Source organism: Miniopterus natalensis, chromosome 1 (genome assembly GCF_054644295.1).
Source record: "Miniopterus natalensis isolate mMinNat1 chromosome 1, mMinNat1.hap1, whole genome shotgun sequence".
NCBI lineage: Eukaryota > Metazoa > Chordata > Mammalia > Chiroptera > Miniopteridae > Miniopterus > Miniopterus natalensis.
The window spans coordinates 168,204,841-168,349,019 of record NC_142081.1 but is presented as its reverse complement, the minus strand read 5'-3'; positions in this window follow the sequence as shown (position 1 = coordinate 168,349,019).

The window sequence follows — 144,179 nt, the reverse complement described above, 5'->3', positions numbered from 1 at the left end:
CTGAGGGATCTCAGAGGGAAGGGGGAGGGCGGGAAGGGATTAATCAAAGAATTTATATGCGTGTAAGCATAACCCTGGACAAACGATAGTGTGGGGGCGGCCTGGGGTGGGTGGGAGCGGGGACCAACGGCGGGGCAAAAAAGGGGACATCTGTAATACTTTCAACAAGAAAGCTTAAACCTATTTAAAAAATTAAAGGTGGGAGATACATAGATTGAGGTGTAGAGCCAGCATGCCAAACCAGCAAACAACTGAAATTCTCTGGTAAGGAGGCAATGGAAATTCAGTTTACATTCTTAATGTTTACCTATAAGTATCTGTAATTCATTTGTTTTTAATCTGATATATCTGGTTAGAATTCTGCCCATATTGTGCTGATTGAGTTATTTCTACATAGCATTTTGATTCTGAGGTATGATTATGAGAATCCTAAACAGGACTGTGGGAAACGAAATACCTGAATCTGTGAACACTATCCTGACACTCTAGTCATTACATTTCTGCATCTTATTGGGGCAAATGACAAATCGTTATCTTAATTTCTACACAGGCTGTTGATACTATGAAAGGTAATTAGATTGATTATGTTCTGGGAAGAAAAGTCACCAAATTTTACACTTCTAATAATATAATTTGGATACACTATCCAGGAAAACAAAACGTTTGAAGCAGTGTGAGACGGAATTACTGGGTAATATTATTTTTAGCTTTCCTTTATGTAAAAGAGATTATGCACTGTCTTTAAATATTGGACACATGCCATAGGTAGAGCTAATTATGTGTTTTGGTGATAAACTAATTTACTAATATTACTACTCATATTAAATGTATGGAATTACCCTTTGGTATTTGGTATTGCTGGTAAAATGTGATCTCAATATTTTAACGTCTACCATTTTCCACTGTGAGATTTTCTAGGATAAACTGCAATACATCCCACCCTCCCCCTTTTGATGTCTTTTCATTGATATTTGAGTGACTTCTATATAGGTCTTTTTTTCATGGATGATATTTCCATGCCTAAATAGAGATCAATACATGTTTTAATGACTTTTCAATCTGCCTCAGTTTAAATTTTCACTAAAAATCATTTCCACAAAGACTCACCAGAACCCCATACAGCACCACAGTTCTCTTGGTCAAATGCTGATTTAGTTTTATGCCTCCTTGCTGTCTTTTGTGAGTCTGGTCAGCTGGTTTCTTGCTTTATTGTTGAAACAGCTTTTCCAGACTTCTTATCCAATCATGGAAATCTTCTAACCCAATCCAGAAAACATCAGTGAATCATAGTGTGCATTTCATATACACATTTCACAACAGCTTCTTATTCTCTGAGGCCTCTAGTTAACCTGTTCAAAGTATTTCACTCAAAGTCATCACAATGAAAGGCAAGTTGCCCGATCTACTTTAATATAAGATGCAAATCATAGGAAAAAAGACAAAAAGCACTGGTGGAGCTGTAAAAAATCATTTTTAGTGAATTAAAAAATAGTTTTCTATACATTTATAAATAGAGGAATGGTAAAAATATGTATATAGTATTTTCTGTTTAAAACACAGAGGAGGGTTATTTTAATGTCTTTCTTTTTTTAGGTAAAAAACCAATAATATTTGACATCTATTAGCTGATGAGTATTAAAACCCATCCCTGATAAAATAGTTGTTGATTTCTTGTCTTACTACACAATTTTCATTAATCTTTTTTTTAGAAAAAATGTTTCATAATAGTCATTGCTTCAGAATCGAGGACCTGCTCTGAATCTCCATAGTGTTTTGTCTAGAGGCCACCATGTGATTTGAACTACAGATTTTCCTCTTGTTTCTTTAGGGAATTCTGTTAAACCTAGATAATACTTAATATGTAAGCATCCTGCACAGATAAGGAACACAGTTAGCCTATATGTCTTAAACAAAACAAATGCCACATTATTTTTATGATGGATATACTAAGCTTCTATGTTCCTAAACTTGGGAAAATTGTTACAATATTTGTATAGCTGTATATCTGGATGATCCTTTCCCTAAGGTTCTCTAGATTTAGTTAATTAAAAAAAAAAAAAGTGTCCAAGGGCACAAGTCGGCACAGGGCATAATCCACATTCGGGTCTATTCTGTCTGGTACCCAGGCCCGCCCTGTTTGAATCCCTCCGTAAGGGCGGGGTGCGGTCACCAGAGGTCAGCACACTCAGGGGCACCTTCCCGAGACGGGTGCAATGTATGGAAGGCTTTTGAACGTTAGTAAGATTTGGACGTGTGGGAGATGTGGGAGAGATTTTGAAGATTTGGAGCAATACTGAGCACAGTGTACCTAAAGGAATGGAAATTTCCATAAGGAATTTAAAGTGCAGTGGGAATGTCACTTTGGAGTTGTGGTGACCCATTGGGAACAGAGGGAAAAGCAAGCACATTGTCCAGGGTTTATACTAGATTACCAGGTAGAAAGCCAAGATGACTAACCATTAAGTAACTAATAAAATATTTTTTCAATAAAAATATTTTTTAAAATATTAGAGCAGTTCTAGAGTCACAGCAGAGTTGGGAGAAAGACACAGACACTTCCCATATACCTTGTGACCCCTACGGGCACAGCCTCCTCCGCTATCACTGTCCCCACCAGGGGCTGTAACTGATGAACCTGCACTGGTACATCCCAATCACCCAAAGTCCATAGCCTACCTGGGGGTTCACTCTTGGTGCTTTACATCCAGTTACACGTTTGTGCAAACATGTAATGACTAATCTCCATTATTATAACATCATACAGAGAATTTTCACTGCCTAAAAACCCTCTGCCTATTCACCCCTTCCCTCCACCTCACCACGGAAATCTTTTGAGGATGAAAATATCTAGACAAAATCTGTATTTTGGGAAGATTTAACCTGATGTTGATATTCTCTAGGGATGTGAGGGAACACACAACAGCAACATCATCATCATCATCATCATCATCATTATTTTAGTTGTCATTTGGAATAATTCATTCATGCAGCGAATACAGAAGGAGGGTCCTGAGTGAAACCTGGAAGTCAAATTCAGTCTCAGAAGAGAGCACAGCTCATAAAAAGTAAGTTTCAGAACAGTAGTGGGAGAAAATGGGATCCGATTCATTCTACATTTTCTAAGTAACAGCTAAGCATGAGCTCATTATATTGTTAGATTAATCCTGTCAAAACGAGTAGGGGAAGTGAAAGAGAAAGGACAATTTAGACAGAGACAAGTTTGATATGCTGTAAGAATTATTTTGTCTCAGATATGAGCCAGAGGTCAATATTTGAAAGTTTTAGCATGTTCTTAAGAAGGGTCAGAGCGTAGGAGTTAAAGAAGTGACTCCGCGCCTGTCGCCCTGCAGACTCTTTCCTTCTGGAGGTAAGAAAGAAGAGCCAGTGAGAGGGGCAAGACCAGTGAGTAAAACAAAAATAACAACGCTGCCTTTTTATAGAGAAAAAAGTAGTTTATAAAGTATGAAATAAGAAAAAGAATACTTTGCTTTTTTTAAGAGAAAGTAAATATTGAAAGCAAAGGAATTTATTTTTACCAAAAAATAAATTTTCTAAAACAGTTTCATATGAACATATGATCTTTTTCTTTAAATAAGAGATTGCAAAATAGTGTGCAATTTCTAATCTCTGAGAAATGACACGATAAAAAATTGTGATACCTTGAATGAACTGCACAGCTCTCATTAATTACAGTAATCTATGTTAGCTAGTAGAACCAACTTACTTAAAACACTTAAAGCACTATTGCCTAAAACATGTCTTGTTTGAGTTGCTATAATTTTCATGTGCAACAGCTTACATTACGCTAAGAATATATCCAAGGTTTACAAACAATTAGGTGATAATCACATCATCATTTGGACCCTATGCTTCCTTAAGGGATTTAAAGATGATAGTTCTAAAATATGAATTGATGTTCATAGCATGACAGATGTAAAATTGAATTGTGAGATTTGAAGCCCATCAAAATATTTCTAAGACCAAATTGTCTCCTTGGAAATTAGTATCCATATTTCATATTGCTTTACACACTTCCATTTTAGTTGACTCCAGTTCCCTTAAAAATCATAAAGAATGCTGACTTCGGCTTGGGAGCATATATCATGGAGGAGTCCCCTTCTGTTGATAGTTGCTGCCTAGGGAAATTTGATATGTCTAGGTTATACGCATTCATTACATTTCTTGTTATATTCAGTAGCAGTTTTTATCCTATCTTTCATGGGTCTCCTTTCAAAATCGTTTAAAACCTGGGAAGACAAACCAAAATTATACCTCTCTACTCTTCAGATACACCACAATAATAGCAAAGTTGAGGCACGGATGATTCTGAATTGGTATGTTATTGGCTTAAAGACATTTTGGTGTAACAACTTGGCGTAATACATAAAGCGCAGGCAGATTTTAATAGAGCTCTGTCTTTATTTAGTAGAACTCCATCTCTTCCTTAAATCAGAGGATTATTGTATGAGTCAAATATGCAATTAAAATCAAGAGCAGAAGACTAGCATCTGCTTTTAGATCCGGGGAAAAAAATATATATTTGCAAATTATAGCTCAGACACATGGGCTATATTAGGTTAAAGTACAGCTCAAAGTAGGAATGAATTTTAAAAGGTCACTTTGTTAAAACATGCTGAGAGGTCACTTTGGATAACGAACTCCTCCAAATTCATGGGCGATAAAACTTGGGACACTGAAGTAACCACAGAGATATGTCCCCGTAATTCTGGAAAGAGCCATGGGTAGAGGGAAGGTTGTGTATATTGATGGTTTTTCTCTAGGAAAATGCAGACTAAATAAATAGTACCCCCACCCCAACTCGCTGACTATGCGGAGAGCAGAACAGAGCTGTGGGAAGATGTCGTGACCCGGTGTGCGAATCCTGCCATGTGGGAAACGTTACGGTCACTTCAGGCCAGGGCACTGAGAGATCGGTGTGTAGCAACTGAGCAGTACACTTATAAAAATCAGAAAGAAAGGTGATTATTGAGGTAACAAAGATTAAGATCGTGTGACCAACAGTACTTTCCATTTTTGGAATCTCAATTGAGACCATTATTCTCAGTGTTTTCAGTGGTTTTATTAATCTGATAATAAGCGTGTGGGACATCAGAGGATTATGAGTAACACAACTTTTTGTGTCTTCACTTATATCCTCACTGGCTAGAAAATTCTGGACTTACTTTTAAAATTTTTAATTTAAAAAAAATTAAGCCATATTTACCTTCATATCCCAGGGTGTAAAAGAATATGTGTTAAAATATAAGTGCTAATTGAATTTTGGCAGTGAATGAATGACCCTCTTGGGATTAGAGAACAAAGCAGCACGTGGAATCTTCAGACTACATAGAAACTGAGTCCAATGTGGGAAAACGTGATAAAGGAATTTACAGAGGACAAGAGAAGAAGCTCAGTGATTCTTAAACTTTTAAGGTCATGAACCTTTCGAGAGAATTTTTTCAATGGACATAAATGCGTACACACACACACACACACACACACTGCCCCCTTCCGACCTCCGGCCTTTGCGCAGGCTGTGGGAGGTGCTCGCAGCCGGCTGCCCCCTTCCCTTACCCGCCTGCTTACCCGGACTTCCCTTCTCCGCATAAGAAGGACAAGAGCGCCCCCCGCGGGAGGAATCCCGTGCTTGCCCCAATGAACCCCCTGCCGGGTGTAACCCCGCAGCAGGCCCGTCCTACACGCGCCCGAGGGGCACAGCCCAGCGGCCAAGCTTCAAGCCCAGACACAGGCCAGCGAGGGTGCCCGCCAGGCGCGCGGCGGCAGGGACCGGGCTGGCCGGGGCGGGGCCGGTGGGCACGGGGGGGCGGGGCCGGTGGGCACGGGGGGCCCCGAGGCAGGCCCCGGGAGCGGGAGGCGGGAGCCCCGCGGCCAGGGCCAAGCTGCTGCCCCCCGTGGAATTTCTTTTCCAGCGGGGAAGCCTCGGCTCCGGCCCAAAGGCATTCCAAGCGGTTCAGTCAGGCCCAACCAGATTTCCTCGGAAAATCTCTTTTAGGTAAACTGATGATAGATTTTAATCCCATCTGCGGGAAGACCTGCAGGCAACACCTAGATTAGCACTTGCTTTAGTAACTGGAGACTACAGCCGGGCAAACCCAGGCAGTAAAGCGCCTCAAGCCCTCCACTCACGGACGCGGGGCCCAGGGTGGTGATTAGGGGGCAGAGGGGTGGGTGGAGACTGAGGAGGGTAAAGGGGATAAATGGTGACGGAAAGAAAAAAAACTATTAATAAACTAAAAAAAAATCATGAGGGTGGTATAAATGGTCTGAGTTTTTAGGTTTTGACATTATTTTATGGCTGTATAATGCCACACCTCTTTTCCTCACTATGTTAGCATCTAACGCCCAGGCTTGAGTGTTTGGACCCTTGGTTCCTAAAATATAGCAAATGTATTAAGTAGGTGTTATTGGAATTAAATTGAATATTTATGATAATCATTGAAGTAGAAAATCATCTATTTTATATAACTGAATTATCCAAACGTACTTACTCATGTATTTTGTGGCTTTAATTATTACGATAAGTATAACCTATTTTTTTCAGTATCCTGTGTGAAATATTTTACTCTGATGATACTTTTCTCTGATACATTTAATATATATATGTATATATATATACACACATATATTACATACACACATATATTACATAAACATGTACCAATCTATCAGATGATGCTATTAATATACTATTATTCCTGTCTTATGCTCTCAGCCAATGAAACTTAGTGAATAAAACTGTTGTCTATATTCTTAGTCAAATATTTTCTTGCACCATACCATTGCCACTCAGCCAATAAGCGCTAGGTTGGGCTATCTTAAATTCAGAAAGGTGTTTGGAGTCTCTGCTGTTTACTGTGGCTCCACGTTAATCTTTTCCCACTTGTTTAACACTATGCTCCATGTCTGGAAAAAAACGTGTACAAGTGATAACATAATAGCATCCTTTGGCGCATCCAAAAAGTTAACTTCAAGAAGATTCAAGGAATATATAGCACACACAGAGCTAAAGTTGAATTCGAAATTAGGGATTAAAGAAGTCTCCATACATGTTAGGATTTTAATAGATATTACTTTTCCTGGGAACATTACTCAACAATTACAGAAAATGTAGCTGGGGGCAACTATGGTCTAAGGCATGCCATCACCTCGGTAGGTTCAAAGAAATGAGGAGAGTGACCACCCAAACGTAACATGAGCACTCAGAGCCGATTTATAGTATCTTCCCACCCCCCCCCCTCCTCTAACTCCAGGCAAAACCTGACACGCAAGGACTGAGACATTTTTAATGCAAGCACTGTTTTCTATGTGTTTGGTACTAAATTACTGGGCGGAGAGGGATAAATATAACAGAATAGTCTATATCCTTATGAAACATAAACACCAAATGAGAAATTCAGGGAATAGTCATCTGAGAAGTGAGCACAATGATACCCGGATAGCACTGTAAGGACAACGGTGAAGGGCCAACATCAGACACAAAGTGGAAGAGAAACTTCCCGAAGGAGGTGGGGTTAGCGCCGCTCACACAGGGAGGGTAGAGTTTGCCTGAGCAAAGGGAAGGGGGAGAATCCTGGGAGGCTGCAGTGCCCGGGAAGGCCTCCGGCCTGCGAGGAGACCCTCCTGGCTCTGTGGGAGATTGGGGTACAGGAGAGTCGGCGATGAGGCTGAGGTTGTGACCAAAGTGGGAAGGGACATAAGGAGCAGGAAGGAAACCCTGGGATTTATTCTTAGACAGAACGGCCCCTGAGAGAGCCATCAGCATAGCGAGTGCTGACAAGAATAATTGAACATGAGGATTGGAGAGAACACTTTAATTTAATAAATGAATCGGATGTATCACTTACCATAATGGACAGAAAAAAATGATTTATTTTAGTGCTAGTAGTAACACATGAGGCCAGTGTTCTAGTAAAAATGATTTGGTTTAATGAATGAACTTGTAAACGTACTGGGCAAGAAATCAAATGCTATGTCAGGTACAGGCTGAGCACACTACCACTTTTCCAAAAGTGAAATGTAATAATGAGACTTGTCAGGGATCTGAAGTAATAAATGTCATTAAACAGAAGAGAAGAGGAGATCGCTTTGCTTTCATTTACCCAAGGCCCTGGAGTCCCAGTTCCTCAGAAAAACCTAAAAGCCTATTAATAAATTTACATTTAAAATAATGAATACATTATTGAGTGCCTGATTCAGGCATCCAGTCATAAAGGACAGGAAGTTTTAAATAGGTGATCGGTCTCTCAAAGACGTATGGGAAAACACCCCTCTCCTGATCACTGGATTAAATGGAATTTGCTAGCACTGATTTAATCAGTACCCTGTAATCAAATCAGGCATGAAATCAAGCTTTAATTATATATCATTCTCCCGATTAGAACAAATTGCCAAATCACTGGAAACGCCCCTAACTGTGGGGGTGGATGGCAAAGGATGGGGGAAGCAAATCGTTTATTTAGTAAAACAGAGATACAATTAGATTTCTCCCAATTTACTGAATAACTTTCTCCCAAAAGTTATTCCGCCTTCTTTTTTAAGCTTCCCTGAAAGAGCTTAGATTCCTTCTTATCGCACAACTTAAGCCTGCCCTAAACAGCTATAGCAAGAAGGGAGATAAAACTGTGTGTTTTCTATAAAATCTCCTCCAAAAATACTTCAAAACATTACAGCTTTTTTAAAAAAGTGACGACTTCCTAGTTTTCTATAACTATTCTTATTTAATCCGCCAATGAAAAGTCATTTTATTTAAGAAAAGTTGACTTCATTATAAAAATTGTGCTTTCTTCTAGGTAAAGTCATGTTTAGGGCTGGACATAAACCTTGTCAAACCCTTGACTTAAATATTCAAATTAAATTCTAGCAACAACCTATGAAGAAGGTACATTCCATTTTACAGATAAGAAAAATGAGATTAACATGCTCATCAGGCAGCTGCTAAGCAGCAAGTGTGAAATCAGATGTGCTGATTGCAGAGGCCTGTTTCATGTTACCATTATAGAAGCCATTTCCCATTATAGGACTGATTATTTTGCGTGTTCAGGATGCCAGCAAGGCAGGTAATGGAGATGGGGAAAAGTACCCTCTCAGGTCAACAGAGCTCTAATAAATTAAATCGTTTCAAATCTGGAAGTCAGGCAAAGATTTTGATTGACATATTAAGTCATTCAATTAAAAAAAGTTTGTTGATGACCGATTGTGTTTCTTCACCAATTCAACAATATACAAATGAAATTATTCAGTATGATCACTATGTTTTATTTAAGTAATCACTATGTCTTATTAAAGGGATGCCTGGCATTAAAACTAGAAAAATATTGCCTCAATTACTAATTTTATTTTGGTTTTTATAAAACTGGGAATAGAAATGATGCATAATCGGCATACCTTTGTTCAACTCTGTGTTGACTTATTGCAGAATTTTGTTCTGAAGGACAATTATATGCAGAGCACCGACTTGGATATTTTGTTACCCAGAAAGAAAATTTACACATAATCCTGAGCTCTCAAAAATCACATCATTTCTAGAGGGCATTTATTCCAAGTAGAGATTCATGGTTAAAAAAAAAAAAGTAATATGTTTAAAGAAGGTTATGGTTGAAGAATGTGACTAGAATAATTTAAAGAGAAAATCAAAGAAATGATCAATGGACAGAGAGGCACAGCAGACAAACTATAGCCAAGTGAGTAACAAGAATAAAGCGGTGGGTGGGAACGAAAGGTGTTACAGAAGGAGAGGATCTTGGCTGAAAGATATAAGAGCAACGTTTGGTCTGTACTTTCTTCTGCTTATTAGAAAAATATATTGCTCCATGTAGAATTTTGAAGAAAAAAAATTGTAACCCTAGAATTGTAAATTCAATCAAGTCATCATTTATATAGGAAAAACAAAAATAAGGGCACAATTAAAATTTAAATGGGCCCGGACCACTGTGGCTCAGTTGGTTGGAGCATTGTCCTGTGCACCCAAAGGTTTTGGGCTTAAACCCCCGTCAGAGCACATCCCTGGGTTACGGGCTCAGTCCCCCTAGGCCTCCTAGGAGAGGAAGCCGATCAATGCTTCTCACACCAGTGTTTCTCTCTCTCTCTCTCTCTCTCTTCCTCTCACAGGTGTGCAGATAGTGTTGGTGGGAAAAAAATTAATGGGATACGTTTGTGGGAATAAGAAGGGGTTGGTCTCAGCAAGTTACAGAGAAGGTGCCACCTTGGAAAATGAGTAGGAGCTTGCTAGCTGATGAAGGGCACAGTGTAGATGAGGGGAGGTCAGGAGAGGGCCACCCCGTCAACAAGGCAGCACAAACCAGGCAAAAATGAATATAATTCTTTGCAAATTTGGGGACCCACGATTTGGCTAAAAAATTGGGTACATGGTTAAGAGAGATAAATGTGGGGATTTAATCTGGAGCCTGGCTCTTATAGATCTTACAGGCTTTAATAATTAATTATATTATTTATTCTAAAATAGGTAACATAAAGCAAAACTTGAAGAACATATAGAAGTTAATTATATAATTTAGATACCATGTTTTATCAAATACTCTATCCATTTCATCCCTTGAAAACTTTAAGTCTCATACCACTCCAAGGAAGCATGTAAACACTTTTATTTTATTGTTTTTAGCCATAAACATTCAGTTAATTTCTAAAAATTGTTGTTGTTGTTGTTCAGATATAGTACCTATACTAAGTTTCTTGTAAGTTGACAAAAACTATTCACAATATATTTTATATTTTGAGTAAAGGAGTGAATTTTTAAAGATCCCTCAGTTAAGGTCACTATGAAAACCTGTGCTAGAGAAGTAGTCGACCATGAACTTGATGTCAATATTGTCTTATGTCAGACGAAGCAAATGGTCTTTTTCAAAATGAGCATATAGATATTTACTGGTAATTTAATACCTGTTATACAGCCACTTTCTTTTTCTCACTTACCTACAGGGCTTTACATTTCAGATGATACCAGGACTTGTAAAAATGCATAAATAGCCCTGGCCAGTGTGACTCATTTGGTGGGAGGATCGTCCTATACATCAGAAGGGGGTGGGTTCCTTTCCCAGTCTGGGCACTTACAGGAGGCAACAGATCTATGTTTCTCTCTCACACTGATGTTTCTCTCTCTCTTCCTCCCTCTCTCCCTCCCTCTCTCCCTCCCTCCCTTCTGCTTTCTTGCAAATTAATAGAAACAAATAAAAAAAAAACATAAATAATAATATATTTTATTATCAAATATATTTTAAAAACAAGTACTATAAATAAAAACATGCGATAAGAATATTCATTTGATTTTGATTTTTTAAAATTTATCTTTAATGGTTTCAGAGAGAGGAAGGGAGAGGGAGAGAGAGAGAAACATCAATGGTGAGAGAGTCATTGATCGGCCGCCTCCTGCACGCCCCCGACTGGGGATGGAGCCCGCAAGCCAGGCATATGCCCTGACCAGGAATCGAATCGCGATCTCCTGGATCCTAGGAAGACGCTCAACCACTGAGCCATGCTGGCCTGGCAAGAATATTCATTTTAAATTTTGTATAGAAGAGTCTGTTTTCTCTAAGTGTTTTCCACTTTGAAAAATGTTTAGAACCCTTTGAGTCAATGCCCTAAAAAGTTAAAAGTTTATTGCCCGTTTTGAAGTCTTTATTACCATCTCTGGATGAACCTTTGTTTCTCCCATCGTCTAGGTACACTTTACGCTGATAGCAGCGATAACTCCGCCAGCCACACACAGACCCCTTCTCACAACTCAGTTAAATTCCTCCCTCCTGTCGCATGCAGCTAGGCTTGCTGAACTGCGATGTTTCTCTGCGTGCAGATACTCTTTTGAAACACATATCATTACATCAAATTCAATGTCATTTTCAAGTAGATTAGGGTGCCGCCCGAGTGCCAATATTGATAAACAGCCCACTCTTGTAGAGATGATGGATTTTCTATTAAAAAAAGAAAACAAGTTTAACCAGTACACATATTTGGACACAAAGATCACCTCCCTTTTTATATAGAATTTTCAAGACTCCACAGGATCCCTGGCGTCATGGGCTCCGCACTGGCAGCCTATTTACTCCCACTGTGGCAAGCGGATGTCCCAGCGCTCACATACGGTTTACGGCTTTGTCGGGCACCAATTGCAGCAAATGCCTGCTTTTCTGTACTTGATTATACCTTTTGTAGTGCTTTTCCTCAAAGCCTTTAAGTCAGAGGTTCTCAAGGACTAATACAGAAAAGGGCAAGTGCGAAGCAAGATATGCGCCTGTCTAGGATACCAGCATATGGCTCCCAAGACATCTTTGGAATAAAACAGCTCTCTAAACTAGTATAAACACATTATTAGCTTTACTTTGCTTAGCAGACACCTATAGAGATTTCTCACTATCTCAGCCTAGGCTATGCATAGAATAATAAATTCTTGGGGTTTTAAATTTAGCATCCTTTTGGGTCTCTATGTAACAATAGAAAGTGGCTAAAAACTGCACTTTGACAAAGACTAGATTTCTGTTACTACAGGTTACACAGTATCTTTCATTAATTTGAATCACAAGCTCTTCTGCCAGGCTAACATGTATATCCATCCTATTTTAAACTTTGATCCCTAGAAAACAAAACCTGAGGCAAGGATTATGGCTAGGTTTTGATTTAAGAAGTACAATCCCGAGGCAACAAAAATGAGGTAAATGGAAGGTAAACCGGGAAAGGATGGCAAACAATGAGAGTGGTGGCAGGTGTGCCCATTTTGCAACATAGGACATAAATCAGCAGTGGGAGGGGGATAAAAAGAGTGCATTGACTTGCCCCTCTCTAAACTTCTTTCCCAGGGGAATAACTCCACTTCGCTGCTAATATGGTTCTTTTTAGTTGTTCAAGAAGCCAGACCGCATGCCCTGTCCTGGGTGCCTCATTCAGTTGAATTGGTGGGAAAAGCCAAGAAATGAGATCATGAGACATTTTGGGTTGATTGTACAGAGATAGCAAAGCCAGAATGCCCAGCCCTACTAGGCAAACATCTGGTAAACCCCAGGCAGCGAAACCATTTGGGCTCAAGCTATGCTCACTGGAAGCCAAGCCACAGGTTGTGGCCAGGGGTCTGGGCAGTGATGGTCCTGAGCAGACGGGAGGAGGCGCCTGGGAAATGACCAATATTCAACAAACACTATAGGATATAGCACTGCATTGTTTCCCTTAGGTCTTTTTGATGCTACCCATGAGGCAGGAGATGCATGATTATTGATTATAAGATCAAAAACTATAAGCACTTTTAGTGTTGAAAAATGATATAAATACTTAATATTCACTGTGCATCAATTAGTAGATAGTTTATATGGGTAATAAGTCAGTCAAAGCCACAAATAAAGTGGCCAGTTTTATTTGTTAAAGGCCTGGTATCTTCTAGAAATAGCCTAATTTCTGTGGATAGAAAACTGTTGAAGGCTAAAATCTCATAGTCGAGATTCCCAGTTTAGCTGGAGATCCATACGAGTGTATAAAAAGAGTAAAAAGAGTGGGATCGTAGTAAACGCTAAGTGGAAGTAACTTCAGGATAGTATTAGAACACAGGAGAAAAACGTCAATAAGGCTTGGAGGCAGCATCGGCTTATTCAAGGAGAAGATCGTTAACCTAGTCTCAAAGGGTAAGAAAGAAAAACAGGTGGAAAAGCAGACACCCTCAGTAACGGGAATGACAACAGATTGTGTGAAAACAGTTGGAGGAATGACAGTGTTCGGCGCATCAGGAGATGAGCAAGATGTTTGACTAGAAAGCAAGGGAAGAGTTAATTTGGGGCTCCTGGGCTCACTGTAAGCATTTTAGCTTAGTCCTGAAAGCAATGAGCAGCTGTTGAAAACTATGCAGATCCCTGACAATAGGTTCTGAATTTTGGGATATCACTCTAGTTGCCCAGGGAAATCTATTAGAAGTATCCACTGGGCAGAGACTAGTCAGGACTTTGTTGTGTGGAAATAAAAGGAAACCAACCAAATGAGAGCGAGCAAAGACTATTTTTTCAGAGCTTGCTATAGCAGGGGAGCCAGCCACTGTCACTTGCCTTTTGGCAGAGACTCGAAAGCAGACAGGGGATGGGAAAGCTTCACAGTGGAAAAAGGGGAGGCCGTCAGGTGTGCCCTGGATGGAGGCTGTTGGCTTGGGAAGGCTGGGGATGGGCTGCCTGGAGAGGGGCATCCTGAGCTCCTGCGTAGGGGTATATACTTGGCTTTATGTTGTTAGTCCTAAGTTAGAAACAGGGAGAGAAATTAAGGAATCTGTCAATATTAATCAAGTCCTGGCCATCTGGGGCCAGTTGTTTTAGAAGTTAGTGTTTCGCTTCCTGGATTATTACTAGAGACAATGCTTTGACTTCCCACAGGCGTCACTTATAGCAGCCCGGCCCCCTGGGCTGGCTCCTGCAGGCTGTGGGACGTGTCTGGCCGCGTCCGCTTGGAGACCGCCTCTCGGTTGGCACAGTGCAGTTAACCCATGAAGACTGAGGGAAAGCAGGGCCAGTGGGGGTGGGGTAGAAAGGGATTCAAGAAGCGATGAAAGGAGTTTTGTGATGACTTGTATGTAAGGGCAAGGATACGGAAAAGCATTTTACGTGGGGCTAAGCCCACCTGGTGTAGCGGCAATCGGAACAAGAGGGCCACGGGCAGCAAAATAAACATAAACGGCGGGACTGCATCAAACTGAAAAACTTCTGCACAGAAAATAAACTTAAAAACGAAAAACAAACTACCAAATGGGAAAATTTATTACTAAACCATATATCTGATAAGGGGTTAATATATAAAATATATAAAGAAGTCATAATTCAATAGCAAAAAAAAACCCCCAAATAATCCAATTTAAAAATTGGACAAAGGACATGAATGGACATTTTTCCAAAGAAGGGACATTAATGACCTACAGTGACTCACCCCCACTAATCATCAAGGAAATGCAAATCAAAATCACAATGAGAGGTGACCTCGAACCTGTTAAAATGGCTCTAATCAAGAAGACAGGGGGCAGCAGGTACTGGGGAGGATATGGTAAAAAGGGGACCCTTATAATTGTTGGTGGGATTGTAAATTGGTCCAACCACTACAGCAAACAGCATGGGGGTTTCTCAAAATATTAAAAATAGAACTACCTTATGACCTAGTAATTCTACTTCTGGAATAGTCTGAAGGAAATGAAAACACTATGTCAAAGCAGTATCTGCACCCATGTTCATAGCAGCATTACTTATAATAGCCGAGGCATGGAAATAACCTGTGTCCATTGATGAATGAATGGATAAAGTAGTCACACACACACACACACACACTCACACACACTCACACACACACACACTCACACACACACGAGTCTTATTCAGGCACAAAAAAGAAAAGATCCTGCCATTTGCAGCAACATGGATGAACTCTGAGGACATCATACTGAAGAAATAAGTTAGAGAAAGACACATACCAAATGATCTCACTAATGTGTGGAATCTAAAAAAAAAACACCTCGTAGAAAAGAGGTCATATTTGTGATTATTAGAGTTGGGCAGAGTGGAAGGGAATTGGAAGAATGTGGTTAAAAGATAACAACGTTCCTGTATTAATGCAAGTAAATACTCTGCACAACACAGTATTTGTTACAATGTGCGACATGATGACTGTAGTTAGCAATTCTGTGTGGTGTACTCCAAAGTTGTTAAGATAGTGAATCCTAACAGTTCTTATCAGAAGGAAAAAAATAAAACATGTTTTTCCTTTTCTTGTTCTTTGTATCTATACAGGATGATGGTTGTTAACTAAACATGGTAATCGTTTCACCATAGATGTATGTCAATATGCTGTATACTTTGCTTATACAGTTCTGTATGCCAATTATATTGCAATAAAACTGGAAAAGAAATAAAAAATAAATATCCTTTTATTGCTTTTGTAATTGTTTTCCTGATCAAATGTTATCCACATTGAAAATATTACTATAGTACTAATTTAAAAAAAAATAACAGCCTATACAAATTTCATTATTCTCTTAATTTTCCCTTAAAATTCTAAAACTCATATACTTACTATTAAAATGATAATCTGTGCATTGTTCTAAATATTCTTGAGGTTTTTAGAAAAGAATATCAATAATGTTTTACTGATTTTTAATAAAATTATTTAAAATATTAAAATAAATTAATATAAATTATTGTTTGAAATTTTAAAACACGTTGAATAATATTCTTCAAGGACATTGACTCCTATAAACAGAGCTTTTGTTGATATCAATGGAATTTGCTGTTTTACTAAAAGAAAAGGTGTTGAGTGGATTAAAAAATTATGAATTCTTGAGATCAGGAACATAGGGAGGCAACCCACAGAGAAGTGAGCAACAAAGAGAAGTTGGAGAAAGTTAGAAGTTATTGAACTATACTTCAGGTGTTTTTCTTAAAAGGAATAAAAAATATTGTGGAGATATTTTATAGATAATAGAAAGTAATTGAAAGTCTACAAGCTGACATATTCCTCTAAGAAAAGTAATATGTAGCAACAATGTGGAAGACATAATATATTGTGCAATTCAACGAAGCCAATGGGAAATTGTATTGAGTATATTCACCTATGCTTAAATCACAAAATCAATAGAGATTTGCCTCTATGGGAAGGCCTTGAGAAGATAAATTTTAGGGTATAAACACTAAATAATACTGTTTTTATCTGCAGTATATTGAAAATAAAACAATTTTTGTAGGTAGTACTGAAAACATCTTTGAATATTAAAAATATTTGGAAGAATATTTAGGCATCATCATCCTTAATAAACATTTATCAAATATCTAATGTAAATATAACACCATTGTAGATCTCTGAGTGTATGACTTTATTTTTTTGGTTTCATTTGGTATTTTGCCCTATGCTAACATAAACCCTAAAGGCACAATAGAGTAAGAATAATTTAAACTCTTCTTTTAGCCTGGGCTCCCCCCACACACATTGTTTTATGTAATAAACATTATATAACATATTTAAATAAAAATGTTACTATGTAACTATTTTTTTCTTGCATAAAATGAGTTCATCCTGAAGTTAAATACTGTGTGAGTCTGGGCTGCTAGGTAGTCTTTGAAATGCAATCTGCACTTAACAGATAAAAAGAGAAGGAAGTAAACTGTTTCCATGCACTCTGAAAATTCCAGATACTATTTCACAAGCACAACCCAATCATTAAGTCAACGTGGAGTGAATTAAAACACAGATGAAGATGACCGTGATAAGAGCCTTACAACATGCATTTAATATTGGCAGCCTAAAAACACAATTGCAGTGATCTAACTGGGCAGTGGCTTAATTTCTACACATTCCATTATTTGGAGCATAAATAAAATTCTAAAAATATTTTATGGCAAAAGATTGAGGATACATGAGAAATAGAACTAGTTTTTCACTGCTGAGAAAAAAACAATCAGAAAATAAAGGATACTTTGCCACTCAGAATGCATCCTTCCTCAGAGTGCATGCATATGTGCACTCCGAGACACAGAACAAACTGATACAATAATAAAGAAAAAGAAAGCAAAATATGGAACAGATGAGATCAGGCCTAGAAATAAACCCTATTAATATTCAAATACATGTCAAAATTTAAGGTTTCTTAAAATAACATTTTATTTAGTATTTTGAAAGCTTTTTTTCCTAGAGAGAAAAATCTTTTTTTTAGTACAGTATCAAAAGCTCAATGCCATTTAAGAACAAAAAAAAAAAAATAAAGTATGAAAATAGGTAATACACTTTCCCTAATGAAATTACATTTGCTATTTTTCTCTCTGAATTAGTTTCAAAGGATTATTAGTACACCACTAAACTCTCTTTGCTCTATAACAATAGTACACATTTGTTGATTTCATTGTATTTGTTTTCAGAAAATTCATGTATTATGTTTCTGAACAGTCTTGAACATGAGTTAAAGTACCCATTTAATACCAAGTTATTCTTTTAAATTTAATCAGTCATACTAAGTGAATATAGTTATTTATTTCATTTGAACTCTGTACAGCTTGTTATTTTTACTTTTCTATGATATGACATATTAATGTTTTTGATGTGGGCCTTTTAGAAATGTAAAATATCTTCCTTTAGAATAGCATAAGGTACATTTCAGGTGACCATACATCATCTCAATTAGATATTAGATGTAGAAACAGTTTAAATTTAGTCATTAATAAATTTTTAAGAAAATATTAAAGATATGTTTCCTTATCAGCTATGTTACTGTGCTGAAAATCTTTTTAAAATGTTTTTATTGATTGAATTTTTAGAGAGGGAGGGAGAGGAGGGAGGGATAGGGAGGGGAGAGAGGGGGAGAGAGGGGTGGAGAGAGAGAGAGAGAGAGACTTTGACTTGTTCCACTTATTTATGCATTCACTGACAGGGGATCAAACCCACAACCTTCACATAAAGGGACAGAGCTCTAACCAACTGAGGTACCTGATCAAGACCATGCTAAAAATTCCCTGGCATCTATCAAACGTCATTAGAGTTTTACAAACAGATACAGCATCTAACCACAGTGGCCCAAAGAATACTGAATGTAGTTGCCTGGAGTTTGGCACAACCTTTTTTGAAAGTTGATTTTTAAACTCTAGATCAGTGCATTTTTTTCATCAGTCATCTATTTACTCTAATAATGGCATCAGTAAATGTGATGACAATCTATTGTCATCCCAAAATATGGCTTAATATGCTTAAACATAAATGTTTTTCCAACATGACTTACTACTCAAAACAAAGAGTGAAGATATTCACTGATAGATCAAGGAGGCATATCTTTATTTATGGTGGCTCTTTCCAAGGAAAATGTTAAGATCCCAACTAACTACTAAAAGACTTACTCTAATTAATTTTCACATATTTAGGCCTGTCCCTCTGAAGTAAGATGCTGAAGTGTTTTCAATAATATTCGATCCTGCATTGCTACACATTTTATTTTAAGACTCTTTATCATGGCAAATATTTAGTGTGCCTGTCTTACAATATCACAGGCAAAAGTTTGCATTGCATAGATATAGTTTTTCCCATCAGATGGTTAGAAAAATTATACACATAAAATGCTATCAAATTTTAGGAATCTGCCGGTTCCCAAACATTAATTGATTAGTTGGAAAAACAAGCTACTTACTATCCAATGATCAACCCGGAAAGATAATAATTGATGTTTTGGTGTTTCTTGATTTGTGAATGGCATTGTATTAGGTCTCATGAAGAATCTTAAGAGTAATTGAAATTTATACATAAATGAGAAATACTAGGCAAATACACATTAAAATGTGGGACATAAAATTTGCCAAATGCCTATAGAAGAAATTATGTACTTAGCTCTGAAAGAGATATTGAGTTCATTGAGATGACTATCTGCCCCAAAGTCTAGTAATTATTAAAATGAGTGCATCAACCAGGGATTTTAAAATAGGTATTTTAAATTTTGAAGGAGAGGATGGTTGGGTTAGGGGTGGGAAGTGATTCCAGTCTAGAGCCAAAACTTACACAAAGTTCAGAAATAAATATCTAAAATGTATCAACAGGGAAACAGCCATATTAGCTAATTTAGAATGTGACTTCTACAGAGACAGCAATGAAAGCTAAGTGTAATTAGATGAGAGAGGGCAATGGGAAACAGATGACATACATTTGGAAAGAGATACTAAAGAGCATGTATTTGAAAATTAATGGCGAGCACATGCGACTTTCTATAAAGAAAAATATAAATTTTATATTTAGATAGTTTACAAATCTGATATCCTGAATAAAGTGTTCAGTTAGATCATCTCATGGGCGACACCCATTAAGCTTGGGTGGTCAAGGCTATGAAGTGCTCTGTAAATGCCAAAGAACTACTCTTCCCTTCTTGGAATGAAGATTTGGGAATTACAGATATGCCAATACTTATTAGTAACTTTTGATAAGATCATGAAAGGTAGGCTTGGAAATTTTTCTTGGGGAAGTTAATAAATGAACCACGGATCAATTCTTTAATGTGTTTTATTAGTACAATTAAGGCTCATTGATTTGACTAATGATTTCAAATAATGTAATAGTTAATATTTGTGTCTAATTTAAGGAGCTTTAGGGACTCTAGAGCATGTTTGGCTCAACATCAAAATGAAGAAACTGGGATTAACATTTGGATAGAGAAATGTATTAAAATGACTTGAATCTAACAGAAGTTAAGGTCACCTTAGAAAATGGAGTTCAAATTTTTAACTCACAGGCAAGTTTCTTTATTAAATGTTGGAGTTTCTCAATGCTAAGATGTAGCCTCTTTCCTTTTCATTGTACTTCCTCCCTTGGGATAATCTCATCCATGCCCATTATAACAATAACCACTTATATGCATATTAATCACATATTTTTATCTCAAGCCCAGGCATTTCTCAAAAGTTTTGGTCTCATGAATACAATTGTGTACTTGATATTTATGCGTGGATCTTTCAAAGTCACCTGAAGCTCAACAAGTCTCAAAACAAAATTAAGATCTTCCCCACACCCATTATTTTTTCTTATTCATTGTTTTGAGTCATACCGAATGGTAACAGTATAACAAAATAAGAAAACAAAACAAAGAGCTTGGATTAATTCTCATAATTATAACCTTGGTTTTAAAGTATTTCAGACCTTTTGTTTATGATAATTTCTCTTATACCTTGATATTAAATTCTTTAGAATTTTATTTTCTTAGTTTTTGTTAGTTTAAAATGTTTTGTTGAGATTGAAATCATCATCATGGCAAAATGAGAAACTTTTTTATCTCCTCTTAAATTCACAACTAGTCGAACATCTATAATCCAACAAAGGTTTCTCTGCTCAACATACAAATAAACCTGAGAAATCCACACATCAGTACATCTGAAGATAAGCATATTGTAATATATTGGGAGGTGGGGCAGGGGTAAGTACAGGGATGGTGTTTGTGGACACATTTCCATGACTGCTGTGACTCCAATTAGTGTGGTAGTGGTAGAGTCAGGGTGCAGTTCCATACTATGCCTAGAGCGTAAAGGGGGCAGAAGCAGTATGGCACTTGAGAATCCAGCTTTCTCCCCTCTCCACTGTGGCTAAATTTGTAGCAGCATCTAAGACATCTAAGGCCCCTCAGCTATAGTACAGTGGGACAGCAGCCATAAGGAACAAGGAGGCAGCACTGCAGTCTTCTGAAGCCAACTCCCTATAACTAGCCACATCCCCTCATTCCAGTGCTTGTGTCCTGAGATCAAGGCAACCTGGACACAGCAGTGACACCCACCACCTAGTCACCAAGATGTTGATTCCCATTACATGCAGGAATGTTCACCTACTATGACCTTGGAAGCTCAAGTAGCACAGTTAAAAGGAAACAAAAACTTCCACTATAGCAGCATCTACTGGAAAATAAAAGTAAGACCTCTAGTTAATCAATCTGCTGAATTGTTAAGAGTTCACTATTTCAAATGTGCTGATAGAAGAACAATCCTTCAAATACCATGAACAACCAAGAAAACATGGTAACACAGAAAGAAAATGACATGGCTCCAGAAACCAAACACAAAGTCATGGAAGTTTATGATTTAAATGACAAAAATTCAAGATAGCTGTCATCAAGAAACTCAAGGAAATACAAAACAGCACAGAAAGTCCATTCAATGAGCTCAGTAATAAAAGTAATGGGTAAAAGAAGAACTTCACCAATGAGATTGAAAATATAAAAAAATAGAAATTCTGGAGCTGAAGAACCCAATAAATGAGATAAAGGATGCATTAAAAAGCACTGGAAATAGTGCATACCAGATGGAAGAGAGAATTAACAAGTTTTAAGATAGAAATCTAAATATAACTCAGGAAGATAACTAAGATTTTTAAGAAATAAAAGAACTCTATGAGAACTGACTTTATTAGAAAGTACAGCATAAGGATAACGGGTATCCCAGAAGGAGAAGAGGGGGAGAAGGGAACAAAAAGTTATTCAAAAAAATAATTGATAAGAAATCCCCAAACCTAAGGAAAGAATTGGACATTTGAGTATGAGAAGCTAACAGAAACCTAATTATCTCAACACAAAAAGACCTTCTCCAACATATATTATATTGAAACTGTCAAAAATTAATGATAAAGAAAGAATTCTCAAGGCAACCTGGGGGAAGAAGTAACCTATAAAGAAAACCCCCTCAGAATATTCAGATTTCTCAGTAGGCACCTTACAGTTCAAAAGAGAATGGAATAATATATTTAAAATATGGAAAGGAAGAAACCACTAGCTAAGAATAATATATTTAACAAAGTTATCCTTTAGATATGAAGGAGAAATAAAGGTTTTCCAAGACAAATAAAAGCTGTGGAAATTTACCATCATAAAACCTGCATTATAAGAAATGTTGTGAGGAGATCTTCTTCCTGAAACAAAGAGACAAAAGTATATAAAACGTTGTGTAAGGTGACAAATATACAGACAAAAGTGGGAAATTGCAACTCTATTTCAGAATAGGATATTAAACGCTTTATATAACACAAAGGTTAAAGGGGCAAAAAAAATTATAAAGAACTGTAGTCACTGCAATTTGGTAATGAATACACAACAAAAACATAAAAGACAGGAGGAAAAGGGTAGATCTTGTACAGGCAAATAAGGGTAAGATGTTATCAGAAGAAAAGGACTATTTTTATCTACAAGACATTTCATACAAACATCATGGTAACCACAAAACAAAAATCCAGAGCTGATACACAAAACATAAAAAAAAGAAAAATCAGATCATCATAAAACACATACACACACACAAAGGAACCAAGCCAACAAACAAACAAAAAACCCCACCAAACTGAAAGAACAGATAGAAACACAGGGAAAAGAATCAAAGGAGGTACACAACACCCAGAAAATAAAAGATAAAATGGCTGTAGTAAGTCCTCATACATCAATAATCTCTCAAAATATAAATGGACTGATCGCAACCAATCCAAAGCACAGAGTAGCTGGATGGATTAAAAAACAAGACCCGACTATATGCTGCCATCCGGACATCAATTTCAGCTCAAAAGACATTCACAGGCTCAAAGTGAAGAGGTGGAAGATGAGACTCCAAGCAAATAGTATCCAGACCAAAGCAGGTATAGCCATACTTATAGAAGACTAGGTAGATTTCAGGAGAAAAAATGGTAATGAGACAAAGAAGAATATTTTATTATGATAAAGGGGACAATCTATCAAGAAGTCAGAACATTTATTAATATTTATGCATCCAATCTAGAAGCATCAAAATATGTTAAATCAACTAGTAACAGAACTAAAGGAAGAAATTGATAATAAAACAATATTAGGAGACTTTCACATGCCACTTAAACCAATGGATATATCATCCAGACAGAAATTCAACAAGGAAACATTGGTTTTAAATGACACATTATATCAGATAAGCTTAATAGATATTCATAGAACTTTTCATCCCAAAATGACGTGGAACAACTGTACATGGAACATTCTCAAGGGTGGAACACATGTTGGGACACAAAATAAGTATAAATATATTTCAGAAGGTTGAAATCATATGAAGCATCTCTTCAGATCACAATGGTATGAAGCTAGAAATCAACTACCAGAAGAAAGCTGGAAAAATCACAAATATATAGAGAGTAAAAACCATGTTACTGAACAACTATTGAGCCAATGAAGAAATAAAAAAGAAATCAGCCCAGCCAGGCATGGCTCAGCATTGAACACTGACTAAGATTCAGAGATTGAGGTTCAATTCCTGGTCAGGGCACATGCCCGGGTTGTGGGCTTGATCCTCAGTGGGGGGTGTGCAGGAGGCAGCCGATGAATGATTCTCTCTCATCATTGATGTTTCTCTCTCTCCCCCTCTCTTTTCCTCTCTCTGAAATCAATAAAGATATATTTTTTTAAAAGAAGAAAGAAAAGGAAATCAAAAGATACATAGAGACAAGTGAAAATAAAAATACAACATATTCAAAATATTTGGGATGCAGCAAAAGCAGTACTAAGAGGGAAGTTTATAGCAACAGAGGCCTACTTCAAGAAACAAGAAAAATCTCAAAAAAATCATCTAATATTACAACTTAAGGAACTAGAAAAAGAAGAACAAACAAATCCCCAAATCAGTAGAAGGAAGGAAATAATAAGAATCAGTGAGGAAACAAATGAAATAGAGAATAAAATAACACTAGAAAAAGTTAATAAGAACTGGTTCTTTGAAAAGATAAACAAAATTGGCAAACCTTTAGCTAGACTCACTAAGGGAAAAAAAGAAGATTCAAATAAATAAACTCCCAAATTACAGAGGGTGAGTTACAATAGACACCACAGAAACACAAAGGATCATACAGAACACTAGGAAAGGCTATACGCTTCCAACTGGTTATACACTGGACAATCTCGCAAAAAAGGAATAGTTACTAAGAGCACAAAACCTTCCTACACTGAGTGCTAGAGTTAGAAACCTGAACAGCTGGAAACACTAGAATAAGGAAATTGGAACAGTAATAAAAAATCTACCAAAAAACAAAAGTCCAGGGCCAGATGGCTTCATTGGTTAATTCTATCAAACATTCAAAGAAATCCAAACCTATTCTTCTCAAACTCTTCCAAAAAACAGAAGAGAATGCATCCTAACTTATTTTACAATGCCAACATTACCTTGAAAACACCACCAAGCAAGGGCACCACACACACACACACACACACACACACACACACACACACATCAGGGGCCTAAATCTGACAAATATGGGGGGAATCCTCAACAAAATACAAACAAGTCAAATACAGCAATACATTAAAAGGATCATGCATCACAATCAAGTGAGATTCATTCAAGGCATTTACGAATGTTCAGCCCCTTAAATCAATCAACATAATATATTACATTAACAAAACGAAAGATAAAAATAATATAACCATCTCAATAGATATAGAAAAAGCATTTGACAAGATACAACATCCATTTATGATAAAAACTTCCAGTAATATGGGTATAGAAGTATCTCAATATAGTAAAAGCCATATATGACAGACACTCATCAAACATGGTGACAAATGAAAGCTTTTCCTCTAAGATTGGGAACAAGACAAAGATGACCACTTATACCACTGTTTTTCAACATTGTAATGGAAGTATTTGCAAGAGCAATTAGACAAGAAAAAAGGTATCCAAATTGTAAAGGAAGAAGTAAAACTGTCACTATTTGCAGATGACATAACTTTATGTATACAAAACCAAAAAGAATCCACCAAAAACTATTATAAATAATAAATGAAAGCAGTTACTCTGCTGGATATAAAATTAATATACAAAAAAATTTCATAGTACATTTCTCTGTACTATGAAATGTTAGAAAGAGAAAGGAAGAAAACAATCCCATTTACAATCACACAAAAAAATGAAATATATAGGAATAACTTTTAAAAAGAAGGTGAAAAACCTGTACACTGAAAACTATAAGACATTGTTGGAAGAAACTGAAGACACAAATAAATGTAAAAGTACTCTGTGTTCATGGATTGTAATGATTACTATTGTTAAAATGACCATATTACCTAAATCAATCTACAGATTTAATGCAATTCCTATCATAATCTCAGTGACATTTTTCACAGAAATCAAATAAAAAATCCTCAAATTTGCATGGAACCACAATAGAGCCTGAATAGCCAAAGTGATCCTGAGAAAAAATGAACAATGTCAGCAGTATCACACACCCCAATTTTCCAACGATACTACAAAGCTATACTAGTCAAATCAGTATGGCACTGACATAAAAACAGACCAATAGAAGAATTGAGAGCCCAGATATAAAACCACACATATATGGGTAACAAATTCATAACAAAGGAACCAAGAGTCTACAATGGAGAAAAGATTATCTCTTCAATAAATAGTGTTAGGAAAACAGAACAGCTACATGCAAAATAATAAAACTAGACCACTATTTTACACCATACACAAAAATTAACTGAAAATGGATTAAAGACCTGAATGTAAGACCTGAAACAATAAAATATGAAGAAGAAAACATAGGCAACAGGCTTTTGGATATTGGTCATAGTGGTGTTTTTGTGAATTCAACTCCAAAGGCAAGGGAAACAAAAAGCAACAATAAACAAACAGAACACACCAAACTAAAATGCTCTACACAGCAAAAGTAACCATTAACAAAACAAAAAGTTAACCAACCAAACGGGAGAAGATGTTTGCAGATGATATTTAGGATAGGGGTTAATATTCAAAACATGCACAGAACTCACACAACTCAGCAAGAAGGACAACAACAAAAAAATCCAGACAATCTAATTGAAACATGGGCAGGGGATCTGAAAAGACATTTTTCCAAGGAAGACATACTGATGGCCAGCAAGCATGTGGAAGAATGCTCAACATCACTAATTATTAGGGAGATGCAAATAAAAACGAGATATCACTTCAGACCTGTTAGAATGGCTATTATCTAAATGACAAGAAGTAAGAGCTGAAGGAGGTGTAGAGAACAGAGAACCCTTGTACACTGTAGAATTGATAGTTGTTATGGCCAGTACGGAAAACAGTATGGAATTTCCTTAAAATAAAGGGAACCTCAGTACACTGCTGGTGGGAATGCAGACTGGTGCAGCCACTGTGGAAAACAGCATGGAAGTTCCCTCAAAAAACTAAAAATGTATCTGCCTTTTGACCCAGCAACCCTACTTCTGGGGATCAATCCTAAAAACCCTGAAACACCAATCAGAAAGAATATATGCACCCCTATGTCCATAGTAGTGCTCTTTACAAAAGTGAAGATCTGGAAACAGCCCAAGTGCCCATCAGTAGATGAATGGACAAAAAATGTGGTATATTTACAGAATGGAGTACTATGCAGCTGTGAAAAAGAAGGAACTCTTACCCTTTGAAACAGCATGGATAGACCTGAAGAGTATTATGCTAAGCAAAATAAGCCAGTCAGAGAAATACAGATGCCATATGATCTCACTTATATGTGGAATCTAATGAACAAAATAAACTGATAAACAAAATAGGACCAGAGGCATGGATACATGGAACAGACTGAGATATCTCAGAGGGGAAGAGGGGTGGGGAGGACTGGAAGAGATTAGCCAAAGAAGAAATATGCATATATACATAGCCCAGGACACAGACAACAATGGGCTAAAGGCAGGGGCTGGTTGGAGGTGGGCAAAGGGGGGAGGGGGAATTTGAGACATCTTTAATAGTATCAACAGTAAAAAATTCAGAATAGGTGATTTAGCAATTCCATATAAGTTATCAATTCCTCTTCTTGGTATCTATCTGAAGGACATGAAAACACTAATATGTAAAGATATATATACTGCTATATTCATTGCAGTATTATTTTCAATAATCAAGATAAGGAAACACCTTAAGTGTCCATCTCTGCTGAATGGAAAAAATAATAATACTAGGCCACCAAAAAGATGAACTCTTGCCATTTGTGACAACATGGATGAATCTTGAAGGTTATTACACTAAGTGAAATAAGTCGGATAAAAAAAGAAAAAAGCCACGTGATTTCACTCATGTGGAACATTTTTTAAAAAGTAACAAACTAACAAAACAAAGCATAAACAAACCCACAGATACCGACAACAGAATGGTGGTTACCAGAGGGAAAGGGGTGACAGGAGGTGAATTCGATAAAAAGGGTCACATATGATACAGAAGGAAACAGCTTTTGGTGGTGAGTATGCGACAGCATGTATAGATATTTAATTATGATGTTGTACTCCTGAAAATTATATTAACCAATGTCACCTCAATACATTTAATTAAAACAAAAATGTTTTGTTTGTTTAAAATGTTATTTCGTCCTAGCTTTTAAAATTATGACTCCACTTAGTATGTGCGGTTGGCTGTCATTTCTCTTAGCGTGTTGAGAACGTTATTCCACTGTATCCGGGCTTCCTTATTGTTACTGGGCGTGCAGGAGTTACATCAATATCAGTTCCTCTGAAGTTAGTCATCATTTCTCTCTGGGTGCTTTTAGGGTTTTCTTTTTGTCTTAGGTGTTCTATATTTTAACTTGCTATGTCCAGGTGTATATTTCTCTTAATATTGAGAGCATTCAGCAGCCTTTGCAAATCAGAGGAATGTTGTCTTTAATCGTTTATGAAATATTCTCCATTATCTTGTTAAATGAAAATTTATTTTGACTATTGTATCTCTTATTTTCTTTCTCTCCCTTTCATGAGTCCTAATTGGATGTATAGTAGATCCTATGTCTTTACTCAATGTTTTTATATTTTTAACCTCTTTGTTTCTGTATGTTACATTTTTGATCATTTCTTTACATCAACTTTTCAGGACAAAAATTCCCTTCACATTCTCTTGTCTACTGTTAAATGCATCACTTAAATTTTATATATAAATGGTATATTATTAATTTCTAGGATTTTTATGCAATTATATTCTATTTATATAAACCTGGCAATTTTAATCACTTGCCCTTTACTCATCATTTCAATTTCTTTATATTGTTTAAAATGTAGTTTTACCATTATGTTTGGTGATTTCCGTATCTGGAATCTTTGTGCATTTCAACCTTGTCTTTTTTCTTCTGTCACTCATGATAGCCTGTTTCATTTGTTGTTATTGATTTTGTTTCATTGTTTTTGCCACTATGATTTTATTATTCTTTTTGCTTTGTCACTAGGAATTCCTGAATTTCTCCCATTGAAGGGAGAGCCTTCAAAAAAATTGTATCTGGTTTGTCTTAAAATGCATCTGGGAGCACTATCAACATTTAATCATTTTATTATTTTTTAAAATTTATCTTTATTGTTGACATTACAGATGTCCCCTTTTCCCCCCCATTGATCCCCTCCACCCCGCATCCACCCCACCCCCAGTCCTTCCCCATAACAATGTCTGTGTCCATAGGTTATGCATATAAGCATATCAGTTCTTTGGTTAATCTCTTTCCACCCACGTGGGTGTGGGTACCCCCGCCTTCCCTCTGAGGTCCCTCAATCTGTTCCATGCTTCTATGTCTCTGGATCCATTTTGTTCATCAGTTTATTTTGTTTATTAGATTCCACATATGAGTGAGATCATGTGGTACCTGTCGTTCTCTAACTGGCTTATTTCACTCAGCAAAATACTCTCCAGGTCCCTCCATGCTGTCCCAAAAGGGTAAGAGATCCTTCCTCTTTACAGCTGCGTAGTGTTCCATGGTGTGAATGTGCCACAGCTTTTTTATCCACTCATCTACTGATGGGCACTTGGGCTGTTTCCAGATCTTAGCTGTTGTAAATTGTGCTGCTATGAACACAGGGGTGCATAAATTCTTTTTGACGGGTGTTTAGGGTTTCTTAGGATATAGTCCTAGAAGTGGGATCACTGGGTCAAATGGCAGCTCCATTTTTAATATTTTCAGGAAACTCCATACTGTTTTCCATAGTGGCTGCACCAGTCTGCATTCCCACCAGCAGTATAACATTTAACCATTTTAAACTAATTCTCACCCTGAAGTAGCATAACCTCATATTTAGGATTCCTTAAGGGAGTTTTCCTCTCCTCTTCAGTAAATTAATTTCAGGTATCTTGTTTCTCTCTCCCTACCTAAATACTAAACATAATAATTAACATATATCCTGGATGATACGTATTTTATTAAATGCATTTATTTCAAACTGTCAAAATCATGAGAATTTGGCCAGGCCCCAAGTGGTATATATCTGCAATGATTAATTGAGTGCACTGGGTGGCCAAGAGAATTCTTACTCCCCTCTAATTGAAATAAATATAATGCTGTGCCCTACCTTCTGTTGTTTATAGTTCATTTCAGTTAAATAATTTAGTGTGAGGGCAATAATCTCAGCATATGCTAACAAGAACAGAAATATAAAAAAGTAAAAGGCGCAAGAAGATGATAGGCACAATTTATTTCAAACCAATTACAGAAAACTATTCTTTAACTTTGGCGTGAAGTTAATTTGGCACAAACAGGGTTGTTTACCAAAGTTCTGTTTTAATCATTAGTAAGAGGAATTTCCTATAGCGCTCAAACTTCTATTTCAGTGTATAGTATAAAATGCCTTTTGAAGTGTTTTCTGGGCCTGCTCACCTAGTACACGTGTGTACAGTATCATATTTAAGAACTCTAACTGTAGATAGACAAAGCAGTTATTTCTCTCTACCCTAAGTGTGATCTAAATAGTCTGATGTACCAAGTGCTATCCAAATGCACCATTTCAGAAAAGGTCTTCTAAAGACCATCTTGTATTTAACCAAACTAATGCTGTGATCATTAATGAAGAAACCTCTTTACCTCTCCCCACAAGTGAAACATAGAATATAGAACCGGTATGAAAACAAAATAGCAGATGAACAAAACTAAGAAATGTATATTCTTGTTTTCTATGCTGCTGTGAATTACTCTATTAAGTTAGTTTGAATTCTTCATGAATTGATTAAAGCTGTTTCCCTGTTTCCATTAAGTGGAGAGACATTCTGCACAATTGGCCAAAAGAGCTTTTTATTAAAAATATTTATAGTATATTTCTATCTAATGAAATAATTCTCTTGATTCAGAATGCAAAGGCAACTGAGAAACATTCAATAAAAGAAAACAAAAGCGAACTAAAATACCATTTTACAAGAAGAATCACCTCTTTGGGTTAATCCTTGTAAATTTTTGCTTATGTCTATAATATATATGGATAGATAAATATAGAAAATATGAAATACATATACATATATAATAAATGTGCTCAAGATACATCTCACAGCACCTATTGCTCAGAGCATATATAATTTGCACTTTTTTTAAATACACACATGTACATACACATATACTAGATATACAATTCATACAGCTGCTCTCTTTGTTTTGATAAACAATATTGAATACATTAATATTTTCCTTTAACTCTTTGTTTTAAATGAACTAACTTTAGTGGATTGTAGCATCATTCTACATAGTCTAAATGACTTCGATATGTTATAGAAAAAAATTTTACAATCAGTGTTTAATAATATCTCTGAGGTACATATTACTAGTAGCAAAACTGTATGGATTTAGGATAGAAGCAGAGCTGTTTGAAATCAGCACTGAAATTTTCTAGTACAATCTCTGATAAGTTTATCAGTATCTCAGGTCCCTAGCTTCCCCCTCTTTAAAACCAGATATGAATCATCCCTTCTATTCACTGGGGTGAATTAAACTGAAAGTGCATGTGTGAACTGCTCAGCATTAGCCTAGCACTCAGCAGGCACTCAGTAAATGTCCCTTGTTCCATTTTTTTCAGATGAGGAAGTGGAAGGACAGAGAGAGAAAATTACTTATCAATACATACTCAGTAGTGGTAAGAGCAGCGAGTTGGACCCTGCATCCCAGCCTTTCACACTCAGTACCATTTTCAAATATTGCTTTTTTTTTTTTTTAATATTTCTCTTTTGATTTCAGAGAGAGGAGGGAAAGGTAGAGAGAGAGAAATATCAATGATGAGAGTCATTGCTCGGCTGCCTCCGGCATGCCCCCTACTGGGTATTGAGCCCACAACCCGGGCATGTGCCCTGACTGGGAATCGAACCTCAATCTCCTGGATCCTAGGTCGAGGCTCAACGACTGAGCCACGCCAGCTGGGCTCAAATATTGCCCTTCTAATGTCGAGTACTCTCTATTGACAAGACGTATGAAAGAAATGACATCCAAGTGTGGCTCTCAGCTCCGACTTGCAGAATGATAGGAAAGATGGATATTTTCCCCAGCCCTATGCTAAGTCCAACAGAGGGGAACTGGCTAGAATCTTCAGTGTAAATGGTTTACAAAATATAAGAAGGGACTAACAGAAATGAAATTAAAAACAAAAGATAAAATTATTCTGCTTTAATGCTGGTTCTAAATTCATTGTCCTAAAAAAATGAGCAAGGGTAGAAGAGTTTTTGCACCTGTCACTGTGCCCTTTCCCAAACCAATTCTGTACAGCCTTACTCATAACAACATGCATTTTGCACAAATTCTAGGTCTGTAGTAGTTTGGACTGCAATATCACAGTTATACATTTTTGTATATTGCTATGAGTAATTAGTATACACATTGAACATAAAATAAATGTAACTAATTACATGTGAAATGTAGAGAAAAATTCTGATTCTCTGGTGAAATGAATTAATGGAGTCTTGACTAAATTGGACCATGTCTTTTAGCGGGTGTTAACTGGCCTTATCACTTGAAAAGCAGAAATAATTTTGAATATTAGATTAAAAATATAAACCTGAGACTACTCATATTTGAGCTAAAACTATTTGTCAGTAATGATGTTGAAACTAGAATAAACTTCAAATAAATACGTAAAATCTTCTAAAGCTGTTGGCCAGCATGTCTGAGACCTAAAAATCCATCTAATTCATATTCCTATATCCAAATAGGGATATATACTCCTCAGAAAATATATTATTTATATGCTTATGTTGGGTGAAATATAAAACTTGGTTGTCTTGTTTTTATTGAAAAATTACGATATTATGAAATGATATGGAACCTCCCTATAACTCTATATCTTAATTTAATACAGAAATAGCAGAAAGGTCAGAGAGAGAGGCCAAGACTTCACCTCGGCAAAGCAAGGTAATGTGTGATAACTGTGGACTCGTGACTAGCCAGGGCCTGGTCCTCAGTGTTTCCAGATGTGGGACTTGGTTTGTGGGTATAACCAGACTCGATTTGCTCTTAGGAGGCTGAATCATGCTAATTAACCAGTAAAGAAACTATTTATAAATAAGATTCCAATTTATTACTTAATTGTGGAAGGTATATCTTTATCCAGAAAATTCATGTTCTCCTAACCCACAATCATTTATGTTATCAAGGTCACAAGACAATAAATTCATAATCAGAATGTGTCAGTGTTGTTTGGACATAACATCCAAGCAGGGAGAGCCCGGTGGCTGTGAGCAGAAGGTCTCAAATGGAGCTGGTTTTGGGGTAGCTCAAGGTTCAGATTCATATGGGTAGATAATATGTCTACAGCATTCTCTAATGCTTAATGAAAATTCAGAGGTATAAAGCACTTTTTTCAAAACACTAATATACCCTAACCAGCATGTGAAGTTTGAAAAACATTTCATAGGTGATTCTGATGCACAGTTGCAGAGAGATTTCTTCCCAGCCGTGGGGAAGCTGACTGACCATCCACACTGTGCTGGACAGTCTTCTGTGCGAGTCCAGGCAAAAGCAGGCCCGCCAGGCTTCCCCGGGCTGCATTAGATAAACCTGTTTCACTTATCTAGTCACTGTGTTAGTTCGTTTTTATTAATTATCACCTATCTTCATTTTATAGATGAGGGATTTGGAATGAAAGATGTTGAATAACTTGGTCACAGGCACATAGAGAAAAAGTACCATAATAACAAGGATTGAGACAGTTGTCCATTTAAAATTTAAATCCTTACAACTCACTTGCCCTCATTAGGGACAGTAGTGATAAAATAAGTTGTCTGGTATTTCACAGGGCACTGGGAAATATATAATCACATACTGGGTTTTTTTTCATATAATAATATCATTTATATTTTGGTCATATTTGCATTCCGATGATAAACCTTAGTTGGGTTCCAACGATTCCTAAATTTCCACCACATTGAAAACAGTTTTGGATGAGCTACTCTGCTTCTAAGAAGAGGTGAAAAGAAGCCCAACCAAGGTTAAATGTAAGTAAAATGATATGGTTACTATATTAGCAACTAGACAGAGCAGAATTGGGAATGATCTAGAAGAAGAAATCACTAGAAGACATTTCAGAACAGATTTTTGGCCTTAATCTTAAATATATCAATGCTTGTCCTTCAAACAAACAGCATTCCTAATTGTCAGTATCAGAAAGAGAAGAGCAACAGCAATATAGAATCGGCTTTTTTTTTTTAAGTTTATCTTTATCGTTGAAAGTATTACAGATGTTCCCTTTCTTCCCCCATTGGCCCCTCCGCCCCACGCGCCCACCCCAGGCCTTCCCCACTCTGCAGTCCGCGTCCACGGGTTGCGCCCAGGCAAGTGAGTTCTTTGGTTACCCCCCCCGCCCGCCTTCCCTCTGAGAGCCCTCCGTCTGTCCCAGGCCTCCACGTCTCCGGATCCACTTTGCTCACGAGTTTATTCTGTTCATGAGTCCCCGCGTGAGACCGCCTGCCGCCTGCCTTCCTGCCGGCTTTCCCCGCCCGGCCGGGCCATGTCGCAGCCCCCCGCCAGCCTCAAGGGGCCCCGGGCGGGCGGCGCCCCCGCGGAGCGCGCACTGTGCATCCCGCGAAGGCGCTCACACCCCGCACTGTGCATCCCGCGAAGGCGCTCACACCCCGCACTGTGCATCCCGCGAAGGCGCTCACACCCCGCACTGTGCATCCCGCGAAGGCGCTCACACCCCGCACTGTGCATCCCGCGAAGGCGCTCACACCCCGCACTGTGCATCCCGGGAGGGCGCTCACACCCCGCACTGTGCATCCCGCGAAGGCGCTCACACCCCGCACTGTGCATCCGGCGAAGGCGCTCACACCCCGCACTGTGCATCCCGCGAAGGCGCTCACACCCCGCACTGTGCATCCGGCGAAGGCGCTCACACCCCGCACTGTGCATCCCGCGAAGGCGCTCACACCCCGCACTGTGCATCCCGGGAAGGCGCTCACACCCCGCACTGTGCATCCCGGGAGGGCGCTCACACCCCGCACTGTGCATCCCGCGAAGGCGCTCACACCCCGCACTGTGCATCCCGGGAGGGCGCTCACACCCCGCACTGTGCATCCCGCGAAGGCGCTCACACCCCGCACTGTGCATCCCGCGAAGGCGCTCACACCCCGCACGTCGCTCCCCTCTCCTGTGAGATGAGAGGTGTTAATGTCGCTGGGGAATCCGCTGGAAACAAGTGGACTTTTCTGAACCCAGAAGGAGGCAGTTTAATGACATCCTCATGCAACACAGACTCTTGGTCTCCGGCAGGCACAGGCTGTTAGAAGCGCCTGCGCCTCGGCGGGCTGGGGAGCTTGGCCAGGGAGGCTGGCTGTGGCTTTAACAGGCCCAGTGTCCGAACCCTGGCGGCACCGGGATTCTCCGAAAAGGCTCCTGCAGCTCCGAGAAGGGAAAGCACAGGACTTTCCCTCTGAAGGGCTCCCGTCCCCATTGCCTCTGACACCCCTGCCCTCACCTGGTATGTTCTCTCTTACCACGTTTGAATGAGGCGCAATCTCAACTCATATCATTTAAACGAGAACCATGCTCTCTTGTATTTGTGTTTATGCTGTAAAATCAAGATTCACGAGGCCCAAGGAAACAGGCTACGGGTGTGTTACAAGTTAGATTGCTGAGGGCTGTAGAGCTAAGCAAACTGTGAGTCCCGTTTCAAATACAAATATGAAAAATACACGCTTACGTCAGAAGAGATTATAATAAATATAAAAATGTATACTCACTTCATTAGATTTTTCTAGCATTTAAGAGGAAAAAAAAATATTTCAAAGTCTCCTCCCAAGAATGATTGCCACACAGCAGAACCTCGGGGTGACTTGTAGGTGAGATGTGTTTGGGCCTCACAATGAAAATCGCATGGGCTTTCAAGGCGTCCCTAAGTGACCCCCTATACTAAGTAGGCCTTTCAGATGCTAGCTGCCTCACAGCACAGCTTTCTGAATTCATACGACACAAAACAAAGGTTCAGCCCTTAAATGCTCCTCCAGTGATTGAAATGCTCTTTGATTTGATTAAACTTTTATGTTTACCTTCATTTCCCCTGACAGAATCATCCATTCTTTTCTGCTTAGCTTTTTTGTGACATTACTACTAAACAGAATATCTTTGTTCCTGAGTGCACTTTTCTTTTCTTTTTTTCTTTTCTTCTTTTCTTTTCTTTTTTCTTTTTCTTTTTCTTTTCTTTTCTTTTCGATACACCAAATAACAGAGCGCCTCTTCTTTTGGCCAATACATCTTGAAAAATTGTAGTTACTTTAAATACTGTATATTTTATATCTCTATTGGCCTTTATATGTCTAAATCTACATATTATTAATCAGTGACATCAATGATAATTATTGCCAAAACTGCACTTGCTTTGTCACAATTGGTCTTGAATGGACTCTGAGATATTCTGTCATATTTGATTAATTGTGCGTATATATGACCGCATAATGCATGTGCTTTAAAAAGAAAGAGTAAATCAACTTATTTAAGCAAAACATTAAACACTGTAATTACATTCTCCATTAAAAATATTTCAAACCAATGTGCTCTGACATATTTCTAATCAGTTTCCACTAAAAATGCTCATGGAGGGCACATGCTTGACTTAGACAGAACTTAGTGGAGCCCAGCCGGGCATCGCGCAGCAGTTGAGCGTCTACCTAGGATCCAGGAGATCCAGGTTCGATTCCCGGTCAGGGCACATGCCCGGGTTGCGGGCTCGATCCCCAGTCGGGGGCGTGCAGGACGCAGCCGATCAATGACTCTCATCATTGATGTTTCTCTCTCTCTCTCCCTCTCTTTTCCTCTCTCTGAAATCAATAAAGATTTATTTTTTAAAAACAGAACTTAGTTTATAATCACCTTTGAAATTTTAACTACTCATTTTGAAACAGTGTGACTGCTAACTAAAAATAACCAGATGCTCTTGCTTTGTCACAATGGTTTCAGTATAAAAACCCACATGCACAGTTATTCTGTACTTCTGCCCTCTCTTCTAACACCTCTCTTATGGTCGCTACATTTAAGTCTCTCACTTTATAATCATAATTGGCCTGTCTCCCGACCCCTATCCTTCGATCTCATCACCCAAGAAACTCTCCTCCATCAGGATGATCTAATGTTACTTTCTTTTTGTTTTTTGTTGTTTTGTTTTGTTTCATAGCCTACTTCTTTCTAGCTCAGGGGTTTCACAGCTACTGTTTCCTCATGCAGATTCTTCTTACCCACTCTCCTCTTGGCTCTTTTCCTGCTCTCCCCCTGGGTGTTTGGCTAAACGTCATTTCCACAGAGTGACTTCCCTGGGTCCTTGATCTGAATCAAGCTTCTTCTGCTATTTCCTTTCAAACTAAACTACTCTTTTCCTTTATATCACTTATCACTTATACCATTTATAATTGTAAATCTATTTGAACAAACTCTGTTTCTTTTACTAAAAAACAAAGCCAATGAAACAAACAAACAAAAAAGTTCATATGGACAAGTTCCATGCTTTTTTCTGGCTTTACCATAGTATTAAATACTCAGCCCGGGAACAATATTTTGAATGAAAAATTGTTGGTGCGAACATTACGTTTAATGGACAAAACAATGCTCTGTGAAATATCTAAGACAGTCTTTTTACATGGATTATATTCAAACATGATCCCTAGTGAGAACAAATGAGTTTTGGTAGAGAATTTGCTTTTAGAGAGTTAGTTATTTGAATCCCAGTTGTGGCACCGGCTAGCTATATAACTGATCAAGTTATTGCACATATCCTTTCTACTTCCCTCACCTATACGACAGGAAAGGGCAAGCAAAATGCCCGAAGTGTCATATGCAATCAATAACCAGCAGCTATTCATCCTGTAGAAATGTGTCACAATAGGACTATACGACGGCACCCTTCTCTTTTCCCAGATTTCACAACAGTAAGTGAAAAAGATTCAAACCATTTCTACTTTTACATTGGTCACTACTGCTTCAAGCAATGTTATTTAGTGATTTTATCTTACTTGTAACTTTTATTCGAGAATGATGATCTTAACTATAATTCAATGTTTTGTAGAGATCAGGAGGAACTCTATTTTGCAGAATGTTTCATAGATCAGGTTTTGCAGAATCTGCAAAAGCGACTGGAAAAATGAATCGCCTACTATTATTGTGTGAGCTCCTAGTGTGTATGTATAATGTCCTGGTGAATATACTATTAGAACATAGATATATTTCCATTGAAATCAGAAATATTTTCCTTCAAGTTATGCCTTTTTTAGCATTTGGTCATTGATGAAGATCTCCAGATTCTGTTGAAGGAAAAAATATAATTCTTCACCCTATGTCAACACAGGAAAAATAGTGATATAGAATATTTACTATTACATTCTACGAAGACTTTCATATGCACACTAGCATTTATGCAAAAACTAAATATGGTGAGAAGCACAGTAGCCTTTATGGGATTTAAATTAGAATTCCCTTTACTCTCCTAAGGATGGTAGGCTTGAAACAAGTGTTTTATTTACAAAGGTGGCAAATATTGTTCTGGGATTTCAATATTTCTTTTGTTGGGATTTAGCTTACAAAATCAAGCTCATTTAAACATGGTTTAAGAGTGAAGTATGGGCAAGCTTCAGGGTCTTAATGACATATGGCTTTGTTACAATAAAAAGTAAAATGATTTAACACATTTTGGTTCAGTGATTTTTGTTTTGTTTTATTTTGTTTTAACGGTCTCCCCGGTGGTTGGTCGTTTGGTGAATAGAGATAGGTACTAACTTCTCTCTCTCCTTCCCCAGTTAAATTCTTACTTCTGTTACAAGCGTGGTCCCAGGTAGATGGAAAGAAGACAGCAACCTGCACAAAGAATTCAGTAATCTATGCTAAGACACTGCATCCTGCCCTCTTCAGGGCGGTCTATTTGAAAAGAGGAGGGAATTTAAACTCCATAAAGCTGACGAAAAGTATCTGGGTGCAACTGCTTCATGAAACAGATCCTCTGTTTTAAACATTACCATTCTTGGTCCCCTCACCAGCACTTCACAATAAAAATGAGTCACTACTGGGGCATTGCGTTGCTCAGAGATTTCTCAGATCACTGTCATTTTATATACCAAGTTTACATGACCACTTATGTTGAACTTTAAGCTAAAATTCACAGGTGTTCACTTTATGCATTTGGAATTCCTTCAGGAATTTTTTTTTTTTTTAATTAAACAGGCAGGATTTCTTTTCTTTTCAGCTTTATGCAATGTGTATTTCCCAGCAAGCCCAAGTCATTAAAAGGCACACAGGATCCACTTGCTCTGTGATTTTTCCTCTGAAAAGAGTTAGCAAATTGGATGCTTTTTGAAACAGAGGCCTGTCAGCACCACACCGAGCTTTCCTTCCTTGGCTCTCTTATCAGACGGTGATAACAACTAAACATGAAGAAGAGCAGACGCCTCTGAGTCTGTAATTGAACTTCTTTAAGCGTAATGACATCTCTCTCCTTTTGAACTGGCTTGGCGAAGGCTGATATTCGGCAAGAGCAAACATTCATACCAGAACGACTTCGCTGTGGTCCCAGGTGGACTCTTCCCTACACTCTTGCTGCAGCTGGCAACCTTTAAATCAGACTAAAGCCAAATCATAGGAGAGCCGAAACTTGGATCACATTGAAATGCAAGACGTGCACCGGCCTGAGAATACATATTATGCATTTGATTTTCAGAGGATTATACTTTTTCCTGCATTGATAGGACCAGATGTTGCTGTTAATACATCTGGGAACCATATTTTTCTTTGTTTTGTGTCAGATGAGAGGATGCTGGCGACTCTGAAAAAGTGCCAACTGATGTTTCCTAGCCGCCGAGGGCACTAGGAAGGTAGATACTGGCCCATCAGAGTGGAGTGACAGTGTTTCGGGTTATGGGAACTGTGACTGACCAGGCAGTCCCATTACTTTATGTTACAGTTTTCAGGGAATCCACAATCCTCGGCTCCTCAGCAGTTTTCAACGAGTACTGGATGATGTGTTTGGGTTTTTGGTTTTTTTTAATTAATTTCTTTTTAGAGAGAGAGGAAGGGAGAGAGAGAAACACCGATTTGCTGTTCCCCTTCCCTGTGCATTCATTAGGTGATTCTTCTATGTACCCCGGCCGGGGACAGAGCCCACAGCCTTGGCTGATGGAGGTGGCGCTCTAGCCAACGGGCCTGAGGTGTCGCTTGGCTGACATTGCCAGCGCAGGGCCTGCGGTAGATCCTCAACATGTCGTCATTTGAATTGATGACTGAATGAAATGCAGCCACTGAATTGATCTGTTTTCCTCCCACACATTGGGGCTAAATATATTACTTGTTTTTTCTCTGTGAGACAATAGGGTACATTGGGAACATATATATATATTAGTAATCAGACTACCATTGTTTTAATTCTAATTTTGTGAGGCCTTGGCAGGTGATCTTATTTCTCAAAGCTACTTGAATTAGAAAAGAAGAAAGCTGACATACTAATCTCTGAGATTCTCTGATTTCTAAAAGTCTATGTTTTTCGTTGCCTTTGACAGTAAGGCACAATTGTTAACTCATAGCTCACATATCTTCTGAATTGAAAACACCATATTTAATGCCTTCTATTTTCTGCCCCAGTTTCTTTGGTCCTTCCAACATTTTAAATTGAAATGTGTTTTCCATTCCACAAGCCTTTTTAATATGTACTTTCTTATTTTTTTTAAAGTCCAAAAAGTATGCCTAGTAAATATCAGTATTATAATATTATTGTTAAAATTATCATCATATCATTCTTATAGAGATAAGGCAATTGAAAGTTTAGGTAAATTGCCAAAAGTCACCCAGTTAATAGCAGGAATGGAACACAGTGTTGAATCAACATCATTTGTTTTAAACATTCAAAGTGTATTAGTGGACTCTTTCTCTAAACTTGGAGGTAAGTGACATAACAGGCCAAAGTTCACTACTCTATGTAGCCCCTTTTTTCTGGAAATTTGCAACCTAAGGCTCTCAGTGCCACTACTGATACAGGTAAAACATATACACAAATTCTAGAAACATTATGAAAAATAGATGGAGGCAGTAAGCAGTTAAATGAGTAAATGCCAATTGCAAAATGAAAAATTAGGGGAAATTATAAGCTATATAAATCACAGCATTATTAGTCATCTGAAATATTCTCACCTTCTATTAAAGAGTGAAATCTTCAAGTCAAAGTTTAGAAATCATTTATGGAAAGTTCAAATAATAGTCAAGGAAAAGCAAATTAAGAGAAGTAGGCCTGTGGCCCCAGGCTAGGTATCTGTGTAAATTAAAAAGTCACTCTAGTCTTTGGTTTCTTCTACTATAATACAAGGATTGGACTAGAGAAACATGAATGCTTCCTAATTCCAAGCTTTGTGATACAATCTTTTTTTGAAAGCTTAGTAAACTCTTCAAAGAATAGATCAGAAAGTCAGCAGAGAATTAGTCACTAGTAGTCCAAGCCCTGATTCTCAAATGCTTCCATTATTAACTGTTGGACCATGCTAAGCTCTCCAAGCCTCAGTTTCTTCAACCGTGAAATTGAGGTGACATTAATACTCTCCCCCAGAGAGTTTTTGTGATGGCTAAATGAGACATTGCAGGTAACACTTCCAGAAAAATGCCTACAATAAAATAATACCTAACATGCATTGAGTGCTTAAGAAAGACTATAATAATCTTTCAGAAAATTAGCTTTTAGTTTTGCTAGGGGAAGAGGGTAATTTTATAGATGTATTCACAGTGGATCTACAATAATATAGCAAGAAACCGAATCTCATCTTATACCTTATTCTTGGAACATGCTCTCAGCCTCTAGGTCCCTCCTTTCCTTCCTTCAATACCTTCTATAACGTGTCACTAAAATTGTGGGTTTACTGGGGTTTTATCACAAAAGGTGATTTCTTCCTTTGCCAGTTCTGCTCTGCACATTCTAAAATGTGTTTACTCTCTTTTCAGTACCTTTGTCAGTTTTGTGTCGCAGCTACCATCTAAAATCCTTCTTTGAAAGTTCATTTGTTGACATTTCATGGTCATGACAATATCAACTTTAGGTAGCTAATGCCCAGATCTGTATTTCTAGGCCTCACCTGATTCCTGAGCTTAAGACCTTCATTTCTAAAAGCATGGTCCACATTTCCCCATAGATGGCATTCAAGTATTTCAAGCTCAGTTATCCCAATAGGGCTCAGTTTACTTTCCAATCCACCCTCTACCTCAACTCTAACCCTATTCCCTAATTTTCAATATTTTTTAATGGCATTTTATTCAACTCTACCTTCTCAGACTCTTTCTCCCTGCCTCCTCCCCACTCCCCATGCTGAGTAAGATTCAACTTCTGTTCAAGTCTATCCAGACAGACACTCAAACTCCTCCACCCTCTGCAGGCTTACGGTGCTTGTGCTCGACTCCTACTCACTGTTTCCACTAGAACTGACCAGTAGCTTAAACTGCTCTTGAATTTTACCCTCCACAAAACTGACAAACTAGTTTACTTACGGACTTCTGTTTATTTAGAATGCAACAGAAACTCAGTAAGCTCGTCTACAAACGGCTTCTATTACCTCCTCCTAGCCTATCTTTACAGCCTTTTGCCCCACTGACAACAGTCTAGTGTCATCTAAGACATGCCTGGGGACACTCACAGTGCACTCCCTGTTGCCATGCCTGGCATGAAAATAGATCCTCACTTATACTATAAACTTAGTTAAGCAAAACAAAAACCTTCCTAAACCCTAAGAGAGCTTAATCACGTCTCTCTTGGCTATTTCTGTAAATTGTAAAGTATCTAATTATTGAACATATCTTATAAATGTATGTGTGCTCACTTTTATATATTAAGTACACTATCACCCCCTAAAGCAAGCACCATGATAAACATCGTGGTGATCTTACTAAAATGGCAAGAGTAAGCCTTCCAGGGACGCTTGCACAATGAATGAATCGCTCTTTCCCTTTCAACGCTCGTCCCTTCTTGTTAGGGGCGTTTGTTTCTGTAATAGGATTGTTTACTAAATCGTGAATATCTGAAGGTTGGAGACACTACCTGAATAATACTGTAATCCTCAAAGATGGAGAACTATGTTTATTAAAAGGATCTATAATATATGTGTATTTAATGGAAATATTGAAGTCTTTTTTTTTTTGGAGGGAAGATATGTATATTATTTTGTATGTTTTTAAAACCTATAAATGTTTATCTCTAGCTTAAAGTATATAGTTCCTGCCTTTTGGTTATTCAAAATAATAATGACAATAATGATTTTATTTATCATCCGCTTATTCTAGAGATATTTAAAAGGACCTCCAAAGTAACTTTGATACAATAAGATTAAATTCAATTTAAATATAAGAAAACTGAGTCAAAATGTCACACTGGTTCCAACTACATGCTTATGGTATTAATCTCATTATAATTTTAATTTTGTTACATAGACACCATTATAACCAAATATTTGCTGTAATAGCTACATCTAAACTACAATTCTGGGCTCTCTAGTTTCAGTAATTTATACAAAATTATCAAGAAATGAAAATTAATAGTCATAGTTTATGCAACAGATGGGTTCTAACCAATATATTATGATACCTAAATACTTTTCATTTATATAGCTTTAACTTATTTCAAAGATCTGTCACTCATGTTGTTAGTGTAAAAATATTTTTTCTTCACTTTAGAGTTACAGCTTTTGAGTCTTAATGCACTACTCCTGTCTTTCTTAATAGGCATTCTAGAAATTTTATTAATAACCGTATTTCTAAAAATATTCAGTATTTTGTTAGTTATTGATGATTTAAAAAAAAAAACTTTTAAGGTCTTATTTGTTATTTAAAACCACTTTATGAATGGGTATGTGTTATAAAAATGCTTACATCTTTAATTTATAGATTTACATTGGAAGTGATATTTAATATATTGGTCAAGCCCACACAATTAATAGATGGCAGAATCAGGATTTAATCTGTATCTTCAGATTATCAATTCATTGCTCCTTCTACTTTATATATGAAAATATGTTGGGGCATATTTTATCCCTGACCTATTGAATTTTTGAAAGAAAATGAATCTTTTAAATTTATCAACTACCATATAAATCTGTCCATGTAGCCAGAAAAATCTTACTAAATCCTAAATCTGGTTAAGTCAGTTCTCCGCTTGTCCCATTTTTGCCCTGGGACATTCCAGCCTCCTCAGCAAGGGTTTCAGATCATGCCCCGAGCTCCTCTCCCACAGGGCTCCAAGAGGAGCATACCGTGGCACATTAAATATTTTCATTTCCTTAATCTATGGACTTTTCTGGCATTCAGACTTTCCCAGATAGTGTCTTCTTCCTTGACTGGGGCAGAGGTTTTGCTCCTGCTCATTTTTATGTTTCATGGTTGTGCACTTCAAGACTCATTTATATCTCATTTCTTCGAGAGCCCTTCCTTGATCACAAGCCCTCCCTGCGAACTTAGATCCAGGCCCACGCTCCTTCATGGGCTCAGTGAGGCTGCTTGTCGCACGCCCTTCTCCCGTTGCTTGGAGCCCCCTGCGCACATTACTAAATCTCCCCTTAGACCTTGTTCGATTATATCTCGTGTCTAAAATGTCTAAAGTAGATGCTGCAGTAATGTTCTTCGAATGAATTACAGCTTTCCTTCCCTGCCCTAGTTCCATACCTTTCAAACTCATTGAATTATGGGTGAACTCTTACAATTTTTAGCTTATGATTTGACAGTTTTAAGGGTGGATGATCTGTAACCCAAAATCTGTCTGGCAAGTTAGGCATTAGGATTACATTTTAAACCAAACACAGGAGAGCCTTGGCGTTCGTGGGTTTAACATTGGCATGCTCTGCAATGGTGTGCCGATCTACCAGAGGTCAGGGAAATATAACATACACATTGACTGAGGCATAAATTGGAGACAAATACAAGGTTAGGCACATGTGAAGAAATGAGTCATTTCACTACCTACGGAGGCTAGCTAACCTCCCAGCTTCTGCATCTCAATGTGGGCTTATTTTTCTGCCATGTAATGTCATCCTTTCTTTTCTTTAATTGTCTTAATTAAAATCCAGCACTCTGGGTTGGAGAAAGGAAAAGCTTTATGAAGAAAATCATAAGGTTTAAAACATTCACTCATCTCCGGTCATTTCTGAAACAGGTTGAATGTAAATAAATAAGAATAGCAATATTTGCAGAATTGATATTCACAAAGCTATCTTGATATATCAGATAGAAATTTCAAAGTGTATTTTTTATAGCACTATTGGTATTGGTTTTACCCCATAGCAATAAATGTTATAAAAAGGGGGAAAACAGTATATTGTATTCTGATCGTTTGTGTGAGGATTTTTTTTTCTGTTTTAAATCATTTCTGATGGGTCTACAAAGCTTTATAAAGTCACTAAATTTTGTTTAACTTAGTTGAGGCTTTTGAATTCACCGTTCCCTAACTTCCCCTGTCTCTTCTCTAATTGTCTTCTTGAAGAACATTTGATCAAGTTCTCTACCAATAATACACTTTTTTCTCTTTTCACTTTGGTTGCAGAAGCTCAACCTTTTACTGCTGTCAGTGTTTGAGTTTCTCTTTTCTACAAAGGCCTTCATATTTAAATAAAAACTATGTCTCTTCTAATCAAATACCAAATCCTAAAGTAAATTATATTGACTTAAATCAACAAGCATCTACAGCAATTTTTCAACTCCTAAATTAGTTTAGTTGGTTCTTTCTTTGATGGTGGTTTTGACCTTCAGCATCAGATTAGGTACAAATGTTCTCTACACCAACCGACAGGCACAAAACCGTTTCCACCTACATTTTCGTGGGCGGATTGGAATACTTCCTGAAGAGATATGGACTGAATTGAGGAGAAAAAGGGAAAAAGGCACAGACTGTTAGAGTGATTTCTCTTAGGACCAAATCATTGTATTGACAAATCAGTACTAAATGGATATAAAATTAGGAAACAACAATTTTAGCAAAATTTTAAGAAAGCAAAATGTATTGTCTTAGCTATATAATGTGTACATATTATGGGATGAAACTATTTTTGACTATTGGACAATTTGAATTTGTTAAATTATACCAGGAAAATGTGAGTTATGCAAATTATATATTATGGATATGTTTAAAATTAAACTGTAACAATCAGAGACTGTCTTTAGGTAATAAACTTAAAATAGTTACACATCGGAAACTCATCTCTATTGCTGTCAAGGTTGAAGTGCTACATTACTTTGTAGGTGTTTCTCTTTGATAGAAAAGCAAGTGACACTGTATGGTCATATTGCTCTACTGTTAAACATTTAATAAATTTGCATAATTATTAAATAAAAAACTATCTCTATTTACTTTTTATATCTAAGTGCTATTGTTTATACACTATACATAACCTTTATGTTTTTATTTAAAATAGGTTGAACTTTTTGAATTATTTTAAATTCTGTTGCTTAGTTATCGGTAATGAAAATAAATGCTACCAATGATCACAACAGGATCTGTGGGTTGAAATGAGCCGAATCGAACTAATCAAGGTGAAAACTTTTATCCAGTTTAAAAGGTAGAGTCTGGAGATAACACACATACTGGTAGATCTCCAAAGTCATCAAACATTAAATGTTATAGGTAGACTGGAAATCCAGCAGGTCTAGGAGGTAAGGAATTCCACAAGAATATTATTAGGTCAGTGAGTTCTAATCCAGGGGCAGAGATTATTTCCTACTTGATCTGTATCACTGTGTCATTTTTAATGAGATGGTGACAGAGTCACAAAGATACCAATGGCTTATCTTAAATTGTATAAATAATTTAAGTTGAATTTAAAAAATTTTAGAGCCAATAATTTAATATTTGGAGAATAATTATATACTTTGTTAATTATTCATAACTTATTTCATTAACCCCACTATTCATTTGTTGTCATTAATAACTATAGATGCATATTCTATACAAGCTAAAAGTTAATAATGTTTAAAAATAACATATGTTGATTATATTGTGTATAAATAATATATTTTTTATTTTTATTCATGCTTATGCATTCATCCTTTTATCATTGTTTAGGACTGCAAGTTATAATTAACAAATGATTACATTGGAAATATAATTTAATAATACATTTAAGTGAAATATCTGCATTTGTCTCACATAGTGACCCATAAAAAGGCAGATAAGGTATCTTCCTACTCTGTAACAAAACCAGAACACTAAAAACAAAGTAATGAAAACTAAAGAGAGAAAATTTTAAGTAATAAAAAGATTCATCTAAGAGTGAGTGTAGAACATAAATCTTTCTTAGATATGTTGCCATCCAATAGGTTTATGAATCATCTTTATTTTTTCTATTAAAATTTTGCTAGATTGGACTAAAAGATAGAATCCACTGTGCTTTTGTTCATCTTGGCATTTCTTGGACATAATTTTTATAAAATAGAAGATTTTTATTGTTTGTATTCATATTTATCATTGAATGCAAAAGAAGGTGTTCTATATTGTTTACAGACGAATTGAAAAATCTGTATCAGCAGTCCTTATAATCTGCTACCAAATTTCAAGTTTCAGTAGAAACTCTTTGAGTCCAATTTTCTAACTTACCTTCTACATCTATAATAGTATTACTATGTTAACTTTAACTGATTCAGATTGACATATTTCCTGCTCGAAAAGATGGTGCAGTATAAAAAAATTATTCCAAATTTCAGTGTTTTGGAGTCAAAAAGACATGCTCTCTTAGATGTCTACTTCATTGATTAGAGACATATCACAACTTACTGAAGATGAATTTCTCTTTAAATCAGGCATAAAATAGTCTGTGTGTGTTTGGGGGGGAGGGGATAAAAAATGCATACAAAATCCCTGGCCCATAGTTGGTACAAAAATAAATGAAAGCTGATATTATTAAATATAAATACCAATAATGAGGAAAATGAGACTTCAATCCATGACTTTAAATTCTCATCAACACTATTTAAAACAGGATCAAATTTAGAGATTTGTAATTAAACAGGAGGGTGTTTTTCTTTAACACTAATTAGAGGGTAAACATTGGAAATGTAGTGAACACCATGCCAAAATAAGAGACAAACAGGCAATATTTAGTGATAGTCTTCCACAGTGCTTGTTTTCACTTCTAGTACCTGCTCACTTAGGCTTTCTGGTGCTATAGTCACATAATTCCAAAAAGTTAAGTTTCTTCATATCCATACTACCTAGTGGCTTGATGAAGGGAAAATTAGATCTGTGACACAAGATGCCACACATATACCGAGGCTGACCAAGCCTCTCAGCTCCACTGAGATGACAGATACCAGTGCAATGGGAGGTGGTTCCTGACTTGGAGGAAGAATTTGAAAACTATTCTTTTTTCAATTGAATTTACTGGAGTGACATTGGTTAATAAAATTACATAGTTTTCAAGCATACAGTTCTATAATCCATCATCCGTATATTGTATAGTGTGTGCACCAGCCAGTCAAGTCTCCTTCCATCACCATGTATCCCCCTCTACCCTCTACCTCCGCCCCCCTTTCCCTCTGGCCATCCCCATACTTTCTGTGTCTATGAGATTTTTTTTTCCCTTTGCTGAATCCCTTCATGTTTTTCACTCAGCTCCCAACCCCCTCCCCTTTAACAGCCGTCAGTCTGTTCTCTGTATCTATGAGTGTGTTTCTATTTTGTTTGTTAGTTTAATTTGTTCATTACATTCCACAAATAAGTGAAATCACAGGGTATTTGTCTTTCTCTGATTGGCTTATTTTACTTAATATAAGACTGTCCAGGTCCATCCATGCTGTCACAAAATACTTCCTTCTTTTTTATGGTTGAGTAAAATCCTCAACAAAATATTAGCAAACCGGATGCAGCAATACATTAAAAAGATCATACACCCTGATCCAGTGAGATTTATTCCAGAGATGCAATGTAGGTTGGTACAGTACCTGAAAATCACCAAATGTGACACAGCACATAAACAAAATGAATAAAAATCACATGACCATATCAATAGATGCAGAGAAAGCATTTGATAAAATCCAGCACCCATTTATGATAAAATTCTCAGCAAGGTAGGTAGGTATAGAGGGAACATAACTTAGCATAATAAAGACCATATATGACAAACCCACAGCCAACATCCTACTCAATGAGCAAACACTAAAAGTGTTTCCCTTAGAACAGGGAACAAGACAGGAATGTCTGCTTTCACCAGTCTTACTCAACGCCTTAACCCACACCTCTTTATTTTGGGATCTCACCACTGTCTTCCCAAGAGAGGTGAACTACTAGCTCTCACCTTCCTCCATTATGGATGATTCGGATAAATTTGATTTGAGTGATAATTATCACACGTGCTACAACTCTAGGGCCATGCCTTGGCGAGTAAGGTGGGTAGTTTTATACATTATGCAAATTATTTATCAAAGCATTATTTTTAGTATGTGACACCTGAAAAAAATCTTCCTAATTCTGTTTTCCCCCCAAATATATCTCTATTGATTTCAGAGAGAGGAATGAAGAAAGAGAGAGAGAAACATCAATGATGAGAGTCATTGATCGGCTCCCTCCTGCACGCCCCCGACTGGGGATCGAGCCCGCAACCCTGGCATTTGCCCTGACCGGGAATCGAACCCCGATCGCCTGGATCCCAGGTAGATGCTCAACTGCTGAGCCACGCCCCGCCGGGCCTAATTCTTAATTTACCAAATAAATAGGTTCCCCGAGTGTGCTGGAGCTGCGCCATCACTGGCTCTCTCTAGGAGCGGAGAGACTAATAATCCAGGGGACACAGAAAGTCACCCCGGCTCCCTCCTCCCTTCTTTTGGGACTGTCACATTTAATCACACACCTAAGGCTTTACAAAGTTACATTTTATTTTGTAAACATCTCTCTCTCTCCCTCTTCCTTCCTCTCTCTGAAATCGATAAAAACATATTTTAAAAAATATATTGGTTCTAATATGGATCTTCTATTTACTACTTCTATGACAAGTTACCAACCGGTAAAGAAAATAATTCAATAATAGAGCTGTTAATATTAAATATGTACATTGGAAATAGAGCTACTTTTTCTACTTGCTATTCATTCCAAACATATACTTTGAGTCCATTCCCAGGTCTTTCTAGATGCTACATTTTCTGTCATTTTCCATATTTGCTTTCTCTTCATATTTACCTCAATCTAATTTGTTTTTCCTAAGTAGACTTACAAATCACCTGTGAATTTCTGAAGTTACCCATGGGGCTATTTTTCTCCCTGAGTTTGTACAACAATTATTTGTGTAATATTTTACGTTATCTGCTGATATGCCTAAGAGTTAATATCTAATTTTACAAGCACTTAAATTTTAGCCCCTTAAGTGTGAAGTTCCCCTACACTGAGGACATTTTATTACATCTTTATAACGCCCATGACAGAACAGGGCACTCACATATACTTAATAGGAATTTAAAATAAATAACTATACTTACATTGGTAAGTTAATATTTGGCAAAAGTTTTAAGTGATACATTAATGTGAGTCTTACTTATGTGTTGGTTAAATATTCCTATGCTCTTTATCTTCAATTACCATAATTAATAAATTGTATGTTTTACTATCTGCAGTGTATAAACACTATTGAAGTGTTTATGAGAATCCATCAGGAAGATATTTATAAATTACAACCGTGACCTTGAAGCAGAGTCACAAAATATAATTTCATTACAGTTTAGCTGTGCAGAATTTCTTTATATGGTCTATCATCAACCCGGCCTTCCATCAAAGCACATACCTATTGCTAAGGTACAGAAACTTATCTGCTTGTCTAATTTGGTTTAAAGTTAAACCAATGTGATAATTGTAGGAATCCCTTTAAGTGGTGCTCTGTATTAGAATACTATTCTTCCGCATATAGAATCAATTGTTTTCAAATTTTAATATTTTGTCCTATTCCCAATTTTCAGTTTAAAAATTCATTTAACCACATATTTTAATAGATTATTTAAAATTATTAACTAATTATTTTTGTTTTCTAATACTTTATGTATCATTTTTAAATAGGACATCTGATTGCTCTTAAACTTTTAAAAAATTGTCTAAATATTTTGCATTTTAATTTAAACTCCAAATCATTGTATGCTGTGCTTTAAGCCTTTATTTATATAAAATATTTTTATCTTAATTAAAGTGCTATGAATCTATACTAATGAGTTCTTCTAATACACTGGCAGACAAGGTCTTCTTACACCATATAAATATGTATGATTTTTGCTCTTCAAAATGATAATATAATGCAGCAGGTGTCACATCTTCATTTAAAAACCAGCTGAAAAAAATTTTAACATATTCTTTTAATAGTCTCTGATATGTTAAGTCACAAACTCAAACTTCATATTCCTTTTCAAGTTTTCACTCTAATTAATATTTATCTCTTAAATACCATCATTCTGCCACTGTGTAAGCAATCATGATCAGGTGGATGGCCCAAATGAATTGTCAAGGGAGCATGGAGGTCATGATTTCCTCTGTGGGGAAGATTTTTCTCAACTTGGGCTTAAGGTGTGTTTCTTGCCTGAATGATATCTTTATAAAAGAATTGAAATAATCTCCTAAACTAGAGGTCAGCAAACTATGGTTCTTGGGTCATATGTGGCCCACCACCTGTTTTTGTAAATAAAGATTTATTGGAACACAATCATACCCATTCATTTATGTATTGTCAAAGACTGTTTTGGTGATTTTATGGTAGTGTTGAATGGTTGCAACAGAGACCCTATGACTTGCAAAGCTGAAACTACTTACTACTTGGCGCTTTATTTGCCAACCCATATCCAAAATTAAAGATATATTGATAGAATTTAAAAGTATATCACAAACTAATCAAGCAAAAAACAAAGAGCCCAAGTAAATAAAATCATAAATGACAGAGAAGTTACAACCAACATCACATAAATGCAAAGAATCATTAAGGAATACTATGAATAATTTTATGCCAACAAATTTGACAATCTAAAAGAAATGGATACATTTTTAGAGGTATATAACCTTCCAAAACGGAACCAGGAAGAATTATAAAATCTAAACAGAACTAATACTAGTAATGAAATTGAAGCAGTAATAAAAACAAAAAACAAACTCCCTACAAATAAAAGTCCAGGGCCATATGGCCTCACAGGTAAATTCTACCAATAGTCAAAAAAGAATTAATATCTATCCTTCTTAAACTATCAAAAAATTAAAGAAGAAGAATTACTTCCAAATGCCTTTTATGAAGCCAGCATTACTCTGATACAAAAATCAGATAAAGACATTAAGAAAGAGAAAATTACAGACCAGTAACTTTGATGAACATAGATGTGGAATTTTTCAACAAAATATTACCAAACCAGATTTAACAGTACAGTGAAATGATTATATACCATGACCAAGTGGGATTTGTCTCAGGGATGCAAAGATGGTTCAATACCCATAAATCAATCAATACAATATATTACATTAATGAAATAAAGGGTAAAAGTAATGTGATCATCTCAATAGATATAGAAAGAGCATCTGATATAATTCAAGATCCTTTTCTAATAAAAATTTTCAGCCAAGTGGTTTTAGAAGGAACATATCTCAAATACAGGTCATATTTGACAAACCCACAGCTAATATCATACTTAATAGCAAAAAGCTGAGAGTCTTTCTTGTAAGATCAGGAGCAAGAAAAGGATGCCCACTCTTAACACTTCTATTTCACATAGATTGGAATTCCTATCCATGGCAATCAGACAAGACAAAGAAATAAAAGTCATGCAAATTGGAGAGGAAGAAGTAAAGCTCTATTATTTGCAGATGACATGATACTATATATAGAAAACCTTAAAGACTCCAGCAAAAACTATTAGAACTAATAAATAACTTCAATAAAGTGTCAGGATACAGAATCAATATACAGAAATCTGTTGTGTTTCTATATACCAATAATGAAGACCAGAAGAAACTGAGAAAACAATCCCACTTACAATTGTATCAAAAAATATAAAATACCTAGGAATACATTTAGCCAAATAAGCAAAAGACCTGTACTCTGAAAACTGTAAGCTACTGAAGAAAGTAATTGAACAAGATACAAATAAATGAAAGGGTATTCCTTGCTCATAGATTGGAAGGACTAATACTATTAAAATATTCTTCTTACCTAAAGTAATATACAGATTCAATTTTAAATCCCAATTAAAATACCAATGACATCATTCTCAGAATTAGAACAACTAATCTTAAAATTGCTATGGAACCGAAAAAGACTCCAGATAGCCAAAGAAATCTTGAGAAATAACAAAGGGGGAGGTATCATGCTCCCTGATGCAAACTATAATATAAAACTACAGTAATCAAAACAGTATGGCATGAAGAGAGAGATATAAATCAATGGGATAGAATAGAGAACCCAGAAATAAATCCTCACTTACATGGTCAATTAATCTATAGCAAAGGAGGCAAGGATATACAATGGGTTAAAAACAGTCTCTTCAATAGTGATGGCAAAACTGGACAAATACATGCAAAAAAATGAAATTGGACCACTTTATTACACCATGTACAAAAATAAACTCAAAATGGTTTAAAGACTTAAATGCTAGACCTGAAATTATAAAACTCCTAGAAGAAAACATAGGCAATAAACTCTTTGACACTACTCTTAGCAATATCTTTTTGTCTATATCTCCTCAAGCAAGGGAAACAAAAAAATACACACATGGGACTACATCAAACTAAAAAGTTTTTGCACAGCAATGGAAACCATCAGTAAAATAAAGACAACCTACTGAATGGGAGAAGATATTCACAAATGAGGCATCTACTGAAGGATTAACATTCAAAATACGTAAGAACTCATACTACTCAACACCAAAATACAATCCAATTTTTTTAAACAGCAGAGGACCAAAATTGACAATTCTCACAAGAGGACGTATAAATGGTCAACAGACATATGAAAAGATGCTCAACATCACTAATCATCAGATAAATGCAAATTAAAACCACAAGGAGATATCACCTCACACCTGTCAGAATGGCTGTCACCAATAAATCAACAAATAACAAGTGCTGGTGAGGATGTGGGGAAAGGGAACCCCAGTACCGTACACTGTTGGTAGGATTGCAAATTAGTGTAACTACTATGGAAAACAGTATGGAGATTCTCAAAAAATTAAAAATAGATCTGCCATACAGTCCAACAATTCTACTTCTGGGTATCTATCCAAAGGAAAAAAACTCTAATTCAAAAAGATATATGCATCTCATGTTCACTGCAGCATTACTAGTAATAGCCACGATATGGAAGCAACCTAGATGTCCTTCAACCAATGAGTGGATAAGAAAATGTGATACACACACACACACACACACACACACACACACACACTCACTGTAATATTATTCAGGAATAAAAAATAAAATTTTGATGGTATTATGCTAAAGGGTATTAAGCGAAGTGAAATAAGTCAGAGTAAGACAAATACAACATGATCTCACTTATACGTGCAACCTAAAAAATAAATAATAAAAAAGACAAAATGGACCATAAATATTGAGAACAAGCTCATGGCTGCCAAAGGGGAGAGAGTAGGGAGATGGGTATAAAGTTTTTGTGTTTGTTTTTTTAAAGTATTCATAGGAGACAAATAAAGCTCTGTTAGAACCAGGGTGTTAAATGTTTCTCCATTTTCTTGGGCACTTCTCTTCTAAGATTAACTTGTTCCCAATTTTAAAGGCATTAAAAAATCTTATGTAAAAAGAGGTAAAGAGCCTGGCCAGGCGTGGCTCAGAGGTTGAGCATTGACCTAGGATCCAGGCGATCGGGGTTGGATTCCTGGTCAGGGCACTTGCCCGGGTTGTGGGCTGCAGCCGATCAATGACTCTCTCATTGACATTTCTATCCCCTTTTCTCCCTTTCCTCTCTCTGAAATCAATAAAGATATATTTTAAAAAAAAAAAGAAAAAAAAAAGGTAAAGATTTCAAACCCAGAAGTCATATGTATCAAGAAATATACTATAACATCACTTATATACCAAATATCTTGATCAATATAAGTGCTCAATAAAAGGAAAACAGCCCTGACTGTTGTGGCTCAGTTGGTTGGAGTGTTGTCCTGTGCACCAAAGGGTCGTGTGTTTGATTCCCAGTCTGGGCACATACCCAGGATGCGGGTTAGATCCCTGGTTGGGGTGCATACAATACACAATTGATGTTTCTTGAATCAATGTTTATCTCTCTCTCTCTCTCCCTCCCTCCCTCTAAAGGAAACCAATTCAGAAATGAAATGAGTGGCCTTATAATGTAATAATAATGCTAATATGGCATTTGCCACATGGTACTGTATTCTGAATAATTTTGGTGTATTACTTCTTTAAGTCACAATAATTCTATGAATTACAGTAAGTGGCAGAGCTAGGATTCAAACCTCCCAAAATCTGACTTCAGACTCTTTGCTTAGCCAACAATCCATACTAACTCCTGCACATAATAAGTTTCCTATCTTTGGAGATGTTTAGCTGGCTTAATAAAAACTTGCCAGAACTGTCGGGAAAGAGAATACTTTAAGGCCATTTCCCACAGTAAATTCCCATGAATTTGTCATATCCAGATCAACAGAGATAAAAAATAAAAAAATAAACGTCTCTAATTTCAAGAAGATCCACTGTTTGATAATTTTATGACACAATAAAATTTTGATGTTTCTAAAATTAGAAGACATGCTAAGCCTCCAAAAAGTCAAATTTTTGACCTTTTAATCTCATGAAAAAGAAAAGAGGGAAAAAAGGGTCCCAGAGAAGAGGAGGAGCATGAAAACTATTTTTTCACAATTCACTTGGTCTCTGATTCATTAAAAGCTATTACAATGTTATATGAAATTTTCCAACTTAACAGAAAGTCATTTCCCCATTAAAAATTAATGTCTAAACATAAATTCATCGAAACAATACAGCCTGACTGGCACGTGCCGCTGTTAGCTAACGGATATCTACATTAGTAATACGCAAGATAGTTCATGGTTCAGACACGTTTAAGGCGCGTCTCAGTCTACGAAGATCACCTTGCTCTGTTTTCCCAATCAGACCAACACCAAAGTCTCATGAGACACCATTCACCTCAGTCACCAGCCTCCCCAAGTCACTGTGGGAGGAGACAGCTTAGAACCTTGAGTCCCGAGGATATGCACCCCCTCCCAGCTCACTCTCTCTCAGGGTAGGAGATCTAGAACGGGAAGCATCTTATTTCCTCCCCAGGGTCCCCCAGCATTTCCATTAGCCCCTGTCCTCACCCTCCTGCCCCATCCCTCAATCTCACTTGGAGATCTGACTCTCTCTAGAGCTGTTGAAAGAGAATTAGACCTGAAATTAAAAGGTTAGGTGCCAGATTATGACTCTGAAGGATCAGCTTGTGTTTGTTAGTGGCTCACTTCTTTTTACTTACTTTCCCCATTAGAAACAGAGCATAATGATAACCTACTTTATAGGATTTGGAAAACATGAATTCAAACGTATATTATAAAAAACTCTGAAAAAATAACTACAATGCCTTAGTAGGTATTCAGTGTATACCTGTTCAGTCTGAAACTGAACAATCAATTCATCTTTCCTTTTTAAGGCTCAGACAGAGGTGCATTCTAAGGCACGGTTATATTCATTATTCTATTCTTTCTCATATATTGTATGGCTTAAATTTTCCATAATAAAATAAAGTATCTTTTAGGTCAAATTGTGATAAGAATTAGAATGCTAAAAAGTTACACATAAAGTCATTTTATATCTTAAAAGATATTTAGATTCTAATGGAGGAGATAAATTTAGTTGATAAGATTTAATATTTTTCAACAGATTTTGAATGAGACTAAACTTCTCACTTATGTGCATATTTGCCTAAATTTATATGGGCATAAAATTATTTTCCATTGCGTCTAGTGGTATCATATGATTTTTCCAATTTTTTTTTTTTAATAATGGCCACTGTCAGTCATGAAGCATAGTTATGGAATGCTGGGGGACAGGGGTGGTGAGATCAGAAATATCAATCCTGTGTCAAAAGCAATGACTTGGCTTATTTTAAGGGCATGTGTACTCTAGCAGAGGCTAGAATCCAACATCTATAAACAAAGGTAATCAGAAGACCTGCACAGTGTTGGCTTCTGGTCAGAATTTGGCCTTTTCAGACTTATCTATCCTCAAATAAAGGGAACAAACCATTACCATAAGTTTCTTTCAAATTTAAAAATTATTTCAAGTTAACTCCTCCTTCCACCCATGGGCGAGGTCCAGCTATTCTGAATTAAACAATGCTTCAGCTACATCATCTGCTTTTGATGCTACATAATTCACTAATGGATTCAAGGGAATTGTGGGTATGCCTTATTTTCAACATTACCCTCCTTTTATGCATCACAAGAAATAATACTGGAATACTTCAAGTACCTGTGCTTTGAAACAACTCGAAAACTAACATACAATATTGCTCATTACTGAAGTCTACTTTGCAGGCAGAGTCTACATTTATGATTCAAAAATAATAATGTATAGATATGAACTTTTAGCACCAAAGCTGTAATTTCTGAAGAAGTCTCACAGAAGAAGAATTAGCTTTTATGAATATAAGCTCAGGCAATGTAAGTGGAATCTCTTTGAGAAACTTGGAAGAGGTGCCCTACTCTGAAATTAAGTGTTCATACTAAGTATAAAAAAATAATGTCTCTGCATGGTTAAATGGTTTTTGATAGGAGCAAAGGATTGTTTTCCATCATCATTAATTCAGTTCTATGCAGTATTTATGAATGTTTATCATTAATACTCACACTTCCTACATCAATGCAGCTGTCATATCATTGTCAAAAGTTCATCAATTCTTAAATTGTGATGAGTTTGCATTTGTTTCTATGATGCATTCATTAAAGCATTAGATTAGTCCATAAATTAACCTATGAAATTATGTGATAAATCCCATGTTCAGAAGTACCCATTCAATATTCCTTTAAAAATTATTATAGACATAGTTATGGATGCCAGTTAGCTCCCAACTCCTACTGTTTAAAGGGTATTTTACCTGTAGTCCAAAACAAAGTATATAGAACGATGAACATCTTACCCTGAGCGCAGGAAAATGGGAACATCATTTCCACTCCGAAGACTTCGTGGCGTGGTCCAATGGTAGACGCTTTCGGACTAGAGGGCCCTGTACACAGTATGTCATTATAGCAGGGAATTCTGAGTGAGGTCTCTAGTAAAACTATCTAGTAACTAGGCGACATACTGAAAGACAGCCTTTCTCCTTTGGTCTCGTGGTTATTTTCACTTGGATTTACAGAATCTCCCACCTGCAGGTTCAGGCCAGGACTGTTTTTGTCTGAAGAGGGAAATAAATCAGCGGCCTCAGCCCCCCAGTCTTGTAGCCTGCAATATAGTCACATTTCCAGCCCTGGTATTTTGTGGGCCACCACTGTGGCCTGCTATGCCCGTGGACTTGTCCCGACAGTCGGGGTGTGGTGTGCCCATGGAGCAGGTTGTGCCTGAACACCAAACACTCCCCGCGCTGCCTCCTCCACGGTGTGACCTAGTGCTTCTCAATGTGACAGTTTCCAAGCACATGCATCAAGGCACCGATGTTTTCTTGGAAAACACAGCTCCCCGGGCATGGGGTACACAGGAACTCGCTGTACTGTTCCTTCAGTGAGAATCTGGGACCATAGGTGCTCTCACCACTCTTTGTCCGTGATGATGTTCTTAGATTTACCTACTGAGGGTAACGGCTTCCTAGGCATAGAAATTACACCTTCACCTGAAGGCAAATACAAGCGCGATGATCCGCCAAGCGATCTCCTGAAACTGGGGACTGGCATACACATCAGGTTGCGCTCAGCAGGTCCCACCTCAGGCAGTGGGCGACAGACCCTCCCCTGCTAACCTTTCACCTGTGTCCCCTCCTGCCACACCTCTGAGTTAGGACAGAGGCTAAAATTAGGATGAGAAATACTATTTAAAAAAAAAAAAAAAAATTGCCCTGCCATCACACAGAGGTGTACAAAATAGAGGTGTATTAAATAAGGCTATTTAATGTTTCTTATGACTCTCTAGGATTATAAAGTTAATATTTATTACTTATCTTATTTACTTATATTTATTTAAAATAGATTTCCCATTAAGTAACCAGAAAATAGAAGTTACTAACAAGTTACTTGACTGTAGTGGCTCGAATTATATTATATTTCATGCCTAACTAGAGAAAAAGCTGAACTATTAAAATAACGTGCGAAACCTGACTCACGTCATCCGGCTGGGGAGCCGGGGTCAGGCATCCTGGCCCCCGGTGCTGCTCTGCGTCGCTAGGGACCACACCAGAAACTACTAGTCATTGTGAAGAATTGTTTAAAAATGAATGTGCTGAAGATTTTCTGATTCACATTCATTATCCACTGACCTGCTCTCAATGGATTTCACAAAACGATGCAAAACTAATTACCTTGGGCCAGGCTGTCTGGGAAATAATGGCACAGTGATTTAGAGAAGAGCATGCATGCTGTAGAGGCCTTTTGAAATAATAGTGTATATTCTCAAAATTAAGTATCACACTTTTTTAATGATAAAACTTTTGCATTTGAACTAATGCACCATCATTTCTTTTTTCAAAAAAATCAGTACTAAACAATGAAGACCTTTGCGGGCAAAATATCAATAGCATCACTTTGCTTCATGTTAAGTCACCTTAATGTGCTTGAAAAGCAGCTTGTAAAAATATAGCAGATTGTGTGTGTGGAGGAGGAGCTTTAGAAATGAGGAAAGAAAATAATATAAACCATTGGGAAGGCTTAGAGCAAGTCATTTATTACCGCTAGTTATTATCTCTCTGTCCTAATTTACCACAAAAATAATGTTGCTGCTTCTTAACAACATGCACCGTGGATAAAGAGGATGTGTTCTAACGAAGCCTGTCTCGTTACAAGGGTTTACTGATCTTATTGAGATGCGGGAGGATTCCGCAAATCTTTGTACAGTTTAGTGCAGAAAAGGCAGCAGCAACATGGAAATGCACTGTTTCGGAGGAGGGTCAGCTATCGGACTTTGGTTAGTAGAAATGTGATGTGTGGAGTCAGTGCATTGCAGAAACAGGTGGAGGTCACAAGACCTTATAGAGAAAAACCGCCAAAATTAAAAAGGCGTGTGTGTAAAATGATGATGTCCTTGTGACCACAGAAGTGAGGCAAATCAAGAACACAGTGGGAGTCTGACCAAATACTCGATAGACTACTTACTCCTAGAAGCCCTGATTCCACTTTTCTTTCCCTGCGAAAGAGAAATCATACGCCGATCAGCAGAGTTAGGGCCAGACCTTCCTCTAGTGCTCCATTTGACTGCACTTGGGATAAAGCCTGGAGGGGCTTGGAAGATAATTATAATGTACTCAATCAAACGCTGAGGTCAAGAGGAAAACAAACTGGATTATACACAAAATGTCCATGTAAATCCTCACACTGGAAGAACTGGGTTAGGTCCATGCAATTTGTTTTTCCTACTGAGCGCTGGAAAGCCCCTTCAAGGAGCAAATCACATAAATGATCTGCAGGCTGTTTCACAGCTAGTGCCTGGGAGAGCCTTGGATGGCAGAGCAGCAGCTCAGGGGCCTCCTTGGGGTGGGGTGGGGTGGGGTGGGGGGCTGCTGGCCCCATCAGCGGGGCGGCCTTCACATGGGGAAGGCCTGGGAGGCTAGTGCTGAAACCAACAATCACATCGGGGCTGCCTGCTAGGGGCCCCTCTCCCTGCGGTGGGAGCTTTGGTCTCTCTTCTCCTTCAATAAACTTTTCCTTTCCCTTAAAAAAAACCGATTACAGCCACCCCTTTCTTTCCCTCCCACTTATTTTACTCTGCCCTGCTCCCTGTAGAAAAAAGCAAATAGAAACTTCTCTTTTAATTTAATAAAGAGAAAATATAATAGTACCATTTATCTAGTTTTAATTTGTAGACAATTCCTATCAATTCCAAGGATCAAGGGGAAAACAAACCTTTTTTTGAGCCAAGAGAGAATAAATGAGAAAGTGAGAAAAAAATTAGCATTTTCTGGCATGTACAAATAAATGTATAATCTTTGGTTATTCGTAATTGGCACAAAAAGAACTGCTCTGCTTCCTTGGATGCTTGGACTAAACATTCATGTAAATATTCAGATACAATATATTATATATTTTACACTAAGTATGTAAATTTTATTTTTATAATATATATTTGATTGTTTTTACAGACAACATAAAAGACAATACTTGTTTGAAAAGAATGTAATTTTATTACAGTTGTGTTTACAATTATATTATCTCTTTTAACTGTGTCAAATTGGTTATTATTATCTGTTCTTTGTTTATTTAAACGCTATCATAAAAGTGACTTGGTCATTTGGCAAACTGTTACTCGACGCACTCATGTAGAGCTTTCTGTGGTGCCACAGCCCAGAGTCCAGCGCCTGCTGTACCTGCCCGACACCCTTGTGTTAAACGTCTCCACTACTGAAATTATCACACCGCACTATGATTATACATGTGCCCTCAATGCACTTTTTGGTTGAATGACAAATAGTTAAATGTTAAAATCAATATTTGGGGGGCTGATATTGTTATAGGATGAACTTATGGGACTTGAGGAAAAATCTGAAACATTTCCCAAAAAGGTAGTTATGATTATAGTTTCACTAATAAAAATGTTAACAGTTTAGAATTTCAGTTAGGAAAAACCATTTCCCCACTCATTTCCAAGTGTGTATGGTGGGTGTGCAAATGTTTTCAGGTAATTCTGCCAAAGCAGGATGCCCTGATGGTAGCGTTGATGGTAACGTTGCCACTAAGTTTGAAGATTTTCCATCATCTAGGTAAAGATTTGTCAGTTCTTAAATTTCTGTAATTTCATCAAACCAATCCCTCAAATTGGAGTTGTTTGCATTGCTTAACGAAGATGCTGCACATTTTCAGAATATAATATAATATTATTTGATCAGGAATACTTTTCTTAGCTGTTTTTTGCAGTTACCTGCCTAAGATAAAATTTCTCTTAACATGACAATATGTTGATATTTGTCTTCAAGCTTCCCAGCAGTCCACATCATCTTTGATTTCTCAATATCTTTTTCTAGACAATCATTTCAGATGTTTTCCCTGTCTCGTAAAAACACCTGTATTCCTTTAACACATCAGTGGTAAATCTTTCCCATTGCAGGTATAACACAATCTGCAATGGCTAACAAAAATTTTCGTAACAACTAGTAAACGTGTTCTTTGAGGAAAATCAAGCTATTCTCTTGGTATATTTCTTAGGGAGTTATCACAATTTGTAGCTAACTTATTAGATCCTACAGAGACACGGTGGCCCTTCCTAACAATAGACTTCACCAGTTCTAGTCTCTTGTCTCAACATAGTGAAAAGGCAAGAGGACTTAGCCATAATTCATATTTTACACAGTAGCAAAAATCCATAGACTGCTTCTCCTAGTTTAATGCTATGAATACAGTATGTGTATTATCCTTACGCTCATTATTGAAATCACATATTTAAATTAAAAAAAATTCTCTTAATATTGCCTCTAGAAATATAGCAAAGAGAAATTTAATTGGTTTCAATGTAACAAATCTCCAAAGCCCCACCTGCATCTCAGCTTTCACTCCATTCACACTGATTTCAGCAGGTTCTGTGAAGCAAAACATTGCGAGACTCCTTATAGCAGATACAATGTAATAAATATTTCTGCCATCAAGTCACATCATTTTGGCTATTTCTTTAGCCCATTCTAACAAATAAGCTATATTCTCTACAAGCAAGCTGCCTTGAAAGTTGGCATTGTTATTGGCAGAGTACAGTGGTAAATCTTTAATTCAATCTTCTAAAAAATGTAATAGCTTCTCTTCCATCTTGTTTGAATATCTGATACCAGACAAAGCAGTTCCATCATTTCTTTTAGGTCATGTAGATGTTTTCTTTGGATTAAGCAGAGTGATAACATTAGCTCACTATTTTCTTGCTTAAGGGCAGTAATTCTGTTACATCTTCCATGTTATAATTACTTTTCTCACATATAACTGAAGGATGTAAAAAAATTATCCATTATCTGCTTATTTATGCCACTCCCAGCCTTCGCCACATTTGTCTCATTGTCAGTCCCAGTTCCATGGCATTTGCTTCACCCATTTTCCATTCTATAAACAGTTCATCCATCAGATCCACTCACTTGTTAAATATGTGAGACCCAGAAATTTCTAAACAAGTAAAGCAGAGAATAATTAAATTCTTCATTAACTAATCATAGCAAAACTTAATATATATATGATTGTATCTTTATGTCTAAATGTATGATTATATAAATTAGAAAAATGCTAACTTAGTAATATTCTAACTTTTCTGTTGGTATAGCAGAATATAAATCAAGAATAGCGTTTCAGGAACATGTCTTATAGATAGAACTTTGTTACTTAGAATTTATAGCTTGAGTTAAACTAAAAATTCTTTGATATTCACCCACATTCTATTGCAGTCATTTCAATAAGGTTGTACTCAAAATTTTTGCCTCTATAGGCTTAAAATCATCAGAAAAATCTATTCCTAAATCACTTGTGAAAACTATATTTTATTCTTACCATTTTTATTATCACAACTAAAGGTGGTTTATAATAGATATTTTTAGTCTTTCTCTCTTATGAAATTTTGTAGTTGCATTTTGCTCTTAATTTACCAATTTGTAAAGAATTCCCAAAGAGGACTACTAAGGCCAAAGCTAAATTTCCATGCTTCCCAAATAGGTATTTACATAAATATTCTCTCTACTGGACCGTGAGAGTCATCAGAAAAGGGGCTTCATTGTATTTCTCTCTTTGAGTGTCAAGAAAAGAGCATGAAAGACACTAGGCACTCGATGAACACTTGCTGACTGAAAGACTATATGCTTAAAAGGACACAGCATCATGTAATAGAAAAGTACTGCATTTGTATTGAGAAGGATTTTTTTTCCCCATTTGCTAGCACTGTGATATTGGGCCATTCAATTAACATCCCTGAGCATAATTTTCTCTCATCCACAGGAGACTCCCGACCCCCCTGAGTTGTGATATTTATGAGCGTATTTTAAAATAGTGGTGCAAGGCTTGCTGTTCAGCAGGTTCTCAGTGAGGGGAGGGGAGGGGAGGGGAGGGGAGGGGAGGGGAGGGGAGGGGAGGGGAGGGGAGGGGAGGGGAGGGGAGGGGAGGGGAGGGGAGGGGAGGGGAGGGGAGGGGAGGGGAGGGGAGGGGAGGGGAGGGGAGGGGAGGGAAGGGAAGGGAAGGGAAGGGAAGGGAAGGGAAGGGAAGGGAAGGGAAGGGAAGGGAAGGGAAGGGAAGGGAAGGGAAGGGAAGGGAAGGGAAGGGAAGGGAAGGGAAGGGAAGGGAAGGGAAGGGAAGGGAAGGGGAGGAACTAATGTTCCTATTGATGGAGGAACTATTTGCTGCCCGTTATAAGCAGGGGATCCAATTTACTGAACAGAATGTACTGAACTGAAAAAATAGTATCCAACCATTAAAATTACAAACTTTTTTTATTGTCACATAGCTCGCAGATAAATTTCAAACATCAGATATTTTCTGAGAAGTCTTGTGAAGTTTATCCATTTAACTGCCCGGTATCAAAAATGAACTAATCTCATGTGTCCAAAGCCTGTGAATAAGGGTTTCTGCTTGTGGGTCCTGTTTCTCCCAAATTATAAGGAAAGCACATAAATCATTATATTATCTCCTCACAGTCTCCCTTATTTCTAATAATTGGTAAGGCTATTTCTTGGCTCTCAACAGCGCGCTCAAAGGAATCTCTTCACTACGTGAGTTCTGCAAACTTCCAGATTTTCACAAGAAAGAACTTCAATTCCTCATATTCTTCATTCTTTCCCATTCCCTGAAGCATTGCAAAAGTATATTAACCGGCACGACATTCCAAAATGTTAGCATTCCCATCCGTCATTTCAGTCTTCTCAGTCTTAATAACTGGTACCAATCTCTCTTTGTATAAATACTGATTTGATTCAGGTAAAAATGAGCAAATATTTTCAAGTTTATTGGAACTGCCATATTGAGGCTCCAGTAAATATTTTCCTATTGATATTTTGGTGGCTGCTTTTCCCACTGTCTGTATAATCATATCTGGAATATGTCATGTGATTAAAACCTACTAGGTACTTTTTAAAACTAGGATCTTTTATGTTTTTGTTTACTTGTTTTAAGTTGCAGGGATGGTGGTGGTCAAGCTCCTACCACTATTGTACACTTGTCATGTCTTTTCTGTATTTAAGTGTTGTTTTGTTTTGTTTTAATATATTTTTATTGATTTCAGAGAGAGGAAAGGCGAGGGAGAGAGAGAGACAGAAATATCAATGGTGAGAGAGTCATTGATCGAGCCCACAACCCGGGCATGTGCTCTGACCGGGAATCGACCACCGATCGCCTGGATCCCAGGTCGACGCTCAACCGCTGAGCCAGCCCAGCCGGGCAGCGCTGCTAAGTGTTTTTAATTTACATGTTCTCTGATACGTCATTTAGTACACTGAACACACTGTATCTTCAGCATGGACTGTTCCATTTGTTGCTATAAAACAACCCTCTTTGTACTGTGCATTTCTTTCCTTCTCAAATACTCTGTCAGATACTAATGCTGACCCTGCTATTTGGGGCATGAATGTTTGTCTTCTTATTGACTTTGTTCCTTTCAACTTTCTTTGTTCATTTGTTTTATGTGTCTCTCATTTTTAACTCAACCACTGTCACTTTAAATATCCATTTACTAGCCTACCCACAGACACAGAACAAAACAAAACATTACCCTCCAGTCAGGCCTCAGAAAGAGGTTTAGACTTTATCTCTTAAGCAGAGATCAAAAAAATGTCTCTTTTTTTGCTTTGTACTTAGACTCCCCACCGCTGCCAGTCAGTCAGTACAGGCAACCGGAACTAAGCAAACCGTCTGGCTTGGAATTCAGGCTCTCTCATCGCACTGCTTTCAGTCCTGTCTCATGGGTACTACTCACAGGCCAAACGGTGTGGGCCAACACAAGCGAGGAGAGGCTGCTGACCGGCCAGCCTCAGAAAGAGGCGCCTCCGCCTCTTGGGGGCCTAAGTGGTTCCTCTTTTATCCCTTGGTTTTCCAAAAATAAATTGGACATCCTTAACTCAACAAAAGTGCCTCGGAACCTTATATTAGCGACCTGGGAGCAATCTTGCCCGCTTGTTCATCAAAAAATAAACAAGACCTTGATAAGGGCCGCAGATCCAAGGGAGGCGGTGAACTGCCCCGCTCCCTCTGGGCTGGGGAGGGAACAGAAGCGCGAGCTCACCTGGGCAGGGACACAGGCACTGAGCATCCAGCCTGGCCCGGGGCGGGTCTCAGCACACAAGCAGAGTGGGACAGAGACGGTGTCGATGCAAATGAGAGGGGGGCATTGCCGGAGCTGCGCCCGCCCTGGCGACGCGGACAGCAGGGACCTTTCCACGGACGCGGCGGTGACACCCTACATACCCTAGTTGTGCCGTTGGCAGCCGCACACACACATTTCTCGCTAGCAGCGCCCTCATTTCTGAGGAGTGGCCTCCACGACTGAGGGGAGGAGAGAGAAAGGAATGGATGCAGGTTAAAGGGCACTAGAGGAAAGCAGTCCCTACCGTCTGCCTGAGGACTTCAGCAGGAAGCTTACCCACAGCCTCCGGGAGCACCCCGTTCAAGGTTCTTCCCCCCGGGCCGGGGCACCCCTCAGGCTCCAGGTGCTGAACTCACACCTCTCTCCTCCCTGCTCTCTCCCTGTGCATGTCGCCAAGTGCAGCCGCAGGAATGAGCCCCAGTGAACAGGGAGCTTGCTCAGAAAATGGTCAAAGATGGTGGGCAAGGGAAAAGCCACAAACTTCAGATGCAGCCCTATCTTCTAAAATACAAAATAAAAGATTATTTTTTCTTATTTTTCTTATTGATTTTAGAGAGGGAGGAAGGGAGAGAGTGAGAGAAACATAGATGTGAGAGAAATGCATCAATTGATTGCCCCTCTCCCACATAAACTGCAACCGGGGCCCAAACGTGCAACCGAGGCATGAGCCCTGACCAGGAATCAACCCTGTGAGCCTGCAACCTTCTGGCAAGGGGAGGATGCTCCTACCAACTGAGCCACACTGGCCAGAAGAAAGGTTTCAATAGCCAGTGGTGAACTGTAAGAACCAAAGAAGACTTAAAAAGCTTACTAAAAAGTTACATGCTGCTTCAAATGCAAAAAGCAGAACTGCATAGTGACCAAAAACATTTTAAAATCAAGGAAATATAGCCTTACAAAATCAAATAATTCTCCAGCAACTCAACTAAAAAGCCTGGTATATTGTGAGCTAACTTATAAAGGAATTCAAAATAGCTGTTATGAGGAAATTCAGCAGGCCACAAGAAAACTCATAAAAGCAATTCGATGAAGGCAGAAATTAAACTAATGAACAGAAGGAATTTCTTAACCAAATATGAAGGAGGAATAAAAGTTTTCTTGGGCAAACAAAAGCTGAGGGAGTTTACCACCACTGAAACTTGTAAGGAATGCTGAGAGGAGTTTTCAAGCTGAATGACAAGGTATTAATCAGTGGTGTTAAAACATGAAAGCATAGCACACACTCACTGGTAAAGGTGAAACACACAGAATTAGAAACCTTAAGATGATGTTACTCACTCAACTACAGTATAAAAGTTGAAGGAAAAGAGTAGTAAAAACTACAGCTACCATAAATTTTCAATGAAAGCATGACATAAAAAGAGGGAGGTTGTGATGTCAATAATGTAAAAGAGAGGAGTAAAAGGTGAGAGCCTGTGCAGGTGTCCAAAGGCAAGTTGCCATCAGCCTAAAATGGAGTATGAGATGTGTTATATAATCCACAGAGGTAAAGACAAAGCAGAATCCAAGAGTAGATCCTCAAATGACAAAGTGGAAACATAGCACACCGCCCTGGAAAAGAACCGATTTACGAAAGGAGGCGGAGGCAGAGGGAGAGAGAAACAATACAATTTCAAAACAAGCAGAAAGCAGTGACTAAGGTGGCATTAGTAAATCCTTACATATTTACATAAGTATACATATATACTTACGGCTGTTATATCCTTTTGTATTCACCCCTTTATTAGTACATAATGACCTTTCTTTTCGTCTTTTGTTACCGTCTTCTGGCTTATAACCTATTTTATCTGATAGAAGTATGGCTACCCCGGCTTTCTTTTGGTTTCCACTTGCATGGGGTATCTTCTATGTTTTCACCTGGCCCCTATGTGTCTTTAAAGCTGAGATATGTCCTCTGTAGGCAGCATATAGTTGGGCCTGTTTTTTTATCCACCGGCCTCTCTGTGCCTTTTGATTGGTGAATTCAATGAGCATTTGCATTAGAGTAATTATTGATATGTGAGCATTCATTGAGCACTTACTATACGCCAGATGCCAGTGATTAGAAAACAAGAACAAGCTTATGCCTTCCCGGAAACTAGACTCTGCTAGTGGGGAAAACCATAAATAGATTGATAGATAACATAATGGCATGTGGCATTGTCAAGTAGAAAATTGAATAATGAAAATTAAATTAAAAGGTGAGAAGGCATACCATTTAAGTTTGAATAATCATAGAATGCTTTAGTTAATATTTAAAGACCTCCGTGAAACGAAGAAATAAGCATTGGAATCTACATAGAATATTAAATTCAGAGGTAACAATGAAAAAGCCCTGAGGTGGGTGCTGTTTCTGGTTTTTTTGGTCTGGTTGGTTTTTTTGTTTTGGTTGAGGGGATTTTTCTTTTCTTTTTTGGGGGGATTGGTAAACCAGGGTTGTAATAATATAGCCATACAAGGTATAATGTAGAAGCCTCCTTTTTATTTTAGGTCTTTAAAAGGTGGAATATTTTGCCAGGCCAGGGTGGCCCAACGATTGAGCATCGACCTATGATCCAGGAGATCACGGTTCAATTCCCAGTCGGGGCACATGCCCAATTTGCGGGGTGTGCAGGAGGCCGCTGATCAATGACTCTCTCCATTGATGTTTCTCTCTCTCTCTCCCCCTCTCCCTTCCTCTATCTGAAATCAATAAAAATATACTTTTAAAAGGTGGAATATTTTAAACCAACTTTTTTTTTAAGGATCACTGGGAGTGGTACAGAGGGCAAGCGTGAATGCAATGCACACGGGTAGGAGTCACTTGCATTTGTTGTTCATTTGTCTAGAGGAATAGTTGTGAGAGTGTTGAGAAATGATCATTCCACAGATAAAGTCTGACAGCAGAATCAACCTGCTTTGCGGATGGATAAGATGTAGTGTTGAAAAAAAGATGTGACAAGTACAGGGGAACTTCAAGTTTTATAATATACCAAACAATGGACTGGATTTACATACTTTTCTAATTTAATCTTAAAATAGCCCATCAGGTTCAGTGACATTACGCCCATTTTGCAAATTAAGAAAGAGATTTTAGAGAATTTTAGTTTTTGTGTGCATCACACAAAGCATAGATTGCTTGTTTCATTTTCTTTTGATCTTACTCCGCATTGTTGCTATTGTGAGGAGCCATAAAACTTGCACTGTGCTTTATAAGTTTTCTCATTTACTTCGCTGATACTATTTTCAATCCCAATTTATTTTCTGTGGTGCGATGAGATGGCAATATAAATGGGAAAATCCAAACACAGGGGAGATTATAAACAGAATTTTGGATTCAAGAAACTTAAGATATAGATGAAAAATTACGAGCACTCTCCTGTTCCTGGGTTAAAGGGTGGGGAGCGTGGCAGGTCTGGAAAGACGGCTGGACTCCCGGAGAGGCTGGTCTCTGTGCTGAGAAACGTGGGCTCACAGCACCTACTCCCTCAAGACCAGAATCTTTAATGGTGGCTTTTTAGGCCAAAGCCTCTAAACCTCTTAGCCTCTACTAACCTCTTAGCAGACTATGGGGAAATCACAACAAATGAGCCACTTCTTTAAAAGTACATATTTTTCCCCCAAAAAATCATTTTAGAACTCAAAAAATGAACCATAACTATTGCACATAGTGTCATCCATATCCAATGTAATCATCTCTTTTTAAATCCCTGCATTAAAAAAAAATCTCTTACTGAAGAAAAATCTTCTCCAGTCCTTAAGTTATTTCAAAGGTCAAAAATTAATTACTGTGGATTAATACACAAATTATAATTTTAAAAGCTACCAGTTTCATCTTTTTATGTTTAATTAGAAATAATCTGTTTTACTTTCCAGGAATCTGTCAAAATTTTGGATGTGGTTTAACCACCATGGTAACCGGCAACGGAGTCTGCTAATATAAAACAAGAAGTTACAGCTAGTCACCTGAAGAAAACATTTTTCACTTTCTTCTGCGGGCCTCCGTATCTCCCTGACTTTAAATTGTTCTGACAAGCAGCACATACTTTATTTGGAGTGAATACCTCTTCTGTAAGAAAATCAAAGTAAAGTATATAAAAATAGTTGACCACAATGACCAGATTTTTACACATTCCATTCTATTTTTTCTGTTGCTAAGCTTCAGCACAGATGGTTTTCCAGAGTATAAAGAATTTACTTTTCTCATGGTATTAGTACATTGTACCACTGTCTCTCTTTTACTGTGCAAAGAAACTTAAATCGTTCATGTCACAGGTTGGTAAATAATAAACCTCGATTTCCACCTGCGTGGGTTACACTTTCTGAAAATACTGCAGTATTGTGCTTTGGCTTGGCTGGCTGTCTTCCACTTAGAAAAAGGAATTACAAAATGAATAGCATTACCCGCCATTTAAAAAACTTGGCTGCAGGGGTACTTATTAACATAAAAAAGTCAAGGCTCTAAAGCAGAGGAAAAGCTGAAACAATCGTCCTTGTTGTGTTACCCTCAGAAAAGCTTCCCTCAGGTGACTGCCCGGCGCCGCACTGGGAACAGCGCTCCTCCGGCAGCTGGCTGCGTTCCCCTAGAGTCTGGGTTCTCCGTCTATGCTCAAGTTTCAAGTTACTTCTTAATGTAGGTGCTGTTTTCGTTTTCGTTGCCATTTGGTAGTTGTAAACATGATCATAAATCGTATTGTCTCTCTGCACTCCATTAACACCTCATTCCATGAGAGTTTTATTGGCTTTTCTGGACTCAGAGTGCAATGTAATATGAAACTGATTTTGTTGTTCCGAGATGATCCCAAGTTGACCTCCTGGAATTCCCTGACCCTTCTGTTTGGAAATGGCCTGAAGTGAGGGAATTAGAAAGCTTCACAGCATGCATGCGCACTTTTTTGACCTGTGAAGAGAGCTTGGTCCCCTCTCTAGGAACCAAAGTTCATGAGGCTGAACCAGCACGTTACAGACATCATTACAAGATGGAACTGAAGACTTAAGCTCGAACCATAGCTTACAGGTCATAATAGGGCCTAGTCAAGATTTTGGTCTTATTCTCAGAACACCAGGAAGCCACCAAAGAGGATTTTAAGCTGAGGGACACATGATCTCATTTCATCTTTAGAAACATCATTTTGGCTGATGCCGAATAGGACACCAATAGATATGAGACAAGAACAGTCACAATGAGTAAATGGTAAATGAAGCCAGAGTGGGACCGTTTTAGGCACCAGGGGGAAGTTATTCCGTGCCCATCAAAACCTCCCTACAGAATGAAACCTGAAGCTACAGTCAAAATAGCTTCCTTTGACCATAACGCCATTATCACCCATTTACAGATATCCTGAGAAAGGATATGAGTTGTTGTTTAATGGAAATTGTTTTCGTTTTGCAAGATGAAGAGAGGTTTGGAGATTGATTCCACAACAATGTGAATGTACTTAACACCACGTAATGGGCAAGAAGGTAAATTTCATGTTATGCGTATTTTATCACAATTAAAATATTTTTAAGTTAAAAAAAGGCAGAGGGAGTATTTGTGAGTCACTTAACTGTTTATAAAACACTTCTATGCATTATTTTACAAATTTGATCTATACCAAGATGGCAATATTAGCCTCATTAACTAACAGATTAAAATACTGAAACTCAAAGCAGTTAAATGAATTGCCTGATAGATTTGTGAATGGCAAAAGTTTATTTTGAAGTCAGGCCTTTGACATATAACGATATAGCCCCCTATTCCTACTATTCCGCAAAAGTTCCAGGAACTTATTTTGGTACTAGAAGAGGTAAGGAAAGGCTTATCACTGAGTAAAAGAAGGCATATCTCAGAAGCTACATATGAGCAAATAGTTATAACAGGCCTGGGAGCCTTGAAAATGAAATCACCCACTTCAAGTCATATTTTTACCTGTGCTCCTTCCTGCCTAGCATAGCATCTCATTTTTCAAAAAATACTTAGTACTAAACAAATATAACATTATTCACCCCTTCATAAACAATAATTGTGAAGACCAGTGAGAGGAAAAATAGATCAGTCACAGGAAAAGGGGTAAAAAGCATGTGCAAAGAATTTGAAGAATCACCAGCTGAGAAGAGCAGAGACTGTTGAGCTGCCGCCCAGAGGCGCCAGCTGCCTCGGCTGCCGTGGCGGAGGCTCCAAGGCGGGGGCGAGTGGAAGGAGCTGGAGCCTTGAGGTTGCCCCGATGGGGGGCTGCTGGCGGGGGAGCCGGGTGTGGGCTGCCCAGGAGGGCGCTGAGGCGACTAGTTTGGAAATGACTATGGGAAATGTTTAGTGATTTCAGATTATGAATAAATGAGGGGAAGTGAATACACTGGAAGTTTTTCACATAGCGGCAAAAGTTTCAGTAGGAGCCAAAGACCAAGGTAACCTCAAAAGCCCACTGTGATGCCTGTAAAACCTAGAGTATTTGCAATATTTAAACAGCGCTTATTCAAACCAATGTACACAGTATGGGCTCGATGAGACAAGACAAAGTAAAAGCAGGAAATATGTGCGTGTTTTTTAAAAGAATTTCTCCATATTTTACCAGAATCACGAGCTTCAGCTCTAAACAGTTGTCAAGTTCTCAATTCTTATTTCTAAAAACCTCCATTATTCATTTAAGGGAAAAGCCATTCAGGTAAACACAATTTACAGAAAGGAATTATGCAAATGCTTAAATTGAAATACATTCAATTTATTTCAACAGAGTCACTTTTATAAAATATAGTTCTTCCGTTGCCTTAAATCTACTTAGTTATATTTTTCACTGTTAAATCAGGCAATCTAGATAAGAATTAAAGTAATTCAAATCACTTTTAAAGTTGTTACTAGGATATCATATTAAAAGCATCCTAACTTAATTAGTCCAAGGGAAACAATTTTTCTTTATTTTCTCCAGTCTTCCTCTTTTCCTTCCCCTCTGTTCCTTCTCTTGTTACCTCTTTCCCTTTCCCCCTTCATTCACTCTCTTTTATTTTTCTTCCTTTTCTTTCTTCTTTCTTTCCTTCTTTCATTCTATCATAGAAACATATTTTCTTTTCTTTTTTATTGTAGTAAGCATGATTTTTAATTTTTTGTATTTTCTGATGCTCCTACATCTTGTGGCCTTGCTGACACGAGAGAGACTGACATTCCCAGAGTTAGCCAATCTCTAGAGATGGTGATGAATTTGCCTGCAAGTGTGCTTTTCACATGCAAATTGATAAATCCAAAGTTTATATCCTAAACCATCTCCTCCTTTGTCTGGCTCTCTGGCCACTATTTTCCTGTTCATACCCACTCAGGGCCAGGTAGTAGACAACTAGAGACAGCCACTACCCTAGGCCTGGCTGAAATTATTCAAACTTGCCAATCATAACCCTGATCACCCAGCCTTGCCTTTCCTGAGAAAACCACAGAAAAGGCTCTCACCACATCTTCTTGCCATTCCTGCCTCCCACCTGACCCTGGTGCTTCCCCATGTGGCCCTGCATTACATGGCATGCTGGCATGTCTCTCCTCTTGGGAACTGTGAGTAACAAACTATCTCTTCAATGGCAATTGTCTCTGATTTGTTGGCCTGACAATACCTGAATAATAAAATCTCCATTTTAAAATAACAATATTTGATGCAGAAGGTGGCAGTGGATTACTGAGCGAGGGAGGAAAGTCCGTGCACAATTTTTTTTACAGACTTTGAGTTCAAACAACTGATTGGTTTTCTGATGAATTCCCAAGCTGTGCATGTATATAGTCCTTAATGAGCACTAATGCCCTGACCTCGTTTGAGGAAAACACTCTGAATTAAATTTATGGTAGATAGAAAATTATACTTAAGGCAACTAGAGCACTTTTAATTTCCTTGTCCTCAGAAAATATGAGAGTTATCAGACTTGCCCCATGACCAGTTGTGCATTTCTTTGGAAAACACTGAACAGGCTCATTCTTCAAAATAGCCAACCTATAGGAACATCCAAATAATTAAACCTCCTTCCATGAAAGGCAAAGACATTTTACTAGAGATACACATGCAATAAAAGCATTCCATGAAATCACGAAGAACAGATCGCATGTTAACAGAGAACAGAAAGCTGGTTGGTGTCTAAACCAAATGTTTTCCAAACATTTTTGATGGTCTGTCTCCTCAGTACAAAATCTTGAGCACAAAATCTCGAGTACATAAACTGATTTCAAAGTAGAAGGGTGTGCACCTCTGGCAGCCAACAAATTAAACAGTAGTGAAGCACAATTTATTTCCTGAATTCCAGACTGATTCAATTTGGTATTTTTTATACCTCCATGCATCATTTATGACAGACTCTCCAATGCAGAGTTCTCTTAGAGAGCTCAAGTCACTTGTAGTTTACTATGTAGTTCAGATTATTGCAATAGCCTGCTTACCTCTGTCCCACAATCCATGGCCTCCTCCAGCCCCCCAGTCATTCTTCACATAGCAGCCATAGTGATGTTTTTAAAACATTAGTCAGTTTTTTCCTTTTTAGATTCCTCCAAAACCTTCCTAATGTCAGAGTTTGAGTTTCCCAGATGTAGACTGAAACGAGGTTCGGCATACAGATGATTTTATATGAAAATATTTCCAGGGAAGTGGGTAAGGAACTGCTCCCAGAGAACTGGGAGAGCAGAACAGAGTGAGGGAGAGATCCAGGCAAGGGTGTGATCACAACGTCCCAGAGAGGGTCCTTTCAAGCTGATTCCGAAGACAACTCCAGAGTCAATTACCCGTCAGTGTTTTCTCAACTGCACCTGTGAGTTATCTAACTTTTGGATGTAGAGATCACAGACATGGATTTTCAGATATTCCCTGCAGTGTGAACAAGGCAGGATCTAGCCATGTACGGACAGTTCTCTAAGAAAAAGAATCTCCAGGTGTTAGCTCTTCAAAGAAAGCGCACTGAAGCTGACCTATGCTCACAAATGAGCATGGGGACCTCGGGGAATCTGGGCACCATTATCCGTTACATAACTCCACTTAGGGGAGAAACTATACTGCTTACTGTGGTTTTGTGAGATTTAGCCCTATTTCTGCAACCCCATCTTCTATCCCTCCTCCACCCCAAACTCTCATCATACCCAAACTAACATACATTCTCTTGCATTAAACAATTCTGATCCCTATGGCTATTTTCCCTTTGCCTGAATTATCTGACACCCTTGTCATATGGTTGACTCCATTGTACAATTCTAATTTTAATTAAAATGATTTCTTCTCACAGTCTTTCCCTCATCATCTGTTCCAAAGAAATTTTCCATGCTCCACAGACTCTCGGTCATATGAATTTATTTTATTTTCTTTATAGCATTTATTGCAATCTGAAGTTATCATATCTATTGTTTAATTGTCTCTATCTCCCCTCATTACAACCTAAGCTTCGTATGTGCCTTGTTCATCTTTTATCCCACTACACAGAGCAGCGTCTGACATATGGGAGATGACAACAGTTATTTAATAAATAAATAGTCAGCATGACCTACTTATATCTTGTTTTCTATTCTCCCTTCACCTCCTTGGATTCTTACCCTCTAATAATAGAGTTGTTCCTAGGAAATGGAGGGCATCCCATCAAGAATAAATTAGGGAAAGAATTTAAGAAGAAATTTTCTCAGCACAAAATGAAGCAGCTATATTAGCTATTAGAGCGCACTGACATGTTGTTCAAATTGCCTGTGTGTGAATTTCAATTAATGAATCTTTGATTGATCTCACTGAGGTCCCTTGCCTTGAACTTCACAGCTTGGACTATTGCATTTTCTGTTTATAAAAGGCGTATTCTAGAAGGCAACAATATACCTGAACACAGAAGGAACAGAATACGCCCTATGATTTCTGATTTATAAAATGGCCTATGTGGGCGTTAAAATTTAACTCACAATATTTACATACACTGAGAGAAATATAACTAATTTAGTTTGCCTATAACCAATGAGTGTTACTCACCATGCTTCCATTCATGGGTTAGAGAAAATAACTCTCACTTTGGATACTTTTGGTTTAAAACCAAATCCAATTCAATAATTTAAAGAGTCTATTTAATAGTTTAAATAATTTAAATCCAAATCTATGATTTAAAGACTCCATTTAGATAATGATCGGTGTTATTAGAAAATTGCTCAGTCATTCAAGTACCTCAGGCACCTGCCTCTCTCCCTGCATTCTCCCTAAGGTTGAATAGAAGTGTGTGGAGGCTGGAGAGGCCTTAGGTACATGTCTGGTCACTGGAAAGGCTTAGGGCCCTCTGTTGTCATGTCTTCCGCCTTCACCCCAGGGCTATGTCCCTAGTCTGTGCTTGGCTACTTCCCAATGAGTAAAGTCTGCAGCTGGCATGACTCAAAATCTTTTTTAAAAATATATTTTTATTGATTTCAGAGAGAGGAAGGGAGAGGGAGAAAGAGATAGAAACATCAATGATGACAGAGTCATTGATCGGCTGCCTCCTACACGCACCCCCCCCCCCCCCCGGGGCTCATGCCCGCAACCCGGGCATGTGCCCTGACTGGGAATCGAGCCGAGATCTCCTGGATCCCAGGTCAATGCTCAACCACTGAGCCATGCTGACTGGGCTCAAAATTTTTTTTTTTTAATCTCCCATTTTGTTTAGTCTCAGTTCTAAGATATTCTTTTATTATAGGTAGAAGATATAAAGATAAAAGATAATTTCATAGAATATATAAAAATCAGTATTTACGTACGGAAATAGATAATTAGTATTAAAATCATATTCTGTATGTTTCTCAATCTAATGTGCCTGATGAATCAAATTATTTTGTTTACAGCTCTACATAAAACATTTTCTCTTACATTTTGTCACTCAGAATTTTAATATTGTACAATTAAAAAGAGTTTTGGAAATCAATAAATTAAACTCTTAATTTTAAAAAATGGAAAAGCTAAGCTACATAGCACCATATGAGACATTTTTTTCCAAGTCTCATAAATGTGGGAGTTTTAGATTTGGAACCTAGGTCCTGGATCTCAGTATATATACTTTCCTCTACCCCACGAAGTTTAGCATCAGATAATATGCATTTAAAACTGATCTTAAAATATGGAGGAATTTTTTAAATTCTCCTCTGATTTCTCCTTGATATTTGACAGCCTTGACAATACCTCTTTTGGTTTTATGCTCAACATTCCTGCATCTCCTCCAGGTATTAGGTTTTTTTTTTTTGCTGCTTTTCTTTCCTCATTCTGAAATTTAACTAGAAGAGCACCAACAAACATCTTACCAAAGCTATTTTCTACTTTCTGATATCTCTTCTTTCTCAGAACTCTCTGAGTCTTTGGTTCTATCTTCTCAGGGGTTACCACTAAGTAGATGTTTCACAATTCATCTTAAAAAGAAAATGTCTTTCAACTTCCTCTGTCATTTTCAACCCACACAAAATGAATTCCTCTCCAAGTAATCACATTCCTGTCAGTAGGGAGAAATTTTCCCACTATTTTAGGTATCTGGTATACCCTAGTCACTAACTTAAAAGTGCATTCAGGATTAAAATTAATATTTTAACAGATAATCTGTGCTTGAGTTCCTATAATTTTTCTTTCTTTCTGGTTCAAAAGAAGTAGACATTTCTGGCTGGGGGTTAGGAGGACTCACAACTGTGAGGCTCCAGTGATTCTCACATGCCAACCATCCTGAAAACAGGAAAATTTCATTTCTACTGCATCTAATAAGGCTTCTTTATATGAAATCATACTTTACATTTTACAATTCTACTCTCCTCTGCCACAAATATATAATCAGTTATATGGAGTTCAAATCTCCAAATTTATGAATCAATAGCCTCTTTGCAAAATCAACAAGCAATTGCCATTTGACCTATATAGAGGTTGGTCTAGCCTAGTCACTGAGACTATGAAACTACACAACCACTGAAATATGTTTCTAGATAATTTTTTTAATGTTGAATAATATTGAATTAATAATATTATGAGTAAAACATAGAATAACATCTATGAGGAAGCCTGAATGAAAAATATGCCACATGTTCATAGTGTTTCCTTTTGCAAGGATGTGGTAGGAGTAGGTTGGGTATAGGTGTGTGTCCTAATTCTCAGTACTTCTATTTATTTTAAATTAAAAGCACTTATTACTTTCATAATTTAAAAAATTAAGATAAAAATGAAAATATATGGTTACAATATGTTTTACTTATTTATTTGGGACTTCTTAAAGGAAATTGCATTAATTGTATACCTTTGTTCATTAACCTTTATTGCGAGTTCAAGAATTGTCCTCTGGTTGACTTATTTATATCATTTTATTCTGGCATATCATAAATATTCTAATGCATATTCTCTTATTTGAAGTATGGTTGTTTCATGTGTGTTTGTATTAATTTCTATGCAAAGTGCTGTGCTATAGAAATAAGTCCCTTTTTACATATTTCTCTCAGCAACATGCTTTGAGTATCTAGCCACGCTGCTTTGTAAACTCTATTCTCCTATCAGTGGCACGTGGTTTCCTCTACTCCTACTGACCAGCACTTTTTCAGAGTTGACTCACTCTGTTTTAGACCTTTATTCATCGTAAGAATTTAAAATAAGTTCTTTCAATTTCTCAAGTGCAACCAGAATTTTAGAATTACCTAGTTATAAATTAATTTGTATAATTAACTTAGATTAATTTATGATATGTTACTTCTCCCCATCTATTTAGTTATTTTTAAGCCATTTTGTTACCTTGAACATCCCCATTAGCAAGTTACAAAAGTCAATTCCACTAGTGTGAACTGTGAATTACAGCACTCAGCTTTACTGAAGAATTTGTGAAACAACTCTGAACTGGGAGTAGGGAAACCATATTTTATGTATAGGAATGCCAATGGCATAGGTAAACAAAGGACATAAGATTATTTTTAAAGAAAATCATGAAGTACAGATTATTAACTGTGTTTATAATGCCTACCAAATTTCAAATATCCCTGGAATGTATGCAAATTACAATTAAGAAAAAAATATTCATTATCCACTCTATATGATAAAAACAACAAACAAACAGCTGGTCAAAAATATCCAGTAACCTTAAACAACTGGTGTATCATAAGAAAAATAAACTGACCTGGAAGCAAAATTTAGCACAGATGTTTATTTTGGTCTCCCCATCTATTTAAATCTTTAGATCTTTTAGTTGATTTTTAATGTTTTTCCATAGAAGTTAGATATTGTTAATTAATTCCAATATTACTCTTATGAGTTGGTATTAGTGGTGTCATTTTTTGTTGAAATGTCTTGTTGGTTACTGTTACAGTAGGGAAATACAATCAGTTTTTATAAGTGAACCTTATACATAGTCACCGTGCATTATGTTTTTCTAATTGTTTAATCTGATTGGACATTTTTCTTCTTTTTATTATTGCTAAACATGTTCTATAGTAAACCTATTATCTTGTCACTTGAAATAAAATTTAAAAGAATGTGTGTTCTAAAGTATTTATAAATATCACCATATTCTACATATACTTGAGCTCTGCCATCTCCCTTCCTTATCACTACAACTGAGAGAACTCACAACTGCAGGACTGAAGGAAAATGCAATTAACTAACAGGCATATGCCATGATTCTTCCTGCCATTAATCTCTGGCAAAGCAATCTACTAGATCACTTTCAGGATGCCATTGAGAGTTAATATTATGGTGCACTGCCTTCCCCCTGCCCCCCACATCCCACTCATTCATTCATGCAGAGGAAACCACACTGGACCTAGAACCTAAGCATTAGGAAAGAAAACATCTGTTTCTCTCCTAAAGTTCCTTTCCCCATGAAAAGGTCTTTCATTAGAGGAATTCACCTGGCCTCCCCTCACCTATTTATTCATTTTGCCCCAGCAGAGACTTGACCTACCTAGGTGGCTTAGCAGAAAGAGGCAGAACTATTATATCTAGTTTGTCCATATTTGGGATGTGCCCGCCAGCCAAAGTCCTACGCTCTGTCCTTGGTCTCAAGTTAGTTGTTAAATCTCATTACAAGCTCTGACCATGGCTTATGTTTTCCATTAGTAAAATAGAGCTTCATTCCCAAACAATAAGGGAGACCTATGAGAATATCCTATCTACTTGTTTTTAAGCAGATAAACAACTCAATGAAATGACAGAAAACTCAAAGGCTGATGAGGTCCTTACAAAGCCTGCGCTTGGCATTTCTGGCCTTTAAGAATAGCATTTGCTCAGATAATCAGATAGAAAATGGGATGACTGGAAAAACATGGTTCATTTCTTTCAGATAAGGAACAGCAAACTAATTAAAACAACAGAAATTCTGATTATTCTGGGGAAAGAGAGAAATTTTCTCAAGGGAAGAATTGAAGCTTAAAAACATATTAAACAGATATAAATTGGAAAATCATCTACAAGGCTAGGATAAAATGATACAAAAGGAAATGTTTGGGAAAGATAATATTCTAGTTGTCACCAATCAGGCCCCAAAATGTCAAGATCAAATAGACTAGGATGACATCCCAGGCAAGATTTAGGGTCCAGCCCAGCTGGAGTGGCTCAGTGGTTGAGCATCGACCTATGATGAGGCTCGATTCCCGGTCAGGGCACATGCCCGGGTTGCGGATCCACAGTAGGGGGCGTGCAGGAGGCAGCCCATCAATGACTCTCTCATCATTGATGTTTCTCTCTCTCTCCCTCTCCCTTCCTCTCTCTGAAATCAATAAAGATCTATTCAAAAAAAAAAGATTCAAGGTCCAGAGAAATACTGAGAACTGCTCTCTTATACAGGCAGTTAGAGTGCCTAAGATCGGAATAATTAAAAATCCGCCCCTAAAGATTGCTATAGGCATATAAACTGGTTACAGAAACCTTGGACAGATTTTAGAGAAAACCAGGAAGATCACTGCAAAATACTAAAAGAATGATTGAGTTGATTCCTAAGTAATTGCTAGTGGTTGGAGTACAGAATTTCCTGGAGATGCATGTCTGAAAAATGTATTGAATTAGGATGCCAATAAAAGGTAGAGAAAACTAAACAGCACCACAACTATCCCATAAAGCAAAATTGTGCAAATTAAAATAAGTGTCCTGCGCTTTGGGTAGACAGAGCCCTGCAAGGGCAGGCAGCTCTACGACGGGGATGAGGTTAGATGCCTCTTTTTGAGCTCACCGCATAAAAACCCAATGTAACAGCTCTGAAATTAGCCGTCCCCAAAGGAAGTCAGGGAGAACTGCAGTGAATGCAGTGTTAGTGAGATGACAAAACAGCCTGTGGGTGGGGTTTTCCAACTCAGGGTGAGGCAGAGGCGCAATGTTTTTTGAACACTGGATATATTTGGCAGGCCTGTATTTCTCACTAAGGGAGACCCCCTAAAAGTCTTTTTTAAAAAGCATGTTAAAACAAAACAACAGATAGTGCAGAAAATTCAGAAAGTGTAAAACAAAAGTAGGCACTCAATGCCATCAAATAATACCCCTCATGTGTTAAAAAAGGAAGGGACAAACCAAAGAAGCAGGTAGAAATGTTAAGAAGGGGAACAGGGAAGTGTTTCTCCACACCGTCCGCACACACCCATGCATCTGGGGTACTGTAAAAACATAATTAAGGCTCCTTTTCTAGCTCAGATCTACTGCATTAAAAACTCTGCCAGGGGCGATTTTTTTTAGATCTCCCCTGGTGTTTCCCAAGTGCAGCCAGGGTTCAGAGGCGCTGCTCCTGAGACAGATGCTACCACGGCGCAGCGACAGACTGAAATGCTGCCTCTCAAGGCCCACCTCACCACACCTGAGAAAAGACAGTGTCCCGAGCCCTGCTGGGCCCCTAGCAGAACACCTTTGGATATTGAAGAGTTCCTTCAATTGAGGAATCTTCCTGGGATAATTCCACAGCAGTAACGATCGTGGAGACCAGGGGGAGTTTCCCTGGGAGGCAAGTTTCACAGGCATAAGCAATTCCATGGCAAGAGGCAATGACATTGGCCTATGGACAGGGGACAGGAACTGCCTAATCATGAGACAATGGAAAAGCTATGTCACTAGACAGAGCTCACACTCAATGCTGTGCTGGAAAGCCAGAGACACGGAGATTTAGGGGGAAATTAAAATTAAGCATCTTAAACTATTCTGGATTAAGACTTTAGGACTGGGGATATCAACATTCCAAGTTTCTAACTATTACTAGAGAGCAAGAATAATTCAGATGCCACTCTGAGAGAGAATCAAGTAGAGATTATTTTAAACATTTAAAAACAAGCCACACAATTCCTGAAACTGAGCAACATTACCAAATCAAACCAAAGAAGAACATCAAAAGCCCATTTCTCCTATTGATGATGCTTTCACTTTCCAGTTTTTGCACATTGCTTGTTTAATAAACCAGTAGGATGGGTTTCTCTCGTTCAATTGACCTTGCTTACCCCCTTTTAGCTTCTCACTCCTTTGGGAACGCCTGTTCCAGAAACTTAAAATACCTTCTGCACACCCAATCTTCTTCCTGTCCGCCAACCACTTTATGCCCTGGTGAGTCAGCCCATTCAAATTGCCTTCCATGCCTCCCTTCTCTGGGCTGTAATTGTCTTCTCTTATTTGAAGATGCAGTAAGGGCCCTAGCAGATGTGAGATGCAGGGCTGAAATGTTCACTCGCTTCAAACACTGGGCCAAGCTGTTGTGAGGTTAGTGAAATGGCTGGGGCAAGCCAGTGCAGCCGGAGGGGAGGGAATCTGAGCCCTGGAGATCCAAATCCAGCCAAGTCCTGCCTGCAATTTGGTGCCATCTGGTGGCCAGTTGTCCACTCCAGCTTAATAAATGGGGGATGATTGGGCCCTGCGACAGGGTAACTTCTGGGAAGCAGTGATTCCAGGAATCTAAGAATGGGCCCGTTTTGATGACTCAGACTGGAAGGATTGGGCCAGGAGATTAATGAAGATATGAGGACCCGCCTTCCCAAGACGCAGTTGTCTGCTGTTTCCCTACTTGGCCTCGTCTTCCTACCAGAAGGAAAAGATTTTAGACTAGTCCCATTAGAGAATATAGGTTAAGCACAGGATGCGAGCGAATCATTAATTCTATTATTTCCCAACTTGGATTATTAACTCAGAGTGAACTGTAGCAGAGTTTTGCTGTATTATTTTTCTGGTTCATGCCTTTTCTAATTTTATCTTTTAGCTTCTTTTTCAAGATACTGGTCATATTTCTCCTAGAAAATCATAGCAGCCTCTCAGACTATTTCCCTGAGTTTTCAAGATTTTGCTCAAATAGAGTATTTTCCTTAGGAAAAGCACAGATCCCTTAGGAAAGCACAGATCTTTTCTCCCTGGACCGCTCGCATGCCCTGCTCTGTCTCCTTAGGGTCCTGTGTCAACATTTATGCAGGGCCCATCTGCCTCTCACAGTGTTCCTCACACCTCCTCTAGACCTCGAGCTGCTGTAGGGGAGTGGCCTACAGTCATTTTATTCCCAGCGTGGACCACAGCGCCTGAAAACTGTAGCTGCTTACGTAAGTGCTCACTGACACAGCCCCCCATTCTTCACATTCTTAGCATTACAGATCGTTTCTTCATTGGCGCCCTAGAACTTTAAAGAATATTTTACTCCCAGCAGCAGAATCACAGCTTCCCTTGAACATACACTGAAAAAAAAATCTTTGTCAAAAACTTTAGCGTTTGTTAACTGAGTATAGAAGCTACATATTGACTCCAGGATATTAATGTTAACATTACCATTGTCCATGTAAAGTCATCTTACCCTCTACCTCTTTTTCCTCATTTTTCACCAGTGTCAGAAGGCTACTAATACGCAAGTATTTTTTGTGCACCTACTATGAGCAAGATGTAGTGCTGGGCAATGTAGGGATTAACGAGACACACGTCCTGCAAGAGCCTCTCCTCATCCTCTTGGGCTGAAAATGCAGTTAGAGAAATAATACTGAGAATGATTAAAAAAACTGTCATCTTTAAAAAGCAGCCTATGTAGGCTATGTAGCAATTATTATACTGATTCTTTTACACCATCCTGAAGAGGCCGATAAGCATTTCTGGCTCATGGATATCAGACGGGGGAGGGTCGGGGGCACCCAGCGCCTGCCCTGATGTGGAGAGGGGTAAGCGTCGAGCTCGCTCTTGAACCACCGCTCTTCAGGTCGATGGCCGGGGCCTCACCAACCGAAAGGGCACACGGGCAGGGTAGGAAATATCGATCTGGCAGAAGAACAGGAAAAGATGTCCCCCAGGTGGACTATTCAGGAAAAGTTTGGCAAAAGAAGTAGGATTTGAACTGGATCTTGGATTCTATGGAGAGAGAGGGAGTGGGGGTGAATCGAGGAAATGCGTCTGGAAAAGAGGAGACTGATTTATCAAGCTGCAGGTTGGAGAATCCTAAAGACGGTCTTTCTTTGTTTGCCTCTTTAATAAATAAAGCTCTCATAGTTTTCCTCTTAGTGTGGTATTCAAATTAATTCATTGTCCCATTAGAGATTTGGAGTTTCTAAGGATTCATCATTTAACTACCTTTTACCTAGGGCCTTTGAGAAAAAATATAAGAAGTTGGAAAATAATTGCTCTGGATTAGGTCTAGCCTGTGGTCAAGGGACAGGACAGTGTCACTCAGAGAGCAAAGGAGGCAACACTCTACCAGGCAGGCTGTTACTGTTCACTATGGAACTGTTCACAAACGTGTCCATATTTCTGCACATTATTTTCCTTTGAAGATCATATAGTTTAAGAAGTACTATATATGTAGCTTTTACAATCTCTATCATAATGGCAGAGAGGTTTTCTTGCTGCATCACTATGCTAATAGGTCCCAGAGAACAAAAGAAGGAACAAAGTGACAGAAGCCTCTAATTACAGGCTAACTGGAGAAGTGTTATAAGAAAGGTATCCGAGAGTTCATATCTGATACATGTGACATAGTTGGTTGTGGATAAAATATGTTTAATTAGAGAAGGCCATTAAAGGGAACAGACATGGTCCCTTAAAAACAAAACAAAACAACAAAAAAACACTTTAAGATACCAGAATGTCCAAGATTTTATTTTTTGAGATTTGAGCAGGGGAATAGTTAAAAATATATAATCTCCAATTAGGAGCAATGGCAGAAAAAAATATTCAGGTAGAGGCTATAGGTTGCTTTTTATTTTCTAGTGTAATCTGTTTTGTCAGTGTTAGTTGCTGTCGGCCAGCCTATTATTTTACTGTGGAAAGACAAGGTGACCATGACCTTTCAGCAAAGAGAACAAACCTCTTTCTGCTTCCTTTGTAGTTCCTCTGTCCAAAGCCTTCAAGCAGCCTGAAACTATGTGGCTGGATCAAATGGGCTGTTTCTTTGTCCATGAATCATTTTCCAAATGAGGTAACAGATGTGAAAGGACTCTGAAACTAAACAGTGATTGAGAGTGGTATGGTATTGACATGACTATTATTTTTATATTATCTTCTTACTATATATACAAAGCCTCCCCCAAGATACCCAGTATCATCCTTTCTCAAAAAAAGATGTAGCTCCAAAGAACTCTCTCATCAAAAGCTCTGTTTTGTCTGTTTGGCTTGTTTTGCTTAGAGACGTCTGTGTCTAGAATAAACATATCCTGCCATTCCATTTTGTCCCCAATGTGTCTCTCTCACACTCACAAGGCCACATGATATGGGAAACAGTTGGCAGGTCAGAGTTTCCCCATACCAACAGGAGTTTCAAAATTACCATTTTCCTGGTCTTTTCACTTCTCTAAATATATTTTATAAAATGTGTCCACTGGATTACTAATTCTTGAGATAGTAACAGATATTGCACAAGAAGTTCTATGGTTAAAAAATATTAGATTCGAGTAGTCATATAAGTGTAGTAATAATAATATTAATGGCTATAATTTATTCAATAGTTTCTAGGAAAAAATAGCATATGATTAGTTTTAGACATATTTTCTCTATACTCCCACTTTATAGGTGAGGAATCAGAAATTTATTTAGAGCCTTTAAGTAAATGTTGAAAGTCATACAGTTGGTAGCTGAACCAAGACCTAAATCAAGGCATTTTTACTCATTTTGAAATTTCTTTTACTTAAAAAGATAAACAGTTTCTGCCCTGGCTGGATTGCTCAGTTGGTTAGAGAGTAATCATGATGTGCTAAGGTTTTGGGATTGGTCCCTGGTCAGGGCACATACAAGAATAAACCAATGGATGTATAAAAAAGTAGAACAACAAATCAGTGTCCCCCCCCCCCCTTCCTCTGTCTCTCTCTAGATCAATAAAAAAGATAGACAGTTCTCATTTTCTATTCTAGACAATCTTAGAGACATTAATATGTTTACATGTTTATGTATAACATGCTATGTTAGTCAGAGTCTACAGAGAAACAGAAACAATAGGATATAAACCTACCTATCTATCGATCCCATATGGATGGGCAGATTTTTTTCTTTATACACACACACACACACACACACACACACACACACACACACACACACACACACATATATATATATATATATATATATATATATAAATAAGGAACTGGTTCACATGATTATGAAGGCTGAGAAGACCCAAGATCTGCAGTTGGCAAGCTGGAGACCCAGGAGAGCCGAAGATACAGTTCTAATGATTCCAAAGTCCTGAGAACTAGATGCGCTATGTTTTAAGTTCTAGTTCAAAAGCCAGCAGGCTCAAGATCCAAAGACAGAATTTTTCAGGTTGACTCTGAAGGCAGGATAAAGACCAGCATTCTAGCTCAGGCAGGTGGCAGGAGCGCCCTCTTACTTAGGCTTTTGATTCTATTCTGGTCTTCAGTTAGCTGGTGAAGCCCACCCACATAAGCAAGGGCAACCTGCATTAGTCAGTTCACTGATTCCAAAGCTAATCTCACCCAGAAACACCCTCGCAGACATATTCAGAATAACGTTGGATCAAATGTCTGCACATGGCCCACTTAAGTTGACCAAAAACAAAACTTTAACATCTGTATACATGCTAATATGTAAATCTTAGGCAGGAAAATCACTATTTTCTAAATATTTTAAATGACCAGTTCTATCCTTTCGAATAGCAAATCTCAAGACCATCAGTTTACAGGACATCTTTGAGAGCTGTTCAAGACGTTACAGACTATCACTACATATATCGCACTCTCTCTGTAACCTCTGAAAGGTTTTGCTCTTTCTATCTTTTTGAAGCAATGTGCCCTCAGAAAGGAATAACCTTAATAAAACTATTACAATGTAGGGGCTTTCTCTTTAAAGTAACTATGGTAGGTTGTTGCAATAATGGTCTCAGATTTGCTCCATACCTCTCTGTAGTCCCCGCACACACTGACACTGGACTTGGCCATGCCACTTTCTTTAGCCAATGAAGCAGCAGCCATGAAACACAAGCAAAGACTTGAAAAGTAATTGCACACTGGGGCTTTCCTTCTTTTACTGATTTTGGAATCTCACTGGATGAGAAGACTGTGGCCCAGTCTTTCATTTCACCTCATCTGACAGCCAGCCAACCTTCAGAGCTGTGGCACCTCACTGACCAGCAGTTGACTACACATGCTTGAGTAAGCCTGGCCATGACTAACAAAATAACCACCCAGCTGAATCCAGTCTGAACTGTAGACCTGCAAAATCAACCATGATGTTTTAAGCCAGTAAGTTTTAGGGAGATTTAGAGTTTGGAATTAAAAGACCAAGCTCTAACAAGTTCTGGCTGAGTGGCCCACACCTGAGAACTTTAGCTATTCCTCTTTAAAGTTAGGTCAGTAATATACTAAATAATAATGCTTTAATAGTTAAGACAAATAATGAATGTGGGAACTTTTTGATAAGCTATAAACACTATATACATCAGTTACTATTATTTTTTTACTTGAGATCTTTTTTTTATTATTTTTAATTATCATAACACTAGCTATGATTAGTTTTATTTGTATGATGTTATTTGCTGCTCAACGTAGTCCTTAACAGTTATACAGATTTGGTCCCTCAGCCAGACCTATGTGGACCTGGTCCCTAGGCCAAGGCAAAAAGACAGGTTCAGAACGGACATATAACCACATTTGGTTTGCCTTGTTCAGTAAGCCACTTATATTGTTCACATCAATCTTCGTTGGACATCTTCAGCAAGTCAAGTACATGTAGAAATCCTCGCACAAAACAAAGACTGGTGAGGTAAGGCCCTGCTAGGCTCCCTACTGCATGGGAGAAAGGAGAGGCCCATGTGAGCAATCTCAGGTCACATGTTATCAAGAGCTTCCTTTCATATGTTACTTGATTTATCTGTTCCAGTTTCTTTGTCTTCTAAAGTAGGGAAATAATAACTGCTGCATAGTATAATTGTGAGAAATAAATGAGTCAATGCTTAGAAAGTAATCTGAACCATACCTGGAAAATTGTAAGTACTCAATAATATACATCGTAAATATTTAAGAAGGTGATAGCTGTTTTACTGTTATTGTAAAATAGTAGTGCTATTACACTGTGACTAATACTATTTTATCACATTATTGTTCTTTGGACTTTTCAATCTACGGTTCTGCTGGTTCTTTCATTCTTTAGAGCACACATAGCAATCATAAATGTGCAAATATTCCAAATTGATCATCCAGACAATTTTTACTAGCAGTTAAAACATTTCGGTAAGACAATTCCTTGATAATTAGATTCATTTCATTGATGCTTGAGGTTTAAAGTATCCTTGTATGTATTCATGCTATTTAGAAAAAGAGATGATAATACATGCCCCCTACTGTCATCACATTGCAATTTAGAGCCTATATATAACAAAGTTAAAAGTGTTTTTCAAATACCATGACTGTTAAATACCTAAAACACAGGTGTTTATATTTAATATAATAATATAACAAAATGATACAGCAGACATTTATTCTTTGTCAACTTTAAATATGCCTGAACAGAGCTTTAATAATAAATTAAACATCTGAGAAAGATAATAGCATCAATATAATAATGATGCATAAAACTAATTCCTCTCTAATTCCTACCTCCCATTCCTTCTCAGAATTCTGATTTTAAAAATAAAATTTTTATTATATTGCACATTGGACATTTTATTTTGGAGGAAAAAAACCCACGAAGAATTAAGTCAATTTAACTTTTACTTTACTGATTCTATTTGTTGGCACATTCATCTTGGAAAAGTCATTTACTGCCATACTTTGGATAGGGAGATTCTTTAAGATGCCAAGAATTGTTCTCCAAAGTAGATACTTGAACACTGAGTTTATTATCATAATTAGTTAGTTATTAGTATAAATAATAAGAAGAAAGCAAAGAGAGGCCAGACATTATAAGCATGGACATCTGGGCAGCTATACCAGGAATCTACAACTTCAAGCTCCCCAGAGAACCACCAGTCCTGCAAATCACTGGGGGAAGGGGTCTAACAAAGGGGGAGGTGGGGATTTATGGAGTAAAGGCAGAGTGACATAGGGAAGGTGCTTGCCTGTCAGTCTAACATGGGAAAAAAATAATTGGCTAAAGGGGTAGAACCACTGCAAGCATGCAAAATCTTGAAGGCTTAATTGGTTAAACTCCCAGTTATAGTACCCAGACAAAAAAGCTTTTCTTTCTTGTTCTCTTGTGCATTCTTGTGCTCCTGTTTCTGGCTGACTCCACAACTCACACTTGCCCATGCACTAGCCTGCAATGTGGCCTTAAGCAGCCACATGGCCCATGGCCATTTGGACCCCACATGCAATGGACTGCAGCTGGAAATACAAGCTAAGCTAGCGGGATGCTGGACTGGACTGTGGTTTAATATGGAGTGAAGATTCTGGGCAGTGGCCTTAATCCTAGCCCTGCTAAAAACAAGATTGGACTTTTTGCATGCCGGGATGGAGGATGATGGGATTTTGGAAGGGTACCCCATTAACTTTACATCATTAATAAAGCTTTCCATAATACTTCATCCTACTGTTGGGGCCTCAGAAAATTCTTTTCCCTGCAGTACCCTAAGAACTCCACTTCCACTGATAACGGGTGTGGATGCAGAGGGCACCCCACCAATAGCAAGTTCACTATCAAGATAATGTGTTGAGTAATAATAGAAATTCAAAGGTTGTAAATAAAATATTTTTATGTAGGATTCCTCTATAAACTTATTTCCTTTTATATTACCTAACATCAAATAAAAAAATATACTGATTTCCTAGGTCACAATTAAATCCAATTATTTTATTACCAGTCAACTTGCATATAAAAGAAGAAAGTAATGCGATATGGAAAAGCAGTTTAAATAAGAGCCATTGAAGTAACAATTTAAATAGAAACTCAAAGCAAATTTGGGGGAAAGAAAATGTACATTAAAAATGTAAGCCAGTCCAAGAAAGACAAGTATCACATGATCTCACTTATATGTGGAATCTAAGGAATAAAATAAATTGAACAAGATAGGACCACAGACATGGAAGCATGGAACAGACAGATCTCAGAGGGAAGGCAGGAAAGAGGGAAGGAGGAGACAGACCAAAGAACTTAGAAGCACATATGCACAGCCTGTAGACACAGTCAATAGACAAGGAAAGAACTGGAAAGGGGAGGGTGTTGGGGGGAGGGGAGAAAGGGGAGAAAATGGGGGACGTCTGTAATACTTTCAACAATAAAATAAATTTTAAAAAGTGATTATTTACAGGTGCAAAATGATCTCTCTCTTACTTTAAAAGGCATCTATAAAATATTAGTATTTTTGCTTATTGACTTTATTTAAAAAAATGGAGATTTTTAATTGAATTAAATTATTTCAGATAAAGCATCAGAATTTCTTTTTTTGCTGTTGTTAGTTGAGTTGCATGAATACTTTCTATTCTTTTGTTCATATTTAGCATTAAGTTCATGGCTTTTCTCATATTCACAAAATGTTATCTATGATAGAGTTATATAGGAACAGAGCAGTCACAACCAGCAACAGAAATCACACAAACTCAACCAATCATTATAAAAAAATACTGAAACTGACAATCTTAAACGGCATCCACTAGACAAGAGAAGGAACCAAAGGGAATGGAAGAAATGGTAAAACATCAAAACAGCAGGAGCAAAGAAGCTGTTTTTCATAGCGGACATTGTGGATCCTTGGTTACTCACAGGGTCATCAGGTAAGAGACAAGTGAGAGAGAAAGAGAGGTGAGGGCAGGCAAACCCAAAGGGTGCCCCGGAATCTAAAGGGGATGGAGAGCTAGAAGGGAGTCGCTGCAGGCGCAGGAGAAAAACAGCAAAGGTGTCGATTCTGTATTTTAAGCAGGAAGGTGGTAAGGAAGGATTCAGACACTCTTTACAGAGAAGTTGGTGGAGAAGCAATTTTCTACAAATAGATTATAATCCAGGAATCTGCCTCTGAACGAGGAAGCAGAAAGGGACTGGCTGATGGAGACATCATCCCAAGGGACGCCTTTTGGGGGGTTTGAGGCGTCCTAAGCTACAAGAGAAAAGAACCATGAGGAAAATAACTTGGGGGATACATTCAGGAAAAAACATTAAAATAAAATAAAAAATTTTTAATGATAAAAGCTAACTGTGCCAAAATATTATTTTGAGTGGGAATGGGTCAGGGCAATTTAAATCAGAAGGTAGATATTTGGCCCTGTTTCTGATTTCCTACCTTTAAACATTAAAAACTTAAAATAAAATTGAATGTATAGTTTTATATCCCACACGTGAGTGAAATCATGCTGTTCTTGGCTTTCTCTGACTGACTTATTTCACTTAGCATAGTATTCTCAAGGTCCGTCCATGTTGTTGCAAATGTGGTATTTCACCCTTTCTCATGGCTGAGTAGTGTTCCACTGTGTGCAACTCGTGGACACAGACAGCGGGGTGGTGGCTGCCAGAGGGAAGGAGGTGGGGGTGACGGGGGTACTTGTATATGGTGATGGGAGGAGATATGACTTTGGGTGGTGGTCACACAGAGCAATATACAGATCTTGTAACATAGAAACCCACACCTGAAACCTATATGTTCATATTAATCATTGTCACCCCCAATAAGTTTTTTAAAAAGGAAAGAAAATAACAAAAAAACAGAAATACAGGAAAAAAATTGAATGTATAGTAATCAAAATAGTCTTTCTATAAGTTAATATTGTGTTAAATAAGTGTTACTTAATATATAAACGATAAATAAATCTAATTAAAAACCATTTTTAGTAATGCTGACCAATTTAGAAATGTTTCCTACTGTAATGTAACTAGGAAAATCAATACCACATAAACTATCTTTTAGTTATTTTAATAAGCAAGAACCTACAATATATGTATATAATGTATATATAATATTTTATATATATAGAATAGTATGGCAGTCTAACAAAATAATTTGGTTAGTCAAAAACAGTAAAGTATTTTGTTATTTTTTAATAAACATAATTAATCTCATTTTTAAAAATAAATAGATAAACCTTTTACCTGGTTAACCAAAAAAGGAGGGAACACAATTTCCAATATCAGAAATGGAAATCATGCAACCATGCAATAGAGTATTATTCAGCAATAAGTATAAATAAGCAATCAAGTGTGAATTATAAATACATATTTATAATATGTAAAAAAAAAACCTGTATGAAAGCCTAAATATTGGATGATTCCAATTACATGAATTCTGGAAACGGGCAAACTAAAGAGGTGGTAAACAGATCAGTGATTGCTATTGTTGAATGGGCAGAAAGTGGAATTTTCTTGTAGGAGAATGAAACTAGTATACTGTATGATACTATAATGATGGATATGTGACATGATGCATTTGCCAAAACCCATAAAATGTTATGGCACAGAGTCAAATTAAATGTATATAAATTTTTAAGAAGTCATTTAGGAGATTGGAAAACCTCAGGACAGAATGCAGAATGTGAGAAAACAATTTAATTGTATTATAAACATATGAAAACCCCTTATAGCAAGTGGTGGGAGGAAAAGTTGCTAACCTAAGTAATTGTGAAAATCGGTAGAATATGTAAAACAAGGCAAACGGAACTGTGCAGGTGTGCGGGGCTGTAGTTGTGAAGTGGTTTTCCACAGAGGTTCTGGGCTAACAACGGTGATCCCTCTGAACACCTACACTCGTACGTAATCACCAAGTGTTTGGGCAGCAGACGGAGGAGTGAGGTTACAAATAAGGGGAGGGGACCAGAGAGACTCACGGGGCAATTTATTAGATTGGAGACAGCAATATGAACTTAACATTTATTAATATATACCTGTAGACACTACAGGTGTGCATTATTACACACACAAATATATTTCCTTGCTCTGTCGGCTGAAAAGGGCCTAGAGGCAGCTACACCCCGGGAGTAATGAGCAGACCTGATACCCAGATCTTGGTATCTATTACCTTTCTCAATAAAAGAAATCAGGGCTCCTTGGGAAAATGGCTGATTCTATGATTCTAGGGAATATACAGGAGGATCCTGAAACATCTTATAGAGCCAGGGAATAAAAAAATTCTCAAACAATAATAATAATAATAATAATAATAATAAATTGGAGTTTGTCATAGAGGCAAAGGAGCCAAGAAAAAGATCTCCCAACGGCCAACGCTATGACAATTTGTGTAACAAAACAAAGTGTATTAGATTATAACTCAAAGTACAAAAAATCGCCCTTGAGTATATGCTTATGTGTACCAGAAAACAAAGGGGGTTCTATGGAAAGTAACCCCAGTGTGATCTGATCATGAATTCCTAACGGGGCAGGTCACGGTGGGTAGTCTCTCCCCAGGCCTGTAACATTTTAGTAAAAGGTTTATCTTTGCCGTAAGCAAGCTCTGTCTATTGTTTCTATGCATCTAGGTCAACAGCTTTGAAATAAGTTAGCCACACTCAAGAGAGCACATAATCTTGTTAACTGTCCTGTAATCGAATCCTCCATTTGCTTTCTCCCACCTCCAAGTAATCTTCCTTACATTTCCTCTTTAATTTCAAATGCACAAAAGAAGCCCCAAAACTTATCCTCTGTAGCATTTGAGATCTGCTCTTTGGCGCATGTTATCAGTTGGCTCAAATATACTCTTATGAAAATTCTCTACAGGTTTTGATGTTGATTATGTAGACACATATAAATGATTAAGTGAATAAATAAATGTAGAAGAAACCAATTTTCGGTGCAGCAGAATTCTAAGTAATTTCTGTAGATACTCTTCCCCCAAGGAGATGGAGTATAACTCCTGGCTCCTTACATGTGGGCAGCAAATAGTTACTTCCTCAGAGAGAAAAGTGAGAAAAGGTAGACAAAAAGAGGACTGTCACAGTGGAGAAACCTGACAGGCACTCCCTCAGCTCAGTGTCAATGTTAATACCAACAGTGATGTCATGCTGATAGCATATACCTTTGATATGATGTGACGGAAACAGCACTTTACCTCTGTGTTCTTCCTCTTAAAAATGCAGAACCCCAACACAATCATGAGAAAAACATCAATTTCCAGCTACAAAGCATCTAATTACTATTTCTCAAAAGTGTAATGGTCACCCAAAGCAAGGAGAGTCAGAAACTGTCACAGAAAAGAGGAGCCTCTTGAAAAATGACTACTAAAGGTAATGTGTCTTCCTGCCTGAACACTGGGCCCAAAGAGGGGAGGGGAGGGGAGGGGAGGGGAGGGGAGGGGAGGGGAGGGGAGGGGAGGGGAGGGGAGGGGAGGAGTATAAACAGTAGGTAAAAACTAAAGAAATCTGAGTGAAGTATGGACATAAGTTAATAAAAACATGTGCACATTGATTCATTCGTTGTAATAAATGCACCATACTAATATAGGAGGTTAGTAATAGGGAAAACTGAGTGAGGGAGGCTTATGAGAATACTTTATACTATCCTCACAATTTTTCTATAAACCTAAAACTATTTTAAAATTAAAAATTTATTTAAAAAATAATATTAAACAATCTGTTATGGACTAATTGTATCTCCTCCCTCTCCCACACATTCATATGATGAAGCCCCTAACACCCAATGTGACTGTATTTGGACAGGGAGTGTTTATAGAGGTAATTAAGATTAAAAGTGATTAAAAGAGTGAGGCCCTCTCTCCCTCTCTCCCCAGAGTAAAGGATCTTTGAGGACACAGCAAAAAGGTGGCTATCTACAAGCCAAGAAGAGTGACCTCACCAAAAAATGGATCTGCCAGTCCCTTGATCTGGGTCTTCAAGCCTCCAGAACACTAAGAAAGTAAATTTCTGTTGTTTAAGCCACGCAGCCTGAGACAATTTGTTATGGCAGCCCTAGTAGAGTAATGCACAGTCATTAACAGTGATAACAACTTGAGTACAACAAATTTGTAAAGAGATGTCAAAATAAATTTAGAGACCAAATTAAATGTAAATATACTCTGAGGCTATTAATGGACATGCTACTTGATGTACAACTGAAATAGAATGTACTACCTATTTTGGGGGAACTGATTTTGAACAACAAAAAAGCTTAGTATTTAGAAGGAAAAGAATTGTTCTTAAGCAGCAGTTGAAACTGTAACCCACCCACAGTGTAATATTTGTTGTGTGATTTAGCATATCCATGGTGCTAAAGGGTTGCATTTGATATGGTGCTTCATTCAAACAAAGTATGTTCTTTTTAAAAATATGATTGATGTTACCCTACTTGTGATTTAACTATTTCTTCAAAGTAGAGAATATTTCCATGTGCCTATATTTTGGATAAATTTCCTTCCACTCCTGATAGTCTGGTCTGAATTAATACAGCCTTGAAATAGTATTTATCTAATATATAAAGTAAATATAGTCTCAACACTACCACCATTATACACCCTACTCTCACCACACTCACATCGGTCATTTATGGGAAGTTACACCCCGGCCTGAACAATAGCCGGAGTTGTCAGTTTATATTACATTAACAAAGTAATAGTTTTGCTTGGGTACAAATTCAAATAACAATGTTTGGAAGTATAGTGCCTGTCCTTATTCTCATTAAAAACATTAAATATCTACCCTACTTTTTGACTTAATTCAGTAAACACTGAAGTAATTTTCCATTTTACTTTAGAGAATGAATTTCAGGAAGCATTTCCACTCACTCCAGAATCAACATTATTTGGAGGGTTTGTAAATCGGAGTTTTAATTACAGCTCTTCTCAAAGAATAATGAAATTACATTAAAAGTTAATTTTGCTAGGAACAATAGAAAGCTATTAACTCATTGGACTCTGCTCACTGAAGGCATGATTCTTAATAACCTTAGTTAAATATCAGGGCATTATTTCATTAACTATAATAGCCAATAATTGAGGCTTGGAGCACTAAAATTTTTCATAGAAAATATACACTTTTGAAAAAGTAAAAGACAGTTCACTATTTTATGTCTTGGATGATGTTTTCATGAACTAGAACATAGTTCTTTGGTGGCAGAACTATTATATCCCCGTCACTAGGAAAACACGGACATGGAATGAGCAATCAATAAATACTTGTTTAATGAATGAACTCGACCATTAAGACTTTCACAAAAAGTATGAACTTGAAAATTCTAGTGTGTGTATTTTATCTCAATAGACATTTTTCCAAGGAAGACATACAAATGGCCAACAGGTACATGAAAAGGTGCTCAACATTGCTAATAATTAGGGAAATACAAATCTAAACCTCAATTAGATAACCACGATGCTAACTAACCTCACACCTGTTACAATGGCTATTACCTAAAAGGTAAGTGAGTGTTGGCAAGCATGCGGAGAAAAGGAAACCCTTGGGCACTGTGGGCAGAAATGTAAATCAATGCAGCCACCAGGGAAAATCAGTGTGGAGGTCCCTAAAAATAGGACTAAAAATAGGACTACCGTGTGATCCAGAAGTCTCACTTCTCGCTATTAACATAAAAACAAAACAAACACACACACACACACAGACAATGAGTCATAAAGGTATATGCACCCCGCGTTCATTGTAGCATTTACAAAAGCCAAGATGAATAGATAAAGAAATTGTGGCATAGTTATATTTTAAAATACATTTTAATATTTAATAATGAAATAATATTCATCTATAATAAGAAAGGAAATCCTGCCATTTTTGACACGAGTAGAGCTTGAGGGTGTTATGCTAAGTGAAATAAATCAGGCAGGCAGAGAAAAGACTCCTATGATCTCACATATATATGGAAACTAAAAATAATAGAGCGCAGAACAGATTGGTGATTGCCAGAAGCAGGCGGCGGTGGGCGGGCAAATGGGTGACGGTGGTATAAAATATTTTTAGTTTTTTTCCTTAAAGATTACTTTGGAACTTATGATCCTTGGAGAACCTACATGAAGTGCCCCTTGACAAGCTTTGAAAAAGATAAAATCTATAATGTAGGCGACATAGATCCATAGGCTTCTCTGAGACTATCAACAAAATTGTAGGATGAATCAAAACTATGCTCAGACCAGTTTTGTTTTTTTTAGTAGTCTTAGATAATCAGATAATCGCTTAAACTGGAGACCACTTTCCTCTTTACTCTCCAAAGTCCTTTATTGCACAATGTCATGTTTGCGGGAGGGGCGCCAAAGGACGAAAGTGTAGAGAGCGGAACAGATCAATAGGCCACGCTTCCCCTTTCTCTTTTTAAATCAGGCGTTTACAAACAAAGGCACGTACGTTGTTGACATAAAAATAGTTTTCGAATAGTAGAGCAAGTCATCATTTAGCAGCAGAGAGGAGAAAACGGGGACTGCGATGCAGACGCTCTTGGCGGATACAAAGGTAGAGCTGAGTGTGTGTTTTTCCCTAAACTGGCTTTAAGCAGCAACAAGCTCCTCTGGGGCCCGGGGGGGGGGGGGGGGGGGGCAGCTCAGTGCCCAGGGGCAGGGGCTGGGGTCCCGCCCCCTTCTGGCAGAGGAGCTGCCCTGTCAAACCACCCAAAAAACAAGACCAGCTAAGAAAAGAGTTTCTGGAAAACAAACAAACAAACAAAGAAAAACAAACATGTGCAAGTACAGTAGAGAGTGTAGCTGGAGCGTTCACAGGCGAGTCTGTCGCCAGCCAGCTCTGATGGGAAGCGGAGCATCAGGTGTGAGCTCCATGGACGTGCTATTGATGTTGTGTTTTCCCCTCCTGAAGTCTCCTCCGGTGTAGAAAATGAGTAATTCAGCTAAATACACAACTGTGTGACAATGAGTGTCACAGGGAGTGGGCGAGATAGAACCTTCTCCCTCTGAAAGACACTGGGCGCAGCTGCAGGACGGGAGGCGGGCCTGGGCCTGGGCCTGCTCAGGAGCTGCCCCGTGGAGGTGGCGGACACCCCTGCCTCCCGGCCTCCCCCAGGAGCTGCCCAGGGCGCCGGGCTGCTGGCCAAGGGGAGCCCCCCCATGGCTCCCTGGGCCTGGGGGGGACAGGGTCTTCCCGGGGCCTCAACCCCCAGCTCTTGGGGACAAGCTGCCGCCGCAGGAAATACAGAAACCAAAGGTAGCCAAACATGCAGCGAGCAATCTAGAAATTCTACTGTTTGAAGATTTAGCTGTATTTAAATTGCTGAAGGAGTCTCCTATAGAAGTGACTAGGACTTACTCCGCTGCTCCAGAGGGTATTATTTATTTTGGAAGCTGGTTTAAAGTCAATAGGATAATACCTAACAGCTGTAGCTGTGGATTTATAGAGGGGTGCCCGCTGGTAAAGGAGACTCCCTGCTACTGGATGTATTCAAGGTATGTTTGCTGGCCAGGCGTGGCTCAGCGGTTGAGCATTGACCTAAGATCCAGGAGATCAAGGTTCGATTCCTGGTCAGGGCACATGCCCGGGTTGGGGGCTCGATCCCCAGCTGGGGGTGTGCAGGAGGCAGCCGATCAATGACTCTCATCATTGATGTTTCTCTCTCTCTCCCTCTCCCTCTTCCTTCCTCTCTCTGAAATCAATAAAGATATATATATATATTTTAAAAGATATGTTTAACAAAGATGCTTGACACTAAGACTTGAAAAAATATTCATGAAGATCATCCGTGGCCCTAAAAGTCCACAAGGCTGTTTCTTTTCATATGTTTACAACAATCATCTATTTTGCTACTCCAGAGTCAGAAAAGGACTAGACTTGGTATGGGATATTTTCAGTTGGAGTACTGATCTGCATACTGACTTTGAAAAATTGGATTATTATATCTGGAAGTGTTAAAACATTCTTCAGGAAATAGCGAGGATTAAGCAAGATTTATAAATTCTCACATACAATATAAATCATAAATATATTATCACTTATTGAGCACCCATATACAACTTGCACATATTTCCCAAACATTACTTTAGTAGGTCTACTCTTTACCACAAAATAAACTAGTCTCAAGAAATGCAGCAGTGGACAGTATAGTACAGCCCCCATCAACCTAACAGATTGCCTGGTTTGTGTCCCTCATGATCTAGTCATTCTAGGTCACATAACTTGATCAGTTTACAGAGAACAAAGGCTCAGATCACCCAACTGGCCAAGGACTGCTCAGGATCTGGTGGCACAGCCAGAATAAAGCCAGACCCCTGTAGTTTCAGTAGGGTATAGTCAGGAAACAGCTTTATTTATTTTGATTTTTTATTAAACTTACATATTTTTATTTTTTATGGAAATATAACATGCATATAGAAAAGTAGATGTTTGATATACGTACAACTCAACAATTTTTCACAAACTGTAAGGACTGTGTAACTAAACCACAAGTAAAAAATCCTAAAATCACCGGCTCACAAGAAGTGCCCTTCACATTCCCTTCCAGGCACAATACCCCTGCTCCTCAGGGTAACTGCTATTCTGACTTAAAACAGAGTTGTTTGCCTGGCTTTGTATGTTATACAGCGGAAACCATGTAGTGTGCACTCTTTAGCATCTGGCTCTTTTTGCTCAACTTTATATAAAATACATTCCATTGTGATACAATTTATTTTTTCCATTCTACTGTTCATGGATATTTTGTGAGTTTCCCATTTGTGCCGGTTACAAATAGTTCTAATGTGAACAGTACAATGTATGCTTTCTTCTGCAAAGATCTATGCATTTATATTTTGTCTATGCCTAACAGTAGAATTTCTGGTTCTTCGAGTATGCATATGTTCATGTTCAAAAGATATTGCCAGATAGTTTTCTAATGTATTTATAGCCATTGCTACTCCCACTAGCAATGCAAGAGTTTGGGAACACTAATTCACTACAAACACTCAGTATTCTTCCATCTGTTTCACTTTAGGCAGTCTGATAGGCATGGAGTAGCATCTCATTTAAAGTGTGTATCCATGATCACTAATGAAGATGAACATCTTTTCTTATATTTATTGGCCATTTATAGAACACATTGAGAGCTGTATATTCAAGGTTTTATACATTTCTCTATTGGATTTTCAACATGTAGAATCTCAGGATTTTTAATCTTGAAAATATTAATACATGGTACTTGAAATCCTTAAAATAGAAATTATACTAGATCAGCAATATTCATTTTTTCTGTTTTCTTCAATAGTGTATGCCAAGCTCCTAGGCCAGTACATCTGTTACTGGATTTTTAGTAAATATCGAATTAATATAAAAACCTTAATTATATTAAACTATATTTATTAAATTACATATAACAGATATTTATCAAGCTAGGATTTAAATGTAGAGATATATTTTAAAGTTTTACTCCTTTAAATAGTTGAAATAGTTGGCTTTTGTTAAAGTCAATTGATTGCCCAGAAGATGGAACTGACTTGTGGTAAGTGTATTATTTAATTGTTTTCTACCCACATAGAAAACCTCTAGGGCTCTATTTTATTTCCCATCATGAATCCTGACTCTACATTTCTTTTCCTCTTTAGAAAACCTCTTTGTCTTCAACTTGTACATAATTGTCGTTAATCAATCACAGTATTAATCTCAACAGTTTTCTCCCTGCAGCTCTGACTGACTTTTCAGCACAGGAGGTAGAAAAGAAAATACTGCTTCTTTCTGTTCAACACATCAGGGGAAGCTAGAAACCCAGTTTCCTGATTCCCAGGTCAGGTTTCTGCCTACTACAAACATAGTACCACCGAGTGAACTTAGCTACTCTGTCGCCTGAAGTCCTAACATTCCCAGTCACGGATCCACACGTGCGCAGCGGTCGTCAAGCTCGGAAGGAACAGGGAGTAAAGAGAAAACAAAGACGTTCTAAGGAATGTGCTGGGTGGCAATTTCATTTATAAACTTTCGGTTTAGTTTACTTTGAACTATATACACCCTGTTTTTGTGGAATTGTCACTTGAAGTTGCTTGGCTGTTTGACTCACACTAAAATAAACAAAGCAGAGGACTGCTGGTTAGAAATAAGAGAACAGGCACAGTAATAAATAAAGGCGATGCCTGGGGTAGAAGATTATAACTGGATTCCCACACACAACTACACATGAAAATATTCAGGCGTCATATATAATGAAGACAATACCATTTAAAGAGTACCATTAATAAATTAGAAGTGAAGCCTTCCACTGGCAAACTTTTCCATCTGATGGTAACATTAGAAATACTAAATCATCCAACCTCATCAAATATTACTGTTATAAGGATGCTGCACTGAATTATACTGAAATTATAGAGAACGCTAAACAGTATCCAAATGTAATTGGCATTACTCGCATCAATATTGCAAGATAAAAAGACACGCTAAAAATAGAGAGAGGCATTTTCATAAAAGGAATTTCTTTTAAGTTGATAGTCGGTGCCATCATTGCTTTTGTTGACTACAGTGTGAACTAAAAGCTGGGGTATAACAGAGAACCGGGAGATTATTGGTAATAGCAGGTTCTAAATTTCCTCTCCCATCACAAAATCAACCACTATAAAAAATGGTCCATAATAAATAGGATATAATGCTTCTTTTGTAGCACCCTTTAAAATGATTATTTTTAAAATGTAGAAGTATGACAGTGATAGGAAAAAATACTGAATAGAGCATTGCTCCTAACTTTTATATGTTAGCTTGGAAAAGAAAAGCATTCTCAAAAATAAGGTATGTTAAAACTCTATCTCTTATTTTTAAATAAACAAAATATTAATTTTAAAACATTTTAACAATTACTTGAGCAAATCATCTACAAGCTAATTCATATTTTTTTAAAGCAGAATTTATGTAACCTGATCACATTTACAGTATTTATTGTATTGACAATAAAAGATAATTTGGTTTCTGGGATATCAGATCAATGTGTAGAGAAAATGTTATCAAATTCAGTATTGATGTAGCTCAAGATTCAAAGTAAAAGTAAACCAGATGGAAACACAGCTAATGAAAATAACATAGGCCCTTATATAGTATATAGTTGAGAATATGAATAACTGGTTTTTAGGTCATGAGGAAAAGAACATTTGAAAGAGTATTTTCTCCCTTATAAATACCAACCACAAATCCCACTTTGACTAAACTCTGACATTTTTGATTGCATAATTTGCCATGCTTTGTGAATCTTAATTATAAATTTATATCTGAAGTATAAATTAATTTAAATTTGCCAGGTTTCATGTGCAAATGCTTTTTTTTTTGAATTATAAATTATATAAAAGTTTTTGTAACTAGGGTTGCATTAAATAAACTTGAATTAAAAGAGTCATTATAAAAATATCAAAGCCCAGATTTACTATGTATCAGCATTAACTTTTCAAGGGTATCATGGGAAAGATCATGACAATAGATTAACTGCATTCCTGCCAGATTTAGATGACAGAAATTAAGCTGAAGCCCTCTTCCCGGTGTTCCTTCTGATTTTAAGCGATGTCATAGCAACCTGAGTCCTGCGAGGCAGGTTTGGTGGCCACACCTGCATCCATGGATCAGAGGCAGGTGGAGACAGGGTAGCACCAGTTTCCTGGTCTCTGGATGGCAGACACGGGAGTGTCCCTGAAATCAGGTGGCCCCCTGATTCTCACTCCTCCAGCCCTATGAATCCTGCTCTAAGCAATTAATTTTCTATAAAAAATTCTTAATAACTAAAATACCTAAGGGGCCATATTCTTTCTGCAATCTCTACTGACTAAAGGAAAGAGAAATATGCTGGATATTGACATAAAAACCTAAATATATAAGCACCTGTATATACAAATATATATGTACAGATATTACAGAAGATCTAAATAAATGGAGCTACACATCATGTTCCAGGAAAGATATACATTTTTTTTCTTAATTAACATATAGGATTAAAGAAATCCCAATTGGAGTACTAAGGGGATTTTTAGGACACTTTCAAAACATGATTCCAAAATTTACTTGTATACATAAATAGTTAAGAATAAAAAATATTCAAAAAAGAAAAGTGATGTAGATATTGTACTAGGTATTAAGACATAGCTCTAGATATTAATACAGTATAGTAGTGGAGAAAAATCTGTAAATAGATCCAAAAAAACAATCAATGGCAGAGAAAATATTTTATTATATCTAATTGTTGGGGAAAAGCCACAAAAGACTAAATTCAGGACCGATGTAGAACTGTAAATGGGCTTTCTTCAATAAAAATAAGCACTGCAATAAGTCACAAAGAGCATAAAGAAAAGTTTGTCAGCATGCAAACGTAAACCTTTTTATGCCAACAACCTCTTATCTCGGATTGAAAAAAAAAAGAGAAATATTGTCAGTGAGTATGAGAGACAAAGGGTTAATGTAACCACACTGGGACTACAAAGCAAAAAGAAAGCATGTGACTGGAAAAATGGGAAAATAACCTAAAAAAACAATTTACTCATGTTCAGTAATAAACTGAGGACTAAATTTAAGACAAAATATTCTTCCTCACGTTTTATAAATAAGCTTCCAGAAATTTCCATCATTATATAATTAAACATGCACATAAGTAGTATGGCATAAGAAAGAATATTATAGTATTGTTTAAAATGATGCAATTAGAAACAACTAAACTTGCACACTAAGGGTATTTTAAATACACTATGCTATGTCTATAAGGTAGAATGATAGGGGCCATTAAAATATTATTTTCTTATATTTAAGAGATAAAATGTTCAAAACATAGAAGTAGTTGATGAAAATAAACATCTAATACTTTGAGCAGAAAATTGGTCATCCAAAATTACTTTCATTTAATAAATGTCTAGCTAGCTAGCTAATAAATGTCTAGCTAGCTAGCTAATAAATGTCTAGCTAGCTAGCTATTTAGAATGTTAAATACATTCTGGAAGTAAATGCACCAGAATGTCAGTTGATTGCAGCATTATGGGTGATTTTTATTTACTTTATACTTTTCTGTATTTGCTCTAATAGCATATAGTATAAATTGCATAATCCAACAACAAAAAAACACAATAATTTAATATGTAGGTTAGATATTCTTTTTTTTTTCCACATTGGAAACAAATATAATATCACACATAAAAACAAATAGCCTAAATGATAATTTGGGGGAGGGTGGTATTATAAGCAGAATTAGTAAAAACATCATTACACAATTGTATCTTCAGTTTAAAAGTACTTGCCCAGGCATCATACTTCTTGCTCCAATCACATGACTACTGTGCAAAAAGAATTATTAAAACATTTAAAATCTGACTGTGTGCATATTGTAATTAATATTAAGACAAAATATTATGTTTATGGTAAATTATAAGTTATACATTTGATCAGTATAAAGTAGTTCTATTGCTAATCAAAAGAGACTGCATCTCCCCATGCTATTTCTCTTTCCTGATTTATATTCCAAGTCCCGAGCACTGGGAACACAAAATGACATTTGTATTTTCTGGTACCCAATTCTCTATTTTCTCAACCATAAAATGAAGATTATAATGCAATTCCCATACTTTTCCACAAGGTTTAAAACAAACTAAAATGGAAGGCAGTGGCAGCAAAAAATTGGGGAATTTACAATAACAAGACAAATTGTCCGAGTCACATTAAATACTCAGCTAATTTTTATAGTGTACATTAGCTTAAGTCTGAGGATTTACTGGATGCCTTTGAATACAAGTGACAGATTTAACCTGCACTAACTAAAGAAGGAAATGCATTGGCTTGTGAGACAGAATTTTTCATGCCAGTGTGAACTCCAGGCAGGCTCGGTCCTGGGACACTGACAGTGTCAACAAAACCCCAGTCCTCTAACTTCTCAGCTCTACTTCATCTGTGTTACCTCAGTTCTTAGGGTGACTCTCCCATTTAATTGTCTAGAAATTTTGTCTATTTTGTTCATTTCTGCATCCCAAATACCTGTGTTAGGTACTTGGTAGGTGTTGCATAAATATTTGTTGAGCGGATAAATGAGTTAATAGATTAATGAAAGAGAGATAACCATAACGACTCCAGCTTCCCATCCTCCCAGCGGAAAGAGTTTCTCCCCCTATATTATTAGCCCCAGTCAAAGTCTCATACATTTCCTTCACCCATCTTGGAACCAAAAAATGTGACCTTCTGTCCAGGCATGGACAGAGGCCAGCCTCAGAAGGATGCGGTATAGTCCTTAGGAACTCAAAAGATGGCAGTCACTGCTATATATCTGTGTTCATAAATATACCCATACAGAAACTCAATCTTAATATTTAAACTATGCCTACGAAGCACTAAGTACACCTCCCTCAATTAATAAAGGGAAGACTTAAGAAACATCCCATGAAATCACTCAGGGTTAATGCTTTGCAAATGCTTTGGGTTTGGTTGACTGAGCCAAGAGACGTCACATTTGCACTTGGCTGCTCAAAGTGAAATCAATAAATGCTTTTCTTCATAGAGGGGATCACACAGTGTAGAGGAAAAATCTAAAGCAAACTAAAAAAGTGATGACCTGTTAGGACATATTGGTTACCTTTGTATTAAAAAGTAAAAACACAAACTTCAAAAATGGGTGACCCCACCCACTGGAGGCTTTCCCATTACAGCCTACCCTCGATATTCTTCAATGGATTGGTGAAAATGCTTTTTGAACTGGTTTCAAGACACAAATCCATTGATTTACTAAGAGGCTCCGCTATCAATACAGAGTCTCCAGGATGTCTGGCACACCAGTCACCTCCAGGCAATGTTAAGTGAAGAGGAGGTGGACTGCCTTTACAATTATTACAGACTTTCACCTGTTAAGAATTATATCAAATAATGAAATACAAAAATTGCCTATTGCTTCCTAATATTTTTATATAATATGTTGATGATGAGACTATTATTCTAAAATATCTTTTTAGATATTTTAGATATTCTAAAATATCTTTTTTTAAATTGCTTTGTAAACATTTGCAGGTAGACTCCTAAAACTGATCTTGAGGATATCAAAGAAACCATTTCCCCATTCTGTGTGTCTGGAAACTGAAAAGTGAATGCTAATGTTTCAACCCCGAGTCCTAGAGCTGTTCAGTCCACCGAAATGCCTTCACTGCGTTCATTCAATGAACACCTATTAAGACTTTAGTCTCCTGCAGGCCATGCACAGTGACTTACACTCCTACAGGCAGCACAGCATATGGCCTCTGGAATAAAATTCTTCGTTTACCACATACAAGCTATGTGATCTTGATAAAGTTTTTAAAACTTCCTGTTTCCATCTCTTCCACTGTAAAAAATATGAGAGTACTGCCCAACCAGTGTGGCTCAATGGTTGAGCTTTGACTTATGAACCAGGAGGTCAGGGTTCGATTCCCGGTCAGGGCACATGCCCGGGTTGCAGTCTGGTTCCCCAGTTGGGGGCGCGCAGGAGGCAGCCGATCCATGACTCTCATCGTCGATGTTTCTCTCTCTCCCTTTCCATTCCTCTCTGAAATCAATAAAATCATATTTTAAAAAAAGAAATATGAGGGTATCTATATTTATTAGGCTTTGTAAATAAGTTAATACATGTTAATAATGCTTTTTGAACTGCTTAGTTTTTTGGAAAAACTAACAAATACGTAAGGTGTTGTAACAACCCAACATGACAGAGATTGGTAGATGAACACCCAGAATGTCTGGGCTACACTGTATGACTCCTTTTCTGTTTAATGTAGCCATGTGAAGTGTGCCTGGCCTGTGAAAAGTGCCTTACATCCCACGCCCATTCTCTCTTCTTGCTGGCTAGATGTTAATGCCAATGTCACCTTGGATGGTACTTGGTGAAAATGGAAGAGTGTGACAACCTGGGTTCCCAAGTGTAGAGAAGAGCTGCACAGGTAACCTGTCCGCTTGCCCAGGATTTTTCCATGCATATGAAATAAATTTCTATTGAGTAGAGCCGCTACTTTGGGGGATATGTTTTACTCTATCCTATACTCTTCTAATTAAAACAGGTGGCAAGAAATAAAAAGATCCTTCACAAACATTGTTTGGTTTAAGGAACTTTTAAACATGGAGAAGCAAAAAATACACACAAATTAAATGCTTAATGCTGTGAAAAGTTTCTAAGGGGAAAAAAATATCTTGAATTACAGGAGCTCAGTGGTTTTCAGTAAGAACAGAGATAACACTCATTTATGAAATCTCTGAATGTTTGATGCAATTGTGCCTTTTGAACTATAGCTTCAAAGGAGAGTGAAATCATGACAAAGGCGCTTAGATTCTCAGGCACAGGGAACAGAATGAGCAATGAAGCAAGGTGAGAAAATGCCAAATATTTTAGGGGAACAACAAAGACTAAATTTGCCTGGAGTGAAAGAAAGAGTTACCGAGGATGGAAAGGTAGGCTAGCATCAGAATTTAAAAAAATAAATAAATCTTGATTTCTATGTATAAATATTCAAGGTTGATTTGATACGGAACTGAGAACACCTGAAGCTAGTGATTATAGCTCCAATTAAGGAAGATTTTATACCCCTTCATGATCTGACTCGTAATCCTTTTTCTGTTTTGTACATTTTTCAGCGATATCAAACCACTTGAATACTGCCAACTTTGGCTGTTTCATGCCCCTCTACCTCTGTAAACTCTGCTTCTTTCATTGCAGTACCACCTAGCTCAGATATCATCTTCAAGAAAACTCACCCACCTTCTTCAAGGTTGAATATTTTATTATTTAGAGGCTGCATTGCATGTATAAGTCTGGCTCAGACCTCATGCATAAGGTGCCCATAACTGTGGGTTTAATGAATATACTTCTACAGATTGCCCCACGCTCTGTATCTATCTTTATTACAACAAAATTAACTCCTACACTGCTCTGACGTCTCACCCAGTTTTGTGTCACCACCGTTTAGCACATGGCCTGGTACAGGGTATGCCCCGAATAATGTGTATTGAGCTAAGCTGATGTGTGGCGGGGTCAAAGCACTAAGAGGACAGGAGCAGGGAGGCTCCTCAGAAACGTGCCTAATTCTCACCCTTAAATGAGCTCCCGGAGGCTTCTCACACTCAGCGCTCATGGTATTAGACCATCGAAAAGGCAGCACTTACTGAGTTAGGAGCTAATACAATATAAATGAGATTGGGATGCCACGGGCCATTTTTAAAAGCATGATGTTCTTTGGATTGATGTTTTTAAATAGTGGTGAGACCAAAGCTTATGTTCTCTCAGCAACCTTAGTGGCATCACAACAAAATAGGTAGAGATACCAGAAGTTCTACTGTGTAGATAATCAGATATAAGTCTAAGGTAGATATAATTTTAAAATATAATATAATATTAATATCAATTAAAATATGACTTAAGGTGTGGTGCTTCTGTAATGTTTTAAAGGCTAATCAGCCAGACTTAAAAAAAATTCTGTGAGGAATGGAACCTAATTGATCAGCCACTAGAAACTTAGCTATCCATGTTGGTGTGGTCAGTTTATTTCTTTCAAAAAGTATTAATGTTATTTTTTAACTGAGTTGAAATTAATAAAATAATTATAACTCAGTTGTCTAAGTAATTAATTTTAATGTTAGTATACTAGTATAGAGACAGCAAAACATATATGATATAAAATCCTTTGTTCATAGGTGTTAGCAAAACTTACATTTTTCTCTTGCTATTTTGCTTAACTTGTATTGCTCATATCCTTAAAATAGAACTGATATGCTGATTTAAGAGGCATCTCAATCTGCGTAATTACAGGATACCCAGTCCCTAAAATACTGAGACTTCGTCCTGTGCTTATATAAAGCTAACAATTTACGATGCTATTGATCCTGCAGAGACTCCCTTAAGCAGCATGGTCGTACATGATTGCCCGGGAAGGGCTTCTGTGCTGGGATCAAAGGCAATTTATAGATTTTCTCAACTTTTGATGAGAGTAAAACTGCTTCCATACAGAGTATCACAGAAGATGTTTCTTCCATTTTTAAAGGTTATGCCATCTGTGATTATATCCTGTGTTGAATTATTAAGTATTTCTTCAAGTATCAATAAGTAAAACTACATAAAGGTACTCACTACCCAGCCAACGTGGCTCAGTGAATGAGCATCGACCTAGGATCCAGGAGATTGTGGTTTGATTCCTGGTCAGGGCACATGCCCGGGTTGTGGGCTGTGGGCTCAGTTCCCAGCAGGGGGCATGCAAGAGGCAGCAGATCAATGACCCTCTCTCATCACTGATGTTTCCATCTCTTTCCCTCTCCCTTGCCCTTTCTGAGTTCAATAAAAACATTCTTTAAAAATAATAAAATAAAGGTATTCACTTCTGCTTACTTTTTTTTGTTTTTACACATTTTGTTTTATATCCTCTTGGTTTAGTTTACATGGTAAAAGAATAAAATTAAATTAACTGATGTTCATGCATAGACTCTATAGCTATGCTACATTGAGAGGCCATAGGATCCTGTATCCCCAAACCATATGAATTTAAAAGACAGAACATTAACTCACATCCCTTTTTTTTTTTTAAAGCTTTTTTTTTTTTTTTAATAAATCTTTATCGATTCCAGAGGAAAGGAAAGGAGAGGGAGAGAGAGAAACAGAAACATCAATGATGAGAGAGTCATTGATCGGCTGCCTCCTGCACACCCCCACTGGGAATTGAGCCCGCAGCCCAGGCATGTGCCCTGACCGGGACTCTAACCCTGATCTCCCGGATCCTAGGTCGACACTCAACCGCTGAGCCCTGCCCAGCCGGGCCACAGCTCTATTTTAAATGAGTCAAGTGCTAACTGTTCCCTGATGTTGATTGTGCATATAATCTAGATTAATAATACATATCATTTATTGAGTCTGCCATCCTATTTTTATGTTACCAGGTATGTGACGGTGAGTTTGAATCAGAAAGCAATCATCGCTGAAGTTAAGCTACTAACAGTGGAGGTCAAGTACTAGCAGTTGCTCTTCAGGTCAGCTGCTGAAATGCCCATCTCAAATGGCTTAAAAGACCTGCTAAACTTTCCAGCTCCTCATCTCTATCACCATGATTGATTATTTAATTTGCTTGAAATAATATGGTAAATTGATGTCAACATTTTATAATTGCAAAGGTTGGAAAGCAGAAATATTGGCTGAAAAATAAAGGAAACGTGACTTAAAAGAAAAATCATAAATAATTAACAAAGAAGGGCCAAACTATAAGATGATTCATGAAGAGTTGCAAACAACCTTTACGTTTGCCAAAATCATCAATGTTAAAAACCAAATCCTGTTACTAAAAATAATGAATTTTCAATCAAACTGTCATTTTAGATATACTGTCTAAAACTGTTATTTTAGATATACTGTCAAGTTGACCAATATGCTTTTTATTATCAATTACAGTTGACATTCAATATTATTTTATATTAGCACTGACTGGTGTGGCTTAGTGGTTGGAGCATTGGCCCATGCACCAAAGGGCCATGAGTTCAATTCCTGGACAAAGGCACGTACCTGGGCTGCAGGTTCGGTCCCAGGCTCTGGTCAGAGGGGTGAATGTGGGAGGCAACTGATTGATGTGTTTCTCTCACATCAATGTTTCTCTCTCTCCCTCTCTCTCTTTTCCTTCCCCTCTCCCTTCCACTCTCCCACTCCCCCTTCCACTCTCCCTTCCACTCTCTAAAAATCAATGGAAAAAATACCCTCCAGTGAGAATTAACAAAATAATAATAATATTTTTATATTAGTTTTAGGTGTGCAGCATACCAGTGAAGACCAATATGCTTTTGACCAAATTGTTTTTAGCCAAATTACCAGGTGCCTTGAAAGCAAGTACAGCATGTAAGGAATTACACCAAGAGCTGGAGAAGTGTAAGATGCTCTGGAAGCACAAACCTGATCTTCCTGGGATCTCCAATGGCTCAAGGCAGGCATCCCGCAGTAAGGAGCACATACGGAGGTAACGAGAAGGGCAAACAGAACTCAAGATGGAAATGAAGAAGGGATACCCCACCTACAACCCTCTAGGCTAACAGGGCAAGCATGCTTATCTTTACAGCAGAGAACAAGAAATTCACTGTCAGCACACACCACAATACCTAACATGCATTAGACACACTGCACATTTCTGTGAATCATTTCATTTTGCATATCCGTATCTTGCACTATGAGTATGCATTAATTTTGCATTGAAAATAAAAAAAAAAAAATTTAAAAGAAAATAATTATAATACTTAGTTTTTAAATAATCCTATGGGACTCCTATCTATCAGATTTGCAATACAGATAACCTAAGTAGTTTGTTTTCACCCACCCAGTTGATTCAAGACATTTGTTAAATACGTTATATCTAAGTCTAACCTATCGTTTTCACTGCCCAGCAGACCATAAGCATTTTGAGGAGAAATATCTAGTTTACCGTTATCTCATCAGCACCTAGCTCAGTACCTGGGCACACTGTACACATCTGACAGTATCACTGGACTGAATAGCATATGCCCTTTCCAACACCTGTGTACTTAGTTTGGAATTCTGTTGACCTCCAAATCTATACAACCAACACCTCTCTTAACATGTTTACTCGGATGTCACAGACACCTCAACACAAAATTTCAAAACATGTTTTCCCACGCTCTTTATGTTAGTAAATGCCACCACCACAATTAATGTCGTTAACTTTTTATTGTTGACATTACAGATGTCCCCCATTTCCCCCGCCTTTGCCCACCTTCACCCAGCCCCCCTCCCCCTCCCCAGGCCTTCACCGCACTGTTATGTGTGTCCATGGCTATGTATATATGTCCTTTGGCTAATCTTACCTTATATTATATCCAGTCCTAATTTTTGACAGCCCTAGATTTCTCCCTTCTCAATTACCGACTCCCTTTATTAACTACTAAGACCTATAGATTCTCCCGTTCTAAATCCCTTGAAATCATTTCACCTCTGCTATTTCTCCTGCCATTCTCCAGGCACTCATCACTTATTAACTAGATTAGAGTCGCATCCTTCTAATTCCATGAACTTCCATCTATTGTTACCACAGTGATTCCCCTAGAATAGAAATTTAATTAGTTTTACCCTTTTTTATATCCTTTAATATCCTTTAATATCATTGGGATATCTTTTAGGATAAATTTTAGGCTCTACTTTAAGGTAGTCCTTCTAATATGTATTTGGATTACAAATACCCAGCTTTACAAAGAGTATATAGCCCCCAAAAGAATGTATAAATACTCCCAAAGTTTTATTATGAAATGAGAGATGTATAACATAAAATATAAGAGGTTAGGAGTTATCTACTAAAAATAAAATGTAGTGTTAATTTTCTCATGATACTAACATTATTGGCAGATTCATTCCCTATAACAATTCATAACGCCCCTAATATTTTCATACATTGCTTATCTTTTTTTTGCTGTAGTGGTTGTTGTTGTGCACTGACTTTGACATTCGTAGCCACGCAGCCCTGTGGCCAGGATGACACAGCACGTTGGTGTTCCGTGCAGCACTCTGAGCATTACATACTGAGGAAGGTTTAATAATTCCCAGTATATTTTCCCCCCAAGAGTCTTGCCTCTTTTACAGATTTCCCAAAAGCTCCCCTTCCTCAGTAAGTATTTAAGTTGCAGGGCACAGTCAGCATTACCGCCGTTTGTTCTGCACTTTGCCTGCTCGCATCTCAGCGCGAGCCCTCGGGGCGGTCACCTGTCACTTGCCTAGGACTGGCCCGCCGCGGGCCTCTCCTGTCTGCGGCGGTGACTGAGAATAACCGCCTGGTGGCTGAAATGTAAAACAGCAGCGTGAACAGAGCGACAGGAAAATGATTCAGAATGTCCCCGTCACCTTGGGCACTCGCATTTGCATCAAGGCCCCGGGAAGTCCAGCCGCCCCGCCCTCGCCCTCTAACCAGCGGCGCGGCCGGCGTCTGGTCTGCTTCTTTATGCTGTGCTGTTTAGTTTGTTTTTCCCGAGTGCGTACTAAAACCCCAGCTTCTACATGCTTCACTTCCAGTTTGCTTCGTTGTATTTCACTGCTGCCAGCGTGTTTTCTGACAACAGCCTTAAGTTGGTTTCCATCAGTTCTCATTCCTTGGTTTTACGTGATGAGACTTCAGTTTGGAAAGAAACAGTTAACTTTGCTCAACTTCTGCCCACTTTCTCCCTGTGGACACCGCATTATAGGTGTTTCTTTTTTAATGTAATTAAAATTTACTATTGAGCAATCCTGTTTTCAATTCACCCAAAAGCTGAATTTTTATCTAACTTTTTATATCATCATGATTTATTCTTATGCATTCTCTTGCACAATATAGGTTAACATGGGGCAAATTCCATTGGAAAGCCTCCGACTAGAAACAAATGCCCTGTAATATAGTCATAGGCAGATCCCAGCTGATTATCACAGGAACAAAGTAGCGCTGTTTTTACAAATAATTTTATAAGTAATTCTACAGAAGAGCTTCCCGTTGTGTCTCACCATTCAGGGGCAGATTGCAAAAAAGTGGCCACAACTTCTCCCTCCCCGTGCACCTCTTCCCGAGGTGACTGCCATCAAGAGGCGAGCTCTCCCCTCCACAGGCGCCTCACTCTAACTAACTGCACACTAACACGTGGGTACAGAAGAGGCCTGAAAAACGTTTACATTGTGGCGGGCTGCCTCTTGCTGCTGGGAAGATTTTCATCACCATTTAAAGCCCAGACTAGCTTCATGGAACACAAGAAGCCACAGGAAGAAATAAGCCAGCCCAGGTTACCCGCCCTGGGCCTGCCAGCTGCTAATACGAAAGTTAAAAGCACCCCAGACTCTTCAGCTCCAGTCAAGGCCCACAGAAAACAACCACGATACCCCAGACCAGAGGAATCACCTAGAACCTCAGCCAGAGAACTGTGGACACAGGAAGGGGCGGTTGTTTTAGGGTTGCCCTCTGGATCAGTCAGGTAGCCGAGACAGCGGTGCAACGTGCCTCTTCAGATTAACAGGTTGTGTCCTGTTTCTTGCCACCAAGAAGCAATTCCTTTAACTTCCTTTCCCCTTCCCTATACTTTTTTCTTTTGTCTTAACCACCAAAATAATTACTATTCAAAATCGTAAACCACCCTAGAAAGCCCGATGATGGATGCAAAGAGGAAGTTCAGAAACTAGAAAAGAGAGTTGAGATGTACACATTTTAATTGCTATCATTTTCATTGATCCACTACTAAATCTGATAATACGTTTATATTTCTAGGAACTCAGAAAGCAAATGTGGTTTATAGAATCATTTTAATTTTAAGTGATATCCACTATAAAAAAATGGAATTGGTACCTCAGAAAGTTTTTTATAGTAGAATTTAACAACATGAAAAGTTACATTCACAGAGCCTTGCAATTTAAAACCATTCTTGCTTTTGGTAATCAGATAAATATTAGAAAATTCTGAGTCATAATTAACTAATTTTAGAAAATAGCCAAATCATTGTTCATTTCATTATATTTTTTGTGCCAGGTAATGTTTTATAGACCTCTAAGTGTTAGATCTAATCAATAAATAATATCAATGATCATAAACCATATACGTAATATGTCATGGTATTTTTTATTATAATTTCTTATAGTCACAAGCACCAAGGGGGCCTTTAAAAAAAAAAAAAAAAAAAATCAAGTTGTCCAAAGTCCTATAGTGAATCTCTCAAAGAATCAAATTACATCTTAATATAGTTAATATAGCAAACTATCTTAGAGGTAAAATGAATTACAATAGTCTTTAGTTGCAAGAAACATCTTTACTTTTTCCCCCTTGGATAAAATTATTCACCTGTACCAATGGATTACATTGCTTAAGCATGCTTTGTTTCAGTTCCTGATGGAGAAAATAAATATCCAGATAACAGTATTCTTACATCTCTACCCAAAAGGGTCTTCTTTTTATCTTTCCATTCTATTTGTGGTAGGCTATGGACTAGTCTGCCCTACACCAGATAATATCATAAAGATAACTTAACCTGTCCCCAGGCAACGGTTTAAAAAAAAGAAACAGGAAAATAATGCCCAGAAAGCCTGCTGGCATGGTCTCCTCTAACATCCTCGATTTCCTCCTCTGCGAGCCCCGCTGACCTCTGAACTTGGAGTGCGCCCTCAGGACGGACAGTCAGGAGGCAGAGCTGCTCCCACTCTTGGGGGTTGACCTCTCCTACTGTTTGCTTCTTTAGCGGTAAATCAAAATGAAACAGGAAGTCAACCAAGTATAACCTGTCATTCTAAAGGTTCTTCTCACTTCTTGGACCCACCAGCCTCACAGCAAAATGCATCCTCGTATGTTACTTTATAGCTACTTTGTAACTTTTTCAATCATTTGAGTTTTGTGCTTTCTAGCATGTTTCCCTGAAATGATTATACCCAAGGCAAGCATAGCAGATAAGTCCTGAAATACACCCAAATGTAGTACTATACTTTTAACTTCCTCAAAGTAATTTACAAACCTTACATATGCTGTTTTCTGTGTCTGTGGAAATTAACTGAGACTGCCATATAACATGTTATTTATATTGCTTTTAAGATCAAAGCCCTCCAGTGCTGTAGAGTGCTGTAATTTATAAAGCTGTCTTCTCCCAGTATCATATGACAAATAGGTCACCACAACCCTTCTCCTAAATTTAATGACATGAAAAGTTAAATAAGACAGTAAGAAGACCTGAGACCTGTAAGAACCAGACTGAGAGGGGAACGGATAAGTCTTTTGCTCTAAAATTTGCTATCTGCTAGGCCTTGAACTGAATGCCTGTTTTGAACGAATAACTTAAAGACTGTGAAAGTTATACAGAAAATAACCTCATGTAAGAATAATTAACCATTTTTTGTTTGTTTAACAGCAAGTGCCTGAGATATATTAAACTTCATGCATGGTCAAGACAGTACAAAACTAAACCGGGAACGCAGAATAAACTATTTATTGCCCCTGTTTTTCCCGGCAGCCAAGAAAATAATAAAAATACAGTAAATATAGATTTCATTGCTGCGCAAATAGGAACTTGCAAGTGCATCATGAAAGCAAATACATCCTTTGCACCAAAGTCTGCCCAACATCCACATGGTGCTTCCAACATAAGGTTATCGTAATTGACGAACAGTGTTTTCAGATATGATTTTGTAACAGATACAGAATCAGTTTCCAAAGACCACTTCTTTAATAAGCCATGGTACATAAAATCTGGAGCAAGAAACTAAATAACACAAAAAGGCCTAAGAGCAACGAAAATAGCATCATCCAGGTATTTTAATTTATTGGGCTCTAAATTAATACAAGGGATTCATGTAAAAAAAAAAAAAAACTGCTTTCTAAACAGGAAGACACAGTTGACCTGTTTCTTGGACTCACTTTCAGATATTAGATGTTTTCCCAGAGATTTGGAAAGTGCTGACTCAAAGTCCAGTTTTCTAGCTCTATAGAATGTTATCCTCTGAATGGGTTATAAGAGCCATACCTCATATTTTTAGTCTTTAAATATTGCAAAACACTTCCTTTTATATCATCTCATCTTCTCCAAAGAAGCCCACCCTGAGTTAGTAATTTTTATTTTCCATTTTACAGATAAGGAAACTGAGGCCTTCCTAGGAAAGTAGATTGCCCAAGATCAGTTTATTTGTTTAACTGATGTCATCTATTCTCTGCCTTATCATTTTTTTTAATTCTAGGTACTGTGTTGGCAGTAGGGATACACTGATAAGTGATGACAAGACAGATGTGATCTCTAAACCCGTAGCTCCACGCAAATCTCTTACCTTAGTCAGGTTATCTGAATTCCATCTGCAAGGCCCAGAACAACCTTCATCTCCAGGTCGCACAAACTCCTACAGAGAGACCTGAGATACAGCACCAAGGAACATTTACCAAAAGTTAGTCATTGTCTCTTTTTTATTGCTAAGAACCAGTCACATTTTTCACCTAATTTCTTTACATCACTCTGAATGCAAATAGCAAAGTCTCTGAAGGTAGATTCTTACGTTGAAGTCTGAAGTCAGCCACTTTTACCGGCTTTTAAAAGTATGAAAATATTACTGTATATAGGCGCAAGAACCAATGTCCTCAACTATAAAAAGTGAATATTAATTGTATCTATACTGAGGGATTTTCATGAGCATCAGATCTAATATATTGAAAACAGCAGGCGCACAATACGTGCTCATTAAAACTAAATACTTAGTATTATATCAGTCTCTGCCTGCACCACAGCAGCACATGTGAATCTCAGCTCTCATTAGAACTTAATTTTCTCCAACTCAGCTCAACTGCCTACTGCAAATCTATTCTGCTCAGATGGCTGACCACTGAACCTCAGCTCTCACCCCTAACCGGGCTGTGCTAGAGGCCTGGGGCCGTCTGCAGCGGCCGGCTCTTGGGCAAGGAGGCTGGGATGCGAGGCCCTCTGTCGCCTGTGGCCCCTGTAAGTGCTCTCACCTCCTGTGCTTCACCGGTGGCAGGGAAACCATGGCAGCCCCAGACTCTACTGAGATGTCCCCTGCCACCATCCCCTTCTCGGGGCTTTCGCTCTTTCAGGACCCACCTATTTCCATGGGCTCTTCCCTCTATTTTCCCACTGCCTTGAGTAACTTCTTCCTACACAAGACAAATACCCTTTTCCTCTCCTCACACCAGTTACATCCCCTTTCCATTTTGTGGTTAATTTTTTAGAGAAAAAGAAAAGCCCCCCAAAGCGTTAATTTTTTCTTCTTCCCCCATCCATCATCTAAATAAATAAAAAGGGAAAACATATACTAGAATACCCGAAAGCATTATTTGATCTCATAATTCTGGCCCTTCAAAGCCTGAGGCCTGCTGGCCACGGGCCCGCTGCCTGAGCAGGGCCTGCCCTCCTGCCTGTTCATGCTCCCCGCCCCCCAAAACCAGCGGCGACCCCCAATCGTCCGCCTTACTCTCCCTGCCTCAGACAGGAACACCGTGCCCCCCTCACCTGTGAGGAGGCCGGTTCCGAGGCAAAACCCCGCGTAGGATGTTTCAGGCCTGTGGTCCGACGGGGCGGGCAGCTGCTCTGCACACGGGCACCTGGGCACGGCCAGCCCACCGCAGGCTCGGGCGCTGCAGCCGGGCTGGGCGCCCTCGCCACCCCGCCCCTCTGCTCGGCTGCGCTCCTAGCCCGGGCACGTCCTTCAGGGCCCTTCGCCTGAGGCCTCCAGGTGCCTCTGCTGAGACCTCGTTACGGGCAGGCCACCCCTCCTCTCCAGCCTCTTGCTTAGGCTATCACAGAAAGTGATTAAACGTGTGACTGTCGCTTTCATTTGCCTTAATCAAGGACTCTGATGCCTGGCAGCTTAGCTGTCTCCACTTCAACCTAGCTCCTGACAGCCTCCCAGAATTAGAGCAGGTCTGGAGTCTGTCTATTGCTATGTTCCCTACAACTGTGTTCTTTCTGAATCATTCCAGTTCCTTACGCCTGCTACTGCTGCTATGGCCTCTTCTCCTACACAAATCTGAATTCAGGTCCCAGGGCGGTCTGCGCTCTTCCCCTGCAGATAGCGGGGCCCTCGCTGGTGCTGCCAGGGGTTACAATATGTGACAGAATAAGGATTCCTCTCCCAACCCAACCATTTCTTGTCCGTAAAATATGCTTTAGATGCCATAAAATTCCTTTTAAATTTTAGAAACTTAGAAACCAACTTATATGGACCTATTACCTGCAGATGATAACAGTTGTTTTTTTCCTAAGGAATTTCTCGTGTAGTTTGTTGTACTAATTTGAAGAGTCATTGCACCTTTAGCACAGACTATAAAGCTTGAGCACAGACAGACCCACTATGTGGAATTCACGAAATGCCAACAGATGTTTTACATAATTGTATCAGCTCTGTCATTGAGATGACACAGAGGATGGTAGTCATCCTTACGAGGCAGAATTCCACCTAAAATTTACTTGCAACCAACAACAATTTAATAAATAATAAACTTGTTAAAAAAAATAACTTCCTAAACAAGATCTCGTTTTAATGCACAGACATTAAAGTTATTCTAGAATTTAATGTAATGTGTCACATTATCTTTTTTGTTTGTTTGTAACCCTCACCTGAGGATATTTTTTCCATTGCTTTTCAGAGAGAGCGGATGGGGGGAGAGAGAGAAACATCGATGTGAGAGAGACACATTGACTGGCTGCCTCCTGCAGGAGCGCCGGCCGATGCTGGGGATCGAGCCCTGCAACTGAGGTACGTGCCCTGGGCAGGAATTGAACCTGGGACCCTTCAGTCCACAGGCTGACACTCTAACCACTGAGCGAACCGGCCAGGGCGCATTACCTTTCTGTAGTCAACCCCACACCAGGCCTTCAGCTGCAGGGAGAAAACGGGCCTTCCGTAATTCCTATAATCACTGATCTCCGATCATTCCTCCTTCTCACTTTTATTCTTCCTGCAGTAGGCCCAGTAGGGCTTCCTGTAATTATTGAAATCTAAGTAAAACCACATTTGCCCTCTTTTGCTTCTCAAACCCGTTCAACACTTTTATCACCAATTCCTTGCAATCAATTCTTCTCTGTTTGAATACGCACCTTAATTTCTGCTTTTGTCTGGATGATGACAGATGCACTGTGGTAGTCTGCGGGTGACAGCTACCGTCAGGTCGTCTATATCTACCGCGAGAGGGTTCCAGCTGGTTAAGAACTGTGTTTGTCGATGTGAAATTAAATGAATTTAATCCTACTCGTTTACAAGGTAATTCTCCCAACATGATTCTATTTGAATCTTACAATGCTTGAAGGATAGGGTAATAAGTAATATTTACAAATATGCAAATTTCTATGTTTGAGCCTCAAGATATTAATTGATCTGCTTCGGATCATTAAGCTAATTCACTTATGGAGTAACTATGGTATCAAGCAGGGTCCTTAGCTGTAAGCAAATGAAGCTGACTCTGGATATTGTAAGCATTAAAATAGGGCATTAAGTGGGTATTGGGTAACTCTTAGTGTTACTGGGAGGCTCTGGTGCCCGGCTTGCCAAATGAACGGGAGCAAAGGGACGCTGGATGGCAGAGGGACTGAGCACTCAGATACCAAAGCCCTGCTACCTGGATTTGAAGTTCAACTTTGTCACTTAATATCTGCCCGATTTCAGGCAAATGGCTTATTTTTTTTCTGTTTCCTGTTACTTCATCTGCGGAGTGGGGATAAAAATAGTACCTACCTCAGATAATTTATATGAATACATGAGTTTAATCAACACAAAACATCTCCAGAACAGTGTTGGGGCCACAGCGAGGTCCAACAAATATGCAAATGAATAACTGGAAATCCTGCCAGTCGGGAGATGAGCGCTCTGCGTCCTCTGCATGGGCTTCTACACTTCCCACCAGCGACACCGGAGGCTCCCTGGCACCACAGCGCTGGGAAGGGGTGTCTTTCCCGGCAGGACAGGACGCGGCCAGGTGGAATGCTCCATTTCCCCGCCCCTTTCCAAGCCCCGATTGCTCCTGACAAGTCACCTGTTTGTGCTTCAGCTGCCCTAAAGCTTAAAAGGCCTTGCTCAGGTTCTATCATTGCAGGTGTGTCCTTCCCAACCAAGGCCCATGGAGCAGAAAGCTCTCCAAACATAAGGAGGGGCCGATATGCTGGGCTGACCAAAAAAAAGAGAGAGGGAGAGAGAGAGAGAAAGGGAGAGAGAGAGAGAGAGAGAGAGAGAGAGAGAGAGAGAAAGGAAGAGAAGGTGGGAGGGAGGGAAAAACTGCCCTCAAATGTCCTCTATAGCTACTTGGTACCAAAAACTGGGTTTTAAAATCTGTAGGTTAAGCCCGGCCGGGCGTGGCTCAGCGGTTGAGCATCGACCTAGGATCCAGGTGATCGGGGTTCGATTCCCAGTCAGGGCACATGCCCGGGTTGTGGGCTCGATCAATGACTCTCATCATTGATGTTTCTGTCTCTTTCTCTCCCTCTCCTTTCCTCTCTCTGAAATCAATAAAGGTATATTTTTAAAAATAATAAATAAATAAAATCTGAGGGTTAAAAAATAAGTAACATTATTACTACATATTGACAGCAAGCATTTGGGGGTGGGACTGGGAGCTTACTCACCTTATACTTTACCAAAATGTAGTCCTGGGACCGGCCCATACTTAGGGATTCAGATCCAAGTTCTGTTACTCTGCATGTGGGTAAACTTTGGACAGATTTGACTTCATTTTTTCATGTGATAACCAGCAAATTCAACACATCATGTATAACTGTTGGGTCATATATTATTCTGGCCAGGGAGACTGTTTCTTTACTTCAAAGTTTTCAGCCCAGCTGAGTTTTTTTGCACATAAACAGTGCTTAACACTATCCTCTAATTTCATTCTCTCTTTTTTAATCTCTTCCCCCAGCATATGAAACGGATAAAGAGTGTGTGGCATTCATAGCTCGTGGGCATAAATGTGACTCTATAAGGATGCGGATGATTTATTTACAAACACAGTGGGACTTAAGTACACAAACAAGTGCTCTCTAACAGCTGGCCCTCGAAAGTACACATGCTATCTGTGTTCCATCACGCCTGGAACTCCTCTTTTAAGAATCGCCACTCGGCCCTGGCCGGGTAGCTCAGTTGGTTAGAGCGTCATCCCGACGCACCAAGGTTGCAGGTTCTGTCCCTAGTCCAGAGCACACACAAGAATCAACCAATAAATGCTCAGATAAGTGGAACAATAAATTGATGTTTCTCTCTCCCTTCCTCTCTCTCTAAAAACCAATCAAAAAATTAAAAATGAATTGCCATCTCAGTTTAGAGCCTACAAAAATTGTTCTTTTCTAACTTCATCTATATGGGTTACTTATTTGCAATGATGTCTGAGTACTGTATTTTTTTTTTCTATGCATTGCCTAGTGTCAGAGTGTTATCTTTATTAAGATCATATGCATGTTCTCCTGCCAAGGAATCTTTACACAGACCCACACAAAGAAATAAATGGAAATGGCTTCAGATTCTGAGAAAATGAGGCAGAGAATGGAAAAGGATTGGGAAGGATAAATCAGTCGTGACTTAGGACACAAGCATGGTGTGCAAGTCCTCAAAGCCAGTGCACATAGGAATAGTGGGCCAGGGTGAAGGGTCATGTCAGTAGGATCAATAAATAAAGAATAATACACAAACAAAAAAAAGAAAAAAATTATTCTTTTCTCTAAATTACAATTTTATTAATCATATAAAGATAATACAACTTTTTAGTATATTATTTATTATATTTGGATGTGAATAACTTTTGCAACAAAAATGCAACCATATTATAAAAATAAATTTTCCACTAAAAGGGATTAAAAAAAAAATAGCCTCGCCTTTGGAAATAATGCCTAAGTAGGTATTTTGCTGTGTGACTGTCTGAAACCAGCCCATCTGATTACACCACGTCCTGTGGTTGTATTATTCATAACACACAGAATGAATCTCATCACCTTACCGCACAGTCTGCGGCTGATTCGAGGTCAGGCTGATTGCGTCCTGTCTAATCAGTCCTGTTAGCCCCTGTCCCTGTCAGCTAGCGCTGCGCTTCCCAGCGAGAGGACGGCGGAGCCCAGGGCCGGGAGAAGCCTCCCACCGCGGCCTGGGCGGTTGTGAAGGCCCAGAGGCCCCACGCCGCCTGGCTGCCTCTCCCGGGACACGGCCTCTTGAAAACGAATTCCATTTCCCAGAACTCTCTACAAGCGTCAATTAAATTGTGTGCAAACACAGAAGCTGAACCAAAGGTCACCTACCCAAGCAAACAGGGAAAACACATAATTGTAAAACATTCAAGAAATGTGTTTTAAACAACTGCAGAATGTGCCAGGTTAACTTGCAAATTATATAGTGGAGTAAGGAGCCAGCCTAGAAAACTGACACAATTTTGTTTTGCTTTCCTTCAACCTCCCTGTCGCTAATAGAGCCTATAATGTCTCTTAATCACTAAAAAATCCCATTATTATTTAATGTGCTTCTTTAAATTCCGATGAATCATGTCCATTAGCTTAATCTAGAAAGAACATTAATGAGTATATTAGAGTTTTAATTGGCTTTGGACTCCTGAAACAAACAAACAAAACAGCAAAATATTAAATGAATTTTTAAGTACTTGGTGTCCTATATTGTGATTGGGTCACTGAAATATGTACCATTTTATAATGAAACAAAAACCCATTTCAACAAATTCAAGAGGAAAAAATAAGTGGCTAGGTAGAAAAAACAACAATCTCTTCACAGCAGTTGTTTCTACAATATTTTTAAGAACAGAGTGCTGGCACTTTCTCCAACTTTACTTGCAATATTTCTTTAGCCAAGCCTATTTTGTCTACTTTATTTGTTGTGAAGTATTTGTTTTTACAAAGCCATGACAATAAAGACAAATAAAATATAACTATAATGCATCACTTTGTGGGCCTACTAATTTATCATCTCACAAGTGTGACAATAGAAAGAGCTTATATATTAGAAAGTTAATCAATTTTTCATGGTACATAAGTATGGGCAGTTTTATAAGCAAATATTGCACAGTTACTGTCCAATGATTAGAAAAAATGTGAGATAAAATGTTTTGGGAGCAGGGAGTTAAGTAAAACTTCAAAAATAAAATCAAAGCTTAAGTATGTGAAAGTGAAAGATCACATTGTCATCATGAATTGATATTTTCAATTTAGAATGTATTCCCTGAAGATTTTAGATGACCTGTGGATTCCTACATGTTGAGTAAAGTTTCACTCAAAATAATAAACTTGCAAAAACTATTTCATTTTATGAAATTAATCCAGAGAAGCCATAGAAGCCAGAAAAGAACTTGGACTTGAAACAGGAATTAAAGTAAACAAGCCCTGGCTGGTGTGGCTCAGTTGGCTGAGTGTCATTGTCACACGCACAGATAGGTCGAGGGTTCGATTCCGGTAAGGACACACACTGGGGGTTGCAGGCTTGATCCCCGGTAGTGGACATGTAGGAGACAGCTGATCGATGTTTCACTCTCACATTGATGTTTCTCTCTCTCTCTCCCTCTCCCTTCCTCTCTCTCTAAAAGTCAATATAAAAATATTTTTTAAAAATAAACAACAAAAGGAACTCAGCAACAATGGAAGTGACTAACCACTGGGAAGACAGACCACTTTCTTCAATGATGCGTGCTGGAGGCAAGGAGGATGAGAGGCAGTGTGCCACCAGGGGTGAGGGCACAGGGAGACGACAGGAGGAGGTTGGGACCGTGTTTTTCAATATGTTCTTCCCTCTCCCCAGCACAGACTTCAGAAAATCACACTGAGCCCTTTCTCCAGAGCAATCAGCAGCAGTCCAGATGGAAGCACAGGCCCTGCTGCCAGCTGAAATGAGGAGTTGCAGGGACAGGAAACAATGACCAGAAAACCGTGAGCATTCACTCCCTTCAAATAGCCTGGAGGTCGGGTTGACAATCTGGAGACACTGGCTCCCACAAGCTGCTTCTCTCTAAGGATTTATAACGATACTCAAGACAACGATCGGCGTGTTGTGACTCTGGAGTCACCCATCCAGGCACTCAGTGTTTACTTCCCCATGAACACCATGAGACCAACACAGGCTAAAGACTGGTGTTAGCCTTTCCCAGTGCAGTCCAGACAGTGCCCGGCAGTCCTCCGAGAAGGGCATGAAGGTGCAGGTCAGAGTGCTTGGGCGCTCGAGACATGCAACTACCCTAAATATAAAAAACCTACTGGAAACAGGTTCAAAATAGAGTTACTGAAATGAACAGAAATCATTTAAAATAATAATGATACACAATTTATACTTAGGAGATAAGATGGGCAAAATTAAACAAGAAATTATAATAACGAATCATAAAGAAGAAAATGATGTGAAACAAATGAAATGCTCTATTAGGTAAGTAGTAAGTGAGTAGGAAGATCAGACACATGAACTCTTCCAAAGGTAGCAGGAATGGGTAAAGAGACACAGAGGATATCAGAGAGAGAGAGGTGTGCCAGTGTCGGATAATGGAAGTTCCAGAAAATAAAAAGTATAAGAAACAGACAGATGAAAGGTGAAAAAAGTGACAGAGGAAATAGATCGGGTAAAATGTGAAAATAATGACGAAAGAAATTCTATCAGCCTACAGAAAGAGATCATCTACAAAGTGCAAGGACCTTGTTCAGTCTCCTTAGTTCTATGAGGCAGGTGCTATTATTACCCCAGTTTTACAGCTGGAGAAAGTGAGGCGGAGATGTTGAGAAACCTAAGGACACAGCTGCTAAGGAGTGGCGCTGAGATAGTTTGGCTCCAGAGTTCATGTTTTTAATCACTATGTTATGTTGACTCTCCAGGGGTTTCCCCCCACCTAAGGTGATGGCGGTTGTTGTTCAGTGTTTCTATAGTAGGTATTTTATAATAAAAATTAAGAAATTCCAAAAATAAAAAGTACAAGGATCAAAGAAAGTCAGAAGTCAGTGGATACAAGAAGAAAGTATAATATCCCCACAATATTAAAAGAATATTGAGCTAATCATTTGGTATCCACCTTAATTATAACTTAAATGGATATCATCATAATAACAATAAAAATCCCAGGCAAGGCCTTAAAGAATGTGCCATGCAGAGACCTGACTTGGAAATACTTTTGCAATAAAGACACAACTGATAAGGAAACTCAGAAAACTTAAATATTTGAGCTGGGATTTGAACCACAGTCAACCAACTTATAAAGTCTTATTCTTTTCACTCCATAATACTGACTGTAAATTAACAGTAATACTACCTATATTTGATGCCTTTGTATTTAAAGCATGGTACAGAAGCAAAAGCTCAGACAGTCGTTTTATGCTCTTAATAGGAGTTATATGCCATTATTTAAAATTCAATTTACTTAAATTACGTAGTTTCTTCACATATTAATCAGAACACCTTTCACTATATTTATATAACTTTATGATCACTATATAAATGAAACGTACAATCCCCAAAATAATTAGGGGGCGCTAACGTACCAACTGAACTGACTGTGGCGTGTGTGTAGTCCTTATCATGTTTAAGACATCGAGTTAGTATCTAATGTGAATGAGGGAAGTGATGGTTATAATAGCATTATTTAAAAAAACACACACGGTCATTTTTACCATCATTTCCCTGCCCACCTCAGTAAATTATATTTGTTTACCATCAAAATACATCCTAAATATAGCTACTTTCACAATGCCACCGGTACCATCCTGCCCTTATCGCTGCTTCCATGGCAGCAGTCTTCTCTCTTCCCTTCATCTGGACTTTCCTTCCTTCTGTGTATTTCCTCAGTATCCGCTAGAGTGGCCCTTTGAACACTTTGGCCGGGTGACAGCGTTCTTCTGCTCAGTCTCCTCCAGTGGCTTCCCATAGGTTGAAATGAGCACTCTCCATGTGCACAGCACTGCTCTCAGTGCTGACATGCACTAACTAATTCGTTCCTGAAGCAATATCTCTGCTTCTGATAAATGAGTTAAAGCACAGAGATATGGAGCATCTTACCCAAAGTCCCCTGATCAGCAGGTAGCAGTCCACTTGGAATTCACGGTCTTTCCCTCTGCTTCAGCCCTACGCAAACCGCCCAACTGATGAACATATGCTCCTGCAATATACTTTTCCTGTTGCTTTCTTTTTTTAATTTTTAAAAATTTATCTTTACTGTTGAAAATATTACAGATGTCCCCTTTTTTCCCCATTGACCCCACACCCACTCCCCACCCCAGGCCTTCACCACACTATTGTCTGTGTCCACGGGTTATGCATAGATGCATGTATATTCTTTGGCTAATCTCTCCCCACCCACCCATCCCCGCCTTCCCTCTGAGATCCTTCAGTCTGTTCGATGCTTCTATGTCACTGAATCTATTTTGTTCATCAGTTTATTATGTTCTTTAGATTCTACATATAAGTGAGATCGGTAGGTGAGTGGGTAAAAAAGCTGTGGCGCATTTATACCATGGAATACTATGCAGCTATAAAGAAGAAGGATCCCGTACCCTTTGGGACAGCATGGAGAATATTATGCTAAGCAAAATAAGCCAGTCAGAGAAAGACAAACATCACATGATCTGTTGCCTTCTTAATAGTAGACCCCCATTCTTAGCTACAGGATAAACAGCATGTTGTTTTTTTTCTTGTTTTGTTTTGTATTGTCTTAATTTGGATGCTTCAAATTAAAAAGTAATAAAAACACTGTCCAGCCTCTCTTGGGGCTAGTTGTGGCCATGTGCCTCGGTTATGGCCAAAAAGGAGTAAGAAGAACTGTCCTGAGGAAGCTAAAGGAGAAACTTCCTTACCGGATGCCTGGAGGTTGCCTCTGACCCTTCTTTTCATCTCTCTCCATCCTGATGGTTGAAATGCAGACGCGATGGCGGGTGCGCGAGCAGACATCTCAGAACTGACACAGGAAACCTGTACTTGAAGGGTAAAAAAGAAAGTCAGAAAGGGCCTGGGCCCCTGATCATAACACGTCCTGGATGCCCTACCTCCAGACTTCTGCTACTTGAGGGAAAAATTAACTCTATCTTGCTTATGCACTGTCATTTGCGGAAGGTTTTTGTCACTCGTGGCTAAACTAATCCTAACTAAAAAACAGTCAAGTGAAAATGTTGAGTATTTAAGTTAGATATGAGTCAAGGCATTTACATTAGATATCAGAGTTATATATATCTCCAGGCTATTTATATAGATGCATAGCTACTTTTCAAAGGCACAGGATGAATGAATATTTGGAATGCATATAGACATCGTTATCACATTTCTTACATAAACCAATGAGATAAATGCATGGATAAGATTATTATATATAGGGTATTATAAGAAATCAGGATGTTTATAATATGTTTCCAATTTCTGGGATTGGTATCAAAGCCAATAATAATAAAATATATATTACGGTCTTACTTATGTGCTGGATACTGTTACACATATCACAGGGATTTATTTATTTGATATTCACAACAACTGTATGAGGTAGTAGTTTTATCTTCATCTGAGAGACAGGAAATTGAAGCTCAGAGGTGAAAAGCTAATCAGAGATGAAAGCATCTGTGGGCCTTGGAAGCTGGAGTTGAACCCCAGTCAACCGACAGTGGTGCATACATATCTGAGCCTCCGTCAGAGACTCTGTGATTCTGTTTCATCATGATTATTGTTTAGTGTTGGTTTCCTTCCCTTTGCTATACTCTCCAGGCCAAGAAACAAACCTTGTGCAGCAGTGACCTCAGAGCTAGTGAAATGGGACTACTCAGGAGACACTGAATAGATGTTTTCGAATGAATAATGGAATTAACTGAACCCAGGACCCCAGTTCCCAACTCCTTAAAGACAGCTAAAGGAATAGGTTCTAAAGCTATTTCTATTTCCAACATTAAACACTTAAATTTCCAACATTTACATTATTTTTTTAGGCTGCAGTAAACCCATTCCTTACCATCAGTGAAATGAACTCATAAGTAACTCACGTAGTACCTTACATGACACAATCAAAAAATTATCCTAAAATTTTCATTTAAGAATGCAAATCTGTATACATTAAGCATTAAAGTCTGATTTAAATAAAAACATGCAAGTTGATTGCAAGATAATGTACAGGAAAAATCTGCATACATTTGGTTTTGGTTTTGTGAATTTGAATGACACATTGGCTCTCTCCCTTCTTCTGAATCCATTTTTGTTGTTGCTGCTGTTTCGCTTCATACAAAGGCTACTTCATTGACTCCAGCCAAGATCTGAAAGATGCAGGGATTTTTTGCTCATTGTTGCCCATTTGCTCAGCTTTACCCCCACGTCCATGCATACATCCACAGAGACACACAGCTAGATGTTTGGAGGTGCCAGTGAATTGCACAGTCCCTGCTGGTAAATAAGAGGCCACGTACCTACCACTCACTACTTCCCTCGCTGCCTTTGTTCGCAGACTTGCATATTTGAAAGCAAAGATGACCGGTTTGCATTGTCAAAAGTCAAATGCTTTCAAGCAGTTGCCCTGGCTCAATTCCTACCTCCCAGCAGATGTACGAATATTTTCCCAGCCCTCTGTTACAAATCAGAACCTGCCTAATGCCAGACAGAGCCAACAAATACCAGACCCAAGTTCCAGAAACTGCAGAATGAGAGACTCAGGGAATTAAATAAAACCAAAATAAGGCTCCCAGTGAGATAATCTAGCCCTTACCAAGTTTAACCTGGCCTATTCCAGGCAGAAACATCACTAGTAAGTGCCAGGGGCTGGGGTACACACTGGCAGAAGTAGAGTAAAAGGGCCTCCCTCAGCCCGTTCAGAAAACTCTAATAACATCCTCATGGCTTCCACTGGCCAAAACACAAGCATCATGAACAAATGTGATGCATTATACACACTTGGACGAGCAAAGTTACTCAATGTGAGACTAAACAAAAAGTGGAAGAAAGGTTGGCATGGCAAGATTTTTGTTTTTCTTTTTCTTCATATAATGAGTTGTTTAAAGTTGTGAGTACCCTAAGACCCCCAGGTGAAAGACATTTAATTTCATTCAGGCTTGGATGCTTTTGCTTTTTCTCAATCTGGGCCTTGGATACACTGCCAAGCCTCCACTGGTATCATCCTACACGCACTTCAGATTCCCCAGCGGGACCCTTCTAAAGTTCTCTGAATGGGTCCATACCTAACCGGGAGTAGCAGCAATGCTGTTAACCCCGGCTCTTTCCCACTACTATTGTTCAGATGCAGTGCTCACCACAGTTCCCTAATTTTCACCAACCACTGAAAGACTGAAGCCATGAGGTATAGAGGAATGAGTCCAGGCCCCCTCTGGCAAAGCCAAAGCAAAGGAAAGAACCTCTTATTAAGCGCTTACAATGTGCCAGCTTCATTCTAAGCATTTTCCAGGTGTTAAGTAATCAATCCTCTGATAACCCCCTAATATAGTTGTCATTATTGTCAACACATTTTAAATGAGGAAACTGAGTCCCAGAAAGTTTAAGCTAGCTGCCCAAGATCATAGCAAGTAGTGGTATATCAGGATTCAAATCCAGGCAGTCTCAGTCCACAGCCTAGATTCTTAACTCCTACACGAGGCGACCTCTCATTAACAAGGATAGCTAACATTATTTGAGCACATTCTAGATCTTTTCTAATTGTCTTGTAGAAGTGGGTCATGAGTAGCCATCTCTTTTCAAGGCCTCATCAGGCTGAGGAAGAACCTTCCTGGATATTCAAGTCTAATTGTCAGTCCATTTTTCCACGTTGGACTTTAGGAATGAAAAGCAAAAATATGGCCTCGCTGTATAAAAGGGGCGTCTTTGGTTCACAAACCTTTCATTAACTCTGCCCTCCACAAAGCTAAGAAAAATGGTACAAGATTAGTATTTCAATTCACTATGATTTGCGAATTTGTTAGTTGTTTTATGCCACTTGGCAATCCCATCTTGCATGCCCAGTTTAATATTTAAATATAAGAGGCAACTGCTCTGGGCCATCAGGAGGAAAATCTAATCTGAACGCAATGTGCTTCATGTTCACTGCTTTTTATACTGAGATTATTCAATAGTGATTTAAATCACTGAGATCAGGGCTCTGACTCAAATTATAACTGGGATGAAGAAATAGTGCAGGAATTTCAACAGGTAGGAAAAAAGAGGTAAGTATGTAACTAGAGATGCAGCAGGGTCAAGTATTGCTTTTAAGGAAAGAAAATGGTTTTCATTGCTTTTAGAATATTAAACACTTTGTAGAAACTTGCTGAGTCCACAACGTTGAGCGGAGCGTCTCGAGCCTATCTGAGCATGAGTTAGAGGCAAGACAGGGAGGAAATCTCTCTGCCTGAGAAAGTGGCAGCAGCGGCGACGTGGAGGTTTAGAGTCTGGTCGCCCAGTGCAAGCAGCAAAGGGTATCGGGTAAGGAAAAAGGCCCGCGGACATGGGGACAAGATGAGGTCTGTAGGAAGCAATACGGTCAGCAAGAAATTCCCTTTGGCATGGAAGAAATTATACATATTTAGGACCGTGGTTTCTATTTGAACTTGAATGTTTTTGCTTCCTTGGGCTCTAATTACCCTTTGCTACCCTTCGGTTTCTGTCCATAATATGCAATAACCTTATTTGAGTGGTGATTTAGGAAAACAAGGGAAGGATCGGCGGGTGGGTCTGGCTTGATAGCAGTTGCAGGAGTTTAGAGTGACGATGAGATTGAGTTTAAGGTGGTGAAGGCAGCTGCAGGGTCTTAGAAGAGGATTATAAGCCCCCTGAAAGTGGTGTCATCTCGGGGTGATCTCTGAAAGTTAGATTGATGCATCTATGGAGAGATCTCTCTCCAAAAAAAGACAGAGGAGGAAAATGGGGGAGGGAGGAAGAGGGAGCGAGAGAGAGAGAAAGAGAGAGAGAGAATTTTCTTTAGAGAATTTTAATTATTTTAACAAAAGTGCCACAAAGGATGATGCCCACCCTCTCACCCTCTCAGCTCCCCCCGCACACAAATAGCTGTAGAAAGAGCTGAAATTTACACTTGCACTTAGCAGAGCAGATGGTTCCCACAGTAGTCACTGCACCAACACACAGACCCAGATCCCAAACTAGAAATGTGATTACCACATTAGCATCTTTTCTCTAATACAAACAATGACCTCAATCCAGTGGTTTTATTCAAAACCAAGTGGGGGAAAAATAATGCATTAGGCCTCTAATTGTTTAGTTTCGTCTGCCAATAACAAATAGTAGTATCCTGTGCATGAAAGAAAGGAAACAAATACTAAATAGAGTTGACACTTTTAAAGCCTGGCTGTGTGTCAGCTTTCATTTAGTGATCAGGGTACCCATGAGCACATGCATAAATAAATAACAAGAATACATTTTTATCGTATCTATATGAGAAGATGGATATTAACTGAACTTATTATGGTATCATTTCACAATATATTTAAATCAAACCATCATGCTGTGTGCCTCATGCTGACACTGTGATATATCACCTATTTCTCAATAAAACTGGAAAAAATACATTTTTGAGTAGATGGTGGGAACTTTTAGGTATATTACAAAAAATAGTCATACACAACAGTTTTTATCTAAGACATAAGAGGAAGGGATAAGTACACAGTATTAAAAAGAGTGGAGCAAAAGTAGGTTTACAGTTGTTTGTATGGAAAATAATGCAATAATTAAATAAATAATAACACAAGAATAAATTCTTTGTTTTGCATACTCACAACTGTAAACCTACTTTTGCCCCACTCTGTATTTACAAAGTCATGAAAACTAGGAGATATATATGAAAACCTAGCTTTATATATTTGTTAGACCAAGATGATAACTAGAACTACTAGGCCATACAAATAGACTTCCCTACTTTTGCCCCACTCTGTATTTACAAAGTCATGAAAACTAGGAGATATATATGAAAACCTAGCTTTATATATTTGTTAGACCAAGATGATAACTAGAACTACTAGGCCATACAAATAGACTTAGACATCACCCGCACCCCAGATTAATAGTGTGTGTCTTTGTCTGGGCTGCTATAAGAAAAATACCATAGACTTGGTGGCTTAAACAGCATTGATTTCTCACAGTTTTGGAGACTGGGATGTCCAAGGTCAAGGCACTGGCAGGTTGTGTCTGGTAAAGGAGCACTTCCCGATTCATACACGCTGTCTGCTGCTGTGTCTTCACTTGGCAGAAAGAGCGAGTTCTCTGAGGTCTCTTATAAGGGGGCTAAATTCATTCATGAGGGCCCCCCCCCTCATGATCTAATCACCTCCCCAAAGCTGCATCTCATAACATAATCATGTGGGGATGCGGGGGTCAGGATTTCACCATCTATATTTTGGGAGTACACAAACATGTAGTCCCTAACAGATGGTGTCATGTAAATTGACATGAAGTTATGGGTCAGTTTCTACTGAAGGAAAATGCAGGTGAGTCAAAGGCTGACCTACCAGGAATAGCAGCGCGACTGCCCATAGCTGGAGGTAAAACTAATTATTGACTATAATTGAACCAGAAAAACACATGCCACTCAGCGGCTGTAGTTTTTCTTGGTATTTCATGTTATCTAAAAATGACAAATTGTCTCTTGTCCTGTGTCCTGGCCCTTCCTTTTCTGGCCCTTGCTCTAGTGAGGGAGTATTACTGAAGACTTCAGTTCCTGAGTCTCTAAGAGGTGCTGAGTACTCATTCCATCAGGAAAATAAATGCACGCTTTCATTTCTGGGCTTCAAATATCATGTGCCAGCAGTTTTCTATTCATCAACCCTGGAAGTAGCTAGTGTATCTTCCCAATATATAAGACCTATGTTGTTACTTCTCTCTACATATGGTAATTTAGAAATAAAGAATTAGTTCACAATAATTTAAATTTTATTCTGCAAATCCATCACACAAATGCTAAAGCTGCAGACTTTGTTTCTGCCTCTGTTATATTTAGGACTGGTTATGTGCAACAGCTTTGAAGAGAGGTTTGATAGTTTTTTATAAAGTTAAACATACACCTTCCCCATGACACAGCAATTCTACTTCTAGGTACTTTCCCAAAAGAAATGAAAATACGGTATTCCCCAAAGATTTGTTTACAATGATTGTGGTAAATTTATCCAAAATGTCGAATAAAGGTAAACAATCCAATGTCCATTTGGTACATTCATACAAGAGAGTATTACTCAACAATATGAAGCGTCAGTACATAAAAACAACAGCATAAATAAATCTCACAGACAATTACACAGAACCAAAGAAGCTATGCCTAAATGATTACATACTGTATGGACCCTGGTGCCTGTAATTGTTGAAATGACAACTCAAGTGGACCAAACATGCTTGAAAGAGGGAATCATGATCCATGCTCGAGGCAGAGCCTTCTCTCTTGCTCTTCTGTTGGACATGAACAGATAAACATTACCTTAGGTATTTCCAGCAACCATTTTAAAGAGTATGACAGGAACCAGTATCAACATAAAGTCTACAATTAGGATGCTAGAACAGAAAACTAGAAAAAACTTGGATGGTTGGACCCAGCCTTTACCATTAACTCAACCTGCTCTGGAGACTGCAGTGCTCTGCACTACTTCAGGCCAGAACTTAGACACGTTCTTAACTTCACAGCAGTCGAGATATTACCTGCAGGTGGCCAAACACTACTCAATGAACTGGCTCCGTTCTCCCTTGGGGATTTCTGTGAAATTATTTCACTAAAAAGATTCTGCTATACGGGATTTGTTATTTTATCCTGCACTAAACAATATTTCCTTGACTTCAAGAAACTTTTTACACTCAAAACTTTTAGATTATGTCTTGTCCCAACCAATCTCTGGACAAGAATGGTGGAAAATAGTTGTCTAGTATTTTTTCTCATCTCTGTAAACGGCATCTCCATATTTCCAGTTGATCCTGCCAAAATCTTTGGGAATATCTTTGACTCACCCTCTTACATCCCACAAACAATCCATCAGAAAATCCTTTAGTTCTGCCTTCAAAATATTTCCATATTATTGTTATGTAGGCCATCCTTAGGAGCTGCACACTGAAGTATCTAGGAATAACAGGTCATGATTTTTCTATGAGTTGGGAAAAAAAGTTGAATGTGTGTATACGCATACATATATATTTAAATATATTCTAAATAGTTGGATATAAAACAAGTATAGCAAAGTAATAGCAATTGGTGAATCTAGGTGAAAGGTATATGATTATTTATTTTACCATAATTTCAACATTCTATAGGTTTAAAATGTTAGAATATAAAGTATGGATAAATGCTAATTTTAAAAATATACAATATTTTCTAGAACCTAACTTTTTCTCACCTCCAACAAACCTACCTGCTGTTCTTAAAAGCTGTTTCTTCCTGCCTGGGCTACTGAAACAACCTTATAAGTCTTCTCCCTGCTCCTGCTCATGTGCCTCTATAACAAATTAGTTGCAGCTAGATTAACTGTCTTCAAAACTATATTACTTTGCTTCTATGCTTAAAAATCTTCCAGTAGCTTCTTATGTCATTCAAACTAAAAACCAAGATTTTGACCATAGCTCAAAAGACTCTAGAATCTGCCCAGGTCACCTCTGCCTTTCACTCCAACTCTCCCTTTAACCACTGCATGCCCACTACACCGACCCTCTTGCTACTGCTCCAAAGAACACCCCACATCCCTCCTTGGGGATCTTTACATTTGCTATTCTCTCTGTATAAGATTTCTTCATTTAGAGAGCTACATGGTCTCCTCTATCATTTCCTTCAAGTCTTTGCTCAAATGTAACCTCAGTCCAAAATTAACTTGCTCCCATGTAGCAAAGACAGCTAGCTCTCCACCAAAGCCTGTTTTCCTATTCTGTGCTGTAGTTGTTGCCGGCGAATGGCTGCCCAGGTGTGGACTACGTTTCCCTAGCATCAAAGGAACCATGCGATTACATAATAATCACAGGAATGAGGGAGGGGTAAACTGAAGTTCACCACGTCTATGCCTACCCCAGAAAATCTCCTGTGATAGCTCTACATTTCCTTCCCTTATCAGCCATCTAGGTATTGATACTCGGGTTAACATTGGAAACCACACTTTGAAGATAGTAGAGCCCTCATTAGCCTGGGTCTCTGAATGACTTCAAAGAGCATTGTACCCACCATGGCCAGGTGACTTAATTGGTTGGAGCACAGTCCAGTTCACTGAAATGCTATAGGTTCAGCTCCTGGCCAGGGCACATACCTAGGTTGGGGTTTGATCCCTGGTCAGGGAGGGTACAGGAGGCAACCAATTGATGTTTCTCTCTCTCTCTCTCTCTCCCTCCCTTCACCCCTCTCTAAAATCAATAAACATATCCTAGGGTGAAGATTAAAAAAAAAATAGAGCATGTATCTCACTGTCACCACCGATGCCACCATTTACACTTATATATAAACAAGAAACTTCAATACAGATAAACCACTGAGATTTTAATGTGCATCTGCTACAAGAGCTAGTGTGTACTACAAATGATATACCATCTTATATACAATAGAAAGCTCCCGATCTCCATTTAATGTATATGCATTTATTTTCCTTAGTAGATCATAAATTGAATGATGTTGGACACTTACTTTGCTTTTGTTTGCCCTTGTATCACCATTACTTGGAGCACTTATTTGCATACACCCCACCCGCTACAATCTATTCTTATCACAGTCCAACCTGCCTCCGTACAAGGCAATTTCTTTTGATTACTTGGAGTTATCCTCACATTTTTCTCAAACCCCACTTCCTATTCATCATCAAATCTATTGTTTCTGTCTTCAAATTATATCCAGAATATCACTGCTTCTTACTATTTCCACTGCTACCACCATCACCCCCTGCTGGATGACTGCAAGAGCTTCCTAGCTGATGGTTATCCTGGTCCCATGCCCCACTTCATTCTGTTCTCAACAAAGTCACTTGAGAGATACAGTGAAAGCCCAAGTTCAATCATATTAACTCTCGGTTTCAAACTCTACCATCTCAGAGTAACATAATTCGGGCTTACAATGATCTCCAAAGCCCTACATGACCTGAACCCAGTTTTTTTTCCTACTTAACCTCTTAATACCTTCCCTCAATCACTGCTCTGGCTATAGTAACTTGCTCTGTGATCTGGATCAAGCTTGTTAGACTCCCAGCTGAGAACCTTTTCATTTGCTATCACCCCCTCCTCAAGGGCTCCTCTGTCAGATCACGGCACTGCCAGCTTGTTTCATCACATTCTTTGAGTCTTAACTCAAATCTCAGTTTTGAAAAGAGGGCTTCCCTGGCCACCCAACATTTCCTATCCCCCTTCTTTACTATTTTTTCCCATGGCATTTATCACTAATAAAATATTCTATACTTTATTTTAAACATTTTGTATTGTCTATGTCTGTGATGGAATTTAAGGTCCACAAGGACAGGGATTTCTACATGTTTTTATATGCTATACCCATGTGTTTAGATAATTATCTGATATATAGGTGTTCGAAAAACATACACTGAGTAAACTAATGATACAAAATCTATGAAGAAATACAAATCAGCTAAACAGATAGAGTGGCAGGTAGTGATATCTTAGATAGGATGGTCCAGGAAGGCCTCTCTAAATATGTAACATATGCTCAGACTTGAATCAGGTAATGCGCTAAGCCATTTGATATCTATGGGATGAGAGTTGGAGGGAGAGAACCGAAATGCAAAAGCAGTGAGGCCAGTGTGTTTCTAGGAATAGCAAGGAGGAAAGTATGATTATAGTTTCAAAGAGAGAAGGAAATAGTAGGAGACACGGTCAACATTTTTGCCAGGTAAGATCATATTAGCCATTTAGACCATGATAAGGAATTTAGATTTTAATTCTATGAATTGACTCAGTTTCAGGAGCTGTGGTAGAAGATAAAAAGATGATAGTGACCAAAATTTCTCAGTCCCTTATCTATTGACAATCTGGTAAGGGAAACACATACTGATGAACAAAATTCATGAATACTTGTAAACTGCAGCTACGTGAAGACTTCCTCACAGCACAACACGTTTCCTCTGATGAATGCCACCACTAAGAGTAGCTCAGAATGGCAGCTCAGAGTAGCTCTACTCTAGGTCTTCTAATTAATTGACTCCTTGGCTTTGAAAGAATTAATTAACCTTTTGTTATCCCTGTCTCTTTCTAGAAATTTCAGGATAATATTTTCATAGTGAGAGACTGTAAAATAAAATAATGAAATTATATCTAGAAATTTTTTTAAAAACCTACATTAAGGGCTATTTTCACACCATGCCATATATATGTGAAAAGAGTGCTCTGGCGTGTTTTTCTAATTACATGAGCTCCTCTTTCCTTTCACTGCCTCTCTCCTGACGACCCCATGTCTACCTTTAATTCTCTCCTTCTTTGTCCTCATTGGTCTTATAATCCAGATATCTCCTGGAAACAACCCCTTCCCACTTCAAAAGGACAGTATGCTCTAGGCTATTGGCCTCCCAAAAAGTTGGGAAAAATGATTCATTGATTTGTATAGTTTTAAAATCATTCTAATTACATTTCATTTTTATATAAACACATAAAAACAATATGTAAGTTTACTTACACTAAAATATTGAATGAACACACTACATTATATAAGTGGAAAATAAGCACATATATATTAGGGACAATTGCTTTAAAAAATAAACCAAGGAACAGGAACTGAGAGTAGTGCCTGTGATTTAAAGAGAAAGAGCACTGCTAGGCCTGTGGGCATCCATAGAATGCGCATTCCTGTCTCTCTTCCATTGGGACACTCTTTCGACATATGAATCTTAACTTTCATTCCTGACCGCAGTCCAATTTCTCTTAGTTATCACTGGAAATACCTTTCCAAAACAATAGTAATCACATCAGCTTTCACATTAAAACTTCAAACCAACCCCCAATCTCATTACTTGTATCCCTCTTGTAGATGAAGCTAGATTAAGAGCAAGGTCAAGCAGCCTCAGCAGGGAGTGCCTGTGTCTGGTTTTTAGATTTTCCTACCCTCAGCCTTCGCCTGAGTGCCAGGCATGCAATGGGTCACCAATACACATCTGTTGGCTAACATGGCCATGCTTAGATTTAAATGCCACCATTTAGACACCAAAATAACCATTATTCCTTGTAGTACATGCTAAGGTACTTAGGTCATAATTTGTAAAAATAGGGGAATATCTTAGATTAATTAGAAGTGGGATGAGAGTAGTGACTGGTCTTTACATGGCTAGATGTGGCATCTAAATAACATGCTAGGTAGTCAGAAAATACATGAATGATGCTAATATGCTGTCTTATATGGTAGCACCCAGGAGGGTAATACCTACATATTTATATTCATATATGTAATGCCATTTCATTCCTTCTCACATTCCTTAGAGATAAGTATAATTTAGTAAATTCCTCAGGACCCAACAGATGTTGAATGGCTGTGCCAGGATTTATGACCTGGTGTGTCTGACTTTGAAACCGCTATGCTAAATACTTGGTGTGCTTCCCTGGTAAGGTGAGATATGATGAGCCTAAGGGTTAAAGGAAGAGAAATATGTGTGAAAAGGAGAGAACTGATTAAAACGGTAAATTTGTGATATCATTGGCACATTCTGAAGAATAATTAGATATGGAAATAACAGATACATTAATGTTATAGACGGCCCTGTTTTTAACCAGAGTAAATATAATATCATTGTCGGGCATTACAAGAGGGGAAGGATTAAGACGTTGGCGGTGAGGTGGACAACGATTTAAGCCATGTTTCTCAAAATATTTATTTCTGATGATGCGAAATGTAAATTACAGTATGGCAGTTGGAGAGAAAAGGCAAAATGAAGAAATGAAAGAGAATAGCTCGGAATACATTAATAGGTTATATAAAGATGAAAGAGATATAAATATAAAATTGCTCAGGTAATGTACTTGTGCTTCTGTGAAGAGAAAAGCCATAAATCTTTGCACTGAAAGATAGTTTATAAGATGTACTACCTGACAAGTAGCATGAATAGAGTAAATGATCTATATGATATTTGTGGTTGATAATAATACTTTTTTGGAAGAAATATCTATATACAATATTTTCTTCTAAAAACATCCTGGGAAAAAAGATTTACATTTTTCTTTCCTCCAACAAGCCCTGAATTCTAGCCTTAATTTTCTGGTAAAACAACTCTTTAGTGATTAGGCTTACATGTTTTATATTTACAGAGTTAATTCATTGCTCAGGTAGAGCGGTAGGTCATATCCCCTAAGCCATAGGGAGCGAGATTGTACACCAAATGCTATTTCCACACTCTGGTGTCAACGTGCCCTTCTTAGTCAAATGCGACATACATTCTGGCTCTTGATCTTGCTTGCCCAGGTCCATCTGCCATGATGGCAGTGTGCCCATTCACAAGATGCTCTCCCAGGTTTAGCTGGACAAAGTTACAAAGAAAGGTTAGAGAGTTTGTTAAAATGCAAATGGGCATACTAAGGTAAGAAAATGGGCCTGACCCTTGAAGGCACATCTGAACTGTGAACACTGAAAATATTTCACACCATTTGATTAGTACAAGCAGTAGTCATCAAAAGGGCTGAAGATGCAGTTTGTTCCCCCAATGTATTAATGACAAGTCTCTTTCATTAAAACTGCAGGAACTAGCCCAGCCTGTGTGGCTCAGTGGTTGCACGTCAACCTATGAACCAGGAGGTCACGGTTTGGCTCGATCCCAAGTATGGTGATTGCAGGAGGCAGCTGATCAATGACTCCCATTGATGTTTCTATATCTCTCTCCCTCTCCCCTCTTCTCTCAGGAATTAATAAAAACATATTTAAAAATAAAACTGCAGGAACTAACTAATGACCCTTCAGCACATCACTTCAGAATTTTAAGAGCAGTAAGTTCTTGTAAAAGGAAAATTTTTATAATAAAAGAAAAGTTAATCTGTAAAAGTAGTAGTGCCAAAGAAGAAAAACAAAAAACTCAGTTATACTCTTTTTGACAGTGGCTGAAAGATAGTGTTCAAACACGTGGCCATTCTACATTCTTCCGCTTGTTGGGGAGGTCCAGGGAACTAAACTCGATGCTCAACAGCCAAAATGACCCAACCATAGATGTTCCCAATGCTACCACCAGAAATGTCGCCGATGATATCACCTGCTGTTCGGCAGTGATGCAAAGCAAAGGTTCAAACATTCACACATCAGATGTTGTAGGAATAAAAGGCCTCCCAGGCTATGTTCATGAAAGAGAACTACTAGTCTTTGTTCCCAAGTGTTGATTTTTGCCCTCCTAGTCCTATTTATGTGTGTCTATTTGGTGGAAGAATGTCTCATTGGAATTCTGATGCACTGAAATCTAAGAAATGCAGTCTTTAGTTTTTTAGCCTCTGGTTTAAAGGGAGCTATATGCTACCAGAGAGATAACTTGGGTTGAATGAAATAATCTACAATACTTTTCAGAATCTCTGTGGCTGAAGAGAGCGCTATGCAATCAAAGAATGGAAAGAAAGCCAATGCAGCTGAAGCTCAATGAGAGCGTGCACTCTATATAGATCTTCTCACTTGATTCTCACCACAATCATCCAAATTTCCTAGGCCATCAACTCTTTGAACCTATCTATTTGGCTACAGAACTGAGTACCTAAAAACGTACCTGTATTTCTTTTACTATTATTACCAAATATTTAGCAATTGCTTCTATATTATACAGTATTGGCAAAAGTAGGTTTACAGTTGTGAAGACTTTATTCTTGTATTATTATTTATTCTTGTATTATATATTTTTCCAACTGTAAGCCTACTTTTGCCTACCCCTGTATATAATATAGGGAGGCAAATAGATGTCTCAGGACCTTAATAACTTAAAAAATTCTCATAATGTTAGAACTCATTTTCCAGTCTCCTAGTTGCCCTTTATATTAGGATCTAAATTTTAAAATTCCCATTATGGCCATTTGTAAATCCCTAAGTAGTCCCATATGATTCTAGAAAATTACCTGTCAATGTTAGTTCATCTTGTGGGAAACAGTCCAAAAGAATGCTGTTGGTCTACTTAAACTCAGTCATGCATAATTTACTGGATAATCACTAGTGTCCTAATCAATATCTCTATCTACCTACTCACTAATCCAGTTCAAGAACTATGTGATTTACATGCAACAGACTTAGGCCTAGCCCTCGGCAAAATTGAAATCAGTCTCTGGTATCTTCACTTCTCTGTTTACCAACTATCCTTCCCCAAACTCACTGTGTCCTCATTAAAATTAAAGCAAAAAATGACTTAAAGGGTTTTTGTTTTGTTTCATTTTCCATTTCCTCTTTCTCAATGTGAGGAAATCAAGGGTTACAAAGAGTAATGACTGACCAAAGATCAATATATTAATGACAAGGTCGAAGCTAACACCCTATATCTAGAATATGCTGACTCCGCCGCCCATAAAACTGTCCATGGACTGTCTGTGAGTCCTGGTCAGTTCTATAACACAGATCACTAGTTTAAAAGAGAAAAAACAAAACAAAACCCTGCCATTGTGTGATGGGGTAAGCATGATTCTATTCATTCCATGCAGTTCCTGCTGAAGAAATACACATTTGCCTTAAAGCTGCTTTCAATATTTAAAAAAAGAAATCACTGAGTGTCTAGTCTAGTTCAGGTACTAACCAGTTTTTTTCTTGGGCAAGTAACTTCATGTCTCTGGACTTTAAAAATAAATTATTTATATTTTGGATATTAACCCTTCATCAGATGTGTCCTTGGCAAATATGTTCTCCCATACAGTGGGCCCCCTTTTCGTTTTGTTGATGGTTTCCTTTGCTGTGCAGAAGCTCTTTATTTCGATGCAGTCCCATTTGTTTATTTTCTCCTTAGTGTCTCTTGTGCTAGGAGATGTATCAGCAAACATATTGCTACGAGAGATGTCTGAGATTTTGCTGCCTACGTTTTCTTCTAGGATTTTTATGGTTTCACGTCTTACATTTAAATCTTTTATCCATTTTGAGTTTATTTTTGTGTATGGTGTAAGTTGATTGTCTAGTTTCATTTTTTTGCATCTATCTGTCCAAGTTTCCCAACACCACTTATTGAAGAGACTGTCATTACTCCATTGCATGTCCTTGCCTCCTTTGTCAAATATTAATTGACCGTAATGGCATGGGTCAGTTTCTGGGTTCTCTGTTCTGTTCCACTGATCTATATGTCTGTTCTTATGTCAGTACCAGGCTGTTTTGATTACAGTAGCTTAATATCCAAAATATATAAGGAACTCAACTTAACAAAAGGAAGATAAACAATCCAATTAAAAAATAGGCAGAGGACCTGAATAGAAACTTCTCCAAAGAGGGCGTACAAATGGCCAGGAGACATATGAAAAAAGGCTCAATGTCTCTAATCATCAGAGAGATGCAAATTAAAACCACAATGAGGTTATCACTTCACACCTGTCAGAACAGCTACTATCAACAAATCATCAAATGACTTGTGCTGGCGAGGGTGTGGAGAAAAGGGGACCCTAGTACACTGCTGGTGGGAATGCAGACTGGGGCAGCCACTATGGAAAACAGTATGGAGGTTCCTCAAAAGATTAAAGTTGATCTGCCATTTGACCCAGTGATCCCACTTCTAGGAATATATCCTAAGGAACCTGAAACACCAATCACAAAGAACTTATGCACCCCTATGTTCATAGCAGCACAATTTACAATAGCTAAGATCTGGAAACAGCCCAAGTACCCAACAATAGATGAGTGGATAAAAAAGCTGTGGTACATTTACATCATGGAATACTATGCAGCTGTAAAAAAGCACTTTTTACCCTTTGGGACAGCATGGATGGAACTGGAGAGTACTATGCTAAGTGAAATAAGCCAGTCAGAGAAAGACAAGTACCACATGTTCTTATATATAGAATAAATGAAATAAACTGATGAACAAAATAGATCCAGAAACATAGAAGCATGGAACAGACTGAGAGATCTCAGTGGGAAGGTGGGGGTGGGGAGAGATTAATCAAAGAATTTATATGCATAAATATGCATATAAATAATCTAGGGACACAGATATTGGTATGGGGAAGGTCTGGGGGTGGACTGGAGAAGATCAATGGGGGGAAAAAGGGGACATATTTAATGCTTTCAAAAATAAAGATAAATTAAATAAATAAATCCAAATAAATAAATAAATGAATAATTTATAAAACAATAAACTGAAATTGATAGTCTTTGAATTTCCTTCCAGCTTAAGAAATTCGTTAAGCATTAGTACTCCTGCTATACCCACTAAAAGAATGATCTCAGGCAAAAGAAGGGAAACTCACATTTTATGTATGACAACCATCTGTCCCAGTTTGACCAAGGCAGTGTTAGTTTACACTTGTTGTTCTCATGTAGTTAAACACTCACTATCAAAATTATTCTGGTTTTAAATATAAACTGTAAAACCAAACTTATACATGTAGAAGAGGTTAATGCTGGGTCACGCTGATATATTTACAAAGCAAGTAGAGTCCTGATAATGATAACAACAATTTGTACACTTACAAGAGCAAAGAGGATGTGCTTAGATACTTTTCCTACATTACGCCATTCCAGAGATGCTGTGTTGTTGCTAAGAGGATGATCTCGAGTCAGATGGCTGGATTCAAACTTACCCATACATCCCAATGAATTTTCAGAAACAGAACATATCTATGGAATAAAAGTTATCAGATCAGAACGTTACCACATTCAAAAA